The 144,179-nt window shown below is 40.2% G+C and overlaps 5 protein-coding genes and 1 pseudogene across 7 annotated transcripts in view; 4 read left to right on the top strand and 2 right to left on the bottom strand.

Moving 5' to 3' along the window:
* Positions 1-7,195, bottom strand: part of GPR83 (G protein-coupled receptor 83) — an 11,827-nt gene extending 4,632 nt beyond the window's left edge. Inside the window, exons 1-2 of one of the 2 annotated variants that reach the window (XM_079930235.1) lie at positions 6,792-7,195; positions 2,017-2,142 (exon numbers count right to left, since the gene is read on the bottom strand). In XM_079930235.1, coding sequence (XP_079786361.1) covers positions 2,017-2,142; positions 6,792-7,157 — 492 coding nt within the window. In that variant the 5' untranslated portion in view covers positions 7,158-7,195. The remainder of the gene's footprint in view (positions 1-2,016; positions 2,143-6,791) is intronic. The other variant, XM_079930236.1, reaches the window with a different exon arrangement.
* An 11,785-nt stretch (positions 7,196-18,980) lies between these two features.
* LOC307190363 lies at positions 18,981-20,139 on the top strand (annotated as a pseudogene). The gene has a single exon. The product of its transcript is annotated as an uncharacterized misc_RNA (transcript).
* A 9,448-nt stretch (positions 20,140-29,587) lies between these two features.
* On the bottom strand, positions 29,588-94,981 carry MRE11 (MRE11 homolog, double strand break repair nuclease). The gene is made up of 20 exons (XM_079929101.1): positions 94,873-94,981; positions 94,024-94,141; positions 91,361-91,493; positions 86,256-86,416; positions 79,413-79,500; positions 77,951-78,092; positions 75,198-75,312; positions 71,040-71,225; positions 70,381-70,552; positions 68,690-68,770; positions 65,399-65,525; positions 62,728-62,828; positions 61,345-61,518; positions 55,566-55,622; positions 47,865-48,084; positions 46,867-46,950; positions 38,886-38,944; positions 36,982-37,049; positions 32,602-32,680; positions 29,588-30,513 (listed from the first exon to the last, which is right to left on the bottom strand). Exons 2-20 carry the CDS (start codon positions 94,041-94,043, stop codon positions 30,457-30,459), a joined length of 2,124 nt encoding a protein of 707 aa, XP_079785227.1. The 5' UTR covers positions 94,044-94,141; positions 94,873-94,981; the 3' UTR covers positions 29,588-30,456.
* Positions 94,982-95,090: 109 nt separating this feature from the next.
* On the top strand, positions 95,091-100,953 carry ANKRD49 (ankyrin repeat domain 49). Its single transcript, XM_079928799.1, has 3 exons — positions 95,091-95,156; positions 97,627-97,981; positions 99,364-100,953. Exons 2-3 carry the CDS (start codon positions 97,724-97,726, stop codon positions 99,823-99,825), a joined length of 720 nt encoding a protein of 239 aa, XP_079784925.1. The 5' UTR covers positions 95,091-95,156; positions 97,627-97,723; the 3' UTR covers positions 99,826-100,953.
* Positions 100,954-106,618: 5,665 nt separating this feature from the next.
* Positions 106,619-118,015, top strand: LOC307190415 (uncharacterized protein C11orf97 homolog; the record flags this gene model as incomplete). The annotated part of the gene is made up of 3 exons (XM_079929577.1): positions 106,619-106,801; positions 107,746-107,888; positions 117,891-118,015. Exons 1-3 carry the CDS (start codon positions 106,626-106,628, stop codon positions 118,013-118,015), a joined length of 444 nt encoding a protein of 147 aa, XP_079785703.1. The 5' UTR covers positions 106,619-106,625.
* A 16,926-nt stretch (positions 118,016-134,941) lies between these two features.
* Positions 134,942-141,055, top strand: FUT4 (fucosyltransferase 4). Its single transcript, XM_079928755.1, has one exon. The coding sequence runs from the start codon at positions 135,200-135,202 to the stop codon at positions 136,574-136,576; it is 1,377 nt and encodes a 458-aa protein (XP_079784881.1). The 5' UTR covers positions 134,942-135,199; the 3' UTR covers positions 136,577-141,055.
* The last annotated feature ends 3,124 nt before the right edge of the window (positions 141,056-144,179 follow it).

The raw sequence follows: 144,179 nt of genomic DNA on the forward strand, positions 1-144,179 counted from the left end.
TGCCGCGGAGCAACGAAGCCCGTGCGCCACAACTACTGAGCCTGCACTCTAGAGCCTGCGAGCCACAACTACTGAGCCCACGTGCTGCAACTACTGAAGTCCGCGTAACTAGAGCCCATGTACCGCAACGAAGAGAAGCCCCTGCTCACCGCAACTAGAGAAAGGCCACGCACAGCAAGGAAGACCCAACGCAGCCAAAAATAAATTAATTAATTAATTTTTTAAAAATGCCTCTTGCAGGTCATGCATGGCAGAAGCTGGGTGCAGTGAGAGGATGGGGGAGCGGTGAAGGGGGAGGTCTGTTCCCATGACACCCACAGCGAGGCTGGCACAGGAGCAGCCGTGGCACCTCAGGATCTCATCTCATCTGCCCATGATTCCAGATCCTTTAAGTTACAAAGGGCTCCGAGGGGTCTGAAGGCGACACAGGTCAGGAGGAGACTCTCACCACTTATCATGGGAAGCTGCATTGCCCTTTATTTGGGGGTTCACCACATTGTCTCTGAAAGCCATTTCTAAAATTGCAGTGGGGCAATTTCAGGTTTCCCAAGCCCCAGATTAAACCATTGTTAGAGGCTTTGGGCTGAAAAGCATCTTGGAATTGATTGCTACTGTATGCCGATCAATTCTCCTAAAAGGTTTAAATAAAGACTTGGGAGTTTAACAGCATCCTCATTTTAAGATTAGAATCATTATTCCTCTTTTTTTAAATTGAAGTATAGTTGACGTATAATGTATAAATTTCAGGTGTACAATATAGTGATTCACAATTTTAAAGGTTATACTCCATTTATAGTTATAAAATATTGGCTATATTCCCCATGTTGGACAACATATCCTTGTAGCTTATTTTATAATAAGCTATAGTTTGTACCTCTTAATCTCCTACCCCTATATTGTCCCTCCCCCATTCCCTCCCCACTAGTAACCACTGGTTTGTTCCCTGTATCTGCGGGTCTCCTTCTTTTTTGTGATATTCACTAGTCTGCTGTATTTTTTTAGATTCCACATATAAGTGGTAGCACACAGTATTTGTCTTTCTCCGGCTGATTTATTTCACTTAGTATAATGCCTTCCAAATCCATCCATGGCAAAATTTCATTCTTTTTTATGGCTGAGTAGTATTCCATTATACATATATACATCTTCTTTATCTATTCATCTGTTGATGAACACTTTTAGCTTGCAAGATTAGAATCATTATTTCTTGAAAAAGTCATTTGGGGATAGGTGAGTCGGGTCAGAAAGAGAGGTCATAAAGAGCTACCATTGTCTCAGGATGCCATCCCAGGACACACTGGACATTCTGCTGTGTCCTCCCAAAGTCTTCTCCCAATTTTTTAAGGTTTTATGGGAGGAATGGACTAGGCTTTAGAAGCTGCCCAGCACATCTCCATTCTGGACTTTGCCATCCTTGCCCCTCACATGCCATTGTGGTTCACGTTGATAAAGGGAGTAGAAGCCTCAGTCAGAGGCCATGGGCGCCCTCAGGTCCTTTCCAGCTCCCCTCACCATATCGACCCATGTGAATCCGATGGAGCAGGACAGTGAGCTGGGACTCCCTACCCCACACGACACCTGCGCCTGCCACCTGCCCGTCCCCCTCCAGCCTGTTTATCTCTTCAACAACCTGGGTCCAGAAATATCCATCTCATATCCCAGCCAGGAGCCTTGCCTCGGACCTGCATTTGCCACTCTCTTTTCATCTGTGATTTTCCAGATCTGCTTTTCAATCCCCCCAAAACAAACCCGTTCATTTCTGACACACAAAATGCCAGCAGCGAGTCTTCACTGGAGCAACAAACGTGGAATAATGTTTTGCAGCCCGTAGCACAAAGGGAGCTATATGCCTATTTTAGCCCCACTTTAGGGGCTATATGCCTAATTTAATGCTCATAGCGGTCAATAAGAAGACAAATATGCTCACTGAAACATGGGCTAAAACACTGCCTTTAGCCCCCTGGAGAGCAAAGCCGGAGAGGGAAGGACAGGGCATCGGGGGGCGGGTGCCCTCACCTGGTGGCGGTCCACGGCGATGGCTGTCAGCGTCAGGGCTGAGACGTGCAGGGAACAGTACTGGGCGAAGCGGCTGACGTGGCACATGCCTTTCCCGAACACCCACGTGCTGTTCACAAAGCGGACCTGGAGACGAGCCCACAAAAGTCAGGAGACAGACAGGCCTTGCCACTGACCCTCACTCCCTGTGGTCTCTGAGGAGCATCCCACAGGAGCCTTCTCCCCCTCCTCCTTCTTCCTCTGCGCTGCTGGACTGTGGGTCACGCGTGCTTATCTCCAGCATGACTCATTCTCTATCATTCAGTTCAACAAACCCTGACCCTGCTGTTATGGCTGGGCCCTGTTCAGTGCCAGGACAGCGTGGGAAGGACATGGGCTCTGGAGTTAGATTTCCCACCTCTAATCTTTTCTGGCTGTGTGACCTTTGGCAAGGTAGGTAACCTCTCTGAACCTCAGTTTACTCATTTACAAAAAAAAAAAAAGGCTTAAAAATCTCTACCTTGTATCTTATTGTAGGGATCAACTTAAAAAAAAAATGGCTACAGGGACTTCCCTGGTGGCGCAGTGGTCAAGAATCCGCCTGCCAATGCAGGGGACATGGGTTTGAGCCCTGGTCCCGGAAGATCCCACATGCCGCGGAGCAACTAAGCCTGTGTGCCACAACTACTGAGCCTGCACTCTAGAGCCGGTGCTGTGCAACAGAGAAGCCACTGCATTGAGAAGCCTGCGCACAGCAACAAAGAGTAGCCCCCGCTCACCGCCAACTAGAGAAAGCCTGCGCGCAGCAACGAAGACTCAACGCAGCCAAAAGACAACAAAACAAAACAAAACAAAAACTACTTAATAAAAAATAAGTAAATTAAAAATTAAAAAATGAAATAACTTTAAAAAGGCTACAAAGTGTGGAACGCGTCTGGGAGATTGCTAGAAAGATATGATTAGAAATAGCTTTTTTATGGTAATAGTAAAATTCATTTTAGGCTCATATGAGTTCAGACTCATGGAGGAGACACATCTGAAGAGTCACAACACAGCATGTGGGCTGTGCTCTGGAACCCTAGCTAAGCAGGCCTGCAACACGTCATCTGGAAAGGAGTCCCAGGCGCCTGCAGAGCTGGGAGCAGGGACCAGGGTCTGGGCAGGGAGAGAAGACAAGCTCCCAGGGCATGTGGGGTCCAGGGAGCAGACTTAGGCCTCGCCCCACATCCTCCATGGCTATTTGCTCACTCACTCAGCTCCTGAGCTCCCGTGAGTAATGCCCCACGCCCAAGAGAGATCAGGCCTTGATTCTGATCAAGAAGCTTCCAATGTGGGCAGAGGAGGACTCGGGTATCTCAGATGCAAGACAGAAAGTAGTCAGTGCCCTACAGAAGGCCCAGACAAAGGGCCACCAGGTGGGGTGGGAGTGCGCTGAGGCAGAGAGAACGAGAGAAGACACCGAAAGAAATAGAGCAGGTCAGCTCGAGAGGAAGACTATTGCGTAGTGATTTACAGCAGAGTATTTGCTAGTGATAGCTGCCACCTTGGGCAAGGCACTTAGGCCCAATGAGCCTCATTTTCCTCATCTGTAAAATGGGGCTAACCCTTGTTCACATGATTGTTATGACACTCAAACACATGTAAGGCAGATAACACAGGTAAAGCAGGTACGACAGTGCCTAGTACATAGCAAGTACCTAACATTATTAACTGCATTATTATAACATACTAGACATTTGAGATGAACGTTAAAGAATAGGTAGGATTTGCCCATGGGGAGATAAGAACAAAGGGCTTGGCACTAGGTCAGAAATCCCAGGACCTGTTTGGGGAACAAGGGTTGGGACTGTTTGGCTGGAATGTGTGGATGAGAGTCACGAGGGACAAGTCTGGTCTGATCATGACCCTGGGACAGCAGACCGTGGACACTACTCTCTCTGGAATAGGCAGGGCGGAGCGGCCCAGAAACATGACAGAACAGGAAATCCTTAGCTACTCCTACTTCTCGCCTCCCACAATCAATGAATCACCAAAGCCGACCAGTGCTACCTCGAAGGGTTTCCAAATCCATCCCCTCTCTTCTTCAGTCCCAAGGCCGTGGCCCGAGTGGAATCCCCCATCATCTCTCACCTGGACCATGATAGCCTCCAGACGGCTTTCCTTGTCCTCTAGTCTGTCCCCCTGTAATTCAGCCTTCACGCTGCTGACAGCATTTTCTTAATCAAAAATCAGACGCCTGCTTAGAATCATCATGGCCTTCAAGAGACAGCCAGATGCCTTACGAGAGCCCAGCCCCGCTCGCAGCCCTGCCCCAGCCTTCCCTTCCGGCCACCTCTGCTTCCCCCTGCCCTGCTGCCTCCTCCGCTGGCCTTCTTGCCTCCGCTGCTCCAGCTACAGTGAACCGTTCAGCGTTCCCTCAACACACCGTGAACCTGGACACCCCTGCCTTTGTTCGCCCGGATCCCTCTGTCTGCAATGAACGTTCATCTAGGCCTGGGAAATGCCTACTTATCCTGGCCCCTTCGAAATGCCACGTGCCCTGAAAAGTCTCCTTTGACCCTCTTGTGGGACTCTTGCAGGTCAAAGTAAATGATCACCTTCTCCAGGCTCCACCACATTCTGTGTACGGCTCTGCCGTGGGAGTTGTGAATAACTGTTTGCTTTTCTCTCAATGACCAGACCTGGACTTCATGCCGACGTAGAGTGTAAAGTGGACAGAAAGGGAGACCAGGGAGGAAGGATATCGTCACCAACCAGCCCAAGGGCAGGACATGTTACCCCTTCAAGGAGCCTGGCTGAGGGCTTAGAAGACCCGCCCCTGGTTGCAAGAGCCTTGGAAGCTCTGACAGGAATTTGGATTGGGGTGCTTGCACGGGTCAGGTTGAAGGCCAAGCTGCTTTGGATCAACCGGGAGCGGGGGCTGGGTTCTCAGGACGCTGACATCTCCTCTCTTGCAGGACATCCTCCGGGTAGGGGCTGTCAGCTCTCAGCCGCAGCCTGGCCTCCCTCCCCACCTGCCCTGTGTCTGCCGCAGATCCAGCCATGCATCCTGTTCTGGGCAGCAGCATAGGGCCATGCCCTGGGCCTTCCCAGTTCCCATCCTGGGTGGCCCAGTCCAACCCCAGCACTGCAGATTGTCAAGTCAGAAGCCAAGGGGGATCCAGGAGGAGACAGAGATGCATTGTCCTGTACTTTAAGGCAGCAGGGGGAGAGCGTGTGTGTATGGGGGGGGGGGCGGGGGGGTATCTGGAAGTCCCTTCGTCCTTGGCTAGTCAGAACATCCTGAGTGACCAGGAATCTGTTAAATGTAGGCAAGAAGGAGAGCAGGAGAAGTCCATGGTTTGGATTAGTGGTCCAAGGGTGCCCTGCCTGCTAGGTCCCAGGTGAGTGGCTTAGTGGACAGACCTCTGGCTGCACTTGAGACAGGGGAAGTAATTCTCATCCTGGTTCTGCCAATTACTAGCCAAATGACCTTGGACAAGGCATTGAACCTCTCTGTGCCCTAGTTTCCTTATCTGCAAAATGTGAGTGAAGTTCTCATAAGTGAGGACGAGAGAAAATGTAGTTTTTAAACATAAGGGTTGGAAGGACATTCATGGGTGGATAGGCTTGTGGGAGTTCACCCTCTTCTTTTTGCTTGTCTGTTATTTCTGGCCAAGTGTGTGGTGTGTGTGTGTAAGAAAGAGAAAGAGAGAGAGAGAAAGAGATCTGAACAGATATGGTTTGGTAATAACTCAAGTATCAAAAAGACTATTCCAGAAATTGGAAAAATGTAACTCATGCTGCAGAAATACAAGGTGTAACTGTCACGATGATTACTTGGTCATAGCCCTCCCAGTCTCAAGCATCCATGAGTATCACAGTCCCAAGTCACGGAGGGAGAGAAGTGACACCCCTAAGGCCCAGCAGTCAGGGCTCGGTGGAGGTCATGGGAGCGAGAAGGGGGGCTCACCCACCACCCCTGTGCGAATGCCCCCAGCTCTGGGGCCCAAGCCCACCTAACCCTCATCTCTTCCACAACACAGTCTTCACACACAGACTTTGCCGTCAAACCACAGAAAGCAAATGCAATTTAAATAAGTGGTTTAGGAAAATTCACTCATGGTTCCATTAACAACTAGCAACGGTTTGATATTTCAGCTTGGTGCAAAGCAGCATCCCATGCTGGGGCATTTAATGGGCTGTACTCCGGCTGGGAGGCGGGGTGGTGGGGGGTAATTGACCTAACAATCTATGCTGGAATTTCAAGGGGCTTTGATTTACTGCACCATCGTCAAGCAGATTCATGCTCAGTGACACTGAACAGGAAACTGTCATTTGTTCACAGCTGGCTGCAGACACTCGATTCATTGACCCCAATGCCATGAGCTGCAGAAGCGCTGGATTAGAAGATGATGAGAGACAGAGACAGAGAAAGACAGAGTCGCAGAGAGGAAAAAAAAGATGAAGACACCGAGAGAGAGAAGAGAGACAGACCCCCGAGAGACAGACAGGCAGAAAGACAAACAAAGAATGACAGATACAGACACACTAAGAGACAGACCAACAGAGGAGAGTGTTGAGAGATGAGAAATGAGAGATGAGAGGGCAAGAGAGAGGAGACTAAGAAAGATGAAGACAGGAAGACAGGCAGAAGAGGGGGACCGGCAGGGAAATGAGGAGAGAAATCGGGTGGAGAGAGGGAGAGGGACGCAGAGAGAGATAGAAACGGAAATAAGAGAGACATCGAGACAGCAAGAGAGAGGAGGACAGAGAGAGGAGAGAGCGGAGCGCCAGCCCAGCCCTCGCGGTCTCACCAAAGTGAAGGGGGTGTTGAGGAGCGTGATCATTATGTCGGCGACGGCCAGGTTGACGATGAAGAGGCTGGTGGCCGAGTGCATCCGCTGGTTCTTGAAGATGACATGACAGACCAGGACGTTGCCAAAGAGAGAGAAGATGATGATGAAGGAGTAAGCCGTGATGAGCAGGGCTTTCACCGTGGGGTTCTGGGACTCGGCTCCGTAGCGCCTCCGGCCCACGAAGTTCTGCCAGTCGGAGAAGGTATAGTTGTTCCAGGAGAAGAAGTGCGAGGCGTTGGGCCCCACCAGGGCCGCCTCCGGGCTCTGCTCGTCCGCGGCTCGCGCCACTGCGAGGAGGAAGAGCAGCACGCACCGAGAGATCATCTTTGCAGGAGCCTCCGCGCCCGGGACGGGACGGCGCGGGCGGGACGTCCCGCCAGGCCGCGCACGTGCGCTCGGGCGCGGGGAGAGGAGCGCGCGGGGCTGTGTGCGCAGGAACTCCCGGCCTCGCAGCGCCCGGCCGGCGCCCACTCCCCGCCGGCCTCTCGCCCGCAATCGGCGCGCTCCGGGCCGCCGGCCGCACTTTTGTGTCTCCGCTGCGCCACCCGGCTGCGGGCGTGCGAGTGCCTCTGCCTATCGGGCGGCGCGGCGTCTCTCCGGGCGACCGTGACGCGCTCCGGCTCGGCGGGCTTCCCCACCCCCGGCCCCAGCCCCCTCTCGCTCTAGAAATAAAACTCCAACCAGGCGTCAAGGCTGTTTCCCTAAAAACACTCATCCGCCTGCTTTCTGCTTAAGCCTCGCCATCGGAAAGGGAGCCGGCGGAAGGCGCCCCGGGGCGGTTGGGGTTTCGGGGGGCGCGCGGCAGGGACTGGGGCCGCCCCGCTCCAGGCAACCCCTTGTTCCGCGCGGGGAGACTCTGGTCCAGTCTGAGCGTCAGGCTTGGCAGGTTTCAGGTTGAGGTGGGTCACTGGGGCCTGGCAGCTCTGGCACAAGGTGAACAAGGCAATCGATGTAGGCTTTCTCCAAGCGCTTTCAGTGATCAGACTTCAGATGTCCTGGGAGGCTGGCCAGGTTTTGTTTCCTTCCCTTCACTAAGACTCAATATGTGTGTGTTGCGGGGGGTGGGGTGGGGGCTTAGTGTTTCAAGGAAACACTTCAAAGCAGTTCTCCTGACGTGATCCAGGAATCAAAGGAGATCAGTAGCTCTGTGCCCACTTCCTGGGTACCTGAGTTTTCTGCCCTGGGAGTTTTTCAAGCTGTATCTGTAAGGGATGATACCCATGTTGTTTTCTGTTCCCCACCTGCTCCTCCAGGAAATCTTGATATCTTGCTGACCTGTTCTTTCACTCCCCACTGTGATGTCTCTCCCAGTCACCCCTGGCCTGCCATCCGTCTCACCAGATCCCATGGAATCAGAGTCAAATTCAAGTTTTATCACATCCTCGCTGTGAAATCCTGAGCAAGTTATTTAACTTTTCTGGCCCTGGTGGAAAGTTTTCCTTTTTCCTGTAAGTGAGGTTTTCAGAGACCTGGGTAGGGATCTCCCACCACTTTACTCTCAGGTGCTATATACAGTAACTGGTCGACTGCTTATAACTGCCCCCTCACCCGTCCTATTGGCAAACCCCATGTAGACTCTTTCTTGTCATCACACCCTGCTGAGCAGTGCCCTTAGGCTGGGACTCCATCAAATGACTCAAGCCCAGGTACCTTCTGAGGTACTTGGTTCAGGAGAAATCCTGCACCTTTGTCCCACCTAAACCCTGGAGAACAGACCCCTCCCACCAAAGTCCTCTTTTCTCACTGGGCCTTGAGGGGAAGCCTAGCCACCTTTCACTTTGGAAATTTTCCAGGAAAGTTAGACATCAGCTTCTATACCCCGTTGAGCTCCAGGGACACAGGTCAATAAGCAATTAGAAAATGGTTTGATAAGTGTCACCATACTAAAGTACCAGGTGCACTTATCTAGGTGAGAGGGAATCAGGGAAGTCTTCAGAGAAAGTGACACTTCAGCTCAGTCCTAAGGGACCAGCAAGAGATATTAGGTCCCAGAGGAGGAGGCAGAGGGAAGAAGATGGCAAATTCCATAAGGAGGGAATCATGGCACATGCAAAGTTACCGAGATGAATGTGAGTACAGCTCATTCGACAACTACAGGAGTGGAAAGAGCTAGAGCGTGTTACGCAAAGAGCTGTCAACTGAAGAAAAACGTACACCCTAGAAGTTGCCAGTTATGTTTTATTCAGGGACCACACTGAAGATTGTAGCCCAGGAGACAGCCTCTCAGATCGCTCTGAGGAACTGTTCCAGAGAGGTAAGGGAGGATCCACAATATAGAGAAGTTTTTGTTAAAATAAAAACAAACAAACACCAAAAGATGACTGCTAATAAAAAAAACCACACATCTCAAGTTAATGAATTTAGTGTTTTTCTATGTATGGGAAGATGCAAGAGTCTGGGCTCATTGAAATCATTCCTTTGACATACATCTTAACTATCTAGGGCCAGTGTCCTGTTTTTCTCCATCCTGAATTCTCCTCAGGGTGCACTGCAGTGGCAGATGGCTTGATGGCGGGCAACAGTCTTTGTTTGTGGAAATGGCAGGCAACACATGTTTTTTTGTTCAAAGAGTTGAGTGGAGAGAGAGGGCTGGGGAGGTAGACAGGGACCCAAACAAGAAGTGTCTCATCCGTTTTGAAATCCTCATCAAGATTTGAATGATTTCCAGAGAGCAACAGGAATTCACAGAAGGCCTATAAGTAGAGACTGAGAAGATCAGCTCTGCATTTTAGAAAGAACAGTCTAGCAACGGGAGAATAGAGGTGCTGGGGCTTGAGGCAGGAGGTTTGAAGGCTGTTCAAGTGATCCAGGAACAGAGGGGAGACTTGGATCCAGGTGTTGACAATGGGAGGAGCAGGGTGACAGAGATTGGAGGGAGGAAGCAGGGATGATTGCCAAGTTCTCCGTGTGTTCGAAGTCAAACACTAAAAAACACCCAAGATCCTCCTTGGACCTCAGCCCCTCCCAGAGCTTTTAGCCTACCTTTCTGCATTATCAGAAGTTCAAAGACGTCCACTCTTGTCTCCAGTTCATCACCTTACATTCCTTTGTTAAACAGCTGTGTCTGGGAGGAGAAGGTGATGAGCAGATGTCCTTCGATTCTACTGCTGGACCTGGTGGGTCTCACAGAATCATGTGGTTGGAATAGAGGATTGTGTGACTGATCCTAGGAGAAGGGACAAGGGTGCCAGGCGCATGAAATAATAGATATTTAGCTACAGGAAAGAAACCAAGATACTGCCCGTGAACATGTAACTCAAGACATTGGGTGGACAGGATGCTCCATCAGGGTGACTTGGCAGCATCTCAGGGAAGCAAGTCTGGAATGTGATGGTGATTTAGAAAACGGAACCCTTGTTAGTTGAACTAATCCCAGTGTTGAGAAAGAATGTATGGGCAGAAGAGGGCTACTCAGCAACAAGCACAGAGAAAGAAACCCAGGGTAAGCAGTGTCCTTCCAAGCTCTGTCGTCTAAGTACCCTGCTTGGGGCTCTGGACATCACACTAATCCGGAGCACCTCATGCCTTCACGTTGATTTCCTGCTCACCATGCCCACCTTGTAGGTGTGAGGGCATTTGTGCCAGGGGCTTGAAACTTTCTCTCTGAAAGACAAGGTGACATATTTTAGTTCTCACCTTTCCACAGAAGTAAATCCTGAGCCAAAGTTTCCAGTGCAAGGGATTATTGGGGAAGTGAAAGCAAACATGAGTGGGGAAAGAGGAAAAGTGAGACAAGGAAGGGAAGGTGGCTGACAAAGAACGTACTGTCAGACCAGCTACCACGGTGGGCCACTGAGCTTAATCCTGCTGGGAAAGCCAGTATAAAGCATACACGTCAGCTGTCCAAGCCAGGTGAGGGAGCTGGGCTATCTACATACAACCTCCTGTCAATCACTGGTTGAACGCTGCTCCCAGGGATGTGGCAATTCTCCTTCACTTCCTGCTTGCCAAGTAGGTAGCTGAAGGGGGCTCCAGAGGCCAGAGAAGGCCCTCAGATTGGAGGTGGAAGTTGGACTGGTATGCCCTGAAGGGGTCAGGGGTACTCACAGTATACAAAGGTAGGTATAAATTCTAGAATCTTCTTCTTCTTCTCCAGGCATTTGGCTCTCTGCTCAGCCAGGCCTGGGCCTCCTGAGTTTCCAGCCAAGCACCACCATCCGCGACTTACCCTGAACTCCTGGAACAGCCTAGTGCTTCATGAAAGAACATCTCTCACCCCTCACCCCCTCACATTAAGACTAATTTATTAAGAGAAGTCCTCCCTCAGAGGCTTCCTCAGTTCTGTAGCATTACTACTGCAGTAACTAAAGAGATTTGGGAAGACACAGAGCTTCCAGAACGAAGCAGCTCCTTCTTTTGTGCCTTCTGAACAGAACCAAAGACACTGTGTATAGTCAGTATGTGCTGTTGGGGAGAAAAAATTTTCTTCTACCCATTTAGGTTCTTTTGGCTGGCCTAGTAACTAAATTAACAAAAGGCAGATTAACAAAAGAAAAACAAATTTAATTACATACGTATGGGATCCCAACAGACAGTGAGAGGCTCCCTGAAAGTCAGGCAGTTGAGGCTGAGATGCCATATTCTGAACTAAGAAGAAGGCAGTAGGGGTCTGTGGCTTCAAAGGGAAGGAAGGCAATTCACAGGAAAATGGGAAAAGCCAATGTCTGGTAAACAAATGTTTGCCATGCCGTGCAGAGAGAGTGGAACAGAGAGGATTTTGAACAGATAGGTCCTGCTGGATTCCCCCAGGTTTCCACATGTAGCCCACACTCTCTGTAGTTATCTCTGGTGATAATTCTCTTCCTGGACCAGACCCTCCATCTAAATTCTTTTAGGCAGTTAAGGGGGAGGTAAAACAACAGTAACAGCAACAGCTCTTCCTGAATCTTTTGGGCCTGAATTGACTTCAGCTCAAACTAGTCCATAAGCCAAAGTGGCATATCTCAGGGATGCTCATTCTGAACCCCTTCAGTGCCAAATAGTAACTATATTTCTGTCCCTAATAATAGTCATACATGTTAAAGAAACCAGAGAGCAGAGTTTAGTGTTTAACTCTTTCAAATGGACTTGAAACAAAAAATTAAAAAAGCAGATCATTTCACCAGTATTTTTAATAAAAACTAGACAAAGAATTATAGAATAACAGTATCACACAGAGGTCTTAGAAAGGTGTTTCTGAGAGTCTCACCACACCAAGATTCCTGGCACCACAAGCAATTGCTCACTGAACACCAATATTGTTTCCTGAAAAGCCCTACTTGATTTAAAAATTCGCCACTCCCACAGTCCTTCTCTGGTGACAATCACAGAGGGAAAGAAAGGGCCCGTAGCACCATTGCCAGTACATGACAGTCACACGGAGATTGTTTTAATGGCAAAAATTTGGATGTCATCTTTCTTGAGCTACAAATGAACCAAGTAGGGCTAAAATATAAGCTATGGCTGAAGATAGTGTCAAATGGAATACAGACATAAAGCATGTGGGCAGGTCATTAGTTTCAGGAAATGGTTGGCTGGAATTCCTTTCCAAGTTCCAGGACACTGGAGCCATGGGGTAAAATGGTATATTTAGGATAAGTGAAAGGAAGTACACACAAGCAACTTACAGGTTGTGGTCCAATTTATTTGTAAGTTGCTTGAACTCACTCTGCACTTTTACATAGGAATCTTTATAAATGGTGGCATGGGTATTGGACCAACTCATAACAGCCCATTTAACCCATGATGTAGATAAATTGTAGCATTTGTTGTAACCCCCACAGGACTGCTCGTTAGTGTTGGTGATCAAGGGTGCCATCCTTCACTATCTCCTCCTCTTGAAGTAAATGTTCCCCTGGGTGATCTCAGCCGTCTCTACTGGTTGAACCATCATCACTCACCAATCGCTCCAAATTGTACCTCTACTTACTACCTCTTTGAACGCTCCAGATCAACGTTATATATTCAACTGTCGGTTGGACATTTCCACCTGGAATACTTAAAATTCAACCAGCTACAAACTAAACTCACCATATCCCACTCTTCCCTCATTTTCTTATATTAGCCCCTTTTCTTGTTCACCCGTTTGCTAGGGTTAGAATCTTGGGGTCTTGTCACAGCCCAGCAATTTTATGGTGCTATCTATTTGAAGATGCTGTTATTTCTCTGTCTAGACTCATCCCCTCTCCCACCCCCAGGCCAGAAAGGCTCCTCTTCCTTCTTCAAGACCCAGCTCAATTGCTGTCTCTCCTGTGAATATTCTCAGACACCCTTGGCGGCCACAATCCCAGAACAAGCAGAGTCAGTGCCCCCAAATCTCTCATTTAAGGGGAGGGGGAAGGGTAAGCTGGGACAAAGTGAGAGAGTGGCATGGACATATATACACTACCAAATGCAAAATAGATGGCTGGTGGGAAGCAGCAGCATAGCACAGGGAGATCAGCTCGGTGCTTTGTGACCACCTAGAGGGGTGGGATAGGGAGGGTGGGAGGGAGACACAAGAGGGAGGAGATAAGGGGATATATGTATGTGTATAGCTGATTCACTTTGTTATAGAGCAGAAACTAACACACCATTGTAAAGCAATTATACTCCAATAAAGATGTTTAAAAAGTTGTTTTAATGATTTCAGTGACAAAAAAAAAATAAACTAGCAAAAATCTGATTGAAAAAATAAATAAATAAATAAAACTGCTCCCATACCATGTGAGCTGTTCTCTGAGGTTACCTTTCCCTTGTGGTAGTCAGTTTGCAATTTATCTGTCTTTCCAAATAAACTGTCAGCTCTTCCAGGCTAAGATTGATCTTGTTCTTATCTTCTTACCTCCTAGAGCCTAGCCCAGTACCCAGACAGGGGAAATGGCCAGGACTGTGACAGAGGCTTTGAACATGGAATTAGACAACCCAGGATGCAAATCTTAATTTTTCTGAATACTCCTTTTTCTATCTAGTAGGGTCCAGGGACATATCTACATTTTAATCATTTAAAATTATACAAACTGCATCCTCTAAACTCAATGTAAAATCTGCCTTCTGAGAAAATAACTGTATTTTCTGGTTCCATTGCTGGTTAACCACTTAAAATGATTTCTTCAGTCAATCTCTGAGGAGGCAAAGAGAAGAAAATATAGTTTTATGGGTAGAGCCATGGAACTAATGTTACAAGGAGATTTTCTGTAATCCTACGGGTTGAGTCATATTTCTTAGCACCAGCTCTAATTCTATGCTCTTAATTGCTCTTGAGCGATTTTTTCCTCCTTCTCTTTAGTTTCTGCTGTGTGCTTTGTTTCAAATCAGATCCTCAGAAAGTGAAAGAGGATAATTAAGCATGATATTTAAGCCATTTGATTAATATTGCATTTTATAGAGGGAGGAATGATGATTAGTGGGGTTTTTTTTTTATAGCAATACCAAATAAAAATTTTGTTAATGCTATTTCTAGAAAGCATCACCAGATCTGCAACTCATTTTCACAGGATATAAGCAATAGCTTTCGCTGATCTTACACTCTTTTGAAAAATGCTTCCGTAAGAGTTTTTTTTTTTTTTTTTGAATTACAAATTGAAGCCATTGGTTTTGAGTGCCAGAATAAAAAAGGCCACCTTTTCTCATATTAATTTTACCCTGACTTCTATTTTATAAAGTTCATGCTATAATAAAGACAAATTACAGTCAAAAATTCAGCTTGCAGGCAAGGGAACCAAGGAAGGTTGTGCTGTTTGAAATATGATGATCATACTTCTCTGAGGAAAAAAGTACTATTTGCAGTGGAGTAAACATGTAAGATTGGAATGTAAAGGTCAGATCCTGGCCAACCAGTCAGACTATTTAAAAAAGTCACATTAGGAATATCATAAAAGCTGAAATTAAGGGCAGAGTAATAATATCTAATCTAAATTGTGTGACAAAAAAGACCATACCATTTATACTACACCAAAAGTTTAATTGCTAAGTGAAAGATCTTAGCAGCAAGTGACTTTTGGGTTTGACGGTTCGTCCTGAGCTTACCTCTACCTCAGCCTTTTCTATACGATATAACTGTCTCCACCAGTTTCTCCTATTAGACTGAACTTCCTTCAGTGCGGGCACTCTGCTCTTTTCATATTTTAAACCAAACCTAGCATGGTGCCTGGCACAGAGCAGGCTCTTACTAAATACTTAATGAATGTATATATGAAAATATCAATGGAATGTTTCTAAAGACAAAAAAATTCCAAAACACTTATAGAACTAAGCAGAGCTGTTAATTTGAGCGTCACTCCTTGACAATGGAAATATCTCTCATAAACACAACTGGCTGTGTCCTGCAGAAACATAGGGTATAAATGACAAAGCCAGCTGTTTTATTTCCTCTCCAACAAGCTCCTTTACATATAACCAAAAACTACCACCCAGGTCACATGGGCTCAGATGGCTACTCAGACCAGTGACCCATCTCCGACAGTGACAATAGTAAGGGACCTGTTAGAGGTAAAGAATGACTGTTTTCTTCAGTACATTACTTTTTTTTTTTCTGAGTATAAATGGTATTCGTAAAATAATACAAAAGAACGTAAATAAGAAAATAAAAATCACCATAATCCTGCTATTAACATTTTGGTGCGTTTCCTTTACATTTTTTACATAGTTGAAATGAAATTTTATCAGTTTTGTGCCCTGATTACATCATTCTGAGAGCATTTTCCATGTTACTAAATTTTTCTCAAGAACATCCCTTTTAACGGCTGTATATTTTGTCTCATGGCATATTTTTCACTGTAATAAATAATGCTTGATGGAATCATCTTTCATTATAAATATCTTAAGCCTTTTTATATAGAAACATGATATAATAAACTTAAATGTATCCATCACCCAGCTTCAATCTATTTCTCCTCCCCTGGTCCAGATTATTTTGGAACAAATTCCAGACATTATATCATTATGTCATTTAATTTGATACATTAAATAATATATAATTGTATATATATACTCTCTATATATTTACATATATTATTATAACTTATAATAATATGTATTGTTAGAGTATATTTTATATATATATATATACACTCATTTTTTATTATCAAATATTCAAGCTGTTATACAAGCATACCTCATTTTATTGCATTTCATTTATTGCACTTTGCAGATACTGTGTTTTTTACAAACTGAAGGTTTGTAGCAATGCTGTGTCAAGCAAGTCTATCGGTGCCGTTTTTCCAATAGCATTTGTTCACTTTCTATCTCTGTGTTACATTTTGGTAACTCTCACAACATTTCAAACTTTTTCATTGTTATTACACTTGTTATGGTGATCTGTGATCAGTGATCTTTGATGTTACTATTGTCATTGTTTTGGGGTGCTTCAAACCATGCCCACATAAGATGGCAAACTTTATTGATAAATATGCATGTTCTGGGCTTCCCTGGTGGCGAAATGGTTGAGAGTCCGCCTGCCGATGCAGGGGACACGGGTTCGTGCCCCAGTCCAGGAAGATCCCACATGCCGCGGAGCAGCTAGGCCCGTGAGCCATGGCCGCTGAGCCTGCGCGTCCGGAGCCTGTGCTCCGCAACGGGAGAGGCCACAACAGTGAGAGGCCCACGTACCGCAAAAAAAAAAAAAAAAAAAAAGCATGTTCTGACTGCTCCACCAACCAGCCATTCCCCATCTCTCTGCCTCTCCTCAGGCCTCCCTATTCCCTGAGATACAACAATATTGAAATTAGGCCAATTAATAACCCTAAAGTGGCCTCTAAGTGTTCAAGTGCAGGGAAGAGTCACACGTCTTTCTTTAAATTAAAAGCTAGAAATAATTAAGCTTAGTGAGGGAGGCATGTTGAAAGCCAAGATAGGCTGAAAGCTAGGCCTCCTGCACCAAACTGTTAGCTAAGTGGTAACTGCAAAGGAAAAGTTCTTGAAGGAAATTAAAAGTGCTACTCCAGTGAACACACAGATGATAAGAGAAACAGCCTATTGCTGATATGGAGAACGTTTTAGTGGTCTGGATAGAAGATCAAACCAGCTCCCACATTCTCTTAAGCCAAAGCCTAATCCAGAGCAAGGCCTAACTCTTTTCCATTCTCTGAAGGCTGAGAGATGTGAGGAAGCTGTAGAAGAAAAGTTTGATAGCAGAGGTTGGTTCATGAGGTTTAAGGAAAGAAGTCATCTCCATAATATAAAAGTACAAGGTGAAGCAGCAAGTGCTGATGTAGAAGCAGCAGCAAGTTATCCAGAAGATCTAGCTGAGATAATTACTGAAGGCGGCTCCACTAAATAGCAGATTTTCAATGGAGATGAAACAGCCTAATATTGGAAGAAGATGCCATCTAGGGCTTTCATAGCTAGAGAGGAGAAGTCAATGCCTGGCTTTAAAGCTTCAAAGGACAGGCTGACTCTCTGTTAGGCGCTAATGCAGCTGGTGACTTGAAGGCGAAGCCAGTGCTCATCTACCATTCCAAAAATCCTAGAGCCCTTAAGAATTATGCTAAATCTACTCTGCCTGTGCTCTAGAAATGGGAGAACAAGGCCTGGATGACAGCACATTTGTTTACAACATGGTTTACTGAATGTTTTAAGCCTACTGTTGAGACCTACTGCTTAGAAAAAAAGATTACTGCTTATTGACAATGCACACTGGCCACTCAAGAGCTCTGACGAAGATGTACAAAGAGATAAGTGTTGTTTTCATGCTGCTAACACAACATCCGTTCTGCAGCCCATGGATCAAGGAGTAATTTCGACTTTCAAGTCTTATTACTTAAGAAACACATTTTGTAAAACTATAGCTGGCATAGACAGTGATTCCTCTGATGGATCTGGGCAAAGTCAGTTGAAAACCTTCTGGAAAGGATACACCATCCTAGATGCCATTGAGAACATTCATGATGCATGGGAAGAAGCCAAAATATCAACATTAACAGGAGTTTGGAAGAAGTTGTTTCCAACCTTCACGGATGACTTTGAGGGATTCAGGACTTCGGTGGCAGATGTAACCACAGATGTGTTGGAAATAGCAAGACAACTAGAAGTGGAGCCTGAAGATGTGACTGAACTGCTGCAATCTCATGATACAACTTTAACGGATGAGGAGCTGCTTCCTATGGGTGAGTAAAGAAAGTGTTTTGAGATGGAATCTACTTCCGGTGAGGATGCTGGAAAGATTGTTGAAATGACAACAAAGGATTTAGAATATTAAATCAGCTTAACTGATAAAGCAGCATCAGGGTTTGAAAAGGTTGACTCTAATTTTGAAAGAACTTCTATGTGGGCTAAATGCTATCAAACAGTACTGCATGCTAAAAAGAAATTGTTCCTGAAAGGAAGAGTCAATCGATGGGGCAAAATTCACTGTCGTCTTATTTTAAGAAATTACCACAGTCACCCCACCCTTCTGCAACCACCACCTGATCAGTCAGCAGCCTTCAACATCGAGGCAAGACCCTCCACCAGAAAAAAGATTAATGACTTGCTGAAGGTGCCGATGATGGTTAGCATATTTTAACAATAAAGTATTTTAAAATGAAGGAATGTACTCTTTTTTAGACATAATGCTATTGCACACTTAATAGATCACAGTATAGTGTAAACATAACTTTTACGTGCACTGGGAAAACAAAAAAATTCATGTGACTCACTTTATTATATTAGTTTTATTGCAGTGGTCTGGAGCTGAATCTGCAATGTTTCTGAGGTATGTCTGTACATAAATCTTTGATCACATTTCTGATTCTCTCCTTGGGGTAGAATGCAAAAAATGGAATTTCAGGTAAAGATGAAAACTCTTTAAGGCTTATGATAATCTTGCCAGATTGCTTTGCAGGAAAGATATATCCATTTATACTCCCACGAGCAACATGAGAACACCACTTCCCTGCACCCTAACCAACACCCAGTCATTGAATTTATTATTTTTTATTTTTTTATTTTTTTGCGGTACACGGGCCTCTCACTGTTGTGGCCTCTCCCGCTGCGGAGCACAGGCTCCGGACGTGCAGGCTCAGCGGCCTTGGCTCATGGGCCCAGCCGCTCCGTGGCATGTGGGATCTTCCCGGACCGGAGCACGAACCCGTGTCCCCTGCATCGGCAGGTGGACTCTCAACCACTGCGCCACCAGGGAAGCCCTGAACTGATTTTTTGAAATGCATTCTGAAAGAATCCTCTTCATCCAGAAGCTGATGGTGAGCTCTTTGGAGTCAGTCAAGGTTGAGATTCAATCCTCAGCCTGTGTAGCCATGTGACATGTGAGTCAGTCTCTGAACATCTGTTTCCTCATTCAGTCAGTAACAATAACTACCACAGAGTTTTGTGGTGATCAGATGTAATGTTTATAAAGTGCTTAGCACAGTCCTGGCAAACAGAATTCAATAAATGGTATATGTATTTTAGACTAAATGTCCCATGAGGTCATGTCTATGGTGGGTTGTTTTTATTTGGGGTTTTTTTGCTTTTTGTTTGTTTTTGTTTTTTGCCTTTGCTCAGTGTCCAATGCATCGCTGGCACTCAATATCGAATGAATGAGGGCTCCAGAGTAGGAAGGGTGGGGAGTGCAGCCCTGATGGGTCTCTTATCAGGCTCTCTGATGGCAGGAGACAGATGACCTCGATCTTGCGGAGCCGTCATGCTCTCCACCTCACTCTGGCCCCGATCAAGCCTGCAGTTAGTTGTTCACCCACTGATTCTGGAGGCTGTTCATCAGCAGATTCAGAGCAACAAGTTCCTCACTGTACGAATGAGAGAATTTCTGTGGAGAAAGGAAGATTGCCAGAAGTTGTACCAAGAACGTGGAGGGCATTTCTTCTCTCAGCAGCTGGTGGAGTTCATGGCCAGTGGGCCAGTCTGAGCCTAAATTCTCCCACAAGGATGCCATCCAGATCTGGAGGACCCAGAGGGATGGGACCCACCCGAGTGTTTTGAGCATGCCATGTGGCCCCAGATTCAATTCGTGGGAGTTTTGGCCTCACCAACACCTGTAACACAACCCATGGCTCAGACCGTGGTTTCAGCCACTAGAGAGATTGCAGCCTTTTCCCTTGATTTCAGTGAACAGTGCTGGTATGAGGAAGAGGAGCCTTAGCTGCGCTACAGTCCAGAGGAGGCCTGTCTGTCTGTGAAGACTGGTGGCATTACCCGGCCTCTTCTCGCAGACCTCTGGTCCAGAGCGTTCTCCTAGGACCAGGGAGGCCTGGGGCTCATTGCACCCTCTCTGCTGGCCACCGCCACCTGCGTAAGGGCCTAGCTCCTTGCTGCCGTCTCTTCTAGAATCTAACTCTCTATCTGCCTCTTCTCTGGAATGTCCATGGGTGGTTCAGAGGAACAGTGGCTTCTCTTTTTTCTGAGAACTATTCATCCGTTTTCAAGGAGGAGCTTTCCTAATTGACGTGCCTGAAAAACGCAGTGGCTCTGTATTAGCAATATTTGGTCTATTTTCCTTAATGAAAGTCAGTGTTCTACTGAAACCTCAAGGCTGGGAGCACTACTCTAGGTGCTATCTCTCTATCCTTAACTGGAGTAATTAAACCTGTCCTGAAGTCAAAAAAAAAAAAATCGCATGAATGAAAAGCTTCTATTTCAATAGTTAAAAATGATATGTCCCTTAAGTTAATTTAATTACTAATAAAGTCCTGGGCTTATTAGCTATTTGCATTTCCAGTCTGTCATTTTAAAATTTATGTCCTCTGGCCATTCAACAAGGGAATTTGTAGGTTTTTACCAAGTGTTTAAAATATGACCCACACTTTACGTCCAAAAAGTTCACGTCTAAGAATTTATCTTAAAGAAACAAAGCAGCTATATTCACAAATACATATACATTTACTATATTAATTTTATATATATATTTTTTTCATTGTGTTGTTTAGTACTTTTTAGTTTTCCTATAGTTTCTTTTAAATAATCAGAGAAAAAATAATAAACATGATTTGGAGAAAAAAACCCAAAATAGAAAAACTTCCTGTGGGAAATTACTGTTAAACAAGTTTTTAGTTGATGGACACATTAGACCTAACTGAATCAACCCCGAGAATCCCAGTGGTCACCCATTCTCTGTCTATCTGTCTATCATCTATTACAGAGTTTATCTGGACCAACTGGAAACCATTTACTTTTCAATATTCATAAGAACTTGGTCAGTGAGTCACCCATATTTACTGCTCATTGTTTAATATGAATCCCTGTAACCACCTGAAATGTCTCTCTCCAAGGGAAAGCTCTCCTCTGGGTGTTCGCCCCGTCTGGGCCAGCCACCAACTTGAGATCTAGCTCAAATTCTACTTTGGACTTTGCCCTTCTTTTCTGTATAGTCTCTGTTCAAAGATGCATTAGGATTTGAGACTGTTTTAAGCAGCAAGTCAGGACATGCCTCAGTTCATGGGAGGCAGTGTGGTCATGTGGAAAGAACGAGATTTGGATTCAGATAGAATTAGATTTAAATCTCAGCCCTACATTTATTAGCTGTGTGATCTTAAGCTATTTAAAAAAGGGTAATAATGCATACTATGTAGTGTTATGAGAATTAAATAATGACAATGTGTATATATACCTGGGCCAGGCATGGAAGAGCAACTCAATAAACAGTTCTCTGCCTCATTTTCCTCCTTTCCTCATTCCCTTCGTAGCACCTGCTGCATCTGATGAGGAGAAGGGACCCCTGCAGAATATAAGGAGATGCGTATTAGGAGGTGGAAATGAAGATGGAAGGAAACTAGTGGGCAGAGTGGCAGAGGGGTTTGTGTAGTGAAGATCAGAACTGGAAGAAAGCCCGGACTGACTGTTTTGTAAATGTAGGAAGCGTTTCAGGAGAGGAGGGAAAAACAGCACATGCTTTAAACAAGTGGGAGGAAAAGAAGGTGGGTGAGGTGGGGGCATAAGAAACATTATTACCCTCTCTTGGCTGGGCTATGCCACCAATGGGCAAAGGAACATTAGGCCAGGTAAATGAGGTTGATAACATTTCAGGTAGGAAACAGGAAGATACCAGCAAGAACAGGATATTTTCCTAATCTCAGTCAGCAAACTTTAGCTTTGGCAACCAAAATCGGTTTCTTTGACTATCAAAGGAAATATCTAGTCAAGCCTGGGAATAAGATCAAGGTTTAAATTAAATCAACTGCAATTAACAACAGTTAAGAATTATAACCAACTATATAGCACAGGGAACTATATTCAATATCCTGAGATAAACCATAATGGAAAAAAATATTAAAAAAGAATGTAGAGACTTCCCTGGTGGCACAGTGGTTAAGAATCCGCCTGCCAATGCAGGGGACACAGGTTCGAGCCCTGGTCCAGGAAGATCCCTCATGCCTTGGAGCAACTAAGCCCGTGTGCCACAACTACTGAGCCTGCACTCTAGAGCCCGCGAGCCACAACTACTGAAACCTCCGTGCCTAGAGCCCGTGCTCCGCAACGAGAGAAGCCACCATAATGAGAAGCCCACGCACCCCAATGAAGAGTAGCCCTCACTTGCTGCAACTAGAGAAAGCCCACGCACAGCAACAAAGACCCAACACAGCCAAAAATAAATAAATTTATATTAAAAAAAGTATATATATATATATACACACACACATACATATACATAGCTGAATCACTTTGCTGTACAGAAGAAATTAACACAACCCTGTAAATCAACTATACTTCAATAAAAAAAATTTTAACCAAACTGAAACCACACAGGTATTTTTGTTAAGACCTTATATTAGCTCACAAGCAGTATATATAATTACAAATTTACTTGAAAATTTTTAGAGCCAAGAATTACCAAGAAAACCTTGGGGAAAAAAAACAAAGATGGAAGACTTGTTCTTATTATAAAACTCATTAAAAAACTATAGCAATTAATTCCAAATAGAGCAATGGAACAGAATAAAGATTTCAGAAATTGATCTGTATATATATGGTCTGTTAATTAATGACTAAGATAGCTCTGCAGAGCAGGGGTAAAGGACTGTCATTTCAACAAATGGTGCTGAGGCCAGTGCATCTCCATGTGGAATAGAATGAAACATGATTCCTATCTCAGACCACACATAAAAATCAACTCCCAGCTGGACTGTAGAGTTAAATGTGAAAGGCAAATCAGATAAGCTTCTGGGACATAACACAGAAGAATCTCTTTATGATCTTAGGATAGAGAATGGTTTTCTCAAACAGGACACAGAAACATTAATCATTGACAAATTGCCCTTTGTTGAAATTAAAAACTTCTGTTCAACAACACATCATTTACAGAACAAAAAGGTAAGCCACTGGAGAAGATTTTGCAATACATATACTCAACAAAGGAATTGGATAAAATATATCTCCCAGAAATCGGTAAGAAAAAGGCAGACAACCCATTCAAAAATGGACAAAATATCTGAATACATATATCCCAAAAGATGACATCAAAATTTGCACAAAAAATACGAAATGTTCCTTAACATCATTAGTCATCAGAGAAATGAAAATAAAACCACAAGAAGATACTATTACATATCCATCAGTATGACTAAAATTAAAAAGGCTGAAAATACCAAATATTTTGCAAGGATATGGACTGGTGAGAGTGGAATCCGCTATAAGCAATGAAAAAGTACAGAGTCATGCTGTAACATGAATGATCTCAGACATCACACTGTGAGAAAGAAGTCATACACAATAAGGTACACATTGTATAATTCCACTTGAATGAAGTTATTATTTGGTAAATTTATAAAATTTGCCTGGAGAAGAATTTTCCGAGCTATTTTTAGTTACAGTTTTTTAACTTTGGTAACATTCCACCAAAGTATATAGAAAAAACTTTACATTCCCTGTCTGCAGTTTGCCAGTTTTTTTGATATATTAACATGGAGGTGGAGGCCAATGCACTTAGATAAGAGAAAAAATTAAAGGCATAAGAATTGAAACAAGAAGCAAAAATATCTTTATTGGTGAGTCACATAAAATTACACCTGGAAAATCCTAGCGCATCAAAGATAAAACAAATTTTAATGATAGAATTCAGCAAGTTAGCAGGATATAAAATTATCATGCAAAAATGAATAGCTTTCATATATAAAAATAACCAGTTATAAGATATAATGGAAGGGCTTCCCTGGTGGCACAGTGGTTAAGAATCCTCCTGCCAATGCAGGGGACACAGTTTCAAGCCCTGTTCGGGGAAGATTCCACATGCTGTGGAGCAACTAAGCCCGTGCACCACAACTATTGAACCCGCATTCTAGAGTCCACAAGCCACAACTACTGAGCCTGCATGCCACAACTACTGAAACGCACGTGCCTAGAACCCATGCTCCGCAACGAGAAGCCACCGCAACAAAGAGTAGCCCCCGCTCACTGCAATTAGAGAAAGCCCACGCACAGCAATGAGGACTCAATGCAGCCAAAAATAAATAAAATAAATAAAATTTAAAAAAAAAAGATATAATGGAAGAGAAGAACTATAATCACAATAGCAGCACAAAAGACAAAATACTTAAGATTAAATTTTAGAAGTGTTCAAAACCTCTATGAAGAACATTTAGAACATTTCTGAAATATATAAAATAGACTTGACATCCATACAAGATGTCAGTTCTTCCTAATTTATAAACTTAATGCAATTCCTCCAAAAAAGAACCAAAAAATTTTTTTGTTGCTGAAGCTACAAAATTGATACTTAAATTCATTTGGAAAAACAAACATAAAAGAATAGCTAAGAAAACATTGAAAATGAAAAGCTATGAGGGGTGATTAGCCCTATCAGACATTATACCATACTACACAGCCTTCATATTTAAACTTTGTGCTATCAGTGCATGAAGAGACAGACTAATGGAATGGAATAGAAAGTCCAGAAATGGACCACACTACATATGAAAATCTAGCACATTGCTGGGGCAAAGAGGCCGCTTTAATAAATGATGCACAGACAACTGGATAGTCATTTGTAAAAGATAAAATTAAATCCATTTCTCACAACTTTACACAAGAGTAAACTCTAAATGGATCAGAGATGTAAATGTGAAAGAAATGAAACTATAAGAGCACAAAAGGAAAGCAAAAAAACAAATTTTGCAATACATTATAGACAAAGGGCCAATATCCTTAATATAAAAGTCTTTAAAGAATTAATTTGGGGGGAAGGAACTAAAAATCCTAGAAAAATGGACAAAATACACGAACAAGCAATGCACCAAAAATGGCCCTTACATATACATTTACAAGTTCAACTTCATTCATAACAGAAATGAAAACTAAAACTACATGGAGATAATTATCCACTAGACTGGCAAAAAATCAAAAGCTTGACAATATATTCTGATGGTGAGGATATGGAGAAATAGGCAGTCTTACACACTGTTGGCAGAAATACAAAATGAGGCAAACTCTCTGGAGGGAATTTGGCAGTATTTAGCAAAACTACATATGCATTCACCCTTTTACCCAGCAATCCCACCTTCTAGGAATTTACTCTGAAGATAAACTTCCAAAAATAGGAAAATACTAATAAGGTTAATATTGCAGCATTATTTATATATTGTAAATATTGGAACTACTTAAATACCCATATGTAGGCGAATGACAGAATAAACCATGGTATTTAAATTCAATGGAGGACTGTGTAGCTATGAAAAACAGAAAAGACCTTTATAAAATTGTAGGGAATAATTTCTAGGATATATTGTTCAGAGTGAGTATATAGCATACAAATTTTTATATAAGAAAAATGGGGAAATTAAAAATACACATATCCACTTTTAGCAAAAAGAAATGCAGAAAGGATAAACAAGAATGAAACTGTTTACCTACAATGGATAGAGCAGAAAGAGGAGAAAGGGATGGGGCAACAGGGAAGTGAGTAAGATTTGAGGACACATGAATATACACTGAAGAAAATAATAAGGGGTAAAGGAGCATTACCCCTTGCAACCTACTCTCAAAAGACTGACAAAAAGTATGTAAGTGTGCATGTTCATGCTTGTATATGAATATATATGTGTGGGACATACACAGAGTGATGAAATGTTAAAAATTGGTGAATCTGCGTAAAAGGTAAAAAGTACTCTATTATTCTTACACATTTTCCATAAATTTGTTATTATTTCAAAATTAAAAGTTTAAAAAACATGACCTGGTTTTAAGGCACTACTAAAAAGCTCGGAAATGAAGACTGGGATGATCAACCACTGGGCATTTTCAGATATGTCTACAATGAATGGATAGATGTCATTTCACAAGTCCTATTTCCGGACTATTAAGACCAATAGACAAAAAAAAAAAAACCCACAAAAAACCAACAGATGTGCAATTGCACCTCTTATTCCATTACGCAATGGCTTTTTGCCTCTAGCAGCATTTGCGCAAAGTCCAGATACACCCCGCAATCAGTTCAAATGCAATCATAGGTAGGCTGAAGTTAGTTTTATAAGCTTACAGTGGAGAAAATACTGATTATTAAACAAAATGGACATGAAACTCTTGAAATTAAACAGGCACTGTGATCAAGGGTACTCAAGCACTAGTGTTAAGTAGCTGTACATGAATCATCAGCACTGCCTAGTGGCTCTGACAGGCAGAAGAGTGTGGCCTGGGCCAACCAGCCTAATATCCATTGTGCTTCTTTCATTTAATCAACTATTATGTGCAATCACCAGCCAAGAGCCCTTTGAATCTCACTTTACCACTTACGACATCAAGGCACACAGATTAAATATTCTTTTATTTGACCCTAATTATTATTGAGTGATAACATTTAAATTACACATCAGAAAGCAGTACAATTACCTCTTAAAACAGGCAATGATGGTTTAATTAAGAGTTTGATGAAGAAGATATGGAAAAATCAGGATGTCAAGAAAAGTATCAAGGTGAACATATACCTTGATACAAAGACTAAAATATGTGACTATACAATTTGGGGTTCTAATTCAACAATTTTTGTTAGTAGTCATGCCGAAAGTAACTGGAGAAATATATACATCATTGTTGAGAGGTTGTGTCTGGGGGAGAGGATTATAGGGAAATACACACGTTTTGATAAAATTTCAATGTGTGAATTTTGAAGAATAAATATGCATTTCCTTTACGATTTAAACAGCTAAAATCAGATCTAGTTGTCAGGCATGGCAATAGCAAGCTACGTGAACTGACTTCTTAAGAGGCTAAGCTAAATCACTAGTATTTTCAGACCTAGCTATTAAACATTAAGTTCAGACTATTAAAAGAAAATGAGATAAGCAAATGATGAAATGTGGACATTTTTCATTCAAAATATGGAAGCTCTTTGGACTCAAAAAACCAACTCTTCATTCTATAAAATCTTTTATAATAACCTTAATGGTAGTTAGCTTTAAAAAGCCACAAAATACTGTGAATTAAATGTATGAGATACAAAAGAGGACATCAGATTACATTGGGGGATGGTTATTTTTATTAAATTTAATTAATTAATTAATTTTTGGCCATGTTGGGTCTTCGTTGCTGTGCGTGGGCTTTCTCTAGTTGTGTGGAGCGGGGGCTACTCTTTGCTGTGGTGCAAGGGCTTCTCACTGCGGTGGCTTCTCTTGTTGCGGAGCACAGGCTCTAGGCACTGTGGGCTTCAGGGCACATGGGCACATGGGCTCAGTAGTTGTGGCACACGGGCTTAGTTGCTCCGCAGTATGTGGGATCTTCGCAGACCAGGGATCGAACCCATGTCCCCTTCATGGGCAGGTGTATTCTTAACCATTGTGCCACCAGGGAAGTCCCGTTATTTTTAAATATAGTACATTTCAACAGAAAACTTTTACAATGGGAGACTTTATTCCATTTTTCTAATAAAGAGTTTTTCCTCTTTGTTTATTAAAACATAAAATGTTTTCTTCTTGACCCTTTACATATAAAATTTATCAATTTTACGGGCAATTTCCTGGCAATTTCACCAGGCTGAGCCAGGTGAAATATGTCAAGCAATTTACACATAAAATTAGAAAGCTAACTTCGGTTTTACTGCATAGTTTAGTATGCACAGGTTCCAAATTTACTGCAAAACTACACTGACTTAAGTTTAGATTTGGAAGCACCACCTTGTGGCAAAAGTAAGAACTTCTGAATTGCAGGAGTCAAGACGCGTTTCCAGGAGAGAACACTGGTGGGCTTCTGAGGCATTGGTCAAGTTCTATTTCCTGACCTGTATAGAGAATGCCATGAGGCTCACTTTATCACTATTTGTTAAAGCACATGACTTTTCTGTTATTGCAGGTCATAATTTTAAAAGTTGAGGGAAAAAAATGTCCAATTTGTACCCAAATTGAAAGTCGTATGCCTAAATGCTTGAATTTTCTAAGTACCAGTTTTATTTCCTAGAATTGTAAATGCACTATTGTATTTTTAATACACAACAAAATGTCAGAAAGAGGGATATTCTTTGGTAAACGATGGAAGGATTTTTTCCCTCAGAATGTTTTCACTGAGGCCCTGTCTCAGCCTCGAGGAACTGTAGGGGCTCTGCAGTCATCTGGAAATCACCGCTACACACCTATCCCAACATGTCTGAGAACTGTCCAAAAAACCCTAGACTTCACTGCATCAATACAGAATATCAAGGATATGTGGCATATTTAACTAGGCAGCAATATTCATCAAAAAGGTTTTTCTTTCCTATTTACTGTATTTCCAGGAGGTGACACATGCTATTCACAAAATGACCTGAATTGGCTGAGAGTTTCACCCTCTCTCACTGCCATGGAATCACTTCTCCTAGGAGCTAACAGAATCACATTTAGTACCTCTTTCATACCGTAGAGCAGTTTGTAGGAAGGGAGAAAGCTTTACTCTTTTTTTCTCAGGAACCTGTCAGGACGCATTAGTGACCATCTCCCTCACTATGACCCTCACCCCAGCAGGTGACATCTCACTGGCAGGTGAGAAGAGCCATTGGCTGAGTCTTCCCAGACAGCCACCCAAACCAGCTTCCATCCCACCATGGAGAGCAACTCTTACTCATGATTTCATCTTTGCTTCATTCAAATACTGGGAATATTAAAGACGGGAGCAGATGTGTCTGAGAATCTTTCACAGGACAAGGCCTTCTGCTGAGTTAATGCAACCGCTAAAATAATCCTTATGCTCAAGTGAGGCACAGAAAACATTTTTAAAGAAACTAAGGCTACATCGCAATTCTTGACTTAGACCCATTAAAAGGGCTATGATATAGAGGCAGTCACTAAGCAAATGCTGTCTTTCATAGTTTGACACATTCTAGGTATGAATATGCCAATAATCAGGAATATCACTCAGTCTAGCATTTGTTTCTACATATAAAGAAATGTCAGGCTGTTGTACCACCAAGATCTATAACTTCCTTAAGGAGTCTTGAATATATAGCTGCACTGTTAGATGAAAAGAAGGAATACTCTCAGGGAGTCTTTAAACAGAGACTTAGAAAGGAGAATGGGATTATTGAACTTAAATCTGAAGAGGTCAAATTCTTAGGTCCCCCGAATACACGTAAGAAAATGTAACAGGAGCTGCTTCTCTAAGATTTTGGAATTGCCCATGCTCAATGTTAAGATAAAATATTAATGAGAAAAAAATTATATATATTAATGAGAAACCTTGGCATCGATATTCCACAGAAGTTATATTTCAATATGTTTATCTAATATAACCGTAAGGTTCAAGTGACCACTCTATCTAAAAAACAAAACAAAACAAAACTCTTCAGTAGCTTCTAAGAAGATATGGTTAAATTATTTTAACCCTTTCCTCCTAGAAACAGGTGAGAGAGAGAGAGAGAGAGAGAGAGAGTGCGAGTGAGAGAGAGAGCGAGAGAGAGAGAGAGAGAGAGAGAGAGAGAGAGAGAGCGAGAGCGAGAGCGAGAGCGAGAGAGAGAGAGAGAGAGAGAGAGAGAGAGAGAAAGGGAACCATTAATAATAGAAAATAATGGAGAAAATTATCACCATTCAATGGGAACATAATCCTCTGGAATCTTTGCTACAACTGGAATAAAAAACAATAATTCTGACAGACTTTATTTTTTGATACAAACTTATATCTAATTATTCAAAGTATAGGGTATATGTAATCATTCAAAGTTTCTGGCTGATACTATCACAAGCATTAGAAAAAGAACATATACTGAGTAACAGACAGTGAGCTTAGGCACCGTTTCATATAAATTGTTTTACCTGCAGGAAGTCCAGGATGTCTAGAAATTACGAAAATTATAAAAAGGACTAGATTCTATAAGCTCTTTTCCTCAACTTTGGCTAAATATAATAACCTTAAAATACTGACACAGTCTTTGATTATAAAGCAGAAACATACAATGGTAGATTTATTTTAGTCCTTACTCAAGACTGTATTTAAGCAAAGCTCTCACTCGGTAAGACATATACTGATGTATGTCAGAAAAACAACATTGTAAGTTTTATGGAGCATTTATAGAACAGGTAATGTTAACAACCAGATTAAAAAATAAGGAAAACCAATGCTATTCTATATGCCCTTGAGCTGGGAAGTTTCTCAAATAATGAAGTCATGTTCAGGAAATGATATTCAAAAACATAACTTTTTATACATTAGTTTCTCTGTTAAGTAAGAATCATTCAAATTCTTCAGTTAACAGCAATACTCAAAAAATCTTCAACTGGTAAACTCGTAGTTTGCAACGTTTCGATTTTTCCTGAATCTTGAAAACTTCAAACTGCCATTAAATATATTATCTTCTGTTTCTTCTTACAGAACTAAGGTTCATAAAAGGATCATCATCGTCATCCTGGAATGACATCCAAATGTACAATTAGTGACTGTTCCACGCTTCACTGAAACAAGACAGAGTTCTTATGGGCAAAACAATACCAGTAAGAGCCATTTTCTCCTTTCACATGGGGTAGACTTTCATTTTTCTATTTCCTTTATAAATATGAATAGTTTGTCAATTTTTTTCTCGTCCTCCCTTCCTTAGTAGCTATTTCATTGTTAAAACAATGAAAACAACTAAATTCTTAGCAAGCATTAAAAATAAAAATGTATCCTGCTCTATATGTGTGTATATATATAAGCCCACAATATATATCATATATATTTCTCTCAATTATTCACCTTAATAAAAGCAAATAAGGCATGGGCAAGACAAAAAAAAAAAAAAAACTCTTCAAGTCATTTCTATTAGGTTTTTAAATAGGTTTTTTTTTTTTTTCACTTACATTTTATAACTGGTATATCTGATGCTCTGGAAATTCAGAGCCAAAAAAATAATGAAGCCACATGACCTAATTCAGAAATAGCTGTAATTTTTATTTCCATTACCCATTTAATGCTAGAAAATGACAGCTACTCTCAGACTGGTACAAGAAACAACCTAGGAAAGCAATCTTGGAACTATTTAGTTTCAAAGACTTCCCATGCTGCTGGGACGTAGATTATATGCATAGTAAGAACAGGCAGGAATATCAGATGTTAACTAAGAATTTAATTAGAGAGAATGAAAACTAAACCTTCGATAAGCCCCAAATACATAATTTGATGAGGTTAACATAAAATCAATGATATACATTCTATAACTATTCAAAAGAGAAAGCAAATTTGTAAAGTTTTGGTTTATGTTTCCTTCAAGACATTAATAAAAAGGGATAATTATTTGGTGTTAGGCTCTGCTGGTGATATTAACATGTTCCAGTGTTCGCTAAATTAGCTATCTCTAGTGAGATATGGATGCCTTGAGAAACACAAATTCGCTCTCACTTATTGATTCATTTTCTGCTACCATAAAAGGCAGAACTCATTAATAAACCAGAGATAAATCCAAACTATAGTAGAGAATTTTCTAATAGTTCTCCTTTGTAGCTAACATGAACTATATGAATTTCTGTAAGTAACATATAACCACATGTGTATCTAGATGCTTTGGAATTAACCAACGGGTCAACAACTGCCCACTTCTCTCCTGGAGGCAACATGCTAGTATTTAATAGGCAGACTGAGCTCATGGTGCCATTTTTCTTTGCAGCCTGAGTTCTGGGGCGTCTTCTCTTCAAGCTGTTTCAAAACCACAGCTGGGACACAGAGAACACGACGGCAGCAGGTGAAGCTCAAAACCAAAGGTGTGAGTCATGTGGTACGACAGGGATGAACCTGGAGGACACTATGCTCAGTGAAATAAGCCAGGCACAGAAAGACAAATGCTGTATAATTCCACTTATATGAAGTATCAGAGTAGTCAAAATCATAAGGCACAAAGTAGAAGAGCCCCTTGCCAGGGGCTGAGGAGAGGGGAAAATGAGGAGATGTGGTTCAATGGGTATAGATTTTTGGTTTGGGAACATGAAAAGGTTCTGGAGACTGTTGCACAACAGTGTGAATATACTTAATATTAGTGAACTAACTGTACACTTAAAACTGGTTAAGATGGTAAGTTTTATGTTATGTGTTTCTACCACAACTGAAAAACACCACCATGTACCACCTTAAATATACAGGAAATGTGTAGCGCATACAGTGAACAGTTAATAAACATTCTGTTGTAGAGTAACATTAAAGGCTTTCACGATATCATCACCATTTCTCCAAACATAAAAAACAGAAGCTGAAAAAACTATTCTGATCCTACTGTTAACTGGGCAAGTTAAAGAAGAGCTGAGTGATATTATATGTTAAGGATCTGCAGGCCTTTCACATCTGAGGTATTTCCATCGATGAGCACTCAACAGAGACCACTCATTGACTCAATATTAACTATGGTTCAAAGGAAGGTGATCAATGAAACTATTTTTAGAAATAATTTTCGGCAACTAGCTTAGCAGTCCCTATTCAGATTTTATAAACATTTAAGAATTATTTAAGACTTAACGTATTACGTTATTACCTCATCTGATTCAAAATCAACCCCTTTAGTGATTTTGCTCCGGGACGTGTGTTTGCTCGATGATGAAGTGCTCAACCACCTGAGGCAAAATGTGAGAAAAACAGAGAAAATGAACCAAAGAAGGCTCATCACAGAAGGCTTTCGAGCTAAGTTTTTCATTTTAGTAGCAGCCATGAATAAAAATAACTAACACATTCCCTTCGAGCTACATTAGAGGCAGTAGAAGCTTAGTGGCAATGAAAAGGACTCTGATGTCAGGGTCTGAATTCCAGTTCTGCCATTTAGGAGCTACATGGCTTCAAGCAGCTTAGCCTCCCTGTGCCGCAATTTCCTCACCTGTAAAACGAGGATGATGAGAATTTTTTTTTTAATCTTTTTTTTAGATGTTGGGGGTAGGAGTTTATTAATTAATTTATTTTTATTTTTGCTGTGTTGGGTCTTCGTTTCCGTGCGAGGGCTTTCTCCAGTTGTGGCAAGCGGGGGCCACTCTTCATCGCGGTGCGCAGGCCTCTCACTATCGCGGCCTCTCTTGTTGCGGAGCACAAGCTCCAGACGTGCAGGCTCAGTAGTTGTGGCTCACGGGCCTAGTTGCTCCACGGCATGTGGGATCCCCCCAGACCAGGGCTCAAACCCGTGTCCCCTGTGTTAGCAGGCAGATTCTCAACCACTGCGCCACCAGGGAAGCCTGATAAGAATTTTTTAAAGATTAAATGTGTTTATATACTTAAACACTTTGCTCAGTGCCTGATACACATGAAGCACGCCACAGATGTTTGCTGACATCATAGTTCTTAGCATATATTAACATGTACCTACTACCACCCTCTACTCCTGAAAACTACGGCAATACTGAAATATTTTAAATCAAATCTCAGTTACGTTTCTATAGCAGGATAAAAGGATCTTAGGAAAGGCTCACCGCTTTCTAGGGTTGCCTCACTGTTAATATTATTTGTGTCCAGTCCGAATAACAAATATTTACTTAGTGCTTGACCCCAGGTACTATGATAGGCCCTGGGAAACATCAGTAAGCAAGATAATCAGGAATCTACTTTTATGAAGCTTAACGTGTAGTGATGGAACTCATATTCCTATGTATTTTTACTAACAAAAATTTTAAGTCATCTTAGGACAGGGGCCAGCAAACTTGGCTAGCACACCAAATCCAGCCTACCTGTTCCTTACAGCCTGTGAGCTAAGAATGGTCTTCACATTTTGAAATGGGTATATTTAAATGGTTATATAAGCACCTACATAATACCCCCAGTTTTGCCTCTTGGCCCGCAAAGCCTAAAATATTCACTCCCTGGCCCTTTAAGAAAAAAGTCTGCCGGCTCCTGTCTTAAATAAAAGCAGTGTCTGTGAACTCTTAGCCAACAATTTATTACCATGCTTTGGGATGTTACTATAGCAAACAAAATATATCTAAAGGGCTTGTCTGGACAAATTGTTGAGAGTCAAGAGGTCTATGCATCAGAAGGAAACAGAAAAATCCACAGGCTCTTAGGCACAAAAGTAAAGGACAGGAGGATTTGCCGAGCAAACTTGAAGAGCAACATAGCTTTGGAGGTAGAGGATCAAGGAATTTATCAACCAATCTACCTGGGAAGTCCCCAACTCTCTGTACTTGACCTAAGCAGGAACTGATCATTGTTGACTTGTTTCCATCATCTGTGACAGGAAGAAGCAGATCAAAAGCATGAAGCCACAGTGCCAAGGCTAGCCACAGCAGGTGAGGCATTGTTGCTGTGAGAGCTGGGGAAAGAGGGGGGTTATGGGAAGAAGCAGCCACTGAGGCCTGACTCTGCTTGCTGATGTCTCCCCAGACAAATAACCAGTGGTGTCCAGAAACAAGCCAGGCATTCTACACCAGATGCTGGCTCATTTGATCATAGCAGGAGCCCCCAATTCTGCACCAGAGGACCTCACACACCTACAGATCCAGTCTATGAGAGGTCCCCTATCCTCAGAGAGCAGTGGCAGGAAGGGAAGAATAGTTATACAGTTTTGACTACTGGGTCAAATAAATGGACTCTTGTCCTGGATGTCAAAAAATGTTTAATTGGATTAGTTTCCTGTGGATTGCTCAAAAATAAGGCAGACAGGGGGTATTACATTGAGTGCCAGGAGCTGTAAGTCTTCTCCATTTTTGTACAGATATAATTTGGAGGCACAAGTCAGAATTCCTACCTAGAGATGTTCAGCCAATTATGTCAGTTGTAGCAGCATCACAAGCATAAGAGAACATGTTAAACTGGCCTACATAAAAGGTGCCCCCAAAATGTTGGCTCCCCCCGCTGCAAGGTTTAATAGAATCCCCTCCATCTCTCCTCCTCTACCTGGCCTGATGGGGCCAGGTCTTCTCTTGCTCACTGCTTTAAGGTCGGCGAAGAGGGGAAGGTTGCCACCAGCTCTATCAAATCTGGAAGGGTCCTTTTGTCCCCAGTACAACCATGTAGAGTTTGGTGCAGTTTTTCCAGGGGAAAGTGGGTGGATTTCCACTGCCCATCCAGCAGAAAGGAGTTTTACAGCTGGAAGTTCTTTCCTTTTTAAAGTCAACTACCAGAATATTAGTGCTTTTACTGCTTACCATTCTTTCCATTATTCTTGTTCTATTTCCCTAGCCTGTTATTTCTTCAATAAGCCCTTCTAGAGGTGTTACTATGTGTTAAGTGCTGTACTTAGCACTTCACAAATATTAACTCACTTTAAAGCCTCATAACAACACTTTGAGGTAAATATTATTATCTTCATCTTACAAATGAGGACACTGAGGCACAGAAGTCAAAAGAACTTGCACAAGGTCCACACTCAGTAAGTGGTAGAGCTTAAATACTTTAAATCATGAGTGAAATACCTATACACACCATGCCATTACTAAACAATTCTTCAAAGACAGCATAAATTGCGTCACCCAGTTGCTGTCATCAGGAACACAAACCTGCCGAGGCTGATTTCAGATTTCTCGCCAAAATGTTCGTTTCTAAATCTCCTCTCGTCAATTAAATGATTCTTATTACGTGCACAGAGGTCTGAGAGCTTAATCTATTATGTGAAGAAGCAACAGCAGAGGATGGGCCTAGACATGATCATACTAAGCGAAGTAAGTCAGAAAGAGAAAGACAAATATCACATGATATCACTTACATGTGGAATCTAAAATACGACACAAATGAACTTATCTACAAAACAGAAACAGACTCACAGACATAGAGGACAGATTTGTAGCTGCCAAGGGGGAGGCAGGAGGGGGAGGGATGGAGTGGGAGTTTGGGGTTAGCAGATGCAAATTATTATATTGATACACAGGATGGATCAACAACAAGGTCCTACTTCATAGCATAGGGAACCATATTCAGTATCCTGTGACAAACCATAATGGAAAAGAATATGAAAAAGAATATGTATATGTACAACTGATTCACTTTGCTGTACAGCAGAGATTAACACAACATTGTAAATCAACTATACTTCAATAAAAGTTAAAAGAAAAGAAGAAGCAGCAGCAACAGCAGAGATGAGTCCTGGAGCAGAATGCTTGGCTCCGTGACTGGCTGTGTGCCCTTAGGTAAGTTACGTAGACTACCACGCCTCACTTTCTTCAAAGGTAAAAGGGGGAAAATAGAGTTATAAGTACATTTACCTCCTGGAGTGACTGTGACCAGCAAATAAGCTAATTCATAGGCAAAGGCTCAGAATGGTACCTGACACACAGGAAGTGCTGAAAGCCGAAACAGAATATTAACAAAATACAAAGCTATTTTCTGTTAATTGGAGAGGACATAGCACTCCAGCAAGAAAATCACTGGGTAATAAAGGCAAAAGGAAATGAATGACAAGTTATTCAAATTTTCAGTGAAAATACTTGTAATAATGCTGCACTGACTCCACGACTATCCCTTGGTCTATTTTTCACTTTTGTACATACGTGACTAGCTGAAAATAAATCTGTTAGACTTCCAGGGCTTCCCTGGTGGCGCAATGGTTAAGATCTGCCTGCCAATGCAGGGGACATGGGTTTGAACCCTGGTCTGGGAAGATCCCACATGCCACAGAGCAACTAAGCCCGTGTGCCGCAACTACTGAGCTTGCGAGCCACAACTACAGAAGCCTGCACGCCTAGAGCCCGTGCTCCGTAATAAGAAAAGCCACTGCAATGAGAAGCCCGCACACAGCAATGAAGAGTAGCCCCCGTTCGCAGCAACTAGACAAAGCCTGTGTGCAGGAATGAAGACCCGACACAGCCATACATACATACATACATAAATAAAATTTTTTTAAAAATCAGACTTCCGTAGCATAGAGAAATGTATATGTTGAATTCTGGATAATTTTTAATTTTTTCAGATGTTCCTTTTTGCAGGAATTCACTGCACCAACCTTTGATCAGCTTTGGAAGTCGTAGGAAAAATGTCTTCTTCCGTATCTGACTCACCTACCACAATCACCTAAGAGGGAGAAACAAAACAGCAAACAGTCTTTGTGGGAATGGAAAATCTGAATAAAAATGCATTAACTAATGTCAAAAAAGATATATTTTTACAAAAAAGGAGGCAGATACCATGTAAGCAATAACCATGAAAACTAAAGCTCTGCCTAACCTCCCCACTAATGTCACTCTTCATTTACAAATGGTTTTTTTATACAGCATGTGTGAGCTCACTTCTCTCCTGCTACCACGGCAGCCTGGGCACCTAAAGGAACATGCACTCAGATTGGTGAATGACTCACACTGGGTCATGTGCGGACAGTGCCCTGTGATTTTCTTGGGTTCTAGGCCATCGGTGCTTCATCTCCAATTTTAAATGAGGTATAAGACTGTGTGGGAAGTACCGGACCTGTTTTTCTGTTACATTTATCCCTGTTAAATACCACTTGCTGCTTTTAAGCCCCATGAAAGATATTTGTCATTCTTGATACTATCATCCAAATTACTACCTACTCCTCTACATTTTGTGTTATCTTGACACTTAATACACACATTTGCCATGTCTTCATCCAACTGATAAAGCCAAAGACAAAATAGTGAAAAAAGCAGCACTTGAGACCCATCCCTACCCAAGGCAGACATTGAACTGTTAATCAAAGACCATTAAATGAAGTTGTCTAAATGGCTATGAATCCAGCCAATATCTCTGCATTTTGTCCATGAAACTATCAGGAGATTATCTTAAGTGCCTTGAAGGGATCAAATGCCTTCAGCATTCCCCTGATCTACCACTATGTCACCTCAATCAAAAACATGAAAGAAAAAGTTACCATGACTTGCTCTTTCTGAACTCATGTTCTTGCATTATAAAAGAAAAATCTAGAAGGGAAGCTACCTTGTGGACATGATGATAATTTTGTTTTCAGATATGATCCTGAAGCGATAACAGGCAATAGTTGAATAGGAATAATGAAATGGAACTCAGGATAAAAGTTAGCACCAGTATACCCATATATAATTGTATAATAATGAGAGGAAAAAACAAAAAAACAGAGAAGAAGTTTTCTGGAAGAGGAGGTGGTCAATTGTGTCACATACTCAAGAGATCAAGAAGGAGTGAAATTTAAGAAAATGCTCTGGGGCAGTATGATATAGAGCAACGATTCTCAACTAGGTGTGATTCTTAACTCCCCCTCCCATCCCAGAAACATCTGGACATGTCAGGAGACATTTTGATGATCATAACTAGGGGGGACACCCCAGGCATCTAGTAGGTAGAGGCCAGGGAGGGTGCCTGGGAAGTAAGACACATGTGTTTTGAAAGAGAGGTAACAGGAGAATCAAGCCCATTCTGGACTCTTCTTGGAATCCAAAGGAAGAGCAGAAGTTTCATGTTAAATCTAGAGCTGAACACAGAGGTCCGTAGACTCAGACCTTGTAGCTTGTCTTGAGTCTGGCTTCAGCCATTAAGACACAAGCCAGAGTATTATGAGTATAAGTAACAAAAGGAAGCCAGCAATAAATAAGACCTCTCTACGCACTGAACGCCCATCTTCAATCATAGTTTTTCCGTGCATGGACTCTTCTGGTTCAACGTTATTATCCTTAAAAATATTACTGGGTACATACATTTATGGGTGTCCAGTCATGCGATGCATTATTAAAGAAAGAAAAAGAGAAACCCTCCTCCCTCACAGAAACCCTAGAAGCCCTCAGTCTAGATAATCAGTAAAGTTCTCTGCAGTTTTAATGTTCCACATTTTTTCTTCTTTTATTTACTTTGCAGACCAAAGAACTGACAATCATAATGTAGGAAACATCAATTGGTACACAATTAGAAAACTTTTTTTCTTACCTCTGAATAATTCTTAGTAGCAACATTTTGGGAGGGCTGCTGTCTTGCAGCTTTAAAGGCTATAATGAAAAAGATGAAACATCCATTATGTTATTCTTAAAAAAGCTTAGAAAAATTTGCACACTTCTTTAGCTGAAGGTTTCCTAAGTCCTACCTGCAAAAAATCCATGATGACTGATTATAAAACCACTTAATATGCTTTAAAATCGGGAGATGGAATTATATGTCTAACTACCAGTCTCATATGATTTCCCGGTTTACTCAAAGTAGTAAGCAGTGTTCATAAATACACCTACACTAAAAATATTTTATAGAAAAATACCTGAAGGATAAAATCTGATCACCTAATGGACTGAACTCCAAATACAGTGAAAGTAACCCTCCTCAGGTCTGCCTTCTCTTATAGTTGGCAATCTCTTTCCCTGTGGGAGCCACATGGTTCCAGTAAGTGCTTCCTTATTCTCCTCTACTTTGTTAGAAATATTCAGTACCTAAGAAATAGTCCAGAGGGAATGCTAGAAAACAGCCTATCTTTCATTCCATGATAACCTTCCTATGAATCTTTACATTTTCAGCTCTGTAAACTTGGTTAGAAACATGAAATTTAGTTCATTTTTATTTTTCCTGAGACCAAAACTATAATATTTTGATTTCACAGTAAGAAATATACATTTGGTCTTCATCCACATTTCTGGCACAGAGCCCCTAAAACCCTAATTTCCTAAAGCAATGAGAGCCATCAAGGTTCTTTTTGTTATGTTAATGAGGTAACTTTGGGACCACAACTGAGGAGGGAGGCTGGTTACCAGGGGAACCAACCAGGAATAGAGGGTTCGAACTTTCAGTCCCATCCCCGATTTCTGGGGAGGGAAGAGGAGCTAGAGGTTGAATCATTCACCAACAGCCAATGATTTAATCAATCATTCCTACGTAGCGGGGCCTCCATAGAAACCCAAAAGGAAGGGGGTTCAGAGAGCTTCCAGGTGGTGAATCAAGATGCTTCCACGTGCCACCATGCTTGGACCCCAAACTCGATGAGGACAGAAGCTCCTCTGTTCTGGGCTTCGCCCTATACATCTCTTCATCTGGCTATTGATTCATATCCTTTCATATCTTTTGTAATAAACCAGTAATCTAGTGAGTAAACTAGTTTCCTGAGTTCTGTGAGCCACTCTAGCAAGTTAACTGAATCCAAGGAGGGAGTCATGGGGACCTCTGATTGATAGCCTATTAGTCAGAAGTACAGATAACAACCTGGACTTGTGACTGGCATCTGAAGTAGAGGGGGGCAGTCTTCTGGAACTGAGTCCTTCCCCTGTGGGATCTGATGCTGTCTCTAGGCAGGTAGTGTCAGAATTGAGTTGACTTGCAGGACACCCAGCAGGTGTCTGAGGACTGCTTGGTGGTGTGGGTAACCACCCCCCCTCCCACACACACCCCCCCACTGGAATTAAGTGCAGATTATTACAAACCTAGAATAAAATTTAAAGAGCCAATTAGAGGTTTAATTTTCTCCTACGCCTTACCAGTTTCCTAATACAAAAAAAAGGTTTCCCCCAAGATAACCCCCAAACTAAACAACAGAGCAAGAGGAGACAAAAAGACAGAGGACTTGAAGAAGTCAAATGCTCAAAGAACCCTACACAGTCCAAAATTCTCCTAGTCAGAAAACTCAGGAATCTTTCCACCTAGCCCAAATTTATGATTTACTCATTTTTCCTATTCCAGGTTCTATCCCCAATCTTAGGATGTCTACCTGAGAGAAAGGAAAGGCAGAAGCAGAGTTCTTACCCACCCTACTCAATCACTAGCCTCACATCCTACTCTACTCAAAAGGCTGGAGAGGGCAACTGAATGCAAAGGCCAGCAATCGTGACTCTTTCAAAAACTATTTCTGCTCAATCGTTATTCACTAATTGACCCCTCAAACTCTGGGCTCCTGGAAGAAACAAGAGCCTTCCTTTCTTTTTATCCCCAATAAATATTTGTGTGATAAATTAACATTATCAGAAAATTAAGCACTCGGTTCTGTTGGGAAGGCAATACATACTGTATTGGGGGTTAAAAGCTCTGGTTTTAGAGTTAGAGCCATGTGGACTCACTAGCTGGGTGACTGTGGCCAAGTTCCTTGGCTTCTTCAAGTCTCGGTTTCCCCACCTATAAAACAGTGTTAATAATACTTGATGCTGAAAATTGTTGACAGGATAAAAAGAGGTGGTTAATGTAATTTGTTTTGGCAAGCGCCTAGATGTAGTAGGTCTTCAAATGATTTCGCTAGTAATAGTGGATGGAGTAGCAGCAGTGGTAACCATGGTATAAATTAAATGCAAAGACAGAGGCTTCTTTTATTAACTTAGTCACTATCCTCTGCAGACAAACTTCAGTGGAAAAGTCTGGGCTGATAACGCTCATTCACAACCGCTGCTGGCTATAAGTGTAACATCTACCTTTCCCAATAAAACTCCAGTACTATTATACAAATCTCTACACTCCATGGAGCTTGTTATAATAGGATTGAACATTTATTTATCTCTTCATTCCTCCACTTATAATACGAACGTAGAAGCTATAGTTTAAAGTTGCTTTTTTTTTTGTAACCAAGCTTCATTTTTTAAAAAAAATTTTTCATTGCTTTTATTTATTTATTTACATCTTTATTGGAGTGTAATTGCTTTACAATGGTGTGTCAGTTTCTGCTTTATAACAAAGTGAATCAGTTATACATGTACATATGTTCCGGTATCTCTTCCCTCTTGCGTCTCCCTCCCTCCCACCCTCCCTATCCCACCCCTCCAGGCGGTCACAAAGCTGATCTCTCTGTGCTATGCGGCTGCTTCCCACTAGCTATCTACCTTACGTTTGGTAGTGTATATATGTCCATGCCTCTCTCTCGCTTTGTCACAGATTACCCTTCCCCCCTCCCATATCCTCAAGTCCATTCTCTAGTAGGTCTGTGTCTTTATTCCTGTCTTACCCCTAGGTTCTTCATGACATTTCTTTTTTTCTTAAATTCCATATATATGTGTTAGCATACGGTATTTGTCTTTCTCTTTCTGACTTACTTCACTCTGTAGGACAGACTCTAGGTCTATCCACCTCATTACAAATAGCTCAATTTCATTTCTTTTTATGGCTGGGTAATATTCCATTGTATATATGTGCCACATCTTCTTTATCCATTCATCCGATGATGGACACTTGGGTTGTTTCCATCTCCGGGCTATTGTAAATAGAGCTGCAATGAACATTTTGGTACATGGCTCTTTTTGAATTATGGTTTTCTCAGGGTATATGCCCAGTAGTGGGATTGCTGGGTCATATGGTAGTTCTATTTGTAGTTTTTTAAGGAACCTCCATACTGTTCTCCACAGTGGCTGTATCAATTTACATTCCCACCAGCAGTGCAAGAGTGTTCCCTTTTCTCCACACCCTCGCCAGCATTTGTTTCTAGATTTTGTGATGATGGCCATTCTGACCGGTGTGAGATGATCTCTCATTGTAGTTTTGATTTGCTTTTCTCTAATGATTAATGATGTTTAGCATTCTTTCATGTGTTTGTTGGCAATCTGTATATCATCTTTGGAGAAATGTCTATTTAGGTCTTCTGCCCATTTTTGGATTGGGTTGTTTGTTGTTTTGATATTGAGCTGCATGAGCTCCTTGTAAAATTTGGAGATTAATCCTTTGTCAGTTGCTTCATTTGCAAATATTTTCTCCCATTCTGAGGGTTGTCTTTTCGTCTTGTTTATGGTTTCCTTTGCTGTGCAAAAGCTTTGAAGTTTCATTAGGTCCCATTTGTTTATTTTTGTTTTTATTTCCATTTCTCTAGGAGGTGGGTCAAAAAGGATCTTGTTGTGATTTATGTCATAGAGTGTTCTGCCTGTGTTCTCCTCTAAGAGTTTGATAGTTTCTGGCCTTACATTTAGGTCTTTAATCCATTTTGAGCTTATTTTTGTGTATGGTGTTAGGGAAAGTTGCTGTCATCCAAAACTTATAGTAACTATAGTTAGTACTCCATGGTTATTTTGTCAGAGACCATATTAAAAAGTCAGTTCCGTTCTTCAAAAAAAGGCCAATGTTGGAGTTAAACTGCAAAACCATTGGACCAAATCAACTGCATAAAAGACAAATTTAGACTGATTTATAGAAACATCCATTATCATGAGTTAATTGTAAACACTGTCACTAATACTAACAGCAGCAGTCATTTATTGGATTCTTTCTAAGTGCTGTGCTCAGTAATGGTTATGCATAGCTCATTTAACACTTATAACTACTCTGGGAAGTTAGTACTCCTCCTCCAGTGGGAGGACACAGTGAATAGGTCATACATTTATTTAATTGAAGTCTTAGAAGGAAAGAAAAAGAATAGCACAGAGGTAATAACTGAAGAGATAAGAGCAAAGGATTTCTAGAAATGATAAAAGGCACCAATTCACAGTTTCATGAAACCCCATAAATCCTAAGCAGGATAAAAAGAATCCCATATCTAGATTCATCATAGTGAAAGTACAGAACACCAGAGATGGCCAGCCGGAGGAGAAACAGACTACTTCAAATAAAGCAACAAGCTAAACTAAGAGCTGATTGCTACTTTTTTTTTTTTTGCGGTACGCGGGCCTCTCACTGTTGTGGCCTCTCCCGTTGCGGAGCACAGGCTCCGGACGCGCAGGCTCAGTGGCCATGGCTCACGGGCCCAGCCGCTCCGCGGCATGTGGGATCTTCCCGGATCGGGGCATGAACCCGTGTCCCCTGCATCGGCAGGCGGACTCTCAACCACTGCGCCACCAGGCAAGCCCAATAGCTGATTTCTTAATGACAACAATGGAAACCTGAAGACTCAATCTGAGTGATTAATTCTGCCCACTGGTGTCAAGGAAAGTTTCACATAAAACAACAAAGCCATGATGAGAAAAGGCAGTTTGGGCTAAGGTAAAGGCAGGTAATTTACAAAGTCTATACCTCTGTGTTGCACTCTGACCAACTTTTGGTGGTTTAACATGGAAGTGTTCATATTTTACTCATGATCCTTTTCTAACGCCCTCTGTTTTCTCTTTTTTTATAATAGCTCATATATATATATATATATATATATATATATATATATATATAAACATTTCACAAAAGCCTACTATGTGCCAGGCTTTTGGCTTTCCTTTTTTTTTTGGCTGTACTGCGTGGCCTGCAGGATCTTAGTTCCCCAACCAGGGATTGAACCCGGGCCCTTGGTGGAGTCCTAACCACTGGACCACCAGGGAATTCCAAGGCTTTTTGCTTTTAATCCCCAGAGTAATCCAGTATGGCAAGATTATTCCCAATGCACACGTAAGCAAACTAGGAGAGTGAGTGACTTGTCCAAAGTCACAAAGCTTTTTACACGTTAAACTCATCCCAGATCGTTTACCGAGCTGCCTTTTTTCGCTTCCTTTTCCCTTCTCTGCTTTTATCTTACACCTTCCAAGAATGTCACAGCATCTTTCTAAATGCCATTTTCTAAAGGCAACAGAGACAATATACTTCTAAAGTCAAAAGATAAGGATCTCAGCTGGCCCTACTCAAGTACTGAATAATCCTTGAATAAAAACATAGCAGCAGAACTTTTGATAAGAAGGTTCTTTAAGAATCATTTAATAGAGCTGATGTTTTTATCCATTCTCCAATGTCATCTGTCATCCAGAAAATATTGAAAACTTCCTCTGATGGAGTCACAACTCACTTCCTTCTGAGGCAGCTTACACCATCTTTATGTTGGTTGATAGATTATTCCGTATAATGCAAAGACTTCTCTACTGAGAGCCAGTAGCTCAACCTCTAATCTTCTCTTGCTCTGGAAACTAACAGTAGAGTGGTTACCTACTCACTCTGAAGGCCAGAGAATGTGGGATCAATTCAAGCTCTAGAATTTACTAGTTGTGAGACCTTGGGTAAGTTGCCTATCTTTTCAAAGCCTCAGTTCCCTTTTCTGTAAAACAGAGAAATAGTAAGTGCCTATCCCACTGAGCTGTTGAGAGGCCTGCAGTAATCGTCACATAAGTATTAGCTATTATTAGTACTATTAGTGGTTTTATCAACCTAGGGCAAATTACTTAGCTCAATTCCCTCGTCTATAAGAGAGGGAGTAGGTGAAATTGTTCTTAAGCCTCCCAGGTCCACTTTATCACATAATAAACTTAAATCTGTGTGTGATTAGCTTTTCCATCTATCCTCATTAGGTTGGTAGTTCTTAACCTGGAGCCCATAGATAGGCTTCATGGGGGTCCCTGAGCCCTTTGAAATGGAGTACAATTGCATATGACTACTTATTTAAAGATAGGAGACATAGCTTTCAGAATCCATAACTTAAAATAGATTTAAAACCACTGTCTTTAGAACTATACAAATCAAATCTATTCGATCTTTGATATAACAGAACTTAATTGCTGTAAAGACTTGAATTTTTCCCAGGTTAGATATCCTAAGTTCCTTCTATCAAATTTTTTATATTATATGGTTTCTCTTCTGAATGATCATATAAAGTTGACATCTTTCTTGAAATACGGTTTCAAAAGATGAGCACAGTATTCTTGGCATGATACATCCAATTAGTACGAGGGAGAACTTCCTTGCTGTAAAGAAGCATTACTTCTATTAATAATGCTTAAGGCACCATTAGATTTGGACAGTTAGATCAACCTGCACAACCTTAGTGACCTAAGACTTACTTGGTTCCCGACTAATATCATATACTTCTCTGAGCAGCTGTCCTTTTGGACATAAATGCAGTTTATATTTACCCTTGATAAATTTCATCTTGTGAGATTTAGTCCAACTCTCCAATCTGTCAAAAATTAATCTCAAATAATAAGATAATATAAATAAAATACATCTGGATATACTCTGAATGGTAGGGAGAAAAATATATCACCACCTATTTTAACATATATTTTAAATCTGACTTACAACTTACAACACAGATCTGACTTACAACTTCCTCTGATCTCATAAACTGTAATATTAAAAATAGTTTATAAATTTCTATATTAAATTATTACTAAAATAGTTTATAAAAATAGGTTCCCTTAGTTTGAGGCTAATTTTTAGACCACAGCAACATACACAAAATCAATTCAAAGAATCCTAACTATAACTTCCCTTAAATGCAGCTCACATGACTCTATACTAACAGTAGAGATGGACAAAAGCAGCATGAGGAAAGAAAGTTTACAGTACATTAAGGAGCAGTTCCTTCTCTCTTAATCATTGTTGATACACTGACCAACTGCCTTTTCCATGTCTTAGTGATCCCTCTATAAAAGGGAAATAACCAAATTTGTCTAAAGTGGGATATAAAAATTAATTTTTAGAGCCCACCCTCTTCAGTAGCCTCCATGAATGGCAAAGGTCTTTTATTTTTTTTTTTTTTTTTTTTTTTTTTTTTTGCGGTACGCGGGCCTCTCACTGCCGTGGCCCCTCCCGTTGCGGAGCACAGGCTCCGGACGCGCAGGCTCAGCGGCCATGGCTCACGGGCCCAGCCACTCCTCAGCATGTGGGATCCTCCCGGACCGGGGCACGAACCCGTGTCCCCTGCATCGGCAGGCGGACGCTCAACCACTGCGCCACCAGGGAAGCCCGGCAAAGGTCTTTTATTTTTTTTTTTTTTTTTTTTTTTTGCCGTACGCGGGCTTCTCACTGTTGTGGCCTCTCCCGTTGCGGAGCACAGGCTCCGGACGCGCAAGCTCAGCGGCCATGGCTCACGGGCCCAGCCGCTCCGTGGCATGTGGGATCTTCCCGGACCGGGGCACGAACCCGTGTCCCCTGCATCGGCAGGCGGACTTTCAACCACTGCGCCACCAGGGAAGCCCCGGCAAAGGTCTTTTAAATCAGCATAATTTATCCTGTGATTCAACACAAACCGGTAAGGTTTACTCATGGGCTTTCCTGAGTCTTCCTGTGTTAGAATTTATAAGTACCTGCTAGGTGATCTTTTGCAGTCTATACTCACCATCTATAATAGACATATTTCTAGATGTTGACATAGTGGCCTTTGAACTTCTGCCTCGAGTAGAAGTCTCCAGAGCAGCGCCTGCTGTTAGAATAATGAGCGGTCAGTATACCAGTCCATCAGTGGCTAAGGATTTTTTTGTTTTTTTTAAAAAAACACCACTAAATAAAGTTATGTCAAAACATAGTTTATGTGTAAAATGTCAAACATATATATAAGAAGAAACATCTAGAGTCTGATCAATCAATTTTCAGAGACTATTCTTAGGCCGCACTTGGTTCATATTGTTCCAATTACAATGTAAGGAAAAAATTTATAAATGTAAGGATAATGAAAACAATTATCACTAGAAGATGGGGATTTCTCTCCTGGGAGATTTTTAACTAAAGTACTACCCACTTTAACAGCTTAAAATTCCGACAGATAAATATTTAATAGAAAAATAATTTAAAACTATTCCTAGGGATGGATTTCTATAATGCATCAGGAAGTCACTGGATGACTATCTCCTATTATTTGGCCTATTCAATGACAACAGTATCACATTAGACACAATGATGGCAATTAATTTAATGACTGCTTTAAAAAATCAAATTGTGTAGGGGCAGTTTTCAAAAATAATAATTTTTATAATCTGGAGTTTTCTTCCTGCTGTTAGTGGGCATTAGCTAGACATTTTCCTTAAGTGTTTGCCTCACTATTACTTTGTACATGTGAGAGTAAACATGTCTATTAAATGTTCCCAATGTGTGAGAAGCACTATGAAATTCTTTAAAAAAAGAACATGTTAAGAACTATTCAAACTATATGTGCATGTGGCCATTCAGAATTTATATACGTGAAATGTACATGTTGGAACTACATTAAAGACCATTTTTATGCATTGTAAAAATAAATTTTTAAAGGACCGTGTAACTCAATTCTGCCAATATGAACACAATTCTGAATTTCCCACACAACTGCCAAGTGTGAATGTGTAAGAAAGACTCAGTGCTAACCTCTTCCTCTCTGAGATCCTCCTCTTGACACTGGATTCTGCCCTCTTCCTCCTCTCTGGCCTCTTCCTCGGCCTCTTCCTTTGTTGGCTGCTGCTGTGATGCTGTCATCAGAGTCATCAGCCATCTGTTCTGCCAAATCTATACTCATAAGGTCATCAGCACTAAAGGCGGAAGCAGCTTCCTCTGACTGAGATCTGAGGGCTCTGGCCCTACTCATGGCCTAAGAGGGATGACAAGAGGAAAATACACATCAGTAGACAATGCAGCAGCCTAAAAGTCATTAATCCAGCCACTCAGATGGACATTTCATATTGCCAAACTGTCTAAACTATTATTTTTCACTAATCATGCTAAAACATGTAAAACAGGAGAAGCTCCCTCCCCCATCAATCAAATTCAGTGCCTACGATTTGTTAGATCAATTTACAATACTACTGATACCTGTAAAATGAGACCTTTTGAAAATGTGTATCAGGAACCATAAAATTTCACAGAATCAAAAGTTTCAGAACTGGGAGGAATGTTGGCAATCGCCCCTAACGCAACACCACCATTTGTAAGAGACTGTCATCATTTGAGCTACTTTGTACAATGGGCTCTTGATAAATAACAAGAAAAAAAACTGGAGGTCGGTGGGGAGCTGGAGGCTGCCGAGGGCAGCCGGGACACCTGGCTTGGCCGTAACCCCGTCCGGGGCCTGGTGGGACCGCAAGGGCCCATGGCCGAGCCAGCTCCGTTACCTCTGACTTACAAGGATGTGGCCGTTTATTTCTCCGAGGAAGAATGGCGGAATCTAGAGCCACGGCAGAAGGGGCTTTACAAGCAAGTAATGAGAACCAATTATGAGATTCTTGTTTCTCTAGTGAAGAACCAATTAAAGTAACGGAATCTATAGAGAAAGAAAAATAATCTTGTGTCATGAACCCCGTGCCACCCCAAAAGAATGTTCCAAGCATCAAGATCACATGGATGTGGACTTCCCTGGTGGCGCAGTGGTTAAGATTCTGCCTGCCAATGCAGGGGACACGGGTTCAAGCCCTGGAAGATCCCACATGCTGCGGAGCAACTAAGCCCACTCACCACAACTACTGAAGCCCACTCACCACAACTATTGAAGCCCACGCACCTAGAGCCTGTTCTCCATAACAAGAGAAGCCACCACAATGAGAAGCCTGCACACAACAGTGAAGAGTAGTCCCTGCTTGATGCAACTAGAGAAAATCCACATGCGGCAATGAAGACCCAACAAAAGATCAAATGGATACGAAGTGGTGTATTAGTGTGGGTTTGGTTTGCATTTCCTTCGTGGCTAATCATGTTAAGCATCTTCTCATTTGTGTATCTTTTAGGAGAAATGTCTATTCAAATAGTTTGCCCATTTTTGAAGTGGGCTATTTGTCTTTTTATTGTTGGGTTATAAGTGTTCCCTATTTGTTCTGAATATCGAACTCTTATCAGATATATGATTTGCAGATATTTTCTCCGTTTCCTGGGTTGTCTGTTCCCTTTTTGATGGTGTCCTTTGATGCACAAAAGTTTTTAAGTTTTGATAAATCAAGTTTATTTTTTCTTTTGTTGCTTGAGCTTTTGGTGTCATATCTAAGAAGCCATTGCCTAATCCAGAGTCACAAAGATCCACTCCTATATTTTCTTCTAAGAGTTTTATGGTTTTAATGCATATATTTAGGTCTTTGATCCTTTTTTTTCCCTTCTTTGATCCATTTTGAGCTAATTTTTTTATACTGTGTGATACAGGGATCCAGCCTCTTTTGCATATGGATATCCAGTTGTCCCTACACCATTTGTTGAAAAGACTGTTCTTTCCCTCATTGAATTATCTTGGCACCCTTCTGGAAAACCAATTAACCATAAATGTCAGAGTTTATTTCTGGATTCTTGATTCTGTTTCATGGATCTACTTGTCTAGCCTTATCCCAGTACCACACTGTTTTAATTACCATTGCTTTAGCATCAGTTTGTCAATTTCTGCCAAAAAAAAAAAAAGGCAGATGGGGTTTGGGGATTACTGTCATCTAAACAGTACTAAGTCTTCCAATTCATGAACATGGGATATCATTTCATTTATTTAGTACTTTTTTTTAGGACTTTAAAAATTACTTTCAGCAGCATTTTATGATTTTTATTGTGCAAGTCTTATGTTTCTTTTATTGGGTTTATTCCTAAGTATTTTACTCTTTTTGATGTTCTTGTAAATGGACTTGTTTTCTTAAATTTTTTTTGAAAAATAGTTTTATTTTAAAAGATGCTGAGAGTTTAACCCAGATGAAGACTGAGAATAGGTGTATGGATTTATATTTTTTAATTAATTTTTGTTGGAGTATAGTTGCTTTACAATGTTGTGTTAGTTTCTGCTGTACAGCAAAGTGAATCAGTTATACATATACGTATATCCCCTCTGTTTTAGATTTCCTTCCCATTTAGGTCACCAAAGAGCATTGAGTAGAGCTCCCTGTGTTATACAGTAGGTTTTCATTAGTTATCTATTTTATATACAGTAGTGTATATATGTCAATCCTAGTCTCCCAATTCATCTCACCCTCCCTTCCCCCCTTGGTGTCCATATGTTTGTTCTCTACATCTATGTCTCTATTTCTGCTTTGCAAATAAGTTCACCTGTACCATTTTTCTAGATTCCACATATAAGCGATATTATATGATATTTGTTTTAGGTGTATGGATTTAAATAAAAGATAGTGATTCCTTTTTTCATGAAACTAAAAAAAAAGAAAAGAAAAAAACCCACCAAAAATAGCTGCTATCTCTGGGTGATGAAATTTTAGGGTGCTTTTTGTTTTCTTCACTATTATTGAATATTTCAAATTTGCTACAATGTACGTTTTCTAAAATATTACTTTTGTAATCAGAAAAACATAAGCAATAATCTCTTACAAATATATAGTAAAAAGAATTAGGTAGAACAAAACAGTTGAACGCCTGGAAAATAATAAAAACGTGAGGGCCAAGATTTTAACTTAATAAATTTTAATTTGATAAGAAACTGTCTAGAAAAGACAAGTTTGAGACTTAATGAAATACCCTAACTCTGAAATGAATATAGATTTTCTGATTAAAAACAGAATAAGAGCAATGCTGCCCTGATCTCTTCCTTTAAACCTATCAAAATGTAACAAGGAGAACAAAAATTTTAAAAATATCTTTTTGAATAAAATTAGAAAATTGCTCCACCCACAAAACACAAAACCTAGGAGAAAGAGCTAATGGGTATAGTGAATATTTGGCCTAGCTAAGGGAGAAAGTTGAGAAGAGTTTCAGACAGTGTAGAGAGCTCCAAAATTGATCTACCCGTGCCAAGAGGCCATGACAACAGTCTCTCTTGCTTGGAATGACTAGTTCTGGGTCTAAGAACAGGCATCTAGAGCTTTTCTAAGCTCTGTGTGGTGCCATGAAATATGGAGAGACAGGGCTAGATGAGGAGATAAGCACAGAGCAGGCAGGGCAGAAGCAGGAGTGCAGTGGGTGGGGAGAGGTGGAGGTAACACAGCTTCACGCTGATGAACTTGCTGAAGTGAAACAACAGCTAAGTCACTACGGGAACGGCTCAACATGGCATTACAACTCCAAAAGAACAAAACTTTAGGGAATACAACCAAAAAGATACAAAGAAAAAATAGTTGAAAAAGATTTCAATTCATCTTTCTTGTCCCAGATGAATTACAGTCAGTCATAATTTTCAGACTCCGTATATGCAAATTCACCTACTTGCCAAAATTTATTTCTAACTCCTGATGCATTTGTGGTCATTCATGGACACGTGCAGAGAGGTGCAAATTCTGAATCGCCTGACACACACCTTCCCAGATGAGGTCGAACGAGGCGACACTCAGCCTTCTTCAAACGAGTATCCTTTTCACAGTACGTTTAGTGCCGTGTTCACAATTTTGTGCTTTCAGCTGGGGATTTTACTTTTAAAACGGCCCCCAGTGTAGTGCTGAAGCGCTGTCTAGGGTTCTTAAGTGCAAGAAGCTGTGATGTGCCTTATGGAGGAAACACATGTGTGATATATGCTTCATTAAGGCATGCACTGAATGGGCCACAAGTTCAATGCTAATGAATCAATGATATATATTGAGTAAGGTCTTAAAACAGAAGCACACATGGAAAGGGTTATGTATTAATCAGTTAACAAAAATGTTGTAACCAGTGGCTGGCAGGAACCTATTCCTATATTTCCCCTAGGAGCAACAGTTCAGTGTTCACTCAGTGTTTACAGTGACTTTATAGAACACAACTACCATGAATAACAAGAACTAGCTCTACATTAAAAAATACATATACAGGGACTTCCCTGGTGGCACAGCGGTTAAGAATCTGCCTGCCAATGCAGGGGACAAGGGTTTGAGCCCTGGTCTGGGAAGATCCCACATGCCTCAGAGCAACTAAGCTCGTGCACCACAACTACTGAGCCTGCACTCTAGAGCCCATGAGCCACAACTACTGAGCCCACGTGCCACAACCACTGAAGCCCATGCTCCTAGAGCCTGTGCTCCGCAACAAGAGAAGCCACCACGATGAGAAGCCCGTGCACCACAAGGAAGAGTAGCCCCCGCTCGCTGCAACTAGAGAAAGCCCGCGCACAGCAACGAAGACCCAATGCAGCCAAAAATAAATAAATAAATTTATAAAATAAAATTAAAAAAATATATATTTAAAAGAAAAAAGGAGACCTAAATTAGATAATAAGGTAGATCTAGCTGATACATGTTGAACTCTGTACTCTGAAAATAAACAATATACTTCTTTTCAAGACCCCATGAAATGTTTTAACCAATATATAATGGGATGCTAAGAAAAACATCAATCCTAAATAGTAAAAAGAATATTATCATACTTTCTAATCACAATGCAATAAAATTAGAAATTAATAAGACAAAAGCCTGGACTCCAAACTGCAAAACAAAACAAAAATTGTAGAATACCTAGAAAATGATAATAAAAATACTGCATACCAGAACACATGAAACAATTTTAAAATGAATTGTTAAATTAAAGCAAAGAAAGGAGAATGGAGGGGAAAAAAGATGTAAGGAAAATTAAAAGAATTGTGATAAAACACTTTGCTCAATTCTAAGTAATTTGGAAAATAAATGACCTAAACTGAATCAAAAAAAGATAGACAGTCTCAACAGACTAATTAACAACATTTTGAGAAAATTCTTAAAAGAACTACACTCCCGAAAAGAATCACAACCAGAAAGTTTCACAGGTAAATTCTACCAAATCTTCAAAGAACAGATGATTCCATGGCTATTTCAATAGGAACAGAGCATAAAGAAAGAAAGCTTTCAGCTGGTTTTTATAAAGCCAGCATAACATGGTACTGAAAACTGACAAAGGACTGCATGTACAAAAGGAAAATTACAGTATCCTACTCATGAATATCAAAGCAAACAAAAGGAATCCCGGGGCGCATGGAAAGACCAGTACACCTATTATCAGGGGCTTCACAAAGTGATACTAAGGTTGGGTCAATAATAGGATAGAAAATAATATAATTCACCATATTAACAGAACACAGGAGGAAGAAACCTGCATGCTTATCTTCACAGATGCCAACAAGCTCTTAATTCATTACCCATTCTGGATTTAAACAAACAAACAAAAAACTCTCAGGAACAAGTGGATACTTCTTTTATATAACGAAACGAGTGCTCTTATAAACCAATTAGAGAAAGACCAATGCCCTAGACAAAAGAAAAAAATATTCTATGCAAAGAACATGATCAGGTGTTTCATATAAATATAACTTATTAAACATAAAAATTGCTCAGACTCACTAGTAATACAAGTAGTATGAGTTAAAAGCAACAGTAAGAAATAATTTCTCACCACTTAGATTTGTAAAGATCAAAAGATGTAGTAATATGTCATGGCCGGAAGGATGCAGGGAAATAAGCACTCCCTAATACTATTGGTCGGGAGAGGAACTGGTGTAACATATTTGGAGTGACTTGGCAGAATCTAGCAAAATTTAAAACACACATGCCTTTTTATGATTATTACTTCTTTGAATGAATTATCATCATTGCCAAATTTCATACTTTGCCTTTGTCTAAATACTACATCTTCATTTTAGCATCTCAAACATTATACTCAGATAATACTTCATCTTTCTGTACAACAGACTGTGGACTTTACTGGTATCTTTGAACTACATTACTTCTATGAATTTACCTCATGAGTGGAGGCATAGGGCCAATGGCAAGACAATGTTTCCATATACTTTTTGCGAGATTTAAAAATATACTACCCTAGTATTACTGTACTTTTTTGTAGTAATATATATGTAACATAAAAATTAACCATTTTAACCATTTTTTTTAACATCTTTATTGGTGTATAATTGCTTTACAATGGTGTGTTAGTTTCTGCCCCATAACAAAGTGAATCAGTTATACATATACATATGTTCCCATATCTCTTCCCTCTTGCATCTCCCTCCCTCCCACCCTCCCTATCCCACCCCTCCAGGCGGTCACAAAGCACCGAGCCTATATCCCTGTGCCATGCGGCTGCTTCCCACTAGCTATCTACCTTACGTTTGTTAGTGTGTATATGTCCATGACTCTCTCTCGCCCTGTCACAGCTCACCCTTCCCCCTCCCCATATCCTCAAGTCCGTTCTCCAGTAGGTCTATGTCTTTATTCCTGTCTTACTCCTAGGTTGTCATACAGAGTGAAGTAAGTCAGAAAGAAAAAGACAAATACCGTATGCTAACACATATATATGGAATTTAAGGGAAAAAAAATGTCATGAAGAACCTAGGGGTGAGACATTTTAACCATTTTTAAGTGTGTATTTCAGTGGCATTAGTACATTCACATTGTTGTACAACCACTGCCATCATCCATCACAACTTTTTCATAATCCCAAACTGAAACTCCATACCCATTAAATAACCCTTCATTCCCTAACCACCTCCCCCAAACCCCGATAATCACTCTTCTACTTTCTGTCTGTATGAATTTGACTACTCTAGGTATCTCATGTAAGTGGAATCACACAGTATTTGTTCTTTTATGTCTGACTTACTTCACTTAGTATAATGTTTTGAAGGTTTATCCATGATATAGTATGTTCCATTCTATACTTCAATTTCATTCCTTTTAAGGCTAAAGAATATTCCAATGGATGTATGTATCACATCTGGTTTACCCATTCATCTTTTGATAGACTTTGGATCGTTACTACCTGTGGGCTATTGTAAATAATGTTATGAACACTGGTGTACAAATACATGTTCGAGTCCCTGCTTTCAATTTTTTTTGGTAAATACTCAGAAGTGGAATCACTACATCATGTGGCAATTCTATGTTTAAATTTTATATTATTTTATAATAGCAGTTGGGAATTATTTTCATTAAAAAGAGCTCTTCGGGCTACTATTCCTGCGCCTCCCCTCCATGCCTGCACCCACCACATACACACATGCGCAATTAAGTAGGTTTTCGACAAGAGCAAAAGGGAAAAAAAAGAGAATATCAGCAAGCCGAATACTCGTAGGCCGATTTGGAATAAGTCAAAGGCAGCGGTCCTCAGCCAACGCCTGCTCAGTCCTACCCACCCAAAAGAGATCCTGTGGACTGACTGCTCTAAATAAACCTACTAGTTATTCTGATTTAACAAGCTGACATATAATAAAGGAATTTTCAGAAAAATTACCTCTCGGACTTCATCGTCTTCTTCGTTCTTCTGTCTGCTTTCTCTGAAACGACGTACCTGGATTATAACAGAATAAATCACAAAAATGTTACAAACATGTCTGTTATGTAAATATAAAACTGATTAACTGATGTTTTCCATTACAACGTAAAATTCGGAAATTCAAGTATAGTTTTGTTTCACAAAAGATTAAAGAAGTCATATTCCCCCAGTGACTTACATTAAAAATTCAGAAATGTACTCTAAGGAAAACTGGCCCTAAGCAAAATGATATATTACCTGCTGACCAAATGCTCCAAGTCATTGAAAAACAGCCTGTCGGACTGCAAAGGAGAAAATTCTAATGTCCTATGGGTGTTATAGTTCAGTAAAAGAGCTAAAAACAAAAACCTCTCTTTTAATAGGCTTGAATTATTACACTGCTCAAATCATTCTTGGGCACCTGGCTGCAAGTCATCCAGGAGGCTCTCTGAAATGGTATCTGAAGTGGGTGGGCCCCTGGAGATCCATTTTGCTAACAGCCAACCACCAAATGTTTGCTGTCTGCCAACCCTGGTCCCGGTGCCATGAAGGATACAAAGCTTCCTTTTTTACTGGTTCCTGCTCACAAAGGTCTTATAATATAGTTATATAGCTAGAAATAAACTCCATTTATTTAATAATTTACTCGGCACATATTTCCTGAGCCAAGCTATGTGCCAGGTGCTATTGCAGGAACTGAGAATACAATAATGAACAAAATGGTCAAGAACTCTGCCCTCCATGGAGCTTACAATCAGTGTGTGCGTGTGTGTGTGTTACAAAATAAGAAACAAAATAAAAAGTTATGTTGTATTTTAGAAAGTGTATAGGATGAAGTTAATTTACAGCTAGACTGAGAAAGCTCCACCCTTACCTCTGAGGAGCCTCTGGCATTCCCAGGGCCAAATTATTTACTGATGGATTTCAACCTGCATGAGCAGTTAGACAGCGTGGTTTGATTATGCGACCAGAGAGGCGTAAAAGACTCCCTGGAAACTTCTGCACAGATCTTGGTGTCCTGTCCCAGGTTTGCTGTGTGCATATAAGGACATGAGAAACAGACGCCTGGTATCTCTCAGATCCCTACTGCCTGCCTATACTCCTCTTGCTGTACCGTTATCAGTTGCCTTTAAATAAAAACTTTAAGTGAGTATGTTCAGTGGAGTCTTATGAGTCCTTTCAAATATGTGAACCTGTGAAATCTTTGCAAAAGGTGTTAAGTGCTCAGAGAAAAGTAATGCAGGAAGAGGGACAGAGAGTGCGGACAGAGGCTACAGGATGATCATCAAAGGCCTCACGGAGAAAGCAGCAAAGCAAGGTAGCAAAGATTTTAAAAGGTAGGGAATGAACCTTGAAAATAACTGGGGAAAATCATTCCAGTCAAAGGAAAGAATATATGCAAAGGCACTGGGGCAGAAGCATGGTATGTTTAAGAAACAGCAAGGAGGTCGCTGGGCTGGAGCAGACATGAGGATGAAGAAGTAACAGAAACCACATTGAGTAAGGTCTTGGGAGCAACTGTAAGGACTTTTGTTTTTAGGCAGGAGTGACTTCATCTAAACTATGTTAGGATCACCAACAGCTCAGCTGAGCTGAGGACAGAACAGAGTGTGGAGGAAAAGCACAGGCAGAAACAAGGAGACCAGTTTGGAGGCAACAGGAGTAATCTAGGTGAGAAATGGCCAGGCCTTGGACCACTGATAGAGATGAAGGTGGTGAGAAATAGTCACATTCTGTATATATTCTGAAGGTAGAGTTAAAGGATTTCCAGACAGGATATTGGTGACAGAAAAAGAGGAGTCAAGGATAACTTCAAGGTTTACCGCTTGAGCAAATGAAAGAATAGTGCTTCCACTAGAACCCTACAGGTAGAGCAGGGGCTAAGGTTCAGCAATTCAGACTGGGAATGTTGGAAGTTGGAGAGGTCTATTAAACATCCGAGTGGAAGGTCTAGCAGGTTGTTGGCTACATAAGTCTTGAGTTGAGAGGAGAGGTTTGGGCTAGACTTTTGAAAAGTCATCACCAGATGACTGTATTTAAAGTCAGGAAGCTGGGTGAGAATACAAAAGGAATATGTAGATGAAGAAGGGGTCCAAGGACTGAGATATGGAGACTCCAACTTAAGAGGCTGGAGAGGTGAGAGGAATCAACAGAGACTGAGAATACACAGACAATGAGCTGGGAAGAAAACCAGAAGAGTGTGGAGCCCTAAAAGCCAATGGAAAAAAGGTTTTAAGAAGAGGTCAAGTGAGATTTAAGATGGAGAATGGACAATGGATTTAGCACCGGAGGTCACTGGTGCTTTGACAAGAGTAAATTCACTGGAAAGAGGGGGTCGAAACCCCTGAATAGATGGATTTAAGAGAAAAATGAAGGCGAAGAATCTGGGCAGCAAATACAGAAAACTCTGTGACACAATTCTGCTATAAAAGAGGAAAAAAGAAATAGAATAACAGCGAAAGGGAAATAGGATCTAGGCTCCAGAGTTTCGTTGAAAGAAACAGCAGCATGTTTGTTAAGATTCAGTAGAAGGGGAAGAATACAGGAATAATATTTTTTTAAAAGACGGCACAGCATGTAACAGTGCTTGAGGTAGCATGTGATATATCAAAAGCACTGAGTCATTCACAGAAGAGAAATGAGCATCAGAGTAAAAATACCGAGCAGGCATTATGTGTCAGTGTACTGAGGGCTTACATGTATTCTTTTAATCCTCACAACAACCTTGAATGAGGTTCTATTATCCCCATTTCATAGATGAGGAAACTGAGGCACAGAGAGGTTAAATACTTCACTGACAGTTCCATAGCGAGTAAGGTCATCTGGTCTATAGTCCATACTCTTAGCCACCATGCTACACACACACAACCCCCACACCCCCACACACACTCTCTCTCTCTCTCAAAAGTCATGATGTCACTCCAGGTGTGGATGATCATTTTGGGGAGTGGAGGGTGGGAAGGAGGGTTTGTTTGTTTTATTTATTTACTTTTTTAGAGCAGCTTGGGTTCACAGCAGAATTAAAAGGAAGGCACAGAGATTTCCCACATAGCCCTGTCCCATACGTGCACAGCCTCCCCTATTAATATCAACATCCCCCACCAGAACTGTACAGTTGTTATAACCGATGAACCGATACTGACACTCCATACTCCATATCACCTAAACTCCTTAAGGTTCACTCTTGGTGATGTACATTCTATGAGTTTGGACAAATGTATAATGACATGTATACATGTATAACCCACCATTACAGTTTGATACAGAGTAGTTTTACTGTTCTAAAAATCCTCTGTGAATCCACCTTTTCAACCCCTTATCCCATCCCTGCCCAACCACTGACAACCAGTGATTTTTGTACTATGTCCATAGTTTTACTTTTTCTAGAATGTTACATAGCAGGAATCATACATTAAGTTACTTTTTCAGATTGGCTTCTTTCAGTTGGTAATAGTCACTTAAGGTTCCTCCATGTCTTTTAATGGCTTGATAGGTCATTTCTTTTTAGCACAGAATAATATTCCCTTGTCTAGATGTTTCACAGTTTATTCACTTACCTACTGAAGTACATCTTTGTTGCTTCCAAGTTTTGGCAATTATGAATAAAGCTGCTATAAATATCATGTGCAGGTTTTTGTTTAGACATAAGTTTTCAACTCCTTCGGGTAGATACCTAGGAGCACGACTGCTGGAGAGTATGGGAAGAGTATGTTTACTTTTATAAGAAACTGACAAACTGCCTTTCAAAGTGACTGCACCGTTTTGCATTCCCACTCGCAATCTAAGAGTTCCTGCCGCAGCACATCCTCACCAGCATGTGGTGTTGTCGGTGTTCTGGAATTTGGCCGTTCTGACAGGTGTGTAGTGGCATATCTCCTTGCTTTAATTTGCATTTCCCTAATGACATAAGATGTCGAACATCTTTTCATATGCTTAGTTGCCAACTGACTACCTTCCTTGGTCTGGTGAGGTCTTTTGCCCATTTTTTAATTGGATTATTAAATTTTCTTATTGTTGAATTTTAAGAGTTTTTGTATATTTCAGATAATAATCCCTCATCAAATTTGTCTTTTGCAACTATCTTCTCCCAGTCTGTGGCGTGTCTTCTCATTCTCTTCACGTTATTTTTTGCAGAGCAAACGTTTTTAATTTCAATGTAGTCTAGTTTATCAATTACTTGTTTCATGAATCGTGCTTTTGATGTTGAATCTAAAAAGTCATCACCATATACAAGGTCATCTAGGTTTTCTCCTATGTTATCTCCCAGGAGTTTTGCAGTTTTGCATTTTACATTTAGGGGGTATGGTCATGTTATATTTACGGCACTTGACTGACAAATCCACCCATGCTAAGAATTTATGAACCTAACACATCCAGAGCCACAGAGTAAGGAGTTTTAGAGTGTGGATTATCTGCCTTCCCTGTCAAAGTACCTGGCATTTAATATTACTGGTTGTACATTAGTTGACACCATAAGGCTTTAAAAGAATCATGTTAAATGACTAAAAGCACAAAAGTAAAAGGGAATGAGTTTTAAACACAACATTGTGTTCTTCTGCTCAGAGGGAATTTGGAAAATACTGGAAATGATCCCCTATAATCCCACTACCTGAACATAACCACTGATAATGTTTGGAATATCTTCTTCCATTCTTTGCATACACGCACCCACTCACATATAAAATAAAAATAACTGGGATCACATTGTGTATAGTTTTACCACTTTGGAATTCTTTTCCCACTTAACACTGAAAATACTTTTGCATGTTCTTCAAAAGTGTAATTTTTAATAGCTGCATAGTATTCCATACTGTGTATGTGCCAACATTTATTTTACCAAAACATCTCCAACTTTTCCCCACTGCAGATAACACTGACATAAATTACTCCCCATTCTAAATCTCTCTCTCATTATTGTCTTAGGAAAATCTCCCAGGGCTGAGTTAAAGGACAAATCTTAAGCTTCTTGACATGCTTAAGAAGGCAAAAATGCTTTTCACTGCAGCTGTTCAAACTCTGATACTCCTACCAGCAGAGTACTAAGTATCTTTCTCAAATTGTTGCCACTTTGATAGATAAAAAATACATTTAATTTGAGCTTCTTTGATTATCCTAGGTTAAATACCAGTTTCATATGCCTATTAGCCATTTATATTTCTTTTGTGAACCACCTATTCAGGTCCTCTGTTCATTATTCTATTGAAATGTTTAATATTCTTCTTAAGATTCATAAGAGCCCTTTAATGTAGTAAGAATATTAACCTTTTGTTCTGCCCACATACAAATATTTTCTCCATGTCGATACCTTCTCATTTTGTTTTTTGACAATTTGACATGCAAACATTTAAAAATTTTATGTAGTCAAATCTAAAGAGCTTTTCCTCTGCTTTTATGCTCAGAGGGACTGCATTTCCTAGATGAAATTCAAAATCTCAATCAAAACTTAATAAAAAATTGAGATAAGCAGACATTTTCACCCTATGGGGTTCATTTTAAAGCACTTTCATGATCTTCAAGAGAAGATACTAGCTATGGGCAACAAAACTAACATTCACTGGGTATCAATCATATTTGAGACTGTGTTCTACACACTTATTAGACATTTTCTAATTTAATCCTCACTTTATGATCTCAATTTTATAGATGAGGAAACTAAACAAATCAGTGAAGTTAGTGATTTACCAGAAAGAAACTTAGAGCTACTCTTAAGGAGAGACTATCTAAATAATAGATTTTCCACCCCAAATTAGTTACTCACCTCTTCATCGATTTTATCTTCTAGGGCATCAGTATGACGTTCTTTAAGAAACCGCTGTGTTTTTTCCAACTGATATTTCACTAATTCCTCTATGGCATCTTTTTCTTCCTTGTCCACAAATTCTTGTACTGCTTCACCCATTCCCCTTTCTGTTAGAAGTGAGAGCTGCACGTTCTGTAAGAGACATATAAATCACTGGATGCAGCATCTTCCTTACAAAACAATTCTGTATAAGGAAGGAAAATTACAGAATAATTTTACCAGAGAAAAAGACAAAAAAGTCATCTAGTTATTGGAGGGAAAACACAGCAAAGCAAAATAAATCAATGGATGGTAATTAAGCCTACTGATAAATATTAAGGGCCAGAAAAAGCAAAGTAAAAACAAGAAACAGGGGTAGAGTACAGGACTTGTGAAAATGCAGAGGCCTGAGAGGCTGGGACACAGAGTCCAGAAATAGCAGCTGATGACTAAGAGAGCAGGTTAACCAGTGTGGTAGGCAGAAAAATGGCCCCTAAAGGTGTCCACATCCTAATCTCTGGGACCTGTGAATATGGTACATGGCAAAGGAGAATTAAGGTTACAGATGGAATTAAGGTTGCTAACCAGCTGCTACAAAACTGGGAGATTATCAGGGACTATCCAGGTGGGCCCAGTGCAATCACAAGCATCCTTGAAAATAGAAGAGGGAGGCCGAAGAAGGGAGTCACAGAGAAGTATCCGGGGAAATGACGGCCAGACAGATCCAGCGTTGCTTGCTTTGAAGATGGAAGAAGGGGGCCCGGAGCTAAGAAACACGGGTACCTCCAGAAGCTGGAGGAGATGAGGAAATGGAATCTTCCCTACAGCTTCCAGAAAGGAACACAGCCTTGACAACACCTCAGTTTTTGTCCAGTGAGACCAGTGTCTGGTTTCTGACCTACAAAACTGTAAGGTAATAAACCTGTGTTGTTTTAAACCACTAAGTGTGTGGACATTTATTCCAGTAGCTGTAGGAAGCTAATACAACCAGAGGATCTCAAAGTGGCATATACCCACAAAAATAAGAATAGCTTCACCATCCAGTAACTCTGAAATTACATCCAGATGCAAGAAAATTAAATCCTGGATTCAGACTTAGGTAGTAGCGATAAAAAGAAAGAGGATAACAACACTGACAATAATAGACACAATAATAACAATATTAATGACTGACATTAATTAAGCACTTATTTTTCTTGATACGTAATAACTATAAATGAATGTAACTGTCACCTTGCTTACTTCATGGAGACATTCTGAGGATTCATTTTGTTTAAACTATCAATTACACATATCTTAAATTAAAATCTGTTATTATAAGATAGCCATTATCTAAACTGAGAACTGTAACTAAGAAATTACCTTCTCTGCGGTTTGAAAATACTGTTTCACAAGATCTTCTACCCTTAGAGTTGTTACTTCTGAAGGTTTTGTGATGAACTTCCCAAAGTTGATCTCCTCTCCTAGAAAAAAGAAGTCCATGGAAAAAAAAAAAAGTAGCAGTTTCTTTTTTAATGTTAAAGTGCCCAAACTCACTGAAGGTTGCTGTCAGTGAAGGAGGTATGGCCAAACTTTATCAACTGTCAGTTTGCTCAACCCAGTAAATTTTGAGGCAAAAACATGTCATTTTTGCTAATATCTAGAGTCATTTCCCCAAAGTCTGTATTTCTTTTCCAAATCTCCAAGTAGTATGTCTCTTGGAGCTATTCTCACAGAGTGGTCCACAGATCTCTGGGAGTCCCCCATACTGGTTCAGGGGGCTTAAGGTCAAACGTACTTTCATAATAATACTAAGACGTTATTTATCTCTTCCACCATATTGACATTTGCACCGATGATACAAAAGCAGTCATGGGTAAAACTGCCGGTTCCTTGGGATGAGTCAAGGCAGTGTCTCTGAGTTCTACTGAGAGTCATCACTTTGTACTCACAGTTCAAAACAAGACAAAACAAAAAGCCAGTTTCACATAAGAATGTCCTTGATGAAACAGCAAAAATTATTAATTTAATTAAATCTTGGCCATTAAACACAAACCTTTTTAATATTCTGTGAGACAAATGGGAAGTAGGTTTAAAGCACATTTGCTTCATTCCTAGGCAGGATGGTTGTCTCAAAAAACAGCAGGTACGGAATAAAAAGAATACTGGGCAAGAAGTCAAAAAGCATTAGGGTCCAGTAGGTGCTCTGCTCATAACCTTTGTCAGGGAAATGAATATTAACTGTCTAGCACGTGTGTGACCTGGTGTGGAAAACACAATGATAAAATGACAGGATGCCGCCCATAATAGCAAATGATTACAATACAAGATGGTAAGTGCTACAACAGAGGTAAGAACAGAAAATATGACACACACAGAAGAAATAAATTAATTCTTCTCAAAGAAGGCTGAAAATAACATGCAGATAGCAAACGCAGTTATCATTTGACTCCAGACTTGCACTGCAACTAAGAAGTCCGCATGCTGCAACTGAAGATCCTGCATGCTGCAACAAAGACCCCACGTGCCATGACTAAGACCTGGCACAGCCAAAAATAAAAACAAATAAAGTAAAAAAAAAAAGACTTGCAGAATGAATAAGACTTACTAAGCAAAAAAGGAAAAAGAAAAAGTATTTTAGGCAGAGGGAAAAGTTTATGCAATGGCTTAGGGGGTAAAGAGGCACAAAGTTCAGTGTGCCTCTTACAAAGTGGTGAGGACAAGTGAATAGAAATCTTTTTTGAATTTCAAGACAGGAGAATTAATATTGCTTCATAAATATGATTACTATATTTTACTACGCCAGACACAATGTTAAGACCATTTACACACAGTATATCATCTAATCCTCACAACAATCCTGTGAGGCAGGCACCGTTATTATCCTGATTTTGTAGACAAGAAAACAAAACATCAGAGATTAAGTAATTTGCATGATGTCACACATGTAGTTAAAGTAGCAGAGCTGGCCAAAACAACAAACAATTTCATGCTTTCGATAAGATATACAAAAGGGTCACTGTTTCCATTCAGCAATTAATGTTTAAACAAAAAAGGGATCATGAGAACAAAACTGACAATGGATGAAACTTAAGTAACATAAAGTACTAGGTTCTATACTCCACATTCTCACAAATGCTACACCCCAAAAATTCAAGGAATTGATAAGGATGGACAATTAAAGTAAATCACCATCAGTAAGTAACTAGCTAAAATTCATAGCATAAAAATACCATTCTCTGATATGGATTTTCCCCCCCTAAAACAGTATTCTATGAGCTCCATTTAAATAGCCAGATGACTGTTTCAGGCTGAATTAACAGCATACACCATTGTGATCACAATTTCACTATGAAAAACAGAAGCTCATTAAATCGGGGTTAATAAAAATCAAGGTAGCGTACATGTAAACAAGGGCCATATTTTTCTATGAAAATTCTGACTCGATAGCTCTAAGGAGATGAGCCTCTGTATTTAAAAGGACCAATACTTCTTAAGAAGAAGCACTGTTTCAGTCAGATGACCTGTTTTTGATAAATGCTAAAATAAGGGCAATTCGTTTTTATGAACTTTAATTGGAAATTAATTATCTGATCAATAGAAACATCAAACTTAAGCCCTTAAGTACATATCTTTTTAACATTCTGGGACACCTCTTATTTCAAAAGACTAGAGTCTTCTTAAATCACTGTACACTGTAAAGCTGAAATATTTAGCCCTGCAAAATTTGAGAGTATGTTCTCTGAACATTAATAATGTATAGTAAATAGTAGATATTTAAACACTTTATCTCTAAAGTATGTTGTTAATCAGCAGCACGTTTTAAATAAACTACGAAAGGCTTCATTTCTTTATTGATATCCACAAGTTTACAAATGATTTCTATCTAATTTTTAGAAGAGATTTAATTATTCCAATTATCAGTTTATTTGTCTGAGATATTAGAAAGAATCATAATAAAACATGTTCCATTATTGTTTTATACTTTTACTAGAGATTGATTTATGTGAAGCCTATAAGAGCATTTTTTAATTTGTAAAGATAACTAGCTTACCCGTGTCTTCCTTTTGTTCTCTACGCCTGAAAAAATGGATAACATCTTTTGGATTAGCTACCCGGTCCACAAATTTCTGGCTAAAGCGAAGAACACTGAATGGTTCAAAGCCTCCACTATAGTCCACCTGGAAATACAGAATAAGCTATGAAGGCTAGGAAAAAACAGATCACCAATTTCAGTATTCATGTTTATGTGTAATACTTTTAAGTTAATATGTTAATGTTCCACAATTCATTTTAAAGATCATGATAATGTTATACCATTTATTCTACTGAGAAAATAAAACTTCAAAGGTTTACACTTAGGCAGAACATTGTTTGATGGAATCAAGATACAGTAAGAATTCCACAATGTCAGAAAATTACATCTCCCCATGATAAAATCATCTGAATATCATCTGAAAAGGATGTGAAATTTCTAAACAATTTTTTTTAAACTTTTAAAACAGAAGGAGATTCTCTACCAAAACAAAATGCTGGCCCTAGGTGCATTTGTTAATTGGTCTATCATGTAGGGATAAGCTTTTACACTAGACAAAAATAAATGCTGGGAAAATCCATGGAAGAAAAGAAGCTAGTCTGTGAGCTTTGAGAAATGATCACCTTCCTTCAAAACACAGTACAGTCATCCCTCGGTATTCACGGGGGATTGGTTCCAGGATCCCTAAGAACACCAAAATCTGTGGATGCTCAAGTCCCTTATGTAAAATGGCGGAGTTCAACCAGCCCTCCATATCCGTGGATGCAGAAGTGCAGGTACAGAGGGCCGACTGTTTCTATTTATAAAAGAACTAATAATTGCTCTCAAGGCAGGCTCTTTCTAAAGATGTCTATGGTGGTACCAAGCTCTTTACAAAGAAAAATACTACCTCTCTTTCTAAGAGATATAATTGTTCTCCTAAACTAGCTGTTCTCAAAGTATGCTCTGGGAATCAGCATTGTACCACGTCACCAGCCTTTCCAGATTACTCCTAACCTCCACCCCACTTACCCTCTTCATCATACTTAGCACTAGCTAAGAGTTTGTTCATGTATTCACTATTTGTTTATTGTCTCTCCTCACACCTCCACCTCCTGTAACCCTCGTCTACTTTACCATCACTGTGGCCCTCCTCCCCGCCCACCAGCATGCAGAAAGAAGGTACTCAACATACATTTGTTCACTGCATTAGTGAATCAGTAAGCGTCCTCTAGCCAACACAATGTACTTCTGGAATACTACTTACGTGAAAATATTTGTTCTTTTGTTTCCTTAATGAATTAATAATTTAGTGTGTTTAGAAAAAGGAATGCCAATTTTCAATTCAAGTCTGGTTGGTTCTAATGGTATCAGGCAGACACAGATGAGGAACATGGGACCTTCTGCCCTGATAAAGAGAACTATGTGGTTCCCCCGAAGCAACTATGTTTCTGTTACCCAGACCATCTCTACAGCTGCTGCCATGTTCTAAAACAGAAAATGCCAAATGCTCAAGCTATTGGGCCTCCCCAAAACTCTTCAGACATTTTTAACAACTGTACTCCAGCCTAGTTTTATTTGTAATTTTCTGCTCCTAAAAGTCGCAAAGCTCGTTCACTAAGCAAACTTTACTGAGTGTCCACAATGTATAGGCACTCTTTTAAGGGCCAGGGGTAAGGGCCAGGGGTAAGGGCCAGGGGTACCACCATAAGTAAAACAGCAGCTTGGCTGTGAAGAAATTCACAAGCTGACTGGGAAGATAAACTATGTAAAGAAGTAATTGCAAGCAGAATGTGATGGTGCTGTAAGAGTATGTACACCGTGCAGTGCAGCCAAAAAAAAAAAACTTTAAAAAAAAATGTAATAAAACATTATTACATATATATGTATATGTAACATTTTATTACATCTTCTGACAGGGAGATGTAATAAAGCCATTCTCTTTCTTGGCAAACTCAAAAAAAAAAAAAAGAAGTATGTACAAAGTAGACTGAGGACACAAAGGAAGAAGCAACGACTCTGAAGGGAAGTCAAGAAAGGCTTCTTTTGGGGGCTTCCCTGGTGGTGCAGTGGTTGAGAGTCCGCCTGCCGATGCAGGGGACATGGGTTCGTGCCCCGGTCCGGGAAGATCCCACATGCCACGGAGCAGCTAGGCCCGTGAGCCATGGCCGCTGAGCCTGCGCGTCCAGAGCCTGTGCTCCGCAACGGGAGAGGCCACAACAGTGAGAGGCCCGCGTACCGCAAAAAAAAAAAAAAATTTGGGAGTTGTCATTCTATAGGTGACCATATGCCTAGACTGAACAGAGGGCTAACTGAAAGATAGGAAGGGACAAACATCATTCGTAGTAGAGAATGCCGAAGAGTGATTCAGTAAGATGACAAAAATCTACTGGATTTGACAATTGAAGGTCATCTTTTCCACCTTAGATGGTGGGGTCAGAGCCTTGATTATAGTGGATTGAGGAAGAGAGTATTACATGAGCAATATAGACAATGTATTTTTTTGAAAGAAAATCAGAAAGGGCAGGAGCTAGGAGAAGGGAAAGGCAGAGGGGCAAAAAAAAAAGTCTGTTGTTATTTGTTTGTATGTATCATGATAGAAAAGATAAGCAGGCTTATAGGCACAGGAAACACTTCAATTTCTTAAGACTTTTCTAATACTGTCAAATACTTATCAATTCTTTCCACATATTTATCAAGCACGTGTTATGTGTCAGGAACTGTTCTGGGATCTTTGGATATATTAGTTAAGAAGATTCACAAAGTTCCATGCTTCTACAGAGCGGATAGTTTTGTAACGAAGGACAAACAATAACCAAAATAAATAAATTGGGTGTAGTAGGTTAGGAGGATGTGCTGTGGGAAGAAAAGAAAAGAAAAAGTAGAGAAGGGAAGTGAAATCAGGAGTGTTGGAGAGAGGGTATGGGGGTTGCAATCTTAATTAGGCTGGGGCCCACTGAGGTGACATCTGAGCAGATCTGGAGGAGGTGAGAGCATGTCTGATGCATCTGAGGAATTACAAGAAGGCCAAGTGTCTGGAAGGGAGGGAGAGAAGGGAACAGTAAACGAAGTCAGAGAGCACAGCCAACATATCAAATACAATAGACTACTTAGAAAAAGAGAAAAATAAAGAGAAAAAAAAACCAAACCTATCAAAACGAAACTATGATTAAATCAAATCCTGGCTGCTTTATTATTTTTTCCACCAACGATGACTGCTCTTTTTAGTATACGTACTCTCTTTGGTACTTTTCCCAAAATATCCATGTAAACTGTACAACACTCTCCTCTGAAAATCAATAAAGTTGAATTTATCTAAAGAGGACTTACTCGCAGTCGTATAAGAGGCTTCTCTGGCTGTCGAGAATTTCCCAGACGTTCCCGTTCTGCATTTTCAAGCATTTCTTCAATCTCAAAATAAAGATATTGTCATGTCTAGGGGGAAGAGGTACTACCGGCTGGCATCTAGTGGTTGAGGTCAGAGAGGACTTGTAAAAATCCTACCATGCACAGAACAAGCTCCCACAACAAAGTGTTACCCAGTAAAATGTCAATTGTGCCAAGACTGAGAGACTCTGGGCTCCCTGACTAGGCCAAGACAAATCCATTCATTTTCCTTCTCCCTGGCCTCAGAGATTGGGTTCAGGGACAAGTACATGACCTCAGTCCAGAGAAACTCAATGCTAGGGGTTTATTTGGAACTACTGGGAAAAAAGGATTCTTTCAGCTGTAAGGACAATGTAAGTCTGTGGGCCACCACGTGAAAATGCCTTCCTTAGAGCGAAGCTTAAGACAGAAACCATCAGACTAGGTGGCACAGAACTAGACACAGAAACAGAGAAAACTACAGTCTTAATTTGAGTTTCTGGATCTAGTCATTCTGAAACCAGCAAACTCTTAAACTTTCCAGTTATATGAGTTACATGTTGCTAGTAAGCTGTGACACTGGGTGAGTTATTTTATCTAAGGTTCAACTCTTCTTTCTATAAAATGTGTATGGTAGACTCTACCTACCTATAGCATCATTCAGTGGATTAAATGCAAAATGTTGTCAACAGTGTTCAGAATATATACGCCGCCAATGAATATCAGTGATAATTATCATTATCATGATTTTTATAAGAATGAAACGCAAAGCAGAAGAGCCTACACAGCGTAAGAACTGAATAAGTGTCAGTAATTAATGTTATTAAGCTGTCAAGTTCCATATTATTAAATGCATTTACCCAACTTCATAGTGGCTCTAGAATTTCTGCAGTGGTTCAGGGATGGCAATCTGCATGGTGGGAAGTATGGGACTTACACTGAAGTGACAAGGTGCATAGCACACATTTTAAGATTTTATGTGGAGGGAGATTTCAGGGTGAAAGGGATGTGTGATAGAGATTATTAGCGTAATGGAGATTATTAGAGAGGCTAAGGCTCTCCTCATCTACCATAACATGCTGCCATTCTCCAATCAAAGCCACTGCCTGCTTTCATTAATAAAATGAACAAATTATCAAATTAGGATAAAAAGAGAGAAAAGATTACGTATATGTTTTTGAGAAGGAGGAAAGGATCTGGGAGAGGGGCTTCATTAAACAAAGTTTCTTCTATTCATAACATTCCTCCCTCTGGAAGATGTTAGTTTTTTTTTTTGTTTTTGTTTTTTGATGTGGACCATCCTTAAAGTCTTTATTGAATTTGCTACAATATCGCTTCTGTTCTATGTTTTTGGTTTTTTGGCCACCAGGTATGTGAGATCTCAGCTCCCTGACCAGGGATCGAACCCACTCCCCCTGTCCTGGAAGGCAAAGTCTTAACCACTGGACTGCCAGGGAAGTCCCTATTAAAAAAAAAAAGAAAAGAAAAAAATTTGATACAACTGAACTCATTTATAAAACAACAGTGGTTCCTGACAGGCTTCACGAGAACGTAACAATATAATGACTTCCCTCTACTCTACTGAAGTATTTAATTCAAGGTAAATAACCTCTCAACTAAAGCAGATCTCACTGACCTTTATCTACAAGAATTACCTTCTCCAAGCAGAAGCTTTGTATGGCTTGGGTTACTTTAGGATTATCGGGGTTAAAAATGTCTGGATGCTTAGCCAGAACGACATCCTCCATGAAAAACTGCCGCACTGTGCGGAGAGGAATTTTCTGCATGTTCATCTTCCTTCCTTTAATACGCAGCAAACCAACGTGTCTGAAATGAGGAGAGGAATGAAAGCATAGTCACATTGCAAACTTCCGCAGGAAAATATGCACATCAAAACTATCATATTTCTAAATTTCTACAAATTATTTATAAAATCACACCCTTCAAAAGTATTTTTAGTAATTTAATCTTAAAGTTGTATCACAGGAAAAAACTTAAACATTCTTCTTCCCCAAAATAAAACCCATTCATACATCATTTTTCCTACAGCACTCTAACTTAAAATTTAATTAATAAAAACATTAGCCTTGAATTGGCCTAATGAGCAGCAAAATCATTAATACCATTGGGATCTTCTCCTGTTGAAAACAGCTTAAAATCTGGGCAAACAGTAAGACTGTATTGAATGATCAATCTTTATGAATAAATCTATCATATAAATAACAGCATCATCAGTACCTTGAGCCTATGAGATGGTTAGACTATCATAGCAAATTTTTCTTAAATTGATTTAAAAACTATAATAATTACTCACTTCTTTACAGCTTCTCCTGGGGAAAGAGAAGTGACCACTGAGCTTCCAGGTTGTGATACGTAAAAGAGCTGTTGTTCATTTTTGGTTGGAGCTATTTTACACTCATGTTCATGGCCCCAGATAACAAGATCAATGAAGTCATCCAAAAACTGTTCTGGAATGAAGTTAGTACTTCCGTGTTTACTCCTATGCCAAGATTTTTAAAAATAAATATTATAAATGTCCAGAGATACAGAAAAACTTCATAATAAGTCTGTATAGATCTTTCTTTCTCCATTAACTAAAGATTTATTACATCCCTTCTATATGCCAGAAACTTTCAAGGGATTGGGGATGCAAAGAAAGTATCTAATTCCTGCCCTCAAAGGGTTTACAAACTTGCAGGACACAGACAAGTAGAAGCCTCAAAGGAGAAAGCAGTCGATTCTACATACAGAGGCAGATCACGAAAGACTTTAGAGAGGAATAATTCCCCCTATGGGAAAGTCAGAAAAGTGTGAGCTCTAAAAATGGTAAAAACCTATAAATTGGTCTGAGTGTATACCAGAGTACAGAAAATGGGAAGTGAGTTTAGTCTAAGCTTTGTAAAATAAAGTCAAAACTCTAAATATGTTCCATCCTTTTTTTAATAATATGTTTCTTTTACTGACTATAAAAATAATGAGAATGTCAGTCTTACACAGAGATAAGAGTTTTCAATATTAAATAAAATATTGTATGAATATGTGATTTTCAAACTCTCATTTTATACCTAGATTAGCTGCTATTATTAAAAGATATGTGAAAACCCAAAGAGAGGAAGACAAAAAAAAAAAGTTTTCCCTAATACTGATTTATATCACTGAGAATTTAAGTAAAAGTGTTCAAATACTTCAACCAGCATTCACTTAAGGCAAACTGACATTCATTCATTGAACAAATATTTACTGTGTGTCTACTATGTGTCAGGTTTCCCAGGTCTCTTCTAGATACTGAAGACATAGCAATGAACAAAGTCCTTGCTCATTGTGGGGGAAATTAGCAATAATACAATATGTTTATGCATACACACACACACACGCGCGCGCACACACACACACACACACATATATAATTTGTCAGGTAGTGACAGGTGCTATAAAGAAAAATAAAGGGAAAAATTACATGGAAAAGGGAGGCTACTATACAAAGGGTGGTCAGGGAAGGCATCTCTGACAGGAGACAAATGAGCAGAGAACTTAAAAAAGGGATCAGGTGTGCATGGGAAGAAAGTCCTAGGCAGAGGGATGAGCTGATGGCAGAGGCGCTGACGTGGGAATGTATTCAGTGAGTTCAAGAACAGCAAGGAGACCAGCGTGGCTAAGCAGAATGAATGCAAGGAAGAGCAGGAAGTGAAATCAGAGAAGCTCATGTATCTAGGAATATTTATGTAAAAAACATTTTTTATGTAAAAAACGTTATGATCCTATCACAATTACTGAAGAAACGCAGAATAACTCAAATACGACATGATGTAACTATGCTTTAATGGAGCACTGGTAAAGGGAAGATTATGCTGGTGGGCTGACTCTGATTTGTGACCTAGAAGCTGATCAAAACATCTTTGTGGAAATATTTTGCATGACAAAATTGCTCAGGGTTTACCTTCTTTTGCTCAAGAGAATGGTCCACATATAGAAACAAATGGAAAATAAAGTAAAATGTAAAAGGCTCAAGAATTCTCACTTAATATGAGAAAACCTGTTTTTTATAATACCCTGAAAACAGTAACAGAAGAAGTACCTAAGAATGCAGAGGATGACAAATGAACCTAACAGAATTACAAAAAAACTATTATAACCACAATGAAGGGGTAAGGGAAAAGGAACCGACCAAAGTAACTTTAGAAAGTGGTGTTTTTGACTAGATATAGTAAGGCTAAGGACTAAAATAACATACAAACACTGTAGCCTAGCTGGCAAATTTGTTTCTCACAGAGCTATGGGTCAGCAATTTTGAAATTACTTTGTTATGTCAACCAGTACTGAAAAAAATAAGTAAACATACCATAGGTAATACAATCAAGGTTTCTAACTGTTAGAGAAAGAAGTCACAAATATGAAAAGACAAAAATGAATCCTGTAGGGCTGGATTCGAATCAGTATGAACTCGTGCTTGTTTGTGTTTTTTTAACACATGTATACATACAGACATGTATGCATGGATTAGTGAATATACATATATTTCTTTAACTCTAGTCATGAGGGCTAAGAGACCCACAGTAGCAATAAGCACATTTAGTGGCCATATCTGGGTTTCAAAATACCACTCTCCAATAAAAGCAATTAGGACTCCTTGGAGAAGTGGTTGATTCCAGGGCTTGAGGAGAAAAATACAAGATGAGCCAGGAGCATCTTGTGGTACTAGGTTAAGGACATGCTCAAAAAACAAAAAGGAAGAGGGCATGTTGAAAGGACATAGAAGCCAATGTAAAAAAGCTCCCACTGGTCAGAGTCGAAACAACCTGAGCAACAAAAACAACATCAAAAAATTAAAGGATTGGATTATAACTCAAAGAATTAAATAAACATCCCTGAGTCCACAGTAACATAAATAAATGAATGAATGAATAAGTACATAAATGAGAAGGGACAAATTTTCCTAACAGAAGAATTTCAATTAATAATTATAAAAAGAATGAGGGAAAAAAAAAATCAGAAACACCACCACAGTATTAATTGCTGGAAACAAGATCCACCAATGGATGCTAAAATTTGTGGGCAAAAGTTTACGTTGAAACAGGATGTTCACATAGTCTCAATGTATTTTTCCCCAAATATTTATTAATTACAAAGTAGAAAATGGGACCTCTACAGCAGAGAAACCTGGTCTACACCACCTTAATTGAATGATCAAGATTATTAACATCACCAGTAACCAGCCATACCAACATTATACTACCCATTCCCCTAACCAATGCTGCCATTCCAAACTTTCATTCTGGCTTGGAATCGCTGATAATTGTTCCTTCTGACTTATCCCTACCTTGGGAAAGTACAAAGTGTAGCAGAACTGGAAAGCCCTCAGCAAGAGAAGGAACAAACTCCCAGTTTGTTATATGGAGACCACACATATCAAAACTCTGGACTGCTCCTCCTTTAACTACACTGTTTATTCAAGAATATACATAAGGCAACATAAGACTGCCCCCTAAAGCCTTTCTTTCACCGAGTACCAGTGATGGGTAAGTACCACAGTATTCTGCTGTCCATAAATATCTGTTCAATAAATAATAAATTATATAATCAGGCCCCAAATCCCTTTAGATTCTTCCTTAATTAACTTCTCAGCTTTGTCCCTTACATATCATTCTCACTACCATCACTGTTACCATCTCACACTATTTTTTACTATAATGATCACATAATAAATCTTGCTTCTTCAAATCTCTATTCCTTTCAATCAAACCTACACCCTGCCAACAGATTAAATTTCTTAAAACTACTAACAAAAGAAAGTTGATCTAGCTATATTTAATATTCTGGAAAAACACTTGTATATATGTACCAGGAAAAATCTCTAAGAATGTTCCTAACAAAAAGGTTTAAAAAAGCAAAAATCTGGAAATAACACAAAACACTCACTAAGAGGAGAGAAAGCTGAACTGTATACATCAGTGAAAATGAATTACCCTTTTAAGCATCAAAATGGATGAATCTTAGTAACATAATGTTGAAGAAAATAAGCCAACTGCAAAATATAAAGTATGGTGTTCCAGTTATACCAAAACTAAATAAAAAATACTCATAATGAATGTGTATGTGATTAAACAATAAAGAAAAGCTATGGACAGATGAAATAAAAATTGAAGATAGTGCTTCCTCTGGAGTTTGAGGAAAAACGTGTGATCAGGGAAGGGCATGGGGTAGGGTACTGGTAATGTTCCACTTCTTTCTGAATTTAGGATTATTCATTTTATGGTTCTTCTTATCCATATGCTAGAAATATTCTTTGTAAGTATGAATATATACTGAAAACAATTTCAAGATGCAGTCACACAGTGCATATCGAAGTCTTGCCTGATCCTGCACTGACAACTTTCAAAGCATCAGGAGCATTTTACTGAAATAGGTAAGCTTGGAAACAGAGATTTGGGGAACCTCAATACTTGACTCAAAAATTTTCAGAGACTACTTTTACCTGTTCTGATGAATCACAAATAAGTTAAACCAAGAGTTCCCATCTTCTTTTGGTCTCAACATTGTCACTTTTTTGTTGACGAACATTCGATAGAGCCTTTCATCTGGAATGGATCCTGAAATGGATATTACATTATTTTAAAAGTGGTTTCTTACTCGGTTTTAAAAAACGAATATGTTTTGCTTCTAAATTATGTGCTTCTCTGAGTATTTCACTTTCCTATTAGAGAGATATTCGAAATGTGATGTCATTAGTTACGAATAAACATGTTCCAGGTTCATGCCTGACAGCTGCTAAGCAGTTAGTTGCATTTGAAGAATGTTTTCCAGGTCAAGCATATATACTTTCAAGATCTGGAAAATGTGGAATAAAAATTTGAGTTTTCTATGCTCAAATTCTTATTAAAATTTTTAATAATATTGTTTTCCACTCTCCCTTTATTTATTCTAAGTATATATGTACTTTTGATTTAACATATACGTTGTAAAATACACAGGAAGAGATATTACAGGGGATGAGATTAAAAATGTATTTAAAAATAATCGTCTTATGTATATTATGCTTTTAAATAAAAATACTGTGGTTTTTAATAATTTAATGACTTTTAAATAACTCTTCCTATTCCCTAAAGGATCACCTTAGTCTAGCGAAGGAGACCAACAAAAACAATTAAACATGAAAATTGCAATTTTAAATATTATAAAAGGGAAAAAAGTCAGGATGCTAAGATGGGGATTATCACTGGGAGGACAAGGTTGCTACTTTATGGAGTGATTAGGGAAGGGCTGGGAAGAAAGGTCAACACCACGTAAGTATAAGAGCTAGAAGAGGTCTAGCTTCTAAAAAGAATTCCTAGTGTGGCCAATGAAATAGATGGTGGCATGCAGAACATATAACTGGAACAAAAATGTCAAGACATAAAAAAATCCAGGGCATTAGAAGGTTGATCTACTTGGGTGTCGAAGCACTGAGAACAGACAAAACTGGAAGGTAGGCAAGTAAGAAAATTGAGGGAATGGAGAAGCCAGTTTAGCCAGTTGGCAATTAGCTTCAAGGGTGTTTGCAGGCAGGAAAGGAGGTGTCAGTAGGAAGCAAGGAGAACAGTGACTTGCCCTCCACCTCTTCTGCCCTAAAGCCCATAAGAGGCTACGAGAGAACTACGTGGGACACAGTAACCTCAGGGGCCACTCAGTTTCACTGAGGGTTAGAGAGTACAGGCAGCATTCAGAGACTGATGAAATGAGGGAATTTGCTAACTAAAAAGAGCTCTAGAGTATACAGAGCTGGGGTGAGAGGAGTGGGTGGAGCGTAGAGACAGAGTCCAGTTAAGGAAAACAGAACAGGATGAGATGAGAGTTTGGGAGAAAATGGATGACTGAAGCACTTTGCTTCTGGCAGTGACTGAGGCATAATGGGATCTGTCCTTAGTCTGAAAGTAGGAGGATCAACCATTTTCTGCAGATATGATCCCTAACGTTACAGTGATTAAAATATCTGTTAGTAGTTTTTAAAAAAAGCATATTCCACTTCCTGCTCTATCACTTGCAAAATCAGACATAATTCCTTGATCGCATTTTCCATATCTCTAAAATATAGATAACCACGATGCTTTTCTACTTGTTGGCGAAATCATGAAAATTGGGCAAAGACTATAAGCTTCCTAGAGAAGCTTCCTAGAGAAAGTATTTAAATAAACCATCCATCATAATTATTCTTTAAAAAACATACACAAAGAGAAAAGAAGTAAATAAGATTTTTCTAAGGCTTCTATTATACTAGTCACTCAAAAACTAATAAAAACTATGTAGAAGCTGCAGTGTGAATTTTTTTCTCAATTTCTCTTGCGGTACTTTAAGGTTGGTTTAACATGAAGTATAATTTTTATAATACTCTATACACTACAAAATCAATAAAACTATTGCATCCATAAAACAAATCAAACTGAACTTAATCCAAGGAAAACACAAAAAATAGCCTTTGAATGCACTCTAAAAATAGTTTTCCATTCATATGGAATAAAGCCTAGCAAAAACAAGCTTTTACCTACTGGACACTAAATAAGTTGAAGATAGTGAAGCTGGTAAAGGAAATTTTCTGACCATTGTAAATGATAGCTCTAGATTAGCACTGTCTAATAAAAATATCATGTGAGCTACTAAAACAGGCTAAATATGTAATTTTAAATTTTTTAGTAGCCATATTAAAACAAGTAAAAGAAACAGGTGAAATTAATTTTAAGATATTTTATTTAACCCAAAATACCAAAGGTATTTTACACTTTTTCCTAAGTCTTTGAACTCTGATGTGTATTTTATACTTATAGCATATCTCAATTCAGACTAGCCACATTTCAAGTGCCCAGTATCTACATGATTACTGTATTGGGCAGTGAAACTTTAGAACTTTCAAAGACTTCCAAGATATCAAAATGCAGTTTTTCTAATTACTCGATAAATGCTAATGTTCAGGATTTTTATCGGAGTCTAAAGGAAAGAAAAAATAAACAATAGATACTAAAGGAAAAATATTTTTTCACCAAAACTGCTATTAAAAATAAGTATCAAGGACTATTGGTGCTTATAAAATACTAAAAAATTTCTACCAAAACCTTCTATCATTTTTTTAAGTCACCCATAAGGAATAATTAGATTTGCCTCACTTTTCCCCAAACAGCAGCAAAGTTAACTCCAGAATTTGGTTTCCTAGCTGCTTAAACATTTATTGACATAAATAGTAAAATAAAACCATCTTACCTAAGCCATATAGAGCAATTTTTGTGCTTCCTTTTTGAAGCAAAACCGGACTAATGTCTATCTTCTCCACAGACATTGAACGTCCAAAGTGATTTACAAATCCAGCACAACTTAAAATATCCAGGGCGCAGAGTAAGTCCACCTATGGACAGTATTTTCAAATAATATAAATGTATATCTAAAAATAAGTAATCTGCATATCATATTATTACTTATTAAAAGTATATTTTATATAGTAGTTACAAAAACCTAGATTAGGATAATGTCTTCTCAAAACAAAATTACAATAGTAAAAGTATTCGCTATCGTTTTTCTATTACAAGTGACCCACTGCGACTGGAATCACATGCTAAATGCAAAGTTAACATTTCATCAAAACTTATGATGTCTTGTCCACTAAAAAATAACAAACAGCCATGAAATCAGTGCCTTGTCATATTAAGCAGACCTCTTAAGAGGTGAGAAAAAAAAGACTAGCTAAGTAGTGATTTATAATACATTAATGACCAGATAAAACAAAAAGGTATTTTGAGATTATTTTAGGAGCCCTATTATTAAAGATCTTCCTCGACTTACAATGGGTTTAGGTCCCAATAAATCCATCGTGAACTGAAAATACCGTTAAGTCAAAAATGCAGTTAAAGCACCTAACCTACCGGAAATGATAGCTTAGCCTAGCTTACTTTAAACATGCGCAGAACACGTACATTAGCCTACAGTTGGGCAAAGGTATAAATACTTTTACAATAAAGTATGGAGTATCTTGTGTAATATACTGAATAATGTACTGTAAGTGAAAAACAGAATGGCTGTATGAGTACAGAATGGCTGTAAGTGTAGCAGCTGTTTACCCTCGTGACCTTGTGGCTGATCGGGAGCTGTGCCTCGCTGCCTTTGCCCAGCATCACAGGAAAGTATCTTCCCACGTATCGTTAGCGCAAAAAAGATATTCAAAATTCAAACTTCAAAGTGCAGCTTCTACTGAATGTATATCCATTTCGCACCACTGTAGAGTTGAAAAATCTAAGGTCGAACCCTCATAAACTAGGGACAGTCTGTACTTTCATATCAAACAGAAAATAAGATGTTCTAATTTAGATTTAAAACTGTTCATGAAACCCTCATTTCCTACAGGTGAGATTTATGTGATAAGAGATACAAAAGCCCTTGGTAAACTGTAAAGCATTATACAAATGTTAGGTGTTTATTCCTCCTCCTGGTTCTTATTGTTAACCTTGGCACTTATGAAATAAATGTGTATGCCACATGCCATTTATTATTCCAGATTTTTAAAAATTATCAAAAAAGCAGTATAAAAGCTTCTATGAATGATAAAAAGTCAATTTGAACTTCTGACTCAATTTGACTACAAATTGCTGGGAAGAAGTGAAAGAATGCTTTCCAAAGACAAACTAAACTGATCGTTCCTAAAATTTCAACAAACTAAGAACCCAATAATTACCCCCGTAGGATCATCATGATTGCCATGAATACTAAATACAGGAATTGAAATGTTGAGATTGCTATCTTCGTAGTTCACCCATGGAAACCTTAAAAGAAAAGAAAGAAAAGTTTCTGTAAGAGACAAAAGCTGTTTCCCCGTTATCCTCCTCCAAAAAATTAATACAGTTATAGGCAAACTGGATGATCTAAGCTGGCAAATGACCACTAGTTTGGAGATTTGAAAAGATAAAATCCTAGGCAGCAGTTCATTTCAATTCAAGTTTCAAAAGTTCTCAAAGTACTACACTTTAAAAGAAAACCATACAAATATATGATGCTTATGAATTGTATGAGATTTGAATATCTGATTAATAGGAAATAGGCTTTCAAAATTTTGAGAGCCTTTATAAAAGGTTTTTATTTGTAGAAGCGAGAGGGGAAATACACCTACTCTGGAATCCAAAAGACCTAGATTGAAAACTCCAGCTCTATCACTTACTGCTTGGATGACTTAAAGTTTCCCACCCACTGTTGCCCCTAGTCACCAAGGTTCTCTTCTCAGAGGCAAATAACATTAGGAATTTCTAGTGTATCTGTGCAAAAATATCTTATACCTCTAAAGCAAATAAATACATCTTCCTTCTTAAACAAATGGTAGCACAATACAGATTTCTGCCCCCTGCCTTTATCACTTTACATACTTTATAAATCATTCCATATCAGTACATAAAGAGCTTCCTTGTGATTTTTTTAGCTGGACACTGCATGGATTATTATAATGTGTTTAAGTAGTTACCTATCAATGGACATTTAGACTATTTCCAGCCTTTTGTTTTACAAATATTGTTACAGTGAGTAATCTTGTACAAAGTTGCCCTTGCGAGAGTATAGGAAAATATCTAGAAGGAAACTGTCAGGTCAAAAGGAACGCGTGCATCTGTAAATTTGATAACTACTGCCAATTTCCCTCCACAGAGGTTGTATGATTTACTCATAGTACAATGGCAATCCATGAGACTAATTCCCCCTACTCCACCAAGATACTGGGTGGGCCAAAAGGTTCATTCAGTTTTTTCCTTAAGATGGCTCTAGTAGTGCACAGTTGTCTTTAATTCCATTTGAAACAATTTTGTTAGATTGTATGTGACAGCTGTCATATCAGCGGGCATTTAAAAAAAAAGACTTATGAAAATTGATGAAGGTTTGTGTAGTCATTTTAATACTGAAGATGGAAGGAAAAAAGCAACATTTTTGGCATGTTATGCTTTATTATTTCAAGAAAGGTAAAAACGCAACCGAAATGCAAAAAAAAGATTTGTGCAGTGTGTGGAGAAGGTGCTGTGACTGATCGAACATGTCAAAAGTGGTTTGAGATGTTTCATGCTGGAGATTTCTCACTGGACGATGCTCCCTGGTCAGGCAGACCAGTTGAAGTTGAGAGCGATTAAATAGAGACATTAACTGGGAACAATCAACGTTATACCACGTGGGAGATAGCCGACATACTCAAAATATCCAAAACAAGCATTGAAAATCATTTGCACCAGCTTGGTTATGTTCATCGCTTTGATGTTTGGGTTCCACGTAAGTTAAGCGAAAAAAACCTTCTTGACTGTATTTCCGCATGTGATTCTCTACTTAAATGTAATGAAAAGTTCCATTTTTAAAACAAATTGTGACGGGCAATGACAAGTGGATATGTACAATAATGTGGTAGGGAAGAAATTGTGGGGCAAGCGAAATGAACCACCACCAACCAAACCAAAGGCCGGTCTTCATCCAAAGGTGATATTGTGTGTATGGTGGGATTGGAAGGGAGTCCTCTATTATGAGCTCCTTCTGGAAAACCAAACGATTAATTCCAACAAGTACTACTCCCAACTGGACCAACTGAAAGCAGCACTGGACGAAAAGCATCCAGAATTAGTCAAGAGAAAACTCATACTCTTCCATCAGGATAACACAAGATTGCATGTTGCTTTGATGACCAGGCAAAAACTGTTACAGCTTGGCTGGAAGTTCTGATTCATCTGCCATATTCACCAGACATTGCACATTTGGATTTCTATTTACTTAGATCTTTACAAAATTCTCTTAATGGAAAAAATTTCAATTCCCTGGAGACTGCAAAAGGCACCTGGAACAGTTCTTTGCTCAAAAAGATAAAGTTTTGGGAAGATGGAATTATGAAGTTGCCTGAAAAATGGCAGAAGGTAGTGGAACAAAAGGGTGAACACATTGTTCAATAAAGTTCTTGGTGAAAATGAAAAATGTGTCTTTTATTTTTACTTAAAAACCGAAGGCATTTTTTGGCCAACCCAATACATTATCAAGCTTTTTCAATCTATGCCAGTGGTTCTAAACCCTAGCTGCATGTTAGAATTTTCTAGGAATCTTTGAAGATCCACCAATGTCCAAGACACTCTCAGAGAGATTAAATGACCTGGAGACTGGGCATCAGTATTTTTTAAGATTCTTAGGTAATGATAATGTGCACCCAGGACTGAGAATTACTGATCTATATCAATCTTATAGGAGAAAAATATATCAGTATACTTTATTTTGCATCTTTCATATTCTTTTAATATGTTAAAATGCTACTTTATTTCCTTTTCTATGAACTATGTCCATATTCTTTACCTATTTTTTATTAAGTCATGGATTTTTTTTTTAATTGACTTGAAAGAACTACTTAACTATTAACTATTGGGAAAATTAGACCGTAATTTGCCATGAGTTGCAAATATTCTTCCTGGGGTTGAACCCAGACTTTTGACTTTGCTTTGGGAGGCTCTTGCCATGCAGAAATTTACTTTTACAAGGACAAACATATCCATCTTTTTTTTTATGGATTCTGGGTTTGTGTTAACACTTAGAAAAGTCTTTTTCACATCCAGATCTTTTTTTAAAATGTCTAACAGTTTCTTCTAGTTCTTTTATTGAATAAGCTATATTTTTTGTGGAGATATGAGATACCACCTTTATCAAATACTAAATTCCCACATGTATTGTGGCTATTTCTGGAATTTCTATACTCTTCCACTTATCTGCCTATCAATTCATGAGTCACACCGCTTTTTAAATTATTGTAGCATTATAATATACTTTCTTTTTTCCAGCTTTATTGTGATATAATTGACATGTAACATTGTATAACTTTAAGGTATACAATGTGTTGATTTGATACACTCATATTTTGCAAAATGATAACCACTATAGCTTACTCACCACTTTAAGCTTCACACACACCTAGCTTAACAGCTGCATCATGTCACGTAACTGCCATTTCTTTTTCGTAATGAGAATATTTAAGATCTACTCTCTTAGAAACTTTCAAGTATAAAATACAATATTACTAACTATAACCACTATGCTGTACATTAGATCCTGAGAACTTATTCATTTTTAAACTGAAAATTATATATTTTTTTGATCAACATCTCCCCTTTTCCCCCAACTCCCTGCTCCTGGTAACCACCATTCTAGTCTCCATTTATATGAGTTCAGCTTTTTCAGATCCCATATACTGTATAAGTGATATCACACAGTATTTGTCTCTTTGTCTGACTTATTTTACTTAGCATAAAGCCCTCAAGGTCCATCCATGTTGTCTCAAATGAAAGGATGTCCTTTCTCATGGCTGAATATATATATATATACACGGCTGTGTGTGTGTGCAGATATCTGCACACACACACACACACACACACACACACACACACATATATCACAACTTTATCCCTTCTTCCACTGATGGACACTTCTGTTGTTGCCATATCTTGGCCACTGTGAATAATGCTGCAATGAATGTGGGAGTGCAGATTATCTCTTTGAGATCCCACTTTCACTTCCTTTGGATATACACCCAGAGGTAGGATTGCTGGATCACGTAATAATTCTATCTTTAATTTGGGGGGGAACCTCCAGTGTTCTCCATAGTGGCTGCACAAATTTACATTCCCGCCAACAGTGCACAAGGGTTCCCTTTTCTCCACACCCTCTCCAACACTTGTTCTCCCTTATCTTTTTGATGACAGACATCCTAACAGGTGTGAGTTGATATCTCATTGTGGTTTTGATATGCATTTCCCTGATGATTAGTGATGTTGAGCACCTTTTCATGTACCTGTTGGTTGTTCTATTTTTGTGAAAAATGCCATTGGAATTTTGATAGGGATTGAATTGAGCTAGTCACTACTTAGTAGTCTTCTTTTCTCAGAGTTTCCCTATCTTTTTTTTTTTTTTTTTTGGTCTATTTTTTACATGAACTAGTAAACCAGAGGGAAAATTATCCAAAATATAGTACAAAGAGATAAAGTTATAGGGAATATTAAAAAGTGGGTAAAATATAAATAATTTTCAGGAAGAAAAAGAATAGGAAACAGAAAACATACTGGATAAGAATTTTCCAAAATTGCTGCAAAAAAAATTCTTAGTTTGAAACGCATGTAGCCCAAACAGTATAAATAGAACTAAATCCACAACTAAATATGTCACAGTAAGACTGCAAAATGCTAAGGGCAATGAGAAAAACTTAATTGTTACCTGAGTGTTTTCTTTATGCCAGCTACTATTCTAAGCAATTTTCTTATTAACTCAACTATTCCTAACAACATTTCTGTAAGATTAGCACTATTCTTTTCCCATCTTATAATAATGAAACTAAGGTAGGGCAGATCCAGGATTTGACCTCAGACAGTCTTATATCAGAATCCATGCTTTTAAGCACTATGTTATACTGCTTTTCCAGCAACTAAAATGATAGCAAGACTCCTCAAAAGCACCAAAAAATAAAAGTTTACTGACAGGCAGTGAAAAACTACTAAAAACTGTACTTCAGAAAGGAAACTGAATCTAGACAAAAGGAATGAAACATAAGAAACAGCAATAGTAAGCAAAGAAATAGGTAAACACATCTATGGGGTGGGTGAAGCAGTTTAAAAATAATAAAGTTTTAGATTTGAATAGAAGACGGGTAAAGACTGATCAGAATTCTTAAAAACAAGGACATATGTTAAAAATTACAAGAATCTTTTAAAATCCAATTCTATACTCAGCCAAATTATCAATCCGAAGTTAAAAATAGCCATTTTCTTACATAAAAAAATCCCCAAAAATTTACCTCCCAATATAAACTCATTTTTAAAATATATATATACAAATAGGTAAGAAATAAATATAGCTATGTCTGTTTTCAGGGGTTACTTTATATATATATATATATTTTTCCATATTTCCATGTATACGTGTGTGTGTGTGTGTGTGTGTGTGTGTGTGTGTGTATTTAAGCTCTGTGCACTGAGAGAGCCTAGAAGCAGTGACAAGACAATAGCCATGTGCATGCCTAGCATCCAGATTCTAGCTTCCAAAAGGAACCAAGACTCCTTGAAGAAATGGATGAGTCTAAAAAGCTAGGGAAAAGAAAATACAAAATTAGCCTGGAGCATCTTACAGAGCCAAAAAGGGGGGAGAAAAGATGACGCCATGTTGAAAGGACCCAAGAGGTGGTCTGAAAGAGTGCCCGAAGGCTAAAGCTGGAACAATTCATTTGAGCAACAAAATAGATTATAATAGTATTAAATTACAATCCAAAGGAAAAAAAATGAGTTCATACTTATATAAACAATTGAATAAATTCCTGTTGATGTAGACGACTGAATAAATAAACAAATGGGGGACAAGGGACAAATCTTTACAGAACTATTCCAATTAATAAATGCGGAAAGTATGTGGGAAATGTTTAGAAAATCACCATTAGGACACCACAGTTAAAACTGCTGTAGGCAAGAGCCACTGACGAATGCTAAAATGATTGGACAAACTTTAAAGAGAAACAGAATAGTTGCATAGCCTCCCCTAAAATATTTACTAATTACTGTAGTGGTTTTAACACGCCCATAAATTCTTTGATACTCTTTGCTCTCTCCAGGAAGTGAAACGTAACACCCTCTCTTCAGTGTGGGCTGGACTTAGCTACTCTCTTCTAACAAACAGTATATGGAAAGGGAAAAATAGTAACTTGACAGTGGAGAAACCTGTAAGACACCATCTTAACCAAGTGACCAAGGTTAACCTCACCAGTGCAGGCCATGTTGATAGCATGTACTCCTTACATACTGAGAAGGGCACTTCACCTATAAAGAGTATTCTTTCCCCCAAACCAATAACCCTAGTCTAATCATGAGAAGAACCCAAGTTGAGAGACATTCTACAAAATATCTGACCAGTACACTTCAAAAGTGTCAGTGTCTGCCTGGAAAAGTCTGGCATAGGCGAAAGGAGATTTTGAGACCATTTCAACTAAATGCAATGTGGTATCCTGTACAATGTTTAAGAAAAAACAGAGTACCTTTATGACATGGGGTTCTAGGTGGATATTGTAAATAAGTCCCCAAAGCACAAATATTAAGAAAAAAAATAACGTGTTTGACTATGAACATCAAAATTAAATATTTCTGTCATCAAAAGGCCCTGTAAACAAAGTCTCAATCCACTGATTGAGAAAAAATACATGCCTAGCAAAGGCTTAATATCTAGAAATAACTCCTGCAAATTCAACAGGAAAAGACAAAAATATCCCAATTTTTAAAATGGACAAAGGATATGAACAGAAGAGATACCAAATGTACAAAAAAAATTTGAAAGTTACTCATCTCACTATTAATTAGGGAAATAGAATTTAATACAACAATGTACAGAAAATTCAAAGAACTACATTTACCAAGGAAATAGCTTATAGTGAAGGTAAAATGGCCAATTATTACCATGTTCATGTGTCTTATACAGAAAATATTATATTATACATACATGTAATATTAAATATCATAAGGAAACATTCATTTAAGCATTTAAATATACTTACTTACTAAAACCGAAGTTGACTGACTGATCGCTGATAATTTCAAACTGTACAGGACGATCCCCCATGCAATATTTTCTTAATAACTCGAGGCAGTTATGTATTGTTTTTCTTGAGGGTTTATTTTCATGAAAAAGATCACCCCCTAACAAAATGAAATCCACCTAATCAACAGAAAATAGTATGAAAATTAGTATGCTTTATAGATAAAATTTTTAAAACTATAGCACAAAGAGATAGAAAAAAAATCTTGTAAAAGATACAATTATGTGTGGAGATTTAAAGCTTCATATTTTGTTTAGTTAAAGGGCCTTTCAATCTGGTTATTAATATGACTTCAGCTTAGGTTCCTAGACCACCTTCAAAAAGGCCATCTTCAGATTACTACACCAAGTTTCTAATTCACACTACCCAAAGTGATCATACTTCTTTTTTTAAAGTTATCCAAATCAAACATAAACTTAGCACTTTAATAAAACCTATGGAAGGGATAGCAGATTCAATCCAAATTATTCACTTGATTCATTCAACAATTATTTAGAGTCCCTACAGGCACTGGCAGCTAAGGAAATAGCAATCTACAAAATATATCATGTCCTTGCCCTCATTAAATACAGACAGCGTGCCATACCCTATACTGAGTGTGATAAATAAAATACGATCCCTATCCTAAGTATGTTCAAAATCTAACGGGAGAGACAAACTGCTAAGCATCTAAACGTAAGTCAGACTCTGACACGCACTAGAACAGATATATAAACAAACCAGGAGTAGAGATGACATTACAATTCATTCCAACTGAGAGGAGGAAATTCACCTGAGGACAACGTCTGGGAAGAATGGGCTAACATGGTGGCATCTGAGTTGCACCATGAAGGATAAATGAGATTTCGAGGAAGAACATTCAGGAACAACCAGAGAGAAGGGAAATCACACAGAAAGAAAGTCCAACACACTTTCAAAAGTGTACAATCTACTTAAAGAAAGTTGATTAAGTTCTTAATTATACAAAAGAACCCAGCAATACAGATCGCCATGGGCTACAGTAGTGAGGGCAGCAGGATATGTCACCACAAAATGGACCCACTGTGGCAATGTGGACTGTTTTGAGCTGAAGGCAATTAAGACCCAGCAGAGTCAGGAAAAGCTTTTTTACCTCTCTCTAAACTGCCTAAAAGAATCTGGATGGGGGCATGTACCAGGAAGAGAGCTATTACCAGAGACAATTTCTGATATCAGAAAGACATCGCATGGCATGGCAAACACCTTTTTACCAAACATGTGCTCGTCTCATCTTCCTGTGCATTGCCTTCCTCCCCTTTAAAGCCCCAGACTCCTTTCCCCTTCTCCTTAGCTCAGGATGGCAGATAAGCCTCAATTACTTCACTGCTGAGGAGTCTCATACTTTTGTGGGGCTCCCATACATATGAAATTTATTTTTACCCTGTTAATCTGTCTTACGTCAACTTAATTATTAGACCAGCCAGGGAACTTAGAAGGAAATAAGGAAAAGATTTCTGCCCTGACAACAGTCAGAGAGACTTCAATAAAAATGTGGGATTTAAGCCAGGTCTTCAAAACTAAACATGATTTGAGTAAAGGGAGAAAATGATCATAATCCAAGGCATAGAAAAAACAACAAAGCAAACAAACATTTTTACAGGGGAGGGGAAAGAGAAATAGTTGTTTCAATGATATAGTTTCACTTTTACCAGACGAGAAGAGTTCTGGAGGTTGGTCACTCAACCATGCAAATGTGCTTAACACTACTCAACTGTACCCTTAAAAATGGTTAGGATGGTAAGTTTTATGGTATGTGTATTTTACCACAAACAACAAAAAAATTTTTTTAATATTTTTAAAAACTGGTTTGTGACTCCAGGGATCACTGAGAACACAACTTGCTTCTCTGGTATTTCTGCCCAAAGTGAATCTACTCATGAGGAAACGTCAGACATCTCCAACTGAGGAATATTCTGCCAAAGTAACTACCCTGGACTCTTCAAAAATGTCAGGTTCATGAAAGACAAGGCAGACAGAGGAAACATCCCAGATTACAAGAGACTAAAGAGACGTGACAACTAAATGCAAAATGTAATCCTGGATTGGCAACTGGACACCACTGACCTGCCCCCAAACTGCTATGACAGACTTTGTCGAGACAACTGGCATCTTAGAATTACATGATCGTACTGAATCAACATAACTCCCTGGTTTTGATAAGTGCACTGTGGTTACATATGTAATTTACTCTCAAATGGTTCAGAAAAAGTGTGTGTGTGTGTTTATGAAGAGACAGGATAAATCAAATGTAGTAAAGTGTAGGAAAATCTCGGTGAAGGGTAAGGAATTATTTGTACTATTCTTGTAATGTTTATGTAAGATTGATATTGTTTCAACATAAAAGTTAAAAAAAAAAAAAAGATTCCAAAGAACTAGAGAGTAGAAATAAGGCTGGTTAGATGGCACAGACCCACAAAATAGAGGACTTAAAAATCCGGAAGAACTTAGATTTCAATAAGAAGAAATAATAAACACAAATGATGGGGGGAAGTAAACATGCATTTGGAAGTACCAGTATGGGGCTGTAGGTGGGAGGGGGCAGTTAAGATTAAAGGACGCAGGGAGGGGAAACAGGAGGAAATGCAAGGGAAGGAAAGGACAAGGTAAAGAAAAAAAAAAAAGCTCGTGCTCAGGGAAAGAAATACTTCAGCACCTAAGAGTTGGAAAAGAAAGGACAGAGGATTCTCTGGCAGGAAACAGACATTCTTTGACTCCAAATTTCTCTGCCCTCAGGGTAAAAGGAGACACATTTATAAGAGTGCTTACTGGGCTGCCCTGGTGGCTCAGTGGTGGAGAGTCCGCCTGCCAATGCAGGGGACGCGGGTTCGTGCCCCGGTCCGTGATGATCCCACATGCCGCGGAGCGGCTGGGCCCGTGAACCATGGCCGCTGAGCCTGCGCGTCCGGAGCCTGTGCTCCGCAACGGGAGAGGCCGCAACAGTGAGAGGCCCGCGTACCGCAAAAAAAAAAAAAAAAAAAAAAAAAGAGTACCTACTGCTTGCCAGATCCTTTCTAGGTACTAGGATACACATGAGCAAACAAAAAAGATTTTTCATTCTCATGGAGTTCACCTTCTAGTGGAGAAGATAATACACACGTAAATAATTCAATAAATTATTTCAGATGGTGCTATAAAAAAAAATAAATGAGTAATGTGATAAGAGTGTTGAGACATCAGGTAAGACCTCCCCAAAAAAGGTAAAACTTGAATTGAGAACTGAGAAGTCAACCCTGGCAAGATCAAGGTGCTCTGAGCAGGAAGAGAACCACACATGCAGAGGTACCAGAGTAGAACAAACATCTCTGTATGGATGAAGCACAAACCAACCAGGCAGAGTGGAAGGAGATGAAGTCTCCTGGCAGGGGCCAGATCACACTGAACCTTGTAGTTTAATTTTTATTCTAGATTCAGTGGAAGGCCACTTAGATTATAAGCAGCAGAGTGACATGATCTGACATGGTTTTTGGAAGTTCACTTTGGCTGCTATGCTGAATACTGTAGGAGGAAAGAATGGAAGTAAAAAAACCTAAGGGGAGCTACTGCAGTCCAGCAAAATATGACAAGTTTTGGACTAAGTTTACAGACATGAAGGTAGAAAATAGTAGAGAGGTTCCACTTGTATCCATTTGGGAATAAGAACCAAAGGACTTGCAGAAAAACTGAAGAGAACTCTGAGGAAAAGTCAAGGTTGAAGTTTGCAAGTCCCCAGAATTTATGTTTATTCCCCAGCTGTCTTTTGGGCTCGAGATGGACATTTCAACTGTCTGCTGGAATGTTTCCTTGAATGTCCTATTGGAATCTCCAACTCAAATGGTCTCAATCAGAATTCATCACCTTCCCACATTAGGAAGGATGTTATAAGGAAGTATGAAAATAAGGAAGAAATCTTCCTTATTTAAAACCTACTTCTATTATTGGTACCACCATCCACCCAAACATAATACACTCCAGAGTCACCGTCATCCCCTTCTCCCTCATCCCCACCCCCTACGACTGACTAACCAATCAAAGTATCCAAATCCTCTCTTTATCTCCTGCATTCATTTCCTCTTTTCCATCCCATGGCGCCACTTTTAAAAAGCCTCCAACTTATCTTGCCTTCATGCTGTACTCTGTTGGCAGAAGACTTTCTGTTAAACGGGGTACAAACTCCTCAATCTGGTATTTGAAGCTCTTGATGCAGCTCAAACCACATTTCTAGTCTTTCAGCGCGCTTTCTAACTCGCGACCTACCAGTGAGCCAAACAGCTGCTGTACCCCTAATGGACCAATCATCTCGCCTCTGTGCCCTTCCTACTGCTTCACGGGAGGTGTACACTCTCTTTGCTCTTCACTCATTAAAAGCCTACCATCCTTCTAAGCCCAAGTTAAATGCCACTTCATTCACCTCATCTTGCTATCCTCATCTAAATGTGATCTCTTCTACCTCCAAACTCCCAGGAAATGCTGTTTATACTCTTACGGCTCTTGCATCTGAGCGTCTTTGACATTTATCGTATCTCACATACTGACTTGCTTGCTGCATGTTCTTTGAAAGCAGAAACTATGACAGTCATCTTTACATTTCAAATAGAAACTGCCACAGGATACTGCACTCAGTAAACACGGTAAATATTTGTAAATTTTTACAGACTATTTACAAAAGTAGCTCCTACTTGAATTCAGGGAATAAAGCACACAAATTCTGCTTTGGGCTTTCAGTATACAGATATTTAAGCAGGCAGTGTGAGGACATGGGCCTATAAAACAAACCTCTATCTTTAAAAGGAAAAAGAGCAAGTTGAGTGGGGCTTCCCTGGTGGCGCAGTGGTTGAGAGTCTGCCTGCCGATGCAGGGCACACGCGTGCAGGGCACACGCGTTCGTGCCCCGGTACGGGAGGATCCCACATGCCGCGGAGCGGCTGGGCCCGTGAGCCATGGCCGCTGAGCCTGTGCTCCGCAACGGGAGAGGCCACAGCAGTGAGAGGCCCGCGTACCGCAAAAAAAAAAGAGCAAGTTGAGTAAGGGAACTTGGTAGAAATTGCAAAAATGCAAACTAAACTCACATCATTTTCCTGGGCAAGTCTTAAAATTTCATCAAGTGTTACAAACGTATCATTTCCTCTGACGGCATCTTTTTCCATAAATCCCAGATGAATATCTGTTGCAACTAAGATTTTAAATGTATTTTCATCATCGCTGTATTTAAAAAGAAGAAACATGTCAATATAATTCATTAAAAGGATGTTCAAGCAAACTGAAACCTAAATCTATAAAATAATAGCAGTTATGACGTAAAATCATTTTTCTAGCCCTAAGCGAGGTCCAAAAATTTGAAGCATTCAACAGACCATTAATGTCACAGTTTTCTTACCACTAATACAAAGCAGAACAAATGTACACACATTTTTAAAAGGTTCTGTAACTGCTTCAGAAATGTATAACCTCATTACAACCAGTTTCATAAACTGATATGTAACCTGAATTGGAAAGCTTGGTTGTTTTCCTGCTCTGTTCTACAGCAAAAATCCAAGAGGATTTGATCTCAGTATCTAAACTTGCTATTTATCTACTTTGCATTTTCCCAGGAAAATTAGAATTAACTGGTTAATTTTAAAAGCCCTTCTCCTTACTTTATAAGTAGATTTTTATCCTAATAAACTAGTAACTTACATCCAGGCCCCTGAAGAGGTTTGCTCTCCATACAAAGTTAGTTTTTCACTAATGACTTTGGCCAAGTAACAAAACTAATTTACAATGCCATTTAAATTTGGTAGTATTCAAAAGTACTTTCATGTGAAGCAGTAATATGATAGTTATTAATTCTCTCTTAAACTTAATATAACTTTTAATTGTCTTTAAAATATTTTGGTATCCCTGATCTCATCTCAACTCCCACACGTAAACAGGTTAAGTATTGTTATCTCTGAAAAACTAGAAAGCTATATACAGAGAAATTAACTGATTTATCATGAAACAAAATGGTAGAAATGGAACTAAAACCCGTTATTAACACTCAGGCTGTTTTCACTAAACCATACGAACTTCAAAAAAATTTATATATATATCTCCAAAATTCAAATCTTTATACATAAGAGAATTTTCCAGAAAAGATTTCTCTTCATAAACTTCAAAATGATATGAACAGTTCTGATTGCTATATACATACAGGTAAGTCAGAATACTTTCGGATCACATTACTACCCAGACTTCCATAGCAATTTGTAAGGTATTTTCCCTTGAGGTCTCTCACTTAAATATGAGAATTAATCTGAGAGTCTTTTTTTTTTTTTTTGGCTACATTGGGTCTTCGTTGCTGTGCGCCAGCTTTCTCTAGTTGCGGAGAGCAGGGACTACTCTTTGTTGCGGTGCACGGGCTTCTCATTGCGTTGGCTTCTCTTGTTGCGGAGCACGGGGTGTAGGCGCGTGGGCTTCAGTAGTTGTGGCACGTGCACTCAGGAGTTGTGGCTCACGGGCTCTAGAGCACAGGCTCAGTAGTTGTGGCGCACGGGCTTAGTTGCTCGGTGGCATGTGGGATCTTCCCCAACCAGGGCTCGAACCCGTGTCCCTTGCATTGGCAGGCGGATTCCTAACCACTGCGCCACCACCAGAGAAGCCCTGAGAGTCATTTGCAATCCAATTATGCAAATGAAGAAATGGAGACAAAGTTTAGAGGCTTGCTAACTTGTCCAAGTTTACACAATGCTAATTAAGAAATTAAGGGGACTTCTCTGGTAGTCCAGTCGTTAAGACTCTACGCTTCCAATGCAGGGGGCCCGGCTTCAATCCCTGGTTGGGGAACTAAGACCTCACATGCCGCAACTAAGCGCGCATACCGGAACTACTAAACCCACGCGCTCTAGAGCCCGCAACTAGAGAAGCCCGTGCACTGCAAGGAAGACCCGGCGCGCTGCCACGAAGACCCAGTGCAGCCTAGATAGATTAGATAGATAGATAGATAGACAGATAGACAGACAGATAGATAAAAAGAAATTAAAACAAGGGTGAAATATTCCAAGTTTGAAGCTTTTTCCACATAACTTTTTCTAGTCCTTTTATTTATTTTCATTTTAGTCAGATTCATTTGCAATTTATTCAGTACTAAAGCAATTTACTTCTTTAAAAATCTGCTTTAAAAGACTTGCAGTAGGACCTCCCTGGTGGCTCAGTGATTAAGAATCCCCCTGCCAATGCAGGGGACACGGGTTTGATCCCTGGTCCGGGAAGGTCCCACATGCTGCGGAGCAACTAAGCCCGTGCGCCTAGAGCCCCGAGCTCTGCAACAAGAGAAGCCACCGCAATGAGAAGCCTGCACACCGCAACCCCGCTCGCCGCAGGTAGAGAAAGCCCGCCGCAACAATGAAGACCCAACGCAGCCAAAACTAAATTAAGAAAAAAAAAAGACTTGCATTAGCTAGTAAGACTTAGTTCAAGCATATTTATAGCTTCAATAGTTTAAGACAAAACATAAGAACATAAACTTATATAGCAATATGCCAACCTACTGCAAAACCCCAATCTATAGCTGCATATTATCTTTAGTTAATAAATATATAGCATGAAATGTTAACCATTCCAAATATTCATTTTGATGACTAACACTTGTATTCAGAGGCAAGGTCTTTATTTACTCATAATTTATTAAATAAGTTTTCTTTTATGGTGATCATAGTTGATAGACTGTAGGAACCCAAAGCAACAAAGACGACTTCGGAAGACAGGTGCTTACAGAGCATCTGCAGGACTCATTTCTATGATCAGTCCAGCTCCTCCAGGACCACTTCTCTCTCGAAGTACCCCTGGGTCCTGTGCTCAAACACGTCAGAAAACTCACTCGATTCCAAATTCTAAAACAAAATTATATTATTTAAAACACATTTTTAAAAAGCAGACTGGCAATTTTGGAAGTGTCTCATTTTCAATTAAGCACCTACTATACTTTTATTTTCAGAGCTTACAAAACAAAACAGAAAAACATATCTCCAGTGACACTCTACTTACACCATTATGATTACGCTCCTCTCCTGTTTCCCTTTCTATGCCCCATGGGAAGCTAATGCTTGTTAAATGAATGGGCAAAAAGGGTCACACCCAATAGTTCTGGTTTAGCACACGAACTCTGGATGTGCAGAAATGTTTAAGTTGCATGCATGGGCTACTCTGGAGCATGAGGCGACCCCGTATTTCCTGCTTAAACACAAATTTTTTTTTTAAGGAATGGGCTTGTTTTGAAAAGATAGGGGGTCCACGTTTAAAGCTAGTGTAAATAAGCAGAAACACGTGGTTTAAGGAAAATGGCCAGGATCTTTTGGGAGGAGCGGCTGCCACCGCGGAACGACCCCTCCCACGTCCGGATTCCTGGTTCGGTGGGGATTCTAAGCCTCAGCAGCCCCGCACCACCGAACCCTCAGAAACCAGAACGCGGAAACCTCCCAGGCTCCTCCCGAGCCTACCCGGCCCAGAGTCAATCCTCTCTGGGCTTCCGCTCGCGATCCTGCAGATACAGAAAGCGACTCCTAAACTACCCCACATCTGGACTCTCCAAAGCCCCACCCTGGAACCCGAGGCTGTCTTTTACCCGGTAAGAAGGAGGGAGATTCTTGAGAAGAAAAGCAACAGCACCGCCTGAGAAGCAGCTTGGCCATAAACCTGAATTAAGCGGGAGAGAAAAAGCACCTCCTTCTCTCGCGATACCTCATAAATGACGTAGGCGCTTCAACTCCTCTCACTGGCTGCCGACTGCCGTAAGGTAGCAGGAAAAGTTGCAGCGAGGACCCGCCCTCATACAGGAGCCAATCCTGAGTAGCCCGGGGGACGAACCCCGGAAGCGAGCTTTCCGGCGGCGATTTTCCCCTCTCTAAGGTGGGTAGGTCTTTCTCGTCCGGGGCCACGCTTCCTGGTCGCCTGGCGCCACCTAAGAACTCCCGGGCCCAAAGGGGCGGGTCCCCTGTCGACCCCTGACGAGCCCTGCAAATCGGGCCGTGTCGTGGGTCCTAAGTAGGGCTGGAGCGGCTTCTTCGCTCGTAGAAGTTCGGAAGGCCGCAGACGCGACTCCTGGGCCTGTGAAGTGACCAGCCTGTGCTGGAGGGCCGGGACTGGTGGTCTTCTCCCTCACCTCCACTCCCCAGAGATTGAGCATTCGGACTCCAGTTTACAAGACTTTCCCTGCGTCCCCTTATTGTCTGCCTGGATCTCGCGTTCAGCACATCTGCATTGCTTTGTGCTGACAGCAGTAAAATAGAGTACATTAAAAAACAATGTGAAACTTTTGAATTAGAAAATTTGGGCTTTTAGTTCTATTGAAAGTTGTATTAATCTATCAGAACCTCAGCGCCTTCACTTGTAAAATGGGGTTTACGGCCCCACCTGTCACTGAATTGTTAAGAGTTAACATAGTTTAGATCTCTTATGGAATGTGATCTTTAAAAAACATACCCTAGTTCTTCTTGGTGGAGTATCATCAAGTAGGTATCTTGATCGGCTTTTTAAGCCCTGAATCAGGGAGATGCACCTGGGGTTGACTTTTTAAATTAAATCCATTAAGAAATTTTTATATGTAATTTATTGTACCTGGAACAGTAAATTTAAATTATAAAAAGTTTTTATGAAAAGGAAAGGGGGGTATAAGATCTGTGCTATAATGTTACTGTGGTTGATACAAATGACAAGTGAACTATACAGTAAGGTATTTAATAAAGTGTTTAATGAGTAGATTTGTGATCACTTTTGTATTGCAAGGTTCAGAGAATAGTTTGAGGAAAGTGAAAATATTAGAACATACAGCCTTTCTGATAGGGTCTCTCGATTGACTCTGTAAAGTTGGACAGTCTTTGGAAATCCTTTAGTACAGTCCTTTCATTGTGCAACAAAGTAACAGGTCCAGAGAAGGTACTGGTCATGCGTGATAAATTTAAACTTGACTTTAATGCACTTGGCAGTAGTAATAAAATCTACTGATGCATTAGGATTGTATCAATTAAAGCTCGTGAAAATTAGGTAGAAAGAAATCAGTATCTTAGGGGTACACGACTAACTCTCAAATTTCTCGGAATCCATTCCAAGCAAAATCAAGTGATAGGGCTTTAATTCTGTTTAATTCTACAAATATTTCTTAATGTTTGCTTTATATAAGTGGGACATAAATGTAAGTTAAATATAGTCCCTATCCTTAAGCTTACAGTCTTTTAAGAGACTAAAACAAGAACAAAATTAGTGGTGAAATAAAACAGTATGTAGCACAAAAAAAAAGTAGAAACTAGAGAGAGATGTAATTTGGAGGCTCAAGAAAGACTTAATGAAGGAGGCAACATCTGAGAAGAGTCATGAAAGACTGATAAGATTTCGACAAATATAGTTGGGAAGCTGAGAAATATTTTTTAAATATCTATTATTCTCATTTTGTTTAATTGGTTAAAGTTTAATCTGCTGCATAACTCTTTAAGCTGATATTGGTTTATAAATTGTTATGGCAGCCTAGCAGAATAAATATCATTTCCTTCAGGAAGCCTTCTCTACTCCCTGAGGACTGGGTTAATTATGACCTTCCTGTATATTCATCATATCTAGATATGGTCTTATTATAGCACTTAAACACTGTCTTTGCCAATCTCCCTGACGAGACAGGAAGCTTCTTGAGGTTAAGACGTGGATCTTGTTCATTATTGAATCCCAGTACCCAGAGACTGGCACATACCAGGCATTCTATTCATCTTTGTTGAATGAAGGAGTAAATGACAGCCAAAGTTCGGTTTCAAAACAAGAACCCAACTAAGAACTATAGTTATCTGTCAATGAATAGGACTACTTTTTAAAGCAGTGAATTTTCCTAAGCCTGAAATTATTAAAGTAGAAGTAGGTTGATTATTACAGATGTCATGATGGTATTGATGAGAGATTGGGACACATGTCCTTTGGGGGCTATTCCATCTCTAAGAATCTCTGATTCTTGGAAGTAGATTTTTTAGGAACTAAAAATTTTTGCTCCTGCTTTATAACTTCTGTGTGTCTAGTCTATAAAAATCGTGAATGTGGTTATCTTTATTAGTTATAATTTAAAAGCTTCAAGCATTAATCACTGTTAGCATAATACAATGTAGTATGTGAACCAATAGATTCAAAATAGTGTTATAACCACTGACTTAGTAGAAAAACAATATTAAAAATAAAGATAACTGAAATCTATCAGTTCCAATATTTAATGAATGTGAAGGGTATTAATAAACACCAAAAAAGTTTAGACAGGGTTTATTTGTGTATATTTGCAAGACTTATCTATGCTATTGATAAAGCCTCAATAACCATTTTGCTCCTAATTTTTGTGTTTGTGTTTCAGATCTTGATGAATAAAATAAAGCAGACATAATTCATCTCTGGAAAGATTATTTATACTCTGGCATTTGAAATGCTTTGTATTTAGAATAGTAGTAAAAATGGAAAAAGAGAAAGTAAATGATGATGGAAAACCAGACCCAGAGAACTCCTTGGACTTTTCTGAACACTTTAACCAACTTGAATTATTAGAAACACACGGACACCTTATTCCCACTGGCACCCAAAGTCTCTGGGTAGGGAATTCTGATGAAGATGAAGAGCAAGATGAAAAAACTGAAGAGTGGTATCAATTGCAAGAAAAAAAAATGGAAAAAGATCCAAGCAAATTGCTTCTTTGGGCTGCTGAAAAAAATCGGGTAAAAATAAAAAGAACAGTTAAAGAGGAAACCTTAATTTAGTAGGAAACGTATTAGATTGGAAGCCAGAAGACCTGTACTGAATCTTGCTTTAGTCTGTAACTTTGGGCAAAGCCTACTGTTTCTGAACCTCTATTTTCTTATCTGTAAAAATGGCCACCATAATACCTGCCTCTTTCATACGGGGTTTTATACAGAGGCAATGTATGTGAAAACACATAGTAAGCTACAAAGTGTCACATGGGTATTTTGGGGAGCTTTAAGAATAATTATAAAGAGAGCAAGCAATCATCTGTATCTTTAAATCATTTATATTAAGTCATTAGGGTCATCCTAAAGACAAGTATTTAGTAAAGAGAGGATGGGAATTAACATTTATTAAATACCAACTATACCATGTGCCTTACTACGTTATTGATTTAATCCTCATATATCCCTATAAGATACGTCATATTCTTCCCTTTTACAGATTAAGAAGTTGAGATTCAGGAACATTAATTTGCCCAGAATCGTCCAAGTAGGATGACCCTGCTTAACAGCCAAAGTCTGTTCTTCCCACTTAGCCGTTTGTATCTTGTTTTACTAAGTTCCCCCATGTCTGTGTTAATAAACTAATAAATGGTCTTATATTTTTGGATAACTTTTTAAGCCAAGAGCAGACTGCATCCCACCAGAGGTCCTCAGACCAAACTGAAAATCACTTCCTGAAAACATGTATCTGAGGTTGTTTTAGTTAGAAGGAATTGCGCTCCTTAATCTCGACTTCCTTGTTACCATTGTATTCTACTGTTAAAAGAAGTTTTTTTTTTAATTGGAGTGTAGTTGATTTACAACGTTGTGTTGGTTTCAGATGTACAGCAGAGTGATTCAGTTACACATATATTCTTTTTTAGATTCTTTTCTCATTTAGGTTATCACAGAATATTGAGTAGAGTTCCCTGTGCTATACAGTAGGTATTTTTTAAAGTTTTATACAGTATGTATATTGGTGTGGTAATCCTACTACAGAAAGATCAGTCTGTTCCATTACTATGTTTTCTTCGCAGATGAAATATAAAATAATAATACAATTCTAGCCTGTATTATTCATCTAGGACTATAGCTTTTATACAATAAGCCTTCATTGGACCAGGAATAAATGTATGGTTTGGTATTCAGAGAATCATGCTCTTAGAATCAACAGTTTATAGTTAACACTGACTTGTTCATTGTTAAATCAGTTCCCCACCCCCCCCAAAAAAATCGTATTTTTTATTTTACAGTCATCTGCTAACAAAGAAGTTTTTATTTAACTTAATTAAATCGAACACTAGATGGTTTAATTTTCTTTGCTTATTGTTTCATTTCGAGTTGGGATTGTAAAAGATCTATTTTCTTCTCAGCTGACCACAGTGCGAAGACTGCTTTCAGAAAAGGCCACCCACGTGAACACTCGAGATGAAGATGGGTACACCCCGCTCCATCGAGCAGCCTACAGCGGACACTTAGACGTGGTCCGGGAGTTGATTGCACACAGGGCAGATGTTCACGCGGTGACTGTGGATGGCTGGACACCCCTGCACAGTGCCTGTAAGTGGAATAACACCAGAGTGGCTTCTTTCTTACTGCAGCATGATGCAGATATCAACGCCCAGACAAAAGGCCTCTTGACCCCCTTACATCTAGCTGCTGGGAACAGAGACAGCAAAGATACCCTTGAACTCCTCCTGATGAACCGCTACATCAAAGCAGGTCTGAAGAACAACCTGGAGGAAACTGCATTTGACATCGCCAGGAGGACAAGCATGTATCACTACCTCTTTGAAATTGTGGAAGGCTGCACAAATTCTTCACCTCAGTCTTAATGGTTCTAATAATTTTCTTAAGTTTCTAAGTCCCAGTGCCTCCTTTGTGTGAGATGTGAAATGTCCCCATCATACAAAGTTGACATCAAAAGTCTTAGGACAGTAATTCAGTGGTAATATCACGATAATATCCTTCCAAGTGAATTGCCTGACCTTGATGTCAAAATGTATTTGGAAGTTGATTGGATATATCTTTAATGATTTCCGTGGTGTTTGTGATTTTTATCAAATCATTTTAACTTACCTATACTGAAAAACTTGTCACAAGCTGTACAGAAAACTAATGATATTTTTGGTGCTGATCCAAGAGAAATGTATTTTTAAATATTCCCCCATCCTAGATCTTTGTGCAGTATTTAGTATATTAATGTGTATTTTTATAAGGTCAGGTAACTCAGAATTTCATTTAAAACTCTTAATATACTGGTGCAGTTCAGCTGTCTTCTCTGCATCACCATAGCCATTTGCTTTCATTGTAAACCGTAAGAATGAACATATTAGTGTCTTGAATCTCCGTAAATTAAAAAAAAATCAAGACACCTAGATCTTTGTTTTCTAGAACCTAGGCCATTTTCAGGAAGTAGCTAGGTGTTTAATCCACGAATTTTATATACTGCCCCCTCCCACAATCCACACAATCCTGTGGACCATCCTACCTCACCCTGGTCAACCTGCATATTCCTTATGCTGCTGGTGAGTCAGCATGACCCTTCAGACATGCGCACAACTATACCTTGGTTCAAATCATAACGTATCTATCTGCTCTCCAGCTAGTTTTACCTCCCTGGTCCTACTGAGCTGGGCACTGCTTATCTAGACTCTCAAGTTCACAGGAGGTGTTCTTTTCCAGGGTCCTCATTTTATACAAGCCACACAAAGACAAAGTGACAGGGAAAAGGAATTCTAAGAATGAGGGGATGATGATTATATTGGGGTGAGAACCGCAAAGTGGCTCAGGCCTTTTTTAAAAGCCACATTGTGGATAGTGACAAAAGCATAAATATAAATATTCCAAAAAAAAATAAAAGTTTTGAACAACCAAAAAAAAAGCATGAATTCTTTTTTTACCTGTGTATCTTCCTTGGATCCATAACATGTTTATTCATTCCAGCTAAGAGATGGAAGCAACCCAAAAGCCCACTGACAGATGAATGAATAGAGAAAATGTAGTATATACAGAAAATTGAATATTATTAAGCCTTAAAAAGGAAGGAAATCCTACCACATGCTACAACAGGAATTAACCTTGAGAACATTATGCTAAATAAAATAAGCCAATCACAAAAAGACAAATTATGTATGAGTCCACTCATATGAGACATCTAAAATATTTAAATTCATAGGGACTTCCCTGGTGGCGCAGTGGTTTAAGAATCCGCCTGCCAATGCAGGGGACACGGGTTCAAGCCCTGGTCCGGGGAAGATCCCACATACCATGGAGCAACTAAGCCCGTGCACCACAACTACTGAGCCTGCACTCTAGAGCCTGTGAGCCACAACTACTGAGCCCGTGTGCCACAACTACTGAAGCCCACGCGCCTAGAGCCCATGCTCCACAACAAGAGAAGCCACTGCAACGGGAAGCCCGTGCACTGCAACGAAGAGTAGCCCCCGCTCGCCACAACTACAGAAAGCTCGTGTGCAGCAGTGAAGACCCAACACAGCCAAAAATAAATAAATTTATTAAAAAATAATAATAAAAATAAATAAATATTCAAATTCATAGAAACAGAAAGTAGAATGGTTGTTGCCAGGGTCTGGGGGAAGGGAGAAATAGGGAGCTGGTGTTCCATGGGTATAGAGTTTCTGTTTTGCAAGATGAAAAGTTCTAGAGATCCATTACACAGCAATGTAAATATACTCAACACTTTAAAATGGTTAAGATGGTTTAAAAAAACTATTAGTCATATAGAAAAGATAATTGCAAATGTTTGTGATTGTCAAAGTACGTTAAATGGTCTCATTAATTTTACAAGTAAATATTATGATACAGATTTGGAAAATTATCTTTAAAAGATAATTGACTGTTTAAAGAAAAATATTAACAATTTTTACAGAGTTTATAACATATCTAAAAGTAAAATATATGTCAACAGTTATATAATGGCTGGAAGGAGAGAAATGGAATTTCTTTTTTTGGCTGCATTGAGTCTTTGTTGCTGCGTGAGGGCTTTCTCTAGTTGCGGTGAGTGGGGACTGCTCTTCATTGCAGTGCATAGGCTTCTCACTGCAGTGGCTTCTCTTGTTGCGGAGCACGGGCTCTAGGCATGCAGGCTTCAGTAGTTGTGGTGTGCAGGCTCAGTAGTTGTGGCACATGGGCTTAGTTGCTCCACGGCACATGGGATCTTCTGGGACCAGGGATCGTACCCGTGTCCCCTGCATTGGCAGGCAGATTCTTAACCACTGTGCCACCAGGGAAGTCCTTGGAATGCTCTTAAAATATGCCTAAAGCGGTATAATATCTCTTGAAGGTAGCCCATGAAAAGTTAAAGTTGTATACCATAAACACTAATGCAACCACTAAAATAACAAAGCAAAGAGTTACAGCTAAACTTCATGATAAAAACTCTCAACAGACTAGGAATAGAAAGGAAGTTCCTCAGCCTGATAAAGGACATCTAAAAAAACCCCAAAACTTAACATCATACTTAGTGGTGAAAGACTGAGTGCTTTCACTCTAAGGTTAAGAATAAGACAAGGATCCATCAACAGAGGAATGGATAAAGGAGCTGTGGTACATATATACAATGGGATATTACTCAGCCATGAAAAGGAATGAAATTGGGTCATTTGTAGAGAGGTGGATGGACCTAGAGAGTGTCATACAGAGTGAAGTAAGTCAGAAAGAGAAAAGCAAATATTGTATAATAACACATATACGTGGAATCTAGAAAAATGGTGTAGATGATCTTATTTGCGAAGCAGAAATAGAAATACAGACATAGAGGACAAATGTATGGATACCAAGGGGGAAAGCGGTGGAGTGGGAGGAATTGGGAGACTGGGATTGACACATATACTGTGTATTGATACTATGTACAAAATAGACAACTGATGGGAACGTACTGTATAGCACAGGGGACTCTACCTAATTCTCTGTGGTAACCTAAATGGGAGGGAAGTCCAAAAGGGAGGGGATATCTCTATGTGTATGGCTGATTTATTTTGTTGTGCAGTGGAGGCTAACACAACATTGTAAAGCAACAATACTCCAATAAAAATTAATTTTAAAAAAATGGATGTTCTCTTTCAAAGTTTCAAATGCTCCCCTAGTAAATAAAACAGGTCACATTTTCAAAAAAAAATAATAAGAAGACAAGGATGTCTGCTCTCACCACTTCTATTAAACATTTTACTGCAGATTCTAGTCAGGGCAATTAGGCAAGAAAAGAAAAGAAAAGACATCCAGATTGGAAAAGAACTAAAAGTATCTCTATATGCAGGTGATATGATCTTGTATATGAGAAATCATAAGGAATCCACTGGGAAAAAACTATAAGAACTAATAAATGAGTTCAGCAATGCTCCAGGATACCAGATCAATATACAAAAATCAACTTTAGTTTTATATAGTATCAATGAGCAAACTGAAAATTAAATTAAGAAAACAATTTCATTTATAATAGCATTGACAAGAAAAAACGTACTTTGGAATAAACTTAACAAAAGAAGTACAAAACTTTTGCTCTGCGAACTATAAAAGATTGTTGAAAGAAACTAAAGAAGCACAAAATAAACAGAATGACATCCCATTTTCATGGATCAAAACACTTATTATTGTTAAGATGGCACTACCCCCCACATTGATCTATAGATTCAATGCAATTCTATCAAAATTCCAGCTAGCTGCTTCACAAAAATTGACAAGCTGATCCTAAAATTCATATGGAAATGCAAAGAAGCCAGAAGCGCCAAACAATCTCGAAAAAAAAAAAAAACAAAGTTGGAGAACTCACACTTTTTTATTTCAAAACTTACTAGAAAGCTTGTGGTACTGGCATAAGGATAAACATATATATCAATGGAACAGAATTTTGAATCCAGAAATAAACCCTCACATTTATGGAGCACTGAATACTTTTGACAATAGTGTCAAGAAAATTCAATGGAGGAAAAAATAGCCTTTTTCAATAAATGGTTCTGGGAAAACTGGGTATCCACGTGCAAAAGAATGAAGTTGGACTCCTACATCACACTATAATGTTAATACAAAAATTAAAATGATCAAATACTTAAATGTAAGAGTTAAAACTATAAAACTTTTAGAAGAAAACAAATGGAAAAAATCTTCATGATATTAGATTTGGCAATGATTTCTTGGATATGTCACAAAAAACACCTCATTAAAGGAAAAATATAGATAAATGGGACTACATCAAAATTAAAACTTTTTTAAAATCAAAGGACACTATCAACAAAGTGAAAAGGCAACTCATTAAATGGGAGCAAATATTTATAAATCATATATCTGATAAGGGATTAATATCCAGAATATACAAAGAACTCTTAAAACTCAACAAAAAACCCAATTCAAAAATGGATAAAATACTTGAATAAACATTTCTCCAAAGAAGATATACAAACAACCCGTAAACACATGAAAAGATACTCAAATCACTAGTCAGTAGGAAAATGCAAAGCAAAATCACGAAGAGATACCACTTCACATTCATTAGGATAGCTAGCTGTTATATTTTTAAAAAGGAAAGTAACAAGTGTTGACAAGGATATAGAGAAATTGGAACCTTTGTGCATTGCTGGTGGGAATGTAAAGTGGTGCAGCCACTTGAAAAAGTTTAATGGTTCCCCACAAAATTAAACACAGAACTACCATATGATCCAGTAATTCCATTTCTAGGTATATACTCAAAAGAACTGAAAGCAGGAACTCAAAACTGATACTTGTACACCAGTGTTCATTGCAGCATTACTTGCAACTACCTAAAGGTGGAAACAACCCAAACGTCCATCAACAGATGAACAGATATACACAATGCTGTATGTACATACAATGGAATATTATTCAATCTTAAAAAAGGAATGCAATTCTGATTCATGCTACAACATGGATAAACTTTAAAAACATTATGCTAAATGAAATAACCCAGACACAAAAGGAAAAGATTGTATGATTCCACTTATATTAAGTACTAAAGTAGTCAAATTCACAGAGACAGAAGATAGAACAGAGGTTACCAGAGGGCAGAGAGAGGGGGAAATTGAGAATTATTGTTTAATGGGTACAATTTCTGTTTGGAATAATGAAAAAATTCTGGAAATGGATAGTGGTGATGGCTGTACAACACTATGAATGTACTTAATGTCACTGAATTGTATACTTAAAAATGGTTAAAAGAGTAAATTTTATGTACATTTTATCACAATAAAAATAAAGCAGTTATACCTCCAGATCCCCCATTCTTAGCAGCTAGATGGATGACCCCCCCCCCCCTCCACTCCAGCAGAAGATTGGAGGTAATTCACTGAAGGAAGTCAAACAGGCTCTCTGGATGGAAGGTACAAAGCACAGTTGAAGGCAGAACCACCATACTGAAACAGGAATTTCATGAATACTTACATTCTACATATTAAGCCTTCAGTTCTCCTCTCCCCCTCACTTCCCAGGGTGCTGGTACCAGACTGATTCCCTCCAGCAGGGAGACCGGAGGAGTCACTCCATGGAGAATCAGAGCAGTTCACGAGATAAGACCTTAAAATACCAACATGAGGGCTTCCCCAACTGAACAGCCGAGACAGATCACCCATCAGTGAAACCCCCAGTTGATAAGCCCACCTGTGTGCACAGAGTCATATGTCCACTACGAGATAGGGCAAGACAGTCAAAGATCACCTGAAGGTAGAGGAAAGCTACTAAGAGAACAAAACAAACCAGAACTGGTAACTTGGGGGAAGCAACAATTATACAAGAAGAAAGTAACATTGGAAATGAAGTGTATCATTAATATCCTTAGACAGATAAGATATTGCATCCATGGTATAAGGCCAAAGTGTTATACAAAAAAAGAGACTGCAAAAACAAAACAAAAGCAACCTCTTGCTCCAAATAAAGCCCTAGATTTTCCCATTTGCTATTCAAATTAAACTTTTCTGAGTTTGATTTTCTCATGTGTAAAATTAGTTTTTATATGGATTCAAATAGATTGTGAATACAAAAGTGCTTAGACACTACAGGAGTTGTTTATTAATAATAACAACAGCAACAACTTACAATCCAAAAGTTGGGAATCCTCAACATTGATTTATTCGATCATGTGAGTGTAGCAGGGAGCGGGACACGACAAGCGAAGCACTGCGTGAAACCAGAGACCTTTCCTTGAACTCACTGTCCAGTCCCTCCTCCCGCCCCTACTTGTTCCAGGTGGTGATTTATTCTTTAGCCTTTGGGGCCAAACTTTTCGGAATTCGGATTCCGGCTGTGGCACTTCTAGTTGTGTAACCTCGGACAATATCCTCTGCTTTTCTTAATCTCAGTTTCCCTACCAAGGAATAGTAAACCCCCTCTTGCGAAACTGGTGTCACAAACAAACGAGAGATAAATGGAAAGAAAGTCCTTTGCTTTGGTCAGTAAGTAATTGCAGCTCCCCAACTCCAGCGCCTTCCTGGGCGCGCGGGTCACCTGCACAAGCCGGCTGGGGGCGGCTGGGGGCGGCTGGGGGCGGCTGGGGGCGGGGAGGATCCACAGTCACCATGGCAACCGGAGACGCCTCGCGTTCTCCAGCAGCCTGCGGCGGAGCAGAGAAGGCCAGGCGGCCGCGCGCCGCGAAGAAGACCCCCGCGGCATGAGGGGGGAGGAGGCGGTGACCGCGGTGGCGATGCCCGAGGCGGGCCGCGACGGCGAGCAGCCTCTGCCGCCCGCAGGCCTGGGATGCGGGGCGCGCGGGGAGACCGGAGGCCGCGGCCCCCAGGAGTCCCGGAAGCAGTGTGGGTTCTCTTTCAGCCTCGGACCCCGCGGGAGGTACGTGGGCGAGGAGAAGCGGTGAAAGGTGAACTGGGGCAAACCGCACTAAGACTAGCTGAAGCCGCAAAGGTTTTGGAGGGAGGGGGCGGAGCTGCTGTTTTAGCAAAGGCAGGTGTGATGGTTTTGTGGCCGAAGGCATCTGGTCCATTTCCCCAAGCCCTCCTTCATAAAAGGCTACCTGAGTCCAGGTATCCTCCAACTTAATTGGTAGTGGCATTGGCCTGGAAGGTATTGAAAAAAATTGTGTGTGTGTATATATACATACATATGATATTAAAAATATTAAATTATAAAATATATCTTAATTATAAAAATGTGTAAAATATAATATATATTTAAGTTTTAAATATATTTAAAAATATGTTTAAATTATAAAATGTAAAATGTAATATATAAATTTAAATTTTACACATAATAAAACTATGAAGTTTATATTTTAAATACATAAATTATATACACACACGGAAATATGCAGATCATTTTTGTCAGTTCCTTCATTTTACAGACCAGGAAACTGAGGTCTACACTAGAGGAAAGGAAGTGACTTGCCTACCGTCACTCAGTGCTGGAGAAATCCTTCAGACATTTAAACCCCCATCTCTTGGATTATCAGTTCATAAATTATGATTACCTGATCCTTTTAGAATCTCACAGTTATGGACCACGTTTTAACACACTGCTGTTGTCTCCTCCCTGCCCTGCCAAACACACAAACAACATTCAAATAAGTAAAAGCAGTTCTGGTTCACAGTCACAGCCAACATGGTTGAGTCCACGCTAGGTCCAAGTGCTCTTCCATAAATTTACAGATATTTCACAGCCCTTTGTGCCCCACATGTCTTCAGTAGGTGGTAAGGAATGATGAAGATGAAAATAATAGGCCAAAGAGGAAGGCAAGCATTCCCAGCCCTTTTGCAGCACCTCCCTGATTGCCTCTCTAGAGCACCGTGGCTCCCTCTGTGCCAGGACAACAGAGGAGCGAGGGTTGTTCTGAAGCCGCTCAGCTTCCGCTCCTCGAGCGACCACGCACCCTCCTCCTGGGAGACGGAGACCCCCCGAGGAGCCACAGAACTGTTGCCACCTGGTAAAAGGACCTCTTCCCTCAGCATCAGCCACAATGTGCCTGATTATGATACCTCATTCCTGTTATTGTCAACAGCACGCAGAGACCTTATCTAGAGCAGCTAAATTCACTGTATATAAGTATTCAGTATACTTAAGTAATTCCTTCCTCCGACTTAAAATTCTATCTGGGAATTTTCCTGTTAAAGGAGCTATAATTTAAAGGTTCTGTATTCCCTGTGACTGTAGGAGTAAAAGGTGGACTTAACCATTCACTCACCAATTTGACAGCTGTGGAGTCCTTTTTGCATGTCAGGCATTGGGCTGGTTGCTGGGAAATGAGTAATGAATTAAGGCTGGTGTCCAGACTTTCAGGAGCTCACAAAGTCAGGGTGGGGGGCATATAAAGAGTTCCTGCCTCAGCCTTCCTGAGTTCCTGGCCTCAGCTGAAATAGAGACAGAATATTTACACCTGCACAAAGTATCCATTCAATTTTCAATTTTTTTTTTTGAAAGGTCTTCAATCTCTAGTTTTTGGAAAGGTCCCCAGTCTCTGTACAGCTTCTACCCCCTAATCACACATCTGCTCCCAAATATACACAGATAAAATGTGGTGTTTTCCCACCGAAACATTTTTGAATTATATAGTGGTGGCTATTTGAGCACCCACCAAATCTTTCATAGACTCCGTGTTACCTTTCTTTTTTTCTTTTTTCAGTGTTACCTTTAAAATAATTTGTAGTGCTTTCACCACACTGGCTGAACTATCCCAGTATTCTCCATTTTATTAAATCACTGAATCCAGTACAATCAGATTAGTGTATGTGGTGGGACTATAACCTCCCTTGATCTGAAAATTATACTTCTATTAGGTGGATCTAAAATTACATGAGCTGTTTAGACAGACACATTATATTATTAACACACATAACAAACGCAGTCTATGACATCCTTAGTTTCTCTTTCCCCCCCTGTCCAACTGAAAACATTTGACCCAGGCCTTTTCTGTCCTATGCTTATGCAATTCCTTTGTTTGGTCCTAAATACAGGTCGTTATATGTATCCCCAACAATACCGTCCTATGAATTTCAGCACTTCATTCTAGGCGTAGAAGGCCCTTTGAGTCCTGAGTTTGCCATTCAGCACATAAACCATTCACCAGGTTTGTGCCATTCTCACATTTGGTGAGTTTGCTGAAAGTTCCTATATTCAAATTAACAAATTAAATGGTGATCCCAACAGTTCCAAGTAGAGTCTCTAGAAGCCCCTGATCTGTCAGTCAGCATCTTTGGCATGGGCACTCTCTGCTAAAGAGAAATACACTTTATCAAATGCCTTGCTGAAATGCACGTACTACGCTGTGGCTACAGCGTCTCCCTAATCTGTCTAGTTCAGTAACTTGATTTGAGAGAGTTAGGTAGGCATGCTTTTAATTTTTATGATTTCTGGAAGTTACTTTTTCGTTTATAAAATAGGAATAATTATACCTGCCCATAGGTTGATTGTCAGGAAGAGAGATAATATATGTAAGATGCCTAGGGCATGGTAGCATTCGATAAATTGTAGCAATTGTTATTAGCCAGCTTGTTTGCTTTCTTTCTTTCTTTCTGTCTTTCTTGGAGCAGGGAATATTTGCCTATACTAGCTCTTTACTACTGTCTCATTTTTCGTAGTTCCTCAAAACCTTTGGTGATTTCCTCTGTAAATTCTCATAACAGAAGGGCTGAAATTTGTCAAGAGACTTGAACTTAGAGCGAGTGATCTCTTCCTCTCTTCTGAACTATTACAGCCTTTTCTTCTTTCTTAGCCACATTTCTTAAACCCTTTTTCTGCCTGAAGATCATGATTTAACCAAAAAAGTGTAAACCAAAGTTAAGCTAGAGTAATTCTGACCCTCATTCATCTCTTATTCATATGACTCCTAATTTAGGGGAAACAAGATGCAGGAAGTATCTAACTCTGCCTTGTTCATGTCTGAGGGTGTGTTTGGGTCTCATGACCAGGAATGAACCAGCACCACAGCCATACGCAGCAGGTCTTTTGCCCTATTTGGGTCAGTCTGCACACAAGTCAAATTTATTTACTTGTGTTCCCTATCAGTTAGTCAGGAAAAGATGACACCTGCCATATCTTTGTGTTGGTTAGTTAGGTTTTCCATGGCTCCTTGGATTGGGCTTTTGGGCACTAGGACTAGAAATACTGGTTCCCTGTTGTTCACAAGGCTGCGTGCGCAGACATGCCTATAGAAGAATCTTTCACTAATTGAACAATGCTTAGTTCCACTTGAACACACATTTTTTGAGCATCCATTATTATGTCAAACTCTGTTCTAGGACTCGAATGAACTGAACAGACAACATCCCTGCTCTTACGGTATTTATGGCCTGGTAAGGGAGACATATGGTAAACTAATAGTTACACAAATAATTGTGTATAAAGGAAATGAGGCTGCACACACATTGCAATAAATCAAATGAAAGAAAAGAGGAGAGTACTATGAGAAAAAGTAACCAGGGGCGTTTCAAGATTGTGGAGCCAAGGAAGGTTTCCTTAAAGAACTGACATTTCAGCATAGACCTGAAATTCAGGTAGAAGTTACCCGGGGAAAAAAAATTAGGAGACAGGCAGTTCAGGCAGAGAAAATAGAATGTTCAAAGGCTTCCATGTGGGGATGGACAGAAGGGCCATGTGGCTGGAGCTCAGAGAGCAAGAGAGAGAAGCTGACAGGACAGATTAGAGAGATGGAAGGGCTCAAATGATGCAGCGCTCCCCGGGGTGAGCAGAAGAAATGTAGCTAAAGTACTCAGAACAAATAATCCATCCTCAACTATAGCAGTGTTGTCTTGTGGGGGCAGGTTTAGAGGACAGGAAAAAGTCCTATGTCCATTAGTGGCTCACTACTACAATTCAGGTTTATTCTTTAAAAGATGATGAGGGACTTCCCTGGTGGTGCAGTGGTTGAGAGTCCACCTGCCAATGCAGGGGACACGGGTTCGATCCCTGGTCCGGGAAGATCCCACATACCACGGAGCAACTAAGCCCGTGCGCCACAACTACTGAGCCTGCGCTCTAGAGCCCGTGAGCCACAACTACTGAGCCCGCGTGCCACAACTACTGAAGCCCACACGCCTAGAGCCCGTGCTCCGCAACAAGAGAAGCCACTGCCATGGGAAGCCTGCGCACCACAATGAAGAGTAGCCCTCTCTCACCTGCGCGCAGCAGCAAAGACCCAATGCAGCCAAACATAAATAAATAAATTTTTAAAAAGAGAAAAAAAAAGTCTGGGGTGGGGTCCAAGAATTTGCATTTCTACCAGGTTCCCGGGAGACGTTGAAGATGCTGGTCCAGGGACCCCACTTTGCAAATCACTGACCCAGAAGAATCGAAGTCATTTAAATTGGTCAAAGCAGCCAAGGATTTTATCCCACATACACATGGTATATGAGTTACATGGCCTGGGCGTTGATAGCTTGCACTGATGGTTCATTTGAAAAAAGATGTGCTCTCAAGAATCCCTCATAGATGTTATTTTGAAACTGCTGGAGCCCCTCATTTTCATAGTTCCTTCTCTGATTGCTAGGTGCATATTTCATGCTTTTCAAACCATCAGGTTTTTACTGCAACCCTCTTGGGTACCAGCAGTTGCTTGAAGATATAAAAGAACTGTAAGGCACAACTCCTATACTCAGAGAAGTTGACATTTTCTGAGGAGGACTGTTGTACAACAGTCTGGTGGGACCCCCAATTCACTAAGGATTCCTTAGAGAAGATGCTGCAGGCCCAGAGGTACATCTTTTCAGACTCCATGGTGTATTTTCCCACTTTTTTTTTTTTTCGTATTTCTTCACTCTTCATTTGGTCTTCTTGATCTATTTATTGATCTCAATACCAGTGCCACGTTGTCTTTGTTACTATAGCTTTATAATAAGTCTTTTTTTTTTTTCTTTTTTTAAAAATGTTTTCCCACTTTATGTTTTAAAACCAGCATAGAAACACCTTTTAGGGCTTCTTGTGTCACTCATTCTCACGGAAAGAGAGACCAACAAAACGGCTCATTCTGTTCATCTAGTGCCTTTTTTTTTTTACATCTTTATTAGAGTATAATTGCTTTACAATGGTGTGTTAGTTTCTGCTTTATAACAAAGTGAATCAGTTATACATATACATATGATCATATAGTGTCTTGAAGGAAAGTTTAAAGTCTTAGAGTTTGAACTTTATGGATGGATGCAAAATGACCTACTAAATTACTTCTCTGAACCACAATCTACATATACTACTTCCCTGGTGATTAAAAAAAATATTTAAGTTAATACTATTATATTTTGGGTCACCTTCATTGTTTTCAGAGATTACTTAAAAACTGATTTATACACTAGTTGGATGTTGTATTATCCTTAATGGATACATTTGATTATGAGACTGTCTAAATGATTAGGAAAAATCATTCGGCTTATAAAAATTCATTTTTCTAAGCAGTGTTTTCAAATATTCTTCATATAAAATGGAGAATGCTTGGGGGGCATGGGGGGGGCTGCATTTTTAATAACATCCACCAGAGGTCGCACGGAGGTGCTATTTTAGCCTAGAAAAATCTTTCAGAGCTGAGGATTGATTCTGTAAGGTTAAGTCTTAAAGGGCTCTATTGATGAAAAACAAAAACCTACTCTATTTTTTCTTTTCATTTTCTTCTTCTCTTTCTTTTAATGGCTGGAATCCCCACGTCCTTGGCCAGAATAGGAAACTAGCACCCAAGGAGAGTGCCACACTCTTCCAGCCTAGCCCAGAGGGCTGGCAGCTCGGGTCAGCCACTGGACCTTCTAGAAGGAGGTTTTCAGTGACACAGTCTTTTAAATATCAGAAGAAAGCTATGGCCTCTCTTGCTGGAAAACACACCTTGTCACATACACCCATAATTCTGCATAAAACTCTGAGGGGCTTGTATGACTTATATAGTAGCTATTCCCAGATGTTAGGAGGAAGTATGCTTGACCCATTCATTGTCTTCACTTCTTTACTTATCGTTTGCTCCTTCACCCATCCCAAATAGGCTTTTGCTTCCATGAGTGCAGGGAAATTGTTCTTTTCCGGATTGCAAATGACCTTTTTCTTGAAGGTCAAATGCAGTGATCTTGAAGGTCAAATTCAATCTCCTGGTTTCAATCGTACCGTCTATTGAGGGGCATTTGTTCTGAAGTTAAGCAACTTAAAAGATAGCATGTTTTACTTCCGATGGAGCTAATGATGACAATAATGGAAGTACCCCAGAGCAGTGGACTTAAGTTATTTCTGTCCTTTTTCTTCTCCTTTGGTTGAATGAAATTGGTAAAAGGTCGAAAGTTTCTTCTCTCTGGGTTGAACAATATCAACCAAATGTCAAAAGATCCAGAAGTTAGGTTTTAAGGATGTTTAACAGTGAACATTACATTTATTTTAGAATATTGTTATTTGGGTAGCAAGAAGGGACTCAGGAAAAAGCCGTTCAGTGAGGGACCCTCAGGTGATTGAGCTCTCCCACCTGTTCTTGTGGTCGTGTGTGACAACAGTTAATAAGAGCTGTGAAGACCTTGCAATGGCCAACATGTCCCAGGTGATTGTTACTGTGCGCCCCATACTTGGGTCTGGGGAATGGCATCAGTGACAACAAGAAAAATGGACTGCCAGGCCTCTAAGCCTTCCCTTCTATGGGTTTTTGAGTCCTTCCAGGCTCCTGACGTAGAGCTATATGGGTTCAGTGAGAAGGGGAGGGGTAGGTGGGTGAAGGGAGTCTCTCTAATGATGATGATGATGATGATGATGGAGGTAATCATTAATAATTTTATTTATTTACTTATTATATTGGCCATCATTCACAGTGTGTCTCCTGGACATGAAAGTTCTTACAAATTACCTCTTTCAATCTTTGCAACAACCCCGTGCTCTTACTGAAACTGCAGAATGTGTTTTGGGACTTAGTAGAGCATAGAGCTTGGTAGAGCTTCTGTCTCCGTGCAGAAAGAATTCAGTGAGAGACAGAGTGACAGGCAAGGAAAGAGTTTATTAGTATAGGACACTTGTGAGATTTACAAGTGGGTGGGCAAGAGGGGTGGCACGCCAAGAACTTAGTGGGCTGCAGTTTTATAATCAAAGGAAAAGTGGGGAGGATAGACATCAAGCTTCCATCGTCAGTTCCTCCTCCACATTGGGCAGGAGTTTTCTTGTCCCTACATGGTCAAACAGGGACTATCGTGCAGCAATGGAAATAAGTGAAAAGGCAGTTACATAGACTAAAATATGGTAAATCATCTCAGGTTTCAGTTTAATGTCACCTTTTCCTTGTATTTTTGTCTTTAGTGTGCACAGAGAAGCATGTCCTAGGAATCATTAACTTACTGACCTCACTGGACAGGATGTGGGTCTCATTCCACCACTGTTTTATTGTTTGGGGACACGTCTAATGCTTCTGTTGCATGGTTTTGGAGCTAAGCAAGCCCACTTGGTTTTGTTGTTAAGCAAGCCTGCTTTCTTGCGTGATCATTTAACTTAGAGGGGTCTCCCATACATTTTTTTTTACTTACGATCCCTTCGTGAGATTAACTATTTAATCACCTACTTTGTCCCTGTACTCTGTCCCTGTCATTATTATTCCCATTTTGCAGCTCTGGAAGCTGAGGCTTGGGGGAGGTACAACGACTTGCCTGTTGTCACACAGTGGAATAACTGATACTTGAATGTAGGCTCATCAGAAGCTGATGTCTTTGCTCTTAGCCATTGGGATATACTTTAAAATATAAGATTATGTTTTCTTAGAGGAAAAAAGATTTGAAACTGTACTGGTAGCAAGTAGTATTCTCTTCAGTAACAACAAAGTTGTCACGATCTTCCCCAGGTTTAAGTTCAAACTTGAGGTAGAAGAGGTTTCAGAGGCTTTACACATTCCTGCCCCAAGCACAGGGGCCTGGATCTACAGGGTCTCATCATCCTGAAATGATGAAAGGAAAAAATGCAATTTTCTGATCAGATCTGCTGCCAGGTGTAAATGGAATTTGGGCCACCCATGGAGCCTTCTGGATAAGTAAGAATTTAGCTAACCTCACAATTCATATATTCTTAGTGGTTCCCTGAAGATTTCCCCCTCCTTACAACTTTTTTAAAAAGAAGAGGTAGGTTTATGAGACATGCATTATGGGACTATTGCATTCATTTTGCCATTTATTTTAAAGCTATTTCTACATTTGGAAAATTTTCTATAGAGGACCATGTGGAAATACATTAATGTACTACTTTAATGTTTTCAAATTGCAAGGGCTTTTGTATTTTTCAGGCTAAAACCTGCAGAGTTTATAGTAGTCATGAAAAATTTGATTAATGAAGCTCACTAGTGTTCTCTTATACGTTTCCTTTCCCAATGAATTTCAAGAGTGTACTCTCAGATGCATTCATTTGTGTCTGTATGTGCCTGAATGCATGCACACTTAACGTTGAGTCTGGTTTGTTTATTATGTTTAGTACAAATTTAAGAAATGTGAAATATTTCCCAGCAAGTGTCGATATTTTTGCTATTCATTAATTCATTCAACAAAAATGTTTTTGTACCTACAATATACAAGGAACTTGCTAGACACCAAAGACATGTCAAGATAATTCCCCCAAAAAAGATAATTACTGAGCTTAGAAGTCACCAAACATAAATTTTAATTACTTAAAATTTTCTTCCTCTGACCATGTTTATACAAAGGAAGCATAGACAATATGTTTCTAAACTGGCTTTTCAAGCTCCCATGTTCCTTATTCACAGTCCTGAGACAGCTGGGGAAACAAAAATATTTTTAAAGGGCGACCTTCTGATAGACCAGGTCAGATCCCATTGGCTAAAATTTTCAGCGTAAAGACTTGGTTTTGTAACTTTAAAATTCAGGATAAAGACACACCTAAAAAGGTGTTTGAGTAGAAGAGGTTTGGGGGCATGAGAAGAGGAGAGAGAAGAAGAATCTCTAAGATTCCGAGCTTCAAGAAAGGACTTGATTCCTTTCTCTTAGCGTCTCTCTTATGCCTACTGCCCTTTTCCTTTTCAGGTTAGGCCGCCAACATTGAGGTCTCTCTGGCCCCGTTCTGCACACCCCCCCTTTGTCTTCCTTCCTCCTCCTGGAAAGCATTTGCCCAGAGCTGAGAGAGTTGAATTTCCCTTTAAAGAAGCCTCTGCTTCAAAGGATATTCACACTTCTTTTTGGTCCTCTTTTCCTCCAGTTGAATATATCACTTTCCGTAATGTCTTCATCCAAATATCCTATCAAATCAAAGTCATGCTACTTTTCCCAGCACCCTCTATCCCCAAGTACAGTAAACACTTACGTATAACAACATTTTGCTTTGAGGGTTTTTTTCCCATGCATTTCTAGGCATATGCATTTACATTTCAGGTATTTTCTCTATTAAGCCATAAATGTGATTGCATCTGAAAGAGCCAACTGGATTAGACTAGTACAATTCTATTTAATTTGATGTAGGTTTTCTACAGAGTTCTACCTCTGGATTTTTAACCATTTTCCATTTACCAGACCTTCCCACAATGCGGAACAAAGCTAAATCTATTTTCTTGGTTTCTCACAGGTTGTCACGGGGGGTATTGAATAAGTGTTCGTGGACTCCTACATCTGAGGGTTTGTTACCCTTTTCTATCTCTAGACGGGGCAGGAAAGGAAACTGGCTTGATCAGTAAGGGAAGATTTGGGTTAGATATAAGGAAAAGCTTGAACTTTGTAAGGTCTTGGCAGAAGGAGTCTTGGAGTCTTCCTTGAAGGTCTTTGAAGAAGAGGGAGGAAACGAATCTTGACAGATAGCTCCAGCTGCTCCGTTCAGGAGCCAGGAAGGAGGGGAAAGGACTGACATTCAGCCTGGTGAGTCAGCTCAGTAACTGTGCCTCTGGAAATAGAATCTGAGTCCATGCTTGTACAGGAAAATCATCGTCCCTGTAAAAAAAAAAAAAAGCTACTATTTATTGAGTACAAAGCATTTCATTTCATCCAAATGCTATAATAATCCTTCAAGGTAGATATTATTGTCATCCCCATGAGGGAACTGAGACATCGTGGATTAAATAACTTGCCCAAAGTCATAGAATTGGTAGGTGGTAGAGCAGAGACTGAAACCCAGATCTCCTCTGAACTCAAAGGCTGTGCCCCTACCCATTGCATGGTACAGACTCCTTTAGGGAGGGATCATGTCAGTGTGTATGCCAGTGGGCAGACTTGGATCTGTGGAGAATATTGGGCATTGACATTTGCAGCTTCAGAAATGGGAAAAACAACTTATGGCATTTACCTGAATTCACTTCTTTGTTTGACTTGGGTCACAGTTTTCTACACAGTAGATTTTCACTAAATGCTTGTTAACTGATTCCCAGAATCTAAACATGTGATTTTAGGATATGGAGAAAAGCCCAGTGCAAATCATTACTAAACCAATACTTATTGATGGTATCAGGACTTAGGACTATAATTTGCCTCGTACAGTGCATAGACATCACGTTACAAATATTTTGTTATGCTGTTTTCCAGTGAGTTTACTGTTTCTTTCAAGGAGGAGATTAAACAACCTCTAGTTTAGAAGATTATTGGATCTATTGGATGAATTACTCTGGTAACTTTGGGCTATGTTATCTTTGGAAATATTTGTGCTTCTAGGAGTTAAAGCAGAATCAGATAAGATTGCCTGATGAAGTCCATATATTAATGATTATTTATTCCTGATTTCTCTGCATCTTGCTATTTGTATTTCTTAATTGACTTTTCATCTATTTCTTTAGGGGCAGGTTAAATTAATAACACTGTAGAGGTTAAATTGCATAGGGAATAATTCAATAAATGAGCTAGAATTACAGATTAAACAAAGGCTAAAGACCTTGGGTGGTTTAATCAATCAAACCAAATAAACCTCCACCCAAATGGCTAAAGAAAATAGTCACCAAGTAAATACTTTACGAACATTTTGTGCTGAAAAGAGAAGGAGCTAATAATCATTATCTTGCTTTTGAAAATATTGACAGTGGCCCTGGAAGGGATTTGGAGCATTGAAAGGAATCTCCCTGTGGGAGGCTTGAAGCCAGGACTGCCGAGCAGAAACAGTTTACTGCCACAAGCCAAGTACTATTCGAGGCACGGAGGGCTATGAAGTAAGACCTGGATACCCTTGACTTCCACCCCAAGCATGGAGGATACTGAGCGGTTTATAAACCAGTGGGATATGCTTTAGTTACAGCTCTCAGTCGAAAGCCAATCTTCTTTTGATTTGCTTCTCTCAGGTTACTTGTAGTTTAGCTACATTTCCTCATTGTGGAACCTAAATAGTAATAGTTTAAGTAACCAATTTACCCCACGGATACAATAGAAGTTCACACTCTTGAGTTATACTCCTGACTCTTTCCTTTCCTTTTTATCCACAGAAGACCTTCCAGCACACAGGCTCAGTGGGAAGGAATCTTGCACTGTCCTGTCTTCTAGACAGATGATCTGCGTTTACTAGTGGAAATGAGGAAAGGGAGACGAGGGAATTCAGGAAGAATAAGGCAACTGCTTTGCTAGGTTCCATTAGTTTTACCCTATTTTAGGTAGGAGGCCACCAAGGCTGGCCCCAGTAGACTGTTCCTCACAGACATTATGTTTGGGGAAAAGCTATTACTCATTCCTCACTGTCCCAGCCGATGTCTGCCAGCGATATTTGTGGCAGGATGTGGAGAAGGCAGGGGTTCTGACATGGAAGCACAAGCAGTGTCCAGGTAGTGTACGGACATACAACTGGGTCTATAAGTCCTGAAAACAGCTCTACAATTGGGAGGGAACCCTGGGCTGAGAGGAAAGAAGTGGGTAAGTGCCAAGCTTGGGTCCTCTTAACCAAGATATGAGTCATACTGGCAAATGCTATATAGCACTTCATATTCTAGATTCTTCATATATAATTATATATTAAATCTTTTCAACAATCACATGAAACAAGTACAGTTCATTTCACAGATGAGGAAACTGAGGCACAAAAAGGTTTGAATAATTTACCCAAGTCGCTCAGCTAGTGAGTAGAAGTCATGAGGCACCACCAACTCTGTGAGCCAACGGTACACAGGAACTGGGCTGTCTGGTGAATCTGGAATGGCGTGAGGGCTCAGCCCAAGTGCCACAAAAGAGGGGGGTCCCCGGGGAGGAAGCCTCCAGAATATGGATTCAGTAGGAGGAAAATACAGCCACTAAAGACTGGGACACAAGGTGAAAAAATAAACAAACAAAAAACTTGTTACTTAAGGGGATTCGTGTAGCAAAAAGGAACCAGTAATAGAGACCTGGGTTTAATAATAAAGTAGTAGCCACCATTTATCATGTGCCAGGCATGGCAGTCTTTTATAGTTATGTAATCCACAGGGTCACATGAGATGAGAGTTTCAATCTTCATTTTTCACATGAGAAAACTGAGGCTTGGAGACATTACATTACCCAAGATACTATGTCTAGGGGGTAGTGAGGCCAGAACTACAGACCTGTTTCCATCTGACTCCAAGACTATGCTTCAACCTTTGGGCCATCATGGCAGAGAATTTGCTCATCAGAAAACAAGGGTGGAATAGTAGTGGTTAAACAGGCACAAATGTCAGGGCCATGGGAATTCAGGGTTAGGAACCTGAGAGTCAACTACATGCAAAATCCACAGAGATGTGACCTGAAGTAATGGTTGTTCCACCCAAGTCTGGGACACTTGCCCAGTGGGGGCTGTTTATTTCAGCTTTCCACCCAATTTGTCAGGTCCCAACTCTAGTGGACAAATCCATCATTCCAAGAAAACTCACAAAGCAATTTATTTTAGAGATGATTTTCTAAATGCTGTAATATAAGACTGGTTTGAAGAACAAGTTACCTTCATTTGAAGACATAGAAGTGCAACAGATTACCCGATTTATCAATTGGGGGCATGTAATAAAAAATACATGTTTGATTTTGACCATAATTACATTACTTTCACCCATACGGTTTAGGAGAAACTTATTCACAGCTCCCGCTCATTGATACTCATCCACACGACCTTCCTAGCGGCCCTCAGCCCTCTATCTCCAGCCCGCATCAAGCCCTTACAGTGGTCATGTTATAGTATGTAACTGACATTGTTGTATGTTTTAGCTTCATCTCTGTAAGTTACCAGCTGCATTTTGGCATTTAAACTGCTACTATCTGCTATACAAATCACAACTGATGAATCCATAAGGATTAGCTGATAACTGAGAATTAGATATTTCTCATTATCAATTGGGAAAGTTAGACGCAAGACAGCAATAGCACAGATGAACAAAACCCACAGATAACTCTCAAAAGTTGGTCGGTATTAATTCAAACACTGTCAGAAACCCAATGAAGGCAGGACCCATGTCTCTTTCACTCACCACTGTTTGTCTGGCACTTAGCACGGTACCTGGCACGGTAGGTGCTCAATCACTATCAGTCACAAGAATGACCGCGCGAATGATGAAACAGGAAATACATACATGTTGAATGCCTCCTGTATGTTCGGAACCTTCTTGCTGCTACCCCACACGTCTCCCCCTCCACAAAGTATATGGTTTTCCCTCTTTGAAATGCTAAATGAAACAATGTAAACAATAGAAGGAAAAGCAAGGGAACCCATTGACTTTAGTGTGTGAGTCATGAAAAGTTGTGCATATCTTATATACACACTGATGCTTTCAAAGAGAGGTTTTCCTTGGAATACAATATTTCCAGAAACCTCTCCTATAAAGTGTACTTTAGGTAGATAATTTGGGCAATCCTCACTGTCATCTTTTTCCTATTCACTTGTGCTTTTTTTCCTTTTTCTCATGAACAACACGATCATTGTAGTTGTAACTCCTCCAACATTTAATACACGTCATTTAAAATTTAAATTTAGAATCATGATCATCTAATTGTAGTTCTAAATTCTAAAACAGTTTTTGGTTAGAGACTAGGAAGCCTCTCCTGCTTTCATCATACTAACAAGATTGAGTCATTTACTTTGATCATTTTCTTCTTATTCTGTGGCATGTAACAACAACAAAATAATAATAATAAAGTTGTCCAGCCCAGCACTTCTCAGGCTTTAATGTGACTACAAATCACATAGGTATCTGATCAAAAAGCAGTTTCTGATACAGTCGATCTGGGCTGGGATTTGAGATTTTGCATTTCTAACCAGCTCCCTGGTGATGCTGATTCTGCACGTTCAGACACTATACTCTGAGTAATGAGGGTCTAGAAGACCGAGGTTTCTCCAGTTACTTGAATCACAGGGGTATGGCTTTTATATTCTGCTCTACCAAATGAAGCACTGTTAAGAAAATTAAAGCAATTTTAGATGAAAACGGGGTTGGAATTAAAAAGCATTTCCCCAAAGTAAAAACTTGTTTGTTCACTCATTTCTTTACTCTAGGATAAGATGAACAATTTTTCCATTGAGAAGAAACCTCTTTCTCCTGAGGTCTGAAAAAACAGAAGAAACCCACGCTTGTTTCATGGTTTAGATGTATTTAAAAACATTTATATTAGCCTGTAATTCCTATTATTGGTATTAGTTCCTATCTATAAATTAATCCAAAGCAATGACAGACTATTGGTAAAGTTTGCTAAGCACCTGAAAACAATGGAGGAAAATATTTTTAGTTGTCACAGGTAGGATACACTGGGCTTCTATTTCAGCTTATTTTATTAAGTATGTCAAATATGATAAAACAAAGGCATGTTTATTGAGTCTACTTCAAGGAAAACTTTATAGATGTTAACCTTTCACTGTAATATAATTATGGTCATCCATTAAAAAAAAATTACAGGTATAGTAAAGGTTAGTAAATGAATGGCAGAGATGAAAAGTCTCTGACTCAGAGACAACCATTTTTTTTTTTTTTTTTTTGCGGTATGCAGGCCTCTCACTGTCGTGGCCTCTCCCGTTGCGGAGCACAGGCTCTGGACGCGCAGGCTCAGCGGCCATGGCTCACGGGCCCAGCCGCTCTGCGGCATGTGGGATCTTCCCGGACCGGGGCACGAACCCGTGTCCCCTGCATCAGCAGGCGGACTCTCAACCACTGCGCCACCAGGGAAGCCCGAGACAACCATTTTAATGCTAGCCTTGGTAGAGCTCATCCTTTCTCTAGAATTTGTCCACTAAATAGTAAGGAGCCAGGAAATTTATGAAGAGATTTTAAAGGGAGGGGGCCATTTAAAAAATACTATAATACTACTGGGGTAAAAAGAGGTTAAAAAGGAGAAAAAACCCCTAACCTTCCTTTCCCCCCAATTGTCAAAAGTAACATAGGTACTGTATAGAAAAATTGGCAAATAAAGAAAAATAAAGGAAAAAAACCCATCTGTAATTCAATTCCCAGAAATAACCACTGATAACATGCTGATATATTTTTATTCTTTTTTCGTATGCATGTTTTACTTTACATGCATAGGAAATATTTGAATCACATTGTATGGTATATGTAACACAACATATAATTTCCCACTCATTAAAATATAACTGAATAATTATATTAAAAATGTTTATATGTTTGCACTATTTATTTTTGCATTTATTACTCTATGTTTTGGACCTTTGGATTTTTCAGATTTTTCATTTTATACATAACTGTTGTGATTTACTTACACCCCCTCGCCCACTTAAAAAGTTCTTTTTCCTAGTATTCTGGTTATACACGTTTCATTCTCCTTCCTCTCTTAAGCTCATCTGAAAACTTCCTCCAATTCGTGGTTCTCAAGTTGATTTCTCAGATTTAATGAAATAAATCAAGTCAGCTCAACAAAAATTTGTTGACTGGGTATATCTCTTCCCTACTTAAAAATATTTACACTGTGAAACAGTCAATAATCTCTTGAGTCAAAATCCAAACTTTTCCAGATTTCATACAAAAACTTCCATTTAGTTAATACACATTAAGAGATCCTACATGTAAGCCAGTTCCAGCCATCACCATGTTAATGGAACTCTCTCATCATTGGCTACTTAAAAAACAGTGTTGTGAGCCAGTGGCTAAAATTGGAGAGATTACATCTTCAATTAGTCAAGAAATATAACACCCCAAACTACCTGAAAATGGGGTAAAACATTTACAATGCTTACGAATCTAAACGCTTAACCTCCCCCAGATTCTTACAATCAACCTTTCTGCATGTATATTAGGATGCCACACAAAAGGAGCAGTGGCTGGGGAGTATTGACTTTTATTCACCCATTAGAAACGATGCCCTGTTTGCACTTGGGCTTTCAGGGTTACTTTACAAACACGTGCTCAAGGATTTCCTTCCTCATTTCCACTCTACTTCTGCCCAATACACAATATATATAAACTACATATGTATATAAACTATATTATACTGTATATTCGTTAAATACCCAAATACAAACAGTGGTTATCTGGGGATGGAGTTGGGGGAGGAGCAATATTTTCTTTATCTTCTTCTTTATATTTTCTATATTAAAAAATCTTTATATAGTAAATATGTGCTGTATATATGAGACAAACACAATAAATGCTATGAAATAATCTTCCCTGACCGCACCAAGGTAATTTTATATATTTTATTTCTTGCCATGTCTCAGTTACTTTTAGCTTTGTTTTCTTTCTTTTTAGATACCCTTTTGATGGTAAATGGTAATGATATCTCTTAAATACAAACCCATATTTTTTTATGGTGCCTGTACAATAGATGAGGCCACTTAAAAGGACAGTGAAAAAATATTTATGACGGCTTTATTCAAAATAGCCTAAAAATGGAAACAACCCAAATGTCTATCAACAGGAGACTAGATAAATTGTAATATATTTATACAGTGGAAAGATACAAGAAAACAAAAAAGAATAAACCATATGAAACCAGTGACTCTCACAGTCATTATGATGACAAAAAGAAGCCAGGCACAAAAGAGAACATACTGGAGGAATCCATGTACAGATTTTGAAAAACAGGTAAAACTAACCTATAGAGACAGAAGTCAAAATAGTAGCTTCCGAAGAACCTGAAAAAGAATACATATATGTGTGTGTGTGTGTGTATATATATATATATATATATATATATATATATACATACATATATATACACATATCTGTATAACTGAATCACTTTGCTGTACAACTGAAACATTGTAAATCAACTATACTTCAATTTAAAAATAAATAAAATAAAACAATAAAAGTAACAAGACAATATGGGCAGATTTTAAAGAAAATATTGGGGTGGAGAAGTATGATTTTCTAAGTATGATATGAAAGTCAGAAACAATAAAAATGATAAATTTAACTATGAAAAATCGTGGTTTCGGGGCTTCCCTGGTGGCGCAGTGGTTGAGAGTCCGCCTGCCGATGCAGGGGACGCGGGTTCGTGCCCCGGTCCGGGAAGATCCCACATGCCGCGGAGCGGCTGGGCCCATGAGCCATGGCCGCTGAGCCTGCGCGTCCAGAGCCTGTGCTCCGCAACGGGAGAGGCCACAGCAGTGAAAGGCCCGCGTACCGCAAAAAAAAAAAAAAAAAAAAAAAAAACTTAGTAGGAAAAATCGTGGTTTCCTTTGGGAACTATTGACTAGAAACAAGCATGAAGGATCCTGTTGTGTTTTACATCTTTATCTGGGTAGTTGTTACACAAGTAAGAGTCTGTGTGTGTTGCATGTAAAAAGCACTGAGCTGTGTGCTTAAGTTTTGTGTTCTACACGGGCCTCTCACTGTTGTGGCTTCTCCCGTTGCGGAGCACAGGCTCGGGACGCGCAGGCTCAACAGCCATGACTCACGCGCCCAGCCGCTCCGCGGGATGTGGAATCTTCCTGGACCGGGACACGAACCCGTGTCCCCTGCATCGGCAGGCGGACTCTCAACCACTGCGCCACCAGGGAAACCCAAGTTTTGTGTTCTTTATGTATATCTTCAAAACAAAACAGAGCATAGGAAAATTATCTCGGGAAAGAAAGGACTGCTTCTCGGAATGCTAAAAAGCAAAGAGATTAGGATTTCCCCTGCAGCTGGGATTGTGTTGAAACTCTAATTGGGCTTTCCATATTCTTATTTAATAGTATTACCTATTTCCTAAGAAATAATATTACAATATGTAAAGAGAAAATGAAAAAGAAAAATATACCCAAACTAATTATCCAGGGACATGGGGGTAGGGTGCAACGTCATTGGGCCTAAGATTTAGTTGTGTCCCAACAATGTAGATTTGGATTAGCTCCTAATCTCTCTCTTTCTCTCTCTCTGTCTCTGTTCCTCTCTCTCTTCTCCACCCCTCTTACTCCCTCTCATTTTCCTCTCTTCCTTCTCATCTTTCCTTCCTTCCTTCGTTCTTTTCTTTCTAACTGCCTGTCTGCCTTACTTTCTTCCTTCCCCAGCAGCCCTTTATTTCTTTATACTCTGGGGAGTTTCAAAAAAGATTTACGGGGCTTCCCTGGTGGCGCAGTGGTTGAGAGTCCGCCTGCCGATGCAGGGGACGCGGGTTCGTGCCCCGGTCCGGGAAGATCCCACATGCCGCGGAGTGGCTGGGCCCGTGAGCCATGGCCGCTGAGCCTGCGCGTAAAAAGATTTACGGCTTCAGATTCTTTAACAATGAGATTTGTGGTCCTTCTATTGTAAGTGTGCCTAGATCGTTAAGCTGTGTCTTTTCCCCCTGATCCTGATCTTTACTTCACTATATTCTTTCATTTAAATTCTAATTTAAAGTTTATCAAGTTTGATTCTGGTAGCCAATATTGAAAGGAAAACCTGGTAAGTTAAACAATTCATATTGTTCATAACATTTTAAAAAATTCCCCATGTTGAATATAGGTTGAATTATGTCTCCCCAAAATTCTTATATGGAAATCCTAACCCCTAGTACCTCAATAAAGTTGATTTTTAAGAACACCTAGATTGGGCTTCCCTGGTGGCGCAGTGGTTGAGAGTCCGCTTGGCGTTGCAGGGGACACGGGTTCGTGTCCCGGTCCGGGAGGATCCCACATGCCGCGGAGTGGCTGGGCCCGTGAGCCACGGCCGCTGAGCCTGCGCGTCCGGAGCCTGTGCTCCGCAAGGGGAGAGGACGCAACGGTGAGAGGCCCACGTACCCCCAAAGAAAAAAAAAATCACTTAGATTAAAAAAGAAGTCATGGCTTCTTGGAGGAATGTCTGATTCCAGATCTGAGGCAGGAAATCTCCAGGATGAATTTGGAACATCTCGTACGGAAAACAGGGAAGTTTCCAAAATTAATAGGTCATATCCAAAGGACTTAGGAGCTACCACGAATCCTCTGGCCAAAGATGGGGAAATTTTAGCATAAAAAAATTGGCACTCACTGAATATATAAAAAGCCATGAGTTCATAAGGATATTTTTTAAATGAGAGAGAATAAGGCAAACAGCGACAACAAAAACAAACCCAGCTTCACTAAACACCAATCGAGATTGCAAAGGCATTAATTCTTACTTACAAAGGCAGCAACTGAAAAGAAAGAATTATCTATTATCCTACCTTTTCTGAACAATTTGGTAATTTAGGTACCAAATAGCCCTGGTAGATTAAGGGAAGTCCTCTTTACAGAATTTCAGTTAATAAGTGTGGAAAGAATGATAGATTAGTGAAGCTACCATTTTATAATCCCCAAAACATTAACTGACTGCTCATCAATGGGTGAAGCCATTGGACGAATGTGGTTTTTTCGTCTTTTTTAATTTATTTGTTTTTATTTTTGGCTGTGCTGGGTCTTTGTTGCTACGTGCGGGCTTTTCTGTAGTTGCGGCGTGCTGGCTTCTCATTGAGTTGGCTCGCAGTCTCTAGAGCACAGGCTCAGTAGTTGTGGCACATGGGCTTAGTTGCTCCACGGCATGTGGGATCTTCCCGGACCAGGGCTCAAACCTGTGTGTCCTGCATTGGCAGGTGGATTCTTAACCACTGCGCCACCAGGGAAGCCCTAGACAAATGTTGATGGGAGATTCCTCATTGGGAGAGAAGGCTGGGCACCACAAGAACCTGTGATCAATCTTAACATCACACAAGTGCAACAATTGGACACCAAGTGCCGCCTGGTGTGAAGTTACCTGTGGCTTGATTGGATTCAGGTTCAGCTCTTTTGGTAAGTAGACTTTGCAGGTGACATACTTAATCATGAAGGAATGAAAGATGATATATGGGATTTATTTGAAAACATAGAAATAAAAGAAAAATGGTTAGGTGGCACGTAAGTGGGCAATCAATAATCGCTGAATCTTGATAAAGGGAATTGGGGGTTCATCACCCTTTTCTTTCTACTTTTGTGGTTATAGTTTTTCATAATAAGTTGTTTGCAGGTATTTATTTTAGACATAAGGGAGCATTTGTTTATGGAAATAATAGAAAGACTGAGAAAGTTCCTTCCTCGGTCATCTGTTCAAAATCAGAACAAACACAAGAGACAGACACCTCTCCAGAACTGTTCAGCTCACAAAGGTGTTCATTTCTCTGAGAACTAGTATGCCCACTCCCTGCCCCAAACCACCTACTGACCACCACTGCTCTGGACCCAGTGCCAGACCATAGCTAATTTCACTAGAGGGACACCAGGCCCAAGGTAGTCCAGTCAGATTTTTGCTGCCAAAGACTTAAAACTGAGATTCAAAATCTGCTTGTCAGACTCTGCTGTTGGAGAACTATGGAGTTAGGGAGAACTATATTCTGCCCAGTGAACTGGAGAAACACAGAAAGCTGATAGGGGTGGCAGGGCGGAGGGAAAGAAGCAGATGTAGCATTCTGCCAGCTTTCTCTGCCCTGTAGTCCTCCTCCTGGGCTTTGTAAGAACCCCTTCTCACAAGATAGTAAATTTTGTTCAAGGGAGCTCTCCGTCACAGACTAGCCTTGGGTGCAGGACACCAAGGCCTTACCTACCAGTGAGTTGGTCAGATGAGAGCCTGGGAACCAGTGGACATGTAGGGCATCACTGGAGACTGTTCCTCGGTGGAGGGGCCTTTGGACTCATGGAAGGGTTAAGTCTCTCATCATTTAAGGAAATTTCTGCCTAATGACTCTTTAACTTAATTACATTAGCTTTTTTTTCTTACTATTTTTAATAAAACTCTTCAACTATTAAAAAAAAAAAAAGGTGGGTTTCTATGAGACCCACTTCTTACATGACGGTAAATTTTGTCCCCAACCCTACCCTTTTATTTTTTGGTCTAAAGCTGGGACTTCCCTGGCGGTCCAGTGGTTAAGACTCTGCACTTCCACTGCAGGGGGCACGGGTTTGATCCCTGGTCAGGGAACTAAGATACTGCATGCTGCACGGTGTGGCCAAAAAAAAAAAAAACAGTCATCATAAATCTGTCTCTAGTAAGTCACTGTAACGGCAACAAAAAGAATCCTTAGTGGTACAACTGCCTTTAGTTTTATCTGGCTTAATTATAATACCTGCTTGGAGCACGTGTGTGGGCTAAATAGCTTCCTTCCGTTTCATAATTCCAGGTCTCTATAACTAAAGGGGTTAGAGTGGAAACTTTTGGGTGGAGAGACCCAGGTGTACACCCCACCCCTCAAAAAAACATTGCTTCGCTTTAACTTCAAAAACGTCTTTGATAATATGAACAAACCTTGCTTAACTATTTATAAATGGATATGAGAAAGTTGCAAAGATAGGTGTCTGAAAGACCTTTCCACTCTGATAATGACACTTGATCAGTTCAGAAGTGACAAATGACAAAGTGACAAGGCAATCAAGGAAATTTTGCCTCAAGAAGCAAATAGGCAGGGTTACTAAAGGCCTAACACATCACAGCTTCTGAAGTCTACCTTTGGATTCTTCAGATCTGGAATTTCTCTAAAGCTATAATTTACGTGGGTGGGTTGAGTGTGATAGCTACATGTCCCACAAGGGAAGAAATTTTTGTCTGTTTGTTCAAATATACCTCATGTGTCTGGCACATCCAATAAGTGTTACTACATGAAGTTACAGCCTTTGCAAGTTTTTAAGCCCAAACAAGGTCTGACCCTAATGGAGCCCTTCAAATGTCAATATAGAACGATTCTCAGTCCTGTATTTCCTGGAACACACTTGAAAAATAGCTCTGCAAGCTGATAACGACAAAGGAGTCGTCATAATAAATCCAAATAAAGAAACACTGCAGTATTTTACCTTTTAAAGGAACACAGCCAATCCTGGGGTCATCATATCAACATCTTCTAACAACAATCCCCAAAGTTCTTTCTCAAACTGTGGACAGGGAAATGGGCCCTTGAGAGTTTCAAGGGAACGAAAGAGGCACAGCAGATTTCCAGTGACGAACGGTGAGAATGTGTGAATGGTGGTCAGGCAGCATCTACGGCTTTTATTCGCATCTAATTTCTCTTCTCTGACCTCAAGAGGGGCTGTTATTCCCCTCCTGTCTTAGATGATCCTGGAAATTAAGTCTTTGAACAGTGAGCTCACTCAAAGAAGTTCCCTTTTTTTGCAGAGTCCAGTGGTGCTTCCAGGATAGACGTAGTTCCTGCAGTGCCGTATGGAATTTGAGCTAACTCATTTGACTGAGGACCCAAGTAGACTTCAGGTGAGGTGCAGAGATAATGCTGGTGAACCTGAAGAGGATTTGGGGAGGCCAGTATGATACTTACCATTTTCACCCTACACTTGTGCTATATTATTTATCTTAGTCATTACTTTTTAGTCCAAAATCTTTTGCATACTCTCCATGAATGAAGAAAGTGAACTGTTTCATAAGTGTCTCATGAAAAGTAAAATTAACAGTGGTGTTCATTGATTCACTCATCTATCATTTATTTAACAAACACTTATTAAACACCTCGTATGTGCCAGGCATTGCACTGTGTGATATTAACATGTTTATTGCAATGTCAAAATAATTTTCTTTTGTGTAAGTCTTGTATTCCATAACTTCTACATGTGACTGCAAATAAACTCTATTTTAGGAAAGAGGAGTTTAACAAGAAGAATGCAGAAGTAAGCCCTATAAATATTTTAAATATGGTGCGAATATTTCTGACTTTAACCAGAATTTCACAATGTACCTTTTCCTGAACATCCAAAATTCTTGCACTACCTGTTCAGTCAAGTAAGAATACAGGAAGAACTTGAGTGCATACGAGTAAAACCCTAAAATAAACGTAATAAATTCTCATATTGACTATTCATAACAATATCTTTTAGGGGCAGTACATTTTTGCACTTAGATAAAAAGAAATGACCTTAAAAGCTGGTGTTAGTTTTCTTTTTCTATCAAGGAATGAATAGGGCAATGACCAATAACTTGTGGATTTTTGGGGAATTTATACAATTCCTAATACTTTTAAACTAACAATCATTCCATAATCATCTGCCCAGTTATACACAGTTAAAAACTTGTATCTGACGAAAGAAATAAGCCCATCTTTTTTTGCATACGGGTTAGCTTTTCCAGCTGCACCCGCTCACTGGCTGCTCCCCATTTCCCGGTAAGTACGTAATACTGGGAGGAACTTTGCCCTTTTATCTCTTCAAGAAAAACATTTGAAGTATACTTGGCAGGTCAATGTTCAGCCACAGAAATCTCAGCGAAAAACAGCCACCCATTTGAGGGTAGCCTGTTTCTCATGCACCTGCAGCTGACCGAGCTTGGTGCTCGCGGGCAGACTCAAGGCGGTCAGAACATGTTCTGAGGCATCCCTGGAAAACAGCAACCGTCTCTGGCGAGGAGCAGTAGGACAGGCTTAAAATGAATTCTTTCCCTGGGGAAGAACAAAGCAAGAGTTAGACTTCGAGGAACCACAGTTGGCCTGGTTCTTGCCCCCAGAGAATTTGGAACTGAATAGGCCATTCTTGGCCCCATTGTGCATGGAGCCCTCATCTATCTTGATTAAATGAGCCTTGAATGCTCGCTTTGGCAGCATATATACTAAAATTGGAACGATACAGAGAAGATTAGCATGGTCCCTGAACAAGGAACACATGCAAATTCATGAAGTGTTCCGTATTTTTTAAAAAAAGAAAAAAAAATGAGCCTTGAATTTTGGAGCTCCCCTCTACACATCTTTAGCAAATTCAGGGGCCAAAAGCCCTTCTTGATACCTGACTTTGTCATCATGCTTGCGACTGAGATCCAGTTTTTCCTGTGTAATATTTTGTGGAAACTGGGAGGCCTTTAAATACACGAAAGAAACATTTGTTTATTATTACCAAATTAAAAAGAATCATAGAATGTTTAAAGTTCTAAATTGATTTAGAATTCATTTAGAATAATAATAATTCCTTGCACAAGGCTGGTAGACACGTTGTGTTGGCCTCTGTCCACCATCCCTTCCCTCTTCTTCAGGGAACAGCACTTCACTTTTTCCTTTGGGCAACTACCTTCACCCCACTATTAGTCCATGAGGTTTATATGGGACTGATTCTACGCCCTAGATCCAGAAGAGGGTGTAAAGAGAGTCCACATCCCCTGACCACAGTGATTGCTTCGAGAATGAGCACCCTGTCCAGGTTGGGCCGATGAGACCCACCCTAATTTTTTTTTTTTTTTTTTCTTTTTGTGGTACCCGGGCCTCTCACTGTTGTGGCCTCTCCCGTTGCGGAGCACAGGCTCTGGACGCGCAGGCTCAGCGGCCATGGCTCACGGGCCCAGCCGCTCCGCGGCATGTGGGATCTTCCCGGACCGGAGCACGAACCCGTGTCCCCTGCATCGGCAGGCAGACTCTCAACCACTGCACCACCAGGGAAGCCCCGAGACCCAGCCTAATCTGATGGAGTTTCCGAAGCTTGTCCCCGGGGTCCTGATTAATACATGTGTAGCATTTTACACGGAAAGCTTAAGGAGCTTCTTAAGGTCACAGCAAGTCATTCACATTGTCAGCTTCTCCTGATACTGGCCCACTTTCTAGTTGGGGAACAGTGATACCAAAAGATCATTTCAATAATACATTAAGAGCATTCATTCATTCATTCAAGTCTTCATTGAGATGATGAATACTACTAGATGCCTGGTTCTGTGCAAGAGATGGAGTTTGACTGAAACAGCCATGATTGCTGCCCAGTGATGTTCTGAAAGATGTGTATATGGGCACACACAGGAGGGGCATGTAACCTACCCTGGATGTGTTCATATGGGTGTCCAGGAAGGCTTCCTGGAGAAAGAGACTGGCTTCCTAAGTACCTCTGCATCTATTCTCCTTTAATTTTAATTTAATCTCATCCTCACAGCTACTGTCTTAGTTCAGGCTTTTTTTGTTTCAATCTGAATTATAGCAAGAGCTTTCTAACTGGACTGGATACTTCTACTCTTATCCTGGTCCCTAATATCCAACTCATTCTTTAGTGATGACAGAATGATTTGTTTCTTAGCAACATTTTACTGACATATTATATACATACATAAAATTACATATGTAAGCATACAGCTTGATGAATTTCCTCAACCAAGCACACCCATTAACCAGTGCCCACATCAATAAACATGGCCACCACACCAGAAGCCCATCTCACGTCCTCTTCTGTATACTCACCTCCTCCCACAAATGAGTTTTTAAAAATACTAATCTCAGGGCTTCCCTGGTGGCACAGTGGTTAAGAATCCGCCTGCCAATGCAGGGGACACAGGTTTGAGCCCTGGGCTGGGAAGATCCCACATGCCGCAGAGCAATTAAGCCCGTGTGCCACAACTACTGAGCCTGCGCTCTAGAAGCCGCAAGCCACAACTACTGAAGCCTGTGCAACTAGAGCCCGTGCTCCGCAAGAAGCCACCACAATGAGAAACCCGTGCACTGCAACGAAGGGTAGCCCCCGCTCACCACAACTAGAGAAAGCCCACGCACAGCAACAAAGACCCAACGCAGCCAAAACTAAAATTAATAAATTTAAAAAAGAATACTAATCTCATTATATTGCTCCCTTGCTTTGTTACAGCCTTTCAAGGACTCTCCACAGGCTTCAGGATAAAACCCCAACTCCTTAGCCAAACTAAACTCTTGTAATTCCTAACCTACTATCCTGGTTCTCACTGCCTGGCCTTTGCATATGATGCTTCTTCTGTTTAGACTAATGTCTCAGCCCTCTTCCTCCCCCATTTTAATCATTCCTAATTATTCCAGGAACCACCTTCTCAAAACCTTCCAAGATCCCTTCCTCTCCATAGATTCTGAAAGGTAGAAATAGTGGTTTTCATCCCAGTTTCCCAGTTGGCTAAATGAATAAATGAGAACACCTGGCTTTATTACTTTCCCTTAAAGCCTTTCCTCCTCTTGCCTCCTCCCCTCCATCCCTTTTAAGTAAGAACAAACCATTGCCCGGTGAATAAATGCATATAGTTTGTAGGTAAGTCATGACTTTTTCACTGATCCAGCCACAACCTTCTGCTTCGTATCCCCTCGCATACACCAAGATATGACTGAAGTAGGGACAGTTTGTGGTCCTGCACCCTACCAAGATAAGTGGACACAATGGAAATTGATATTCATGAGATCTGAGCCGTTCTGCCAGTAAAAAGTTGCTTTAATTGGAATATCTGAAGGATCTAAGGGAAAATTGGGAGTGGGGGGAGGATACAAGCAAGTAGGCTAACATTTACCAAATGCCAAACACAATGTTAGGCTCTATCTATGATGTCTTATTTAACTGAAGTTGGGGAGGAATGGGCATAAAGGTATAGATTTTTGAATTGCATAAAAAGAAAAGCCAATATGTCCTTTCCTTCCTTTGGTTGAATAAAGTTATTCATGCATTTATAGCTTTTTCTTTCTAATTAAAAATAAGAGTGGAGAATCACTGAAATTTCTAATTTCAAAGACAATTTGCTTAACTAGCTTGAAAAATGATTCTATAAAAACATTGTAAAAGTTTTTGGTGTGTAGGAGAAATTATCACTAGGTTGATGGGTACAGCCAGAGCACCTAGCGCTGTCCATTCAGCTCCCAAATTGTCACTGTGGGTGGGCAGGTAATGCCACTTGAAACTACCTAAATGAAACCATTTTTATAGAAGCTTTTACAATCTGTACTTGGTTTTCAATGAAAAAGTTCTGCACAATAAATCCAAATGGCATAACATCAAAAACACCTGACAGGATGGCCCCATTCCCAGCAAGTCTACTTATTCCCTAACATCTTGTAACTTACATGGCACTGGGCTGGGGCACCACCAATGCACTGCTGTGATCTAGAAATTCTCTCAAAACTGCCTCCTCTCCTTAGGTCAGCAGCCCACCCATGCCCTATTTAGAACTTTGCTGAATAAAAGTTAAATTACATAAATGAAGGCCAAAATCCAGAAATTCAAATTCAAGCCATCAGGGAAAAAAAACTCCTTAAGTCAAGGTAGAGGTAGATGCCTCAGTTGCTTCATTGATAAACCTGAAGAGGCCACTGTGATACTTACCCTTTATACCCTAAACTTGGATGCTATAATATTTATCTTAGTCATCGTTTTATAGTTCAGAGTGTTTTGCTGGATCTTCATGAGTGCAGATATTACGCTGTTTCTTAAGTGCTTAGTAAAATTAATGGTGTTGTTCATTCATTCATCCCACTGAATAGGCAGGAAATTCATAGCTCTGGTACAAAGAAAGCTATGAGCCAGCAGGCAGAAGCGTTCATTCAGTGGGGGAGCGAAGAAAAAGAATGTGTTTTCATTGCTCAGAAAATTTTCGATTCTTCTCTTTCCTCTTTTGGGGCTGTAGGCAAAGCGAATGTTCTCCTGACAGTAGGGTTTCCTTGAAAACTTGGTTTCACAAAATGCACCACCTTTGTGGGCCGCGCCGCGGGAGCTGACTGCACTACCTGCCTGCGTCGGCGGCAGGTCACGAGGTCAAGGTCGGCTTCGCGTAGGCTGCGCCTCTTTCAGCACGTTTCCTTGGCCTCGCGGGCTCCCTCCCTCCGGCAGGCGTCGCTGGCCATTGATGGGGCGAGAGGAAGGAAGCGGATCTTCGATCCCGCCCGGAGGCTCGGCACCCCTGGGCCGCCTTCCTCCCGTGCCCGCCTGCGCTCGCGCCGCCGCGGCTTCTGGAGGGTCTCGCGCCACCTGCCGGCGCCCAGGGATGGACCGGGCCCTCACTCTGGAAGGCAAAGATCTGGGCGGCCGCGATTGAGGGCTCGGGCGCAGCTGGGAGGGAATCCCCGGCGGGCGAGAGCACCAGCGCCAGGCCAAGGCGTGGGGTACGCGGAGAGGTCCGGGATCACGGCGACGGCATCCGGAGTCGCGGGCGGGGCGCTGCCGGGGAGTCCGGGAACCCTGGAGGGGCCGGGGAGTGGGCGGAGGTGCCGCAGGAGGCGTCCAGGGCTTGGCCGGGCTGGTCTGGTCGGGCGCGCAGTTGAGGGGAGGGACGGGGCTGCGCCGGGCTGGGCCGCCGCGTCTGCTTCCCTCGCCCTGGGCCCTCGCCGGGCGATGAGTGTTGAGAAAGAGAGGAAGACCTGCGGGCCTTTAGATACTGGGACCGCCCTTTCCCGCTCCAGGTCGGGCGGCGAGCAGCAACGAAGGCTGGACCCTCAGTGGCAGCATGAGAGCGGTCGCCGCCGCTCCGGGCTTGCGGCCGCGCGGCAGGCGGTAGCGGCTCTGCCGGCGCTCGCCATGAGCGCGCGGTGGGGCGGGCGGCGCACTCCGCGTGGAGGCCTGAGGCTGTCCGAGACCCATCTGGCGCTGATGGCCGCCAGCCTGGTGTGCAGCGCCGTGGTCGTCTATGTTTGCTGGAAGCAGCTGCCGCCCCTGCCCTGGGCCTCCTCCGTCCCGCCGCGGCGGGTGAGCGTGCTGCTGTGGTGGGAGCCCTTCGGGGGCCGGCACAGAGCCAAAAGGCCGCACCCCGATTGCCGGTTGCGCTTCAACATCAGCGGCTGCCTCCTGCTCACTGATCGCGCGGACTACGGGGAGGCCCAGGCGGTGCTTTTCCACCACAGAGACCTGGTGAGGGGACCCCAGGACTGGCCCCCGCCCTGGGGCGTCTACATGCGCCCGGCGGAGGAGCAGCAGGTGCTGATGGACGACGAGGAGGAAGCCGCGGAGGCCTTAGCCCTGGCTGCCTCGGGCCCCAGGCCCCCCGGCCAGCGCTGGGTGTGGATGAACTTCGAGTCGCCCACCCACTCCCCGGGGCTGCAGAGCCTGGCAGGTAACCTCTTCAACTGGACGCTCTCCTACCGGGCCGACTCGGACATCTTCGTGCCTTACGGCTACCTCTACCCCAGGACCCATCCCAGCGAGCAGCCGCCGGGTCTGGTCCCGCCGCTGGCCCGGAAACAAGGGCTGGTGGCCTGGGTGGTGAGCAACTGGGACGAGCGCCAGGCGCGGGTCCGCTACTACCGCCAGCTGAGCCAGTACGTGACCGTAGACGTCTTCGGCAAGGGTGGGCCCGGGCAGCCGCTGCCCGATGTCGGGCTCCTGCACACAGTGGCCCGCTACAAGTTCTACCTGGCCTTCGAGAACTCGCAGCACCTGGATTACATCACGGAGAAGCTGTGGCGTAACGCCTTCCTGGCTGGGGCGGTGCCGGTGGTGCTGGGCCCAGACCGTGCCAATTACGAGCGCTTCATGCCCCGCCGTGCCTTCATCCACGTGGACGACTTCCCTGATGCCTCCTCCCTGGCGGCCCACCTGCAATTCCTCGATCGAAACCCAGCTGCCTACCGCGGATACTTCAGCTGGCGTCGGAGCTATGCCGTGCACGTCACCTCCTTCTGGGACGAGCCTTGGTGCCGGGCCTGCCAGGCTGTGCAGATGGCTGGGGACCAGCCCAAGAGCGTCCCTAACTTGGCTGGCTGGTTTCAGCGGTGAAGCCACCCTCCCCTGGCTGTAACCCAGGGAGGCCAAGTCGTCGGCTTTTGGATCCTCCGGATCCTCCGCTGTGCATCTCCTTAACTGCCGGATCATGGGACTGTATTTTCCAAACACCCATTTTTAATCTATTCCCATAGATTAAAGTTGACTTACCAAGTAATATTATTCAGCACAAAGACTGGGTGGGAAGGGTCCTGGGTGCTCATGGTTTTTGGACAACTAGCAGTTGGGCTTCCTCTGCTGTCCAAGGGCATCTGAGCTCTGGGGTGAAGATGGGGGCCTTCCTCCCCTTGTAACCAGTGCAGAGGTGAAGAAACAGCTTACCTACAAGAAACAATTGTCAGTGGCTCTGAATTTCCTCATGTGCCACAGGCCATATTTGTGGCCTGTGCTGAGTCCAAATCTCACACAATGCTCCTCCACTCACGTGACTGGGCCGAATGCGGCAAACCCCTGGTTTCAGAAAGAGCCTTGTTGCAGGATAGAGAAAGGACTGTGGCCACAGGTGGGTCTTTCTCTTTGTGCCTGGATTTCTCAAAGCGTCATCTCCTAAGAAAGGTGAGAAGGGTGGTCCAAGAATCCACTGACTTCCTTAACAAGTGCTGTTGTTTGTTCCCTTGCTTTATGAATGGAAACAAGATGCTGGATTGTCCTTGGAGAAGAGTTAGGATGAATATTTGGTGTACCTCACTTTACACAAATGTATTCTTGAAAAGCCGCTTTTAAATCAAATTCACTGTTTTAGAAGAGCGCAATATTTAATGGAACCCTATGGAGAATCCCTTTATAATGTGAATAATCATCTGCTAACTGATTTTTTCTGTGTCTATGTTTTTCTATAACCTGGATCTTTTAAAAAGCATATTAAAATTACAGATGTGAAAATAAAGCAGAAGCAACCTTCTTCTCCCTTCCTCCCAGAAAACCAGCCTGTGTTTACAAACAGAAGAGAAGGAAGCCACAGTGTCACTTTCCACAAAATTATTTATTTTGTGTCTTTACTGGAGCTGAAATTTAAAACTGGAAAGTCAGTCCTCCATGGGGTCCTGGCATTGCCTGTCTGCAGAACAATGAAAGGGATTGCACTGTATTATGGAATCATGCAAAAGGAAGAAAGTTTCCTGTCTGTTAATAGCGGTTTTTGATTCTGTCTGTTTTAAGTTAAATGTTTAGTTGCTAGGGAATAGAACTTAATCAGTGCCTGCAGTAAAAACTTTATCTTTTGTTACAGAAATCTGCAGTTCTCCCTGGGGCCACCAGGTTCCCCTCCTGGTCTGCCCAGTAGTACAGTGGGTACATCCTCACATTTCTAGTGCCCTTGAGACTGTGCTGTGGGACCAACTTTGAAAATATATGCATTGACTTTAAAAGTTGTTGAATGAACAGCATATTAGGTGTCACCATGTACCTGCACCACGGGAAAAACAAAAATGTGTAAGGCTAGGTTCCTCTCTTTAAGGCTCTTATAATCTACCACTGTCAAAAAGTAAATAGTGGACTTTGATAAATCAATTGGCAGAACTTATTTGTTTAAAGTAACGTTCTTTTTTTAAAAATTTAATTTATTTTTGGCTGCATTGGGTCCTTGTTGCTGTGCGCAGTCTTTCTCTAGTTGCGGCAAGCGGGGACTACTCTTTTTTTGTTTGTTTGTTTGTTTTAATTTATTTTATTTTATTTTTGGCTGTGTTGCGTCTTCATTGCAGTGCGCGGGCTTCTCATTGCGGTGACTTCTCATTGTGGAGCACGGGCTTTAGGCGCCCAGGCTTCAGTAGTTGCAGCACACGGGCTCAGTAGTTGTGGCACGTGGGCTCTAGAGCACAGGCTCAGTAGCTGTGGTGCACGGGCTTAGTTGCGCTGCGGCGTGTGGGATCTTCCTGGACCAGGGCTCGAACCCATGTCCCCTGCATTGATAGCCACCAGGGAAGCCCCAGGCTACTCTTTGTTGAGGTGCGTGGGCTTCTCAATGTGGTGGCTTCTCTTGTTGCGGAGCACGGGCTCTAGGCGCGTGGGCTTCAGTAGTTGTGGCACACGGGTTCAGTAGTTGTGGCTCGCGGGCTCTAGATTGCAGGCTCAGTAGTTATGGTGCACGGGCTTAGTTGCTCCGCGCGTGTCCCCTGAATTGGCAGGCGGATTCTTAACCACTGCGCTACCAGGGAAGCCCCATTTTTTTTTTTTTTTTTTGTGGTACGCGGGCCTTTCACTGCTGTGGCCTCTCCCGTTGCGGAGTACAGGCTCCGGACGCGCAGGCTCAGCGGCCATGGCTCACGGGCCCAGCCGCTCCACAGCATGTGGGATCTTCCCGGACCGGGGCACGAACCCGTGTCCCCTGCATCGACAGGCGGACTCTCAACCACTGCGCCACCAGGGAAGCCCAAATATGTTGACTGGGCATTAATCCAGTGGGATTTTTTGGGTTTTTTTCCTTTTTTTTGTTTGATTGACGTATAGTTGACTAACAGTGTTGTGTTAGTTTCAGGTGTACAGCAAAGTGATTCAGTTAATATATATATTATATATGTAGTATATATATATAATATATATTCTATATAGCATATATATTATAGATAATATATCTTCTTTTTCGGATTCTTTTCCACTATAGGTTATTACAAGATATTGAATATAGTTCCCTGTGCTATACAGTGGATCCTTGTTGTTTATCTGTTTTATACATAGTATTGTGTATCTGTTAATCCCAAACTCCTAATTTGGGGGGGAGGGATAAATTAGGAGTAAAGTGACATTCTTAGTAATACCATAAATCAATTATTAGAAAGCCAGTTGATTTAAAGCCTGAAATAATGGGTTTTTTTTCTCCTTGATTTATTATAATAAGCACCCTCAGTGACTGTTGTGGGTAAGGTCCAAGATTAATTAGGTTTATACAGAATTCTGCTGTAAACAGTAATTTTGCATTTGATTAGTACAATTAGCTGAATCATAAAGTAACTTTTATCTCTATGCATTTGTTCGAAACACTTACTAACGTCTAGGTGCTTCAATTCTCCCTTTTCCTTAAAAGGAGAAATTGAAATCCCTGGATAAAATGTCCTCATTAAAATATTATAGTATGGGCAGAATTATCAAATTATCAATAATTTGATAATTATCAAATTATATCAAAATAGACCCCCAATAAAGAAGGAAAGATTCTGTTCTTAAAATAAGTATTTATGAATTATTGGTCAGTGGTCTTGGTGTTATTGGGAATCTACGTGGGACAGTGGGGGATAGTTTGAAGGTAATCTGCCTTAACTCTGAATTCCAGCCATGTGACCTTGGGCAAATTAGTAATAACCCTGAGTCTCAACTTTCTTAACTGTAAAATGGGGCAAGGAGTGACTTCACAGCTCCTTACGAGCTGTTCAGGAAATAAAGTAATAAGGTGCCTAACACATAGTGGTGACTCAATTGGTGACAGAGAGAGAGGTTTATTTCCCTTCTTGCAGTGGTTTCAGGGTGCCTCCTTATCCATTTATAGGGGTTGTAGAATTAAATCTCAGGGTATGTTACAGAATATATCTGAAATAAAAAGGAAGTGGCCTTCCTTTTTATTCATGTATTTCAAATGAATCCCTAAAGCTCAGCCATACTATTTCAAGAGTCATTACTGCCATTTAGGTTGAGCTAGAATTTGCAGACTAGGAAGAAGCACTGTGCTTTCTGTGAATTTTTTTTTTAAAATTGTTTTTGTTCTGGTTAATTTATATTGTTAAATAAGTATTATTTTACTAATGCTCTCCTTGGTATTAACTCTATTTAAAACTAATCATGTTATTTATTGAATACTTAGCATGAGGAAGGTATAATTGCAGTTTTATGTGCAAATTTGGGGTAAGGAAAAAACAATATATTTTTAGGCTAATTTCATCAAACAGCCAGAGAAATGCGGCAATTGCTCATTTTATATGATTTCATTTTTCAAGTCCTTCTAAATTGAGCAGGTTAAAATTTCACATACGCTAATATAAAAATACATAGGGATGCATCACATGTGTTTCAAAATGGCTTTCATAAACTTTTCTTTCAAATGTATTGCAAATTTAATGTAATATTTTTAGTGCTCGATGACTTTAATTACACGAGTACGCCTGAAATATTTGCATCAAGAAGACAGTCTGACTTGCTTTCAGTATTCACAGGTCCTTTCCAGTTTCCAAACCCTTCCTCAGCAGTAATTTAGAGGAGACAGGGTAGCTTCATGGAAAGAGCTCGCAATTTGGAGTCAAAACCTGGGTGTGTGGTTTTGCCACTTTCTGCCCCTGTGGCCCTGATTAGGCGAGTTACTTAAATTAGCGTGCTTCTTTATAATGCATGAATGCCCCTGCAAAACAAGGATTAAATGTGTTTGCCAGGGTGCTTTGTACATTGTAAAGTGCTATACAGTTACAGGATGCTCCAAATTTTCAAAGCTCTAGAGCAGGGATCAGCACACTTTTTCTGTAAAGGGCCAGAGAGTAGATATTTCAGGCATTGCCGGCCATACAGTCTCTGCTGCCACTACTCACCTCTGCTGTTGGTAGTACAAAAAGCAGCCACTGACAATCTGTAAACAGAGGCGGTGCCGGGATTTGGCCTGTGGGCTATAGTTTGTTAACTCTGCTCTAGACTTTTAGAGATAGGAATTTGAGAACCTACCTGCTGGGGTTTTCTTTTACGAATTGGAATTAGAGAATTTTGGCAGTTACTAGACCAGCTTTGCAACGTTTCCTAGTTGTCTCATCTCGGGTAAATTATTTAAGCTTTCTGCGTATTGAAATTCTCATCTCTAATTGAAGGTAATCATATATAATTTATGGAGGTGTTGGGAGAATTAGAGAAGACACTTAAAGTACTCAGGACAACGTCGGGCACACAGGAAGCACCTGGAAGATGTTAGCTGTGATGATCACCAGTCCATTTTACAGAAGAGGGACCTGGTTAAGGACTTACCTAAGGTTACAGTAATAGTGGCAGAACCAGCCGTGCTTGTGCAAGTCACTACTCCTTTGAGCCTCTGTCACTTGAACTGCAAAAGGAGGGGGTTGGACAACATCTTCTCTTGGGACCTTCTAGTTCCATTGCCCTCATTCTACTAACTGGCACCGTAGGGCTTAAAGAACTAATTTACCTCCCTAAGTGCCTTCCTTACAGTCTGGAAATGACTTACTACACAGCATCAGTAAACTGGTGGAAAATCCAGGCACCAGAGAGGGAGACTCTGATGTAGCATTAGTAAAATATATATCTATTTATATATAATATGTAATTATTATATTTTATATATGTGTGTATATATGATATATATCTTTTTTTAATAACATGCCTTAAATATCAGGGAAGGGAGGCCAGCCCTTGGTAATTAGTATGGTGAATAATTGCAACGAACACAGTTCAAGTCATTCTTGGATATGTCTCAGGGACTTTTATGCTGCACATTCTTACAACAAATCAAGTATTTATGTACCCATGTTCAGATTATTTTGACAAAACGATTAAAGATGGAAAATGACTCCTTGTTTATAATGTATATTTCCCAGTCACTAATGTATTCAACAATGATACATGGGATGTTTCTTGGTCAAGGGATTTCTGTAAGTTCTTTGGTTCTAGAAGGGTGACTGAAGTGTGATGGCTTTGCCTTTTCTGAATTACACAAGGTCTCGTTCAACTCGTCCTCTGCTCTTTCTTGCCTGGCTTCTTCCCTTTAACCTAGTGACTCATCTCCAAGGGTGTAAGTAGTGTACCCTTTTCTGTCATTCCAGTTGACTTCACTGAGTGCTCTGATGCCCTCTGTACTGTCTCTAGCTCCTGTGAGCTAAATTAAATAATGCCATTTTTAAGAGAGGTAGAATAATGGGAATTCCCTGGCGGTCCAGTGGTAAGGACTCCTTGCTTTCACTGCTGAGAGCCCAGGTTCGATCCCTGGTCGGGGAACTAAGATCTCACAAGCTGCACGGCACGGCCAAAAAATAAAAAAAATTAAAGAGGTAGAATAAAGACTAGGAATGTGATGGTGGGCAGAGGCATCTTTCTTCTTAACAGCTTATGCTCAAATTATTAAAAGGGGAAAATATGAACTTGGAAAAACACTATTTACTTTCCCTTCTCCAATAGATGCACACTGATGTGCTCATTTAAGTATAGAGTTTGAAAAATGATGATAGCCAGCTGAGGGTAGAAGCAGGTGTGACAAGAAAAGAGGACTCAATAATGAAAGAGTTAAAAATGCGTTATAAAGCAGAATGGGTGGTGAATATATGTGGGGAGTGAAGAGGAAAAAGGAAAGACATTGGGGTAAATGAGTAAGAAGTGCTTGAAGAGACAGTGAGAAGATTCGATGGAAAAAGAGGAGAGGGAAGATGAGGGTGAAATGACAAAGAAGTACGATAAAGGAGGAACGTGTGCCCGGAGAATGAGAGAAGAGAGTAAAATCTACCATTCGAAGCCACTTTCCTCAAAAGAAACCTACCTTTGTTCCAACTTGAAATGCAGCATCTGTTGGCAAGTGGGGAGTGAAATGACAAGGAGTCAGGAACTTAACAAGGAATAAAGTGACATTTCAGCAGAAATATAAAACTGGCCCGTGATTGGTTACAACAAATTCTTCTGATTGCTTCTTTTTCATCTTGGAAAAATCACTTTCATTGCAGTTTTTTTTTGTTTTTTGGGTTTTTTTTTCTTTATATTTCCAGTCAGCATACTTGGACTGTCCTCAATATCTACTTTTAGAGAAATTTATTATTTTTTAAGATAGCCGTAATCAATTGACTCCTTTGAAGAAGGGTCGTTGGGAAATCTGGAGGGGATTCAGAACATCTGATACCTTATTAGTGTCATGGGGAACCCTACTATAAAACTATTTCAAGTAAGTTGTAAAGAATTGGATTTTTTGAGATTGTCAAATGAATGTTTCTGAAAATTACTGAAGCTTCCCTAAATATACTAAAAAATGATGCCCTGTCAGGTCGAGTGCTAAAATCTTAATCTGAATTATTTTGCAAAGAGGGGGAAATGGACTATTCAGCAACATTTTACATACATTTCTTGGGTGTCTTCTCTGCAGGCACTATGCTAGGACTTGGGGATGTAAATAAAACTAAGGCAAGGACTCTGCACTCAAAAAGTGTATGTTCTACTGGGAGAAACACATTTTGACAAACAATTCTAACACACAAGTGCTGTCATAAGAAAGACGTCACAGAAAGACGTATTAGATCATGTGCAGAATCACAGAATTTAAGGGGACAGAAAGCAGACTCTCAGTAGTAGCCTCAGAGGGGTCGGAGGAGCACATGTCAGGAACGAACTTCCTCCACCACAGGCTAAGTCTTCGTAATGTTCTTTATGAAGAATACAAGTGCGACAGCCTCTAGTCTCAACATTTATCTACCTGATTATTTTCACTAACACTACAGTTAAAACTAAATGCCATTATTAAGCATCACCTTCAAAATGACTAATCTCTAAAGGGATTTTGCTCTCCTAGCAACTAGGCACACCTACCCTGACCCTATGATTTTCTCCTTCTTATAATGTCAGATAAACATTTTAGAAATCTCTGTTTCACTTCCTGAAACTTATTCTGAAATACAATGAAGCTCAACCATCTTACTGATCA

The sequence above is a fragment of the Stenella coeruleoalba genome (genome assembly GCF_951394435.1).
Source record: "Stenella coeruleoalba genome assembly, chromosome: 8".
NCBI classification, from domain to species: Eukaryota; Metazoa; Chordata; class Mammalia; order Artiodactyla; family Delphinidae; genus Stenella; species Stenella coeruleoalba.

What these genes read in the sequence shown, in the direction of transcription:
- FUT4 (XM_079928755.1), top strand. Translation starts at nt 135,200, where the DNA reads ATGAGTGTTGAGAAAGAGAGGAAGACCTGCGGGCCTTTAGATACTGGG.
- MRE11 (XM_079929101.1), bottom strand. Translation starts at nt 94,043, where the DNA reads ATGAGTCCTGCAGATGCTCT. An exon ending in ATCATGATGATCCTACGGGG is followed by an intron (nt 78,093 to 79,412) that starts GTAATTATTGGG and finishes TACTGTCCATAG; the next exon opens with GTGGACTTACTCTGCGCCCT. An exon ending in CTACTAAGAATTATTCAGAG is followed by an intron (nt 37,050 to 38,885) that starts GTAAGAAAAAAA and finishes TCTCCCTCTTAG; the next exon opens with GTGATTGTGGTAGGTGAGTC.
- ANKRD49 (XM_079928799.1), top strand. Translation starts at nt 97,724, where the DNA reads ATGGAAAAAGAGAAAGTAAATGATGATGGAAAACCAGACCCAGAGAAC. An exon ending in GGGCTGCTGAAAAAAATCGG is followed by an intron (nt 97,982 to 99,363) that starts GTAAAAATAAAA and finishes TTTTCTTCTCAG; the next exon opens with CTGACCACAGTGCGAAGACT.